The 144,179-nt window shown below is 40.6% G+C and overlaps 2 protein-coding genes and 1 long non-coding RNA gene across 10 annotated transcripts; 1 reads left to right on the plus strand and 2 right to left on the minus strand.

Moving 5' to 3' along the window:
• Positions 1 to 3,368: 3,368 nt before the first annotated feature.
• On the minus strand, positions 3,369 to 37,527 carry LOC110209395 (equilibrative nucleoside transporter 1-like). 7 transcript variants are annotated; one of them, XM_020987871.2, is made up of 14 exons: positions 37,398 to 37,523; positions 21,208 to 21,287; positions 19,463 to 19,544; positions 16,736 to 16,932; positions 15,447 to 15,586; positions 12,854 to 12,988; positions 12,610 to 12,707; positions 11,390 to 11,468; positions 9,593 to 9,769; positions 7,140 to 7,240; positions 6,721 to 6,829; positions 6,198 to 6,283; positions 5,298 to 5,500; positions 3,369 to 3,996 (listed from the first exon to the last, which is right to left on the minus strand). In XM_020987871.2, the coding sequence occupies exons 1-14, from the start codon at positions 37,470 to 37,472 to the stop codon at positions 3,885 to 3,887; spliced, it is 1,674 nt and encodes a 557-aa protein (XP_020843530.2). In that variant the 5' UTR covers positions 37,473 to 37,523; the 3' UTR covers positions 3,369 to 3,884. The 7 variants fall into 7 exon arrangements, with proteins under 7 accessions (XP_020843530.2, XP_078003507.1, XP_078003510.1 ...); XM_078147381.1 differs by lacking the exon at positions 3,369 to 3,996 and having other exon boundaries at positions 5,345 to 5,500; positions 6,198 to 6,829; positions 37,398 to 37,526; XM_078147384.1 differs by lacking the exons at positions 3,369 to 3,996; positions 37,398 to 37,523 and adding an exon at positions 27,405 to 27,466 and having other exon boundaries at positions 5,345 to 5,500; positions 6,198 to 6,829.
• LOC144454798 (uncharacterized) lies at positions 31,013 to 72,260 on the plus strand. The gene is made up of 3 exons (XR_013483342.1): positions 31,013 to 31,313; positions 70,575 to 70,698; positions 71,266 to 72,260. It is a non-coding gene; the product is annotated as an uncharacterized LOC144454798 (long non-coding RNA).
• Positions 53,836 to 101,343, minus strand: IL1R2 (interleukin 1 receptor type 2). 2 transcript variants are annotated; one of them, XM_020987870.2, is made up of 9 exons: positions 101,004 to 101,343; positions 78,437 to 78,561; positions 76,848 to 77,103; positions 72,258 to 72,438; positions 68,221 to 68,395; positions 64,571 to 64,633; positions 60,954 to 61,089; positions 57,834 to 57,976; positions 53,836 to 54,637 (listed from the first exon to the last, which is right to left on the minus strand). In XM_020987870.2, exons 1-9 carry the CDS (start codon positions 101,015 to 101,017, stop codon positions 54,456 to 54,458), a joined length of 1,275 nt encoding a protein of 424 aa, XP_020843529.1. In that variant the 5' UTR covers positions 101,018 to 101,343; the 3' UTR covers positions 53,836 to 54,455. The 2 variants fall into 2 exon arrangements, with proteins under 2 accessions (XP_020843529.1, XP_020843528.1); XM_020987869.2 differs by having other exon boundaries at positions 76,848 to 77,106.
• Positions 101,344 to 144,179: the final 42,836 nt, after the last annotated feature.

Genomic DNA, 144,179 nt, shown 5'->3' on the forward strand with positions numbered 1-144,179 from the left:
CACCCCTGCTCCAGCGTATTTGCATGGTGCTCACTAGTGTCTATAAGCCACAACTGCAGCTTGGTAGCCAAGAGATAACACCTAGGAGAATGGCTAGTATTTTAATTTTTATGAAACTAACCTTCCAGGGGCAGCTAGGTGGTGCAGTGGATAGAGCACCGGCCCTGGATTCAGGAGGACCTGAGTTCAAATTTGACCTCAGACACATAATACTTACCAGCTGTGTGACCCTGGGCAAGTCACTTAACCCCACTGCCTAACCAAAGGAAAAAACAAAAAAAAGAAACTAACCTTCTGATATGTTTTACGTGATTGCTCATGTATAACCTACAACCTAAGCAAATCTACATTTTGCTTGCTGTCTTGGGGAGAAGGGAGAAAAATTTGGAACTCAAAATCTTTCTAATAAATAAATAAATAAATAAATGGGGGACGGCTAGATAAGTAGAAGCAATACATAGTATGGTTTTACGAGAAAGAGAAAGGATGGTCTTACTATATATACGTATGAGTGTGTGTGTGTGTGTGTGTGTGTGTGTGTGTGTGTGTGTGTGTGTGTACACATATATGGTGCAGTAGAGAGCACTGGCTCTGGATTCAGGAAGACCTGAGTTCAAATCTGGCCTCAGGCACTCGGCACTTACTAGCTATGTGACTGGGCAAGTCATTTCACCCCACTGCCACGCCCAAAAAAATAAAATGTTGAACACTGTCTTCACATGTAGTTGGAAAAAATAAAATACTATTTAATTATTTCTAGAAAAAATGAAATGAAAAATGAAAAAAAAAACACTTTCCAGATGAGGAAACTGAGGCCCTGAGGCCTTTACTCAAGGACACACTGTGAATTAGTATTGCAGAAATTTGCAATTAGTCTAAAAGGTTAACTATGAACTATCCAGGCCCAGAGACCCCACTACTAGGCATATACCCCAAGGAAGTCAAAGGAAGAAAATTGCTACAGACACCAACATATTCATGGCAGCATGCTTTTGTAGTAACAAGAAGCTAGGAACAAAGTAGATGCTTCTCAACTGGAAGATGATTAGGCAAGGCATAGTACATGGATAGAATGGACTATTACATCTCCGGAAGATTAAAAATTCCAAGAAGTATTGACAGTCTTATGTCAACTGATATAGGATAAAGTCAACCAAACCAGGAAAACAATACATTAACAGTAACTACAATGTAAAGGAACAATAAAACACCCATCAAATGTAATTATAATGACCAAGTCTGGCCCCAGAGATAAGAAAGTGGAGATAAGGGGCTATGGATATGGAACATTGTATATACCATCAGACTGTTGACGTGCTGGGTTAGTTTTGCTGAATCACCTTTTATTCTTCCATTTCTTTTTAATTCTTCATTATAAGCAAGGATAGATAGTCCTCTGGAGAGAGGGTATGGATTCAGAAATAATGAATGATGTAAAAGCCAAAAATATTTAAAACTAAAGAACTGTCTATTAAGAACTCTGAGAAAGATAAGCAGACAACTGATGGAAGAGTGATGTAAGCAAAACCAGGAAAACAATATACATAATGACAAACAAAAACCTCACACAGAATTGTAATTATAACTAAGCTTGCCCACCAGAGAAAACTGGTGAATCTCCCTCCCCTCTCATTGTCAGGGCACGGCAAGCGAGCTCCCAAGATTGTCTGTTTAGGATGACTCCCCTGACACCCAAATCCTGGCCTGCCGTCTCTCATATTTTTGCCTTCTAGGCACAAGCCTGTTGGGGTATGGAGAAAGGGTCCAACACTGGGCCCTAGGGACCAAGCTGGCTAGCCCCCTCATTCTGGGGAGACATAGGCCCCCTTGTTCTCCAAAAAGCCCAGCAGGAGTGAGAGCTGAGGTGCCAGGGATGGATGCCAAACTTTGAGGCTTGAGCCCATCCTCCTTTAGTAAAGGCATCTTAGGCGTCCAGCCAGGAGGCTGGGGGTCTGGGATCCTGCCTTGATTTCACTTACTCCTGCAGCACTGGTGACAAATGGAAAAAAAGCGAAGCAGGTACATACATTTTGCAGGTAGACAGAAATATTTCAGATGACAATATTTCTGTCTGGGTTTTGTTTTGTTTTGCTAGGCAATGGGGTTAAGTGACTTGCCTAGGGTCACACAGCTAGTAAGTGTCATGTGTCTGAAGCCAGATTTGAACTCAGGTCCTTCCGAATCTAGGGCCAATGCTCTATCCACTGCGCCACCTAGCTGCCCCCAGATGACAATATTTCTGACAGAAAAATGTCAGAGCTAATCTGACAGGTAGAAGAAATATTCTGGATCTGAGGTTAAAGGGAGTAAGATATCACTGAAAAGGACAAAACTAGATTCTATGTACTTTTTTAAGAGGCAGAATGACTTGTAGGAGCAATAGGGCACTGGACCGAAAATACCTGGGGGGTTCAAATCTCACCTCAGAACCTTACTAGTTGTGGGATCCTGGGCAAATCACTTCCATTTCTACGCCCCTCAAGTTTCCTCATCTGTAAAAGGAGGGTCTTGGACTCAATGGTGTTTTAAGATTCCTTCTAGTGCTAGAGCTGTGAGGTTGTTCAGTCATGTCTGACTCTCCATGACCCTGTTTGGGGTTTTCTTAGCAAAGATACTGGAGCGGTTTATCATTTCCTTCTCCAGCTCACATTACAGATGAGGAAAGTGGGGCAAAGGTTAGGTGACTTGCCCCGGATAATACAGCTTACTAGTGTCAGAGGCCAGATTTGAACTCAGGAAGATGAGTCTTCCTGACTCTAGGCCCAACATTCTAGCCACTGCTCCACCTAGTTGACCTCAGAGCTGTGATACTATGATCTTGGTATCATTCTAAAAGCCTGGCAGTACCCAACACAGAGTAAACACTTAACAGATGCTTCGATGGACAGGAGGGCCTGGCACTCTAGGTCCATCCCTCCCCTTCTGCACCATCTGGGAGCACTTCAGTTACAATGCCAGGAGGGGAGACCAACTCATACACTGTTAGAGCTGGAAGGGTCATCTAGCCCAACCCTTTTGTTTAACAGAGGAGTAAACAGACTCATGGAGGGGGAATGGAGGGCCCCAATCATCTAAGCCTTACAGCTAATTCAGAGGCAGGGCTAGAACCCAGGTGCCCTAGCTCTAAGTCCAGAGCTAATCTTACACATTACTTTGGATCTCCATTTGGTGCCCCCCTATTGTCCCACCTCCCCACATACATATAAAGGCAAAAAATATGTTTTGTGTAGCTCAGCCCTGCCCCTACCATGATCATCTGGGAACGCCCTCTCTTCCTCAGGATACCCACCCCAAATAACCATAACAGGCTTATCCAGTCTGCTCCCCTTCCCCCCACTCCTTCCACAGAATGGAGTTGACAAGAAACATTAAGAAGGGAAAAATAAATCCCAAGTGATTTATTTGATGCCTCTAAGTGGCACCTGGTTTCTGTCTTGAGTATAAAAAAGGCAATAAATGGCACTGAACCTGAGACATTACATGGAAAGGCTGGGGATAGGGAAAGTGCTGGGGGCTAGATGGATGCAAAAATATGGCCAGAAAAAATATGACCCTAAAGCAATGCTTCATCTCATCCACCTGCCCCTAACACCGGTTACGGACATACAGAGGGATAGACATGGGGATGGACAGACACATACAGAGCTGTGTGGAGACAAACACTGTTTTAACCCATAGATGGGTTCCATTGGTCAATGAGTCAAATACCTCAGGAAGCTACTGTGCTGTCCTTTGGGAACCTTCCCCAGGATAAGAGTTCTAGCTCTTTGGTTCCCAGTGTCCAAAGAAGTTCTGCTCCTCCTTCTCCAGCACACATAGTGAAAAAATAGAGGTCAGAAGTGGACGAGGCAGGGCAAGGAGGGTGGCTGGAAGATTCTAAGTGGTCACACTATAACCCGGAGCAGTAAGGACGATAAGGAGCCTAGGGCCAGGCCCAGCGCGAGGAAGAAGACCATGACTGTACCTGCAGCCTCAGCCTCTGAAGGTTTCACTGTCCTGGGAGGAGATGGGACAAAAGGCAAGGTCATCCCAAGACTCTTGCACCTGGCAATCTCTTCTCCAGACCCAGGACCTCCTCCCCTTCCCTAGAAAAATCCAACACCCCCCTCCAGACTCCACAACACCCAGTTCTCAAACCCTAGGATACTTCTTTCCATCCACTCTACTCATTCTCTTTAGAAAATCAGAAGTTCATCAATTTAGAATTGAAAAGGACCTTCTAGTTTAATCTTCCTTTTTCAGAAGAGAGAACTGAGGCCCAGAGAAACAAAAAGCGATTTGCCCACTGGTAGTAAGTTATCACAGGTGAGATTTGGTCCTTGAACTCCAAATCCAGTGCTCTTTCGAAACAAAAATGTACATTCTATGTTCTCTTCCAGATTCAGGACAACTGTGTCCCTGGCCCCTTGGCTTGGCTTAGGGCACCTCTCCCACAAGATAACCCCTTTTCTTACTCCAGCACACACCTTCCCTGCTTGGTCCCCAGCCCAGAGCCCCTTGCTAGCTGTAACACTCACACAGGCCATTCAGCAAAGCGTTCCCACTAAGCTATCTCAACATCCTCTATGGCCTTTGCTGTGATATGCTCTACATTCTCCCCTCTCCCCCAGGAGGCTCCACCACCTTCAGCCTTCATTTTTCAGGCCCATGTCCTTCACAGGGCCTGTGACACCCCACTCACCTGAAACTGCACCCTGAACATTACCTACAGCAAACAAACTACACTTCCCAGAATCCCAAGCTGGAAGCTAGGTTGCTTCCTGCCTTTAGCAACCAGAGCTTCACAGGATCTAGAGAAATGCCTGCTGAGGATGTAGATCGGGTGCAGGATGTTGGGTGGGCAAGTCTTTAGGGAAGGGGGGCCAGAAGAGCTCTGTAAGAAGGGCAGGGCAGGACAGAGCTGGGCACCCCCCCGGCTGAGGCTCTAACTATTCGCATTTCCCAGGCTCAGACTTTGTGCATCCTTACCTCCCTGCACCCTCACCTTGGCTCTAGGCATACCTAATCCTACGGGGAGGAGACTGTCTTCCTCCAATGAGACTGAGGTTCTCAGGTATACAGAAAGGGTCTCTTCTAATCAGGCCAGCAGAATTAACTCCCCCTCTCCTCGCCTACATCATGACAAACTCAGAATTCTGAACACAGGGATGCCGAGGACAGCGACTTATGTCAGATTCACTGGTCAAAGGACATACTGAGTCCCTGAGCCATCCTCCCTGCTGGCTAAGGGCACTGCCCCAGAAGCCTTGTGCCCAGAACCTGCTCTCCCCCTCCCTCCCCATGCCCTGCCCACTCACTTGGGGGCAAAGCACATGCAGAGGCTGGCGAGGTAGCCATTGGAGAAGGCAAAGAACATCATGAAGATGATGAACCAGGCGTCATGGTGGAAGATCACAGGCAGGTTCTTCCTCGGATGTACGTTGCACAGCATCAGCAATGGCACAAACACAATCCTCGCCACCACCAGGGCAGGAAGTTGCCATCCACTGTCCTTTTTCGGCTGTGGAGAAAGGGCCCCCCAAAGGTCCTTCGTCTCACTGCCTGCCTCACAGCAAAGAGTCCTCTCCTAAGAGAGGGTCCCTACCACTCATTCATTCACCATTAACAATTAATCGGTGAGCATTTACTAAGCTCCTGGCCTGAAGGCACAAAGAAAACTACTCCTGCCTTTACTTTCTACTGAGGCAAAAACATGTACCCAGTGTAGACAAATATGGAATAACTAGGGGAGTGAGGCACTAGCAGCTGGCGGGGGGAGGTAGAATCGAGAAATCAAGACGGGCTTCCTGCAGGAGGTGACAACTGAGTTGAACCTTGAAGGAAGCTAGGGGTTCTAAACAGCAGAGATGAGGCAGGGGAGTATCCCAGATATGTGGTCCCTGGTCCACTAACCTGCCCCAGGCAAGGACAAACACACACACACACACACACACACACACACACACACACACCCCACACACATACAACCCATTCTATTCTGGGACACCTCTAAGAAGCTTCTAGTCCAGGAAGTAGGGCCAGAAACCCCAAACCCTAGGCCCACCCACCACCACACATTCCTGGATTGGCCAATTTCAAAGCAGGAGAGGGCAGCTTAGATCCCCTTCCCCTAAGCAGTTACATGCTTTATTTACTTTCATCCTCAAACAAAGTTCTGTGAGACTCACATCATCCCTACCCCTACAAGTCCTACTTACCCACATGTACAGAGTAGTAAAGCTCCGGCCAGCACAGTCAAAGACATTGAAAGTGAAGAAGCAAGAGACAGGAATGAAATAATTTTCTGGAAGTGAGGCAGTGAAAAAGTGTCAAAGTAGGGAAGGTACTGAGACCCAAAGTGGGGAGGGGGTGGGGTTAAGAGGCAGGACACAGGTTGTAGTCTCAACTCTGAGCTCTGCGTGACCTGGAACAAGTCACTGCCCTCTCCTGAGCTCATTGTTTCTCTGATTGTACAATATACCCCGCTTTTTACAAAAAGATGGCAACAGGGACACCCTCCTGACCCCCCACAAGTCACCAACCTGTACACAATCATCCCCCCACCAACCCAGTTCCCTGTTATCTCAAAAGGAAAAGAATCATAAACTCGGCACCCTAAAGACCTCCAAATCCTACTGAAAATCTCTTCTTTTCCCTCCCTAAGGGATTCTGCTCTCCAGTTCCTCTCCCTCCAGTTCCACACCCAATCCTTCGCTGCCCACTCTGCCCTCCAGCTCTTACTCCAGTCACTGGTGCCCGCAATGGTGGACTGGACCTCAGCAGTCACAGAAGGGAACACACAGATGGTGATGATGAAGATAAAGCAGACAGACAATGCCAGAACCCAAATCTGCAAATCAGAGGAAAAGGGAATGGTTTCCTCCAGAGTTCACTGGGGCACATGGGGGGATGGATGTGGGGGTGGCAGTTCAGTCTCTTATTTGGATGTGTATTGGGGGAGAGGGGGTGTCTGGAATGATGAGGACAGGGGAGGAGAAAGAGAAGAATAAAAAAATCTCTCTTTTCCTGGACCCACCCACCAATAAGGTCAAAAATGGGGAAAGTCATAGATTGATGATGAAAGTCATAGAAAGGGTCAAGGGCAAGGGGGGAATGGGGATGGGAGAGGACAGGATACCCAGGCTTTCTACCCCATCAACCTGTTTGAGAATAGCTATGATGGAAGGCCTCTCACAGGGGGAGTTCTTTGTGCTGGCCTTTGACATCCCTCCCTCTTCTCCACTCTTGGCAGAGTTCTCTCCTGAGGAGAAGACAAGGTAAATATACGAGAAAATCCTGAATTAGGGGAAAAATAAACTTGTCCTCTAACACTATAGTGTTATATGATCATAGATTTAGAGCTGGAAAGGAATTTTGAGGCCATCTAGTCCCACTCCCCCAAGCCCCCCGCCCCCCACCCCTCAGCCCTCACTCCTCATTTTATAAATGAAAAAAACTGAAGCCCAGAGACCTTCCCCAAGGTAACAGTGTCAGAGGTGGAATTTGAACCCAGACCATCTGACTCCAGGGCAAGTACTCTTTCCACTCTCTAGCATCACCTCCTCCTAAGTGGAACCTACCTCCCAAATCCTACCTCTCTCTACCCTTGCCATCAGCAAGGTCTCAGGTCACTGGGTAAAGAGGAGAGGACCTCCCCAACAGGGACCCACAAGACAATCACTTCACAGCCCCATTTGACACAACCTCTGCTATTCCCTTTCCATGAAGAACCCTAAACCCCAGCTACCATTCATCACTTGGGTCACTAAAATGGCCTCCTGCTTCCTCTAGGCTCCCTTCTCTAATCTATGTTTCACCTTGTCCCTACTAGAGGTATTTCCTTATGGAAATATGGGTCATATCTCAGAGAGGGAGCCCACTGTAGTGGAGACAACAGGCCTAGGTCAAGAAGTCTAGGATCAAATTCCTCCTACAACACACACTGGCTCTGAATATGGGTTAATCACTTACCCTCTAGGACAGTGCTCTAAGACTATACATTGCATTATAGCTACTGATCTAATTAAGATCAGTAATTTGGTGTGTGTATATATATATATATTATCATATATAGTAATAGAGGGAATTTCTTTAATAAGAATTTCCCTATTAAAATGACATGAAATCACAGGCCTAACCCCCACCCCAAACCCCCTCTATACACACATGTTCACCACAGCTTACTTCATCACAACCAAAATCATTTCCCAATCAACAGCCTCTATGATTCAATCCTGAGGTACCCTCTGCTGTAGTCAGAAGTCTCCTCAGTGGCCTAAAAACATACCATACTCCTATTCCTGTGTGGGAAAGCAGAAAGATAACAGGATTCAAAGACTCCATGAATCCATAGAATGCTGGACTTGGAATCACAAAGACCTAAATTCAAGACAACTAGGTAGCACAGTAGATAGAGAACTGGCTCTGGAGTCAGGAGGACCTGAGTTCAAATGTGATGTCAGACACTTAACCCCAACTGCCTCGCCAAAAACAAACAAAAAACACAAAAGCCTGAGTTCAAATCCCACTTCAGATATGTACTAGCTGTGTAACCCCAAGCAAGTTGTTTAACGTCTCTGGGATTCAGATTCCTCATCCGTAGAAAGGGGTTTCGACTTATCACCTCCTACATTCCTTCAAGCTCTAAGACCTCTGATCTTTAACTCAATATGATTTAACAGTGTGACATGACAACAAAAAGATAATAAAGTATAACTGTACTAATAAATGCTTATTGATTGATAATACAATCCTGGGAACTAAAAGGTGTATAATAACCAAATCAAATCCTCAACATTTATTAAGCATCTACTATGGCACTATACTAAGCACTGAAGATATAAAGACAAAAAAAATCCAATTCCTGACTTTAAGGAGCTCCCAATCTAATTGAGGAGTCACCATATAAGCAACTATGCAAAAATAAGGCTACAGACAGGACACATTAGAGATAATCACAGAGGAAAGGCACTAAGAGGTGCCTAAAGAGGCCTAGGAAAGGCTTGTTTGTAGAAGTGGGATTTTAGCTGAGACCTGAAATAGCCAGAAGGCCAAGATGAGAAAGGAGAACCACTCCAGCCAGAGGCAAAGCCAATGAAAAACATATGGAGCTGCGAGTGAGAGACAGGGACCGCTGCCATTACAGAGTTCACAGACTAATAATGCCCAGAACCAGGAGGTGACAGTTCCAATCTATTCTGTTCTGACTGGGCCATTATCATAGAGCTCAGCTCTGCGTACTCTATTTTAAGAAAGCAACAGACAAGCTGGAATGTATCCAGGAGAGGATGGGGGAGAGGAGAACATAGCTCATGAGGATCAGTCGATAGCCTGAAGAATGTAAGACTGAGAGGTGACAAGAGTATAGCTCTGCTTGAACTCAAAGGGCAGGAACTAGGAGGAATGGATGGGAGTCATTGGAAGTCAGTCTTGAATCTGACGTCAGGAAAAGCTTCCCGATATTCCAAGCTGTTTGAAAACGGAATGGGAAGCTCAGGATCATCCACTGTTTGAGGACTTCTGAGGTCCTCTAGCGCTCCCTTTTCAGGTGTGAGCACTAACTGGCTAACGCAGCGAGTGGGGTGGAGGGAATTCTAGGATGGGTTGGACTAACCGCCAACGGAGGTCCCTTCTAGCTCTTGGGTTCCTGGCTTTTGTGAACTTGAGGAAGTCCCTTCTCCTTTCTGGGCTTCTGTTTCCCCACAAAAATAAATCGAAGACAGTAACACTACCCAAGAGGAAGTATGGCATAGTGCGGAGGTGTCAAAACTGTAGGACTTCGGCAACATTCCTGAGTGAGCCAAAACCAGATGAAAATGTAATTGATAAATTTTAACACAATAAATTGAAAAATACAATGCAACACAGATAATGTTAATTTGCGGTTTTCTAAGTCAACCATCAGGTTTCTATTTGAGTTGGCTCCACTGGCTTAGTAGATAAAGAGCCAACCTTGAAATCAAGAAGACCTGGATTAAAGTCCTACTTGTACCTCACCCATAATGGCTGTGTGACCCTCAAGTTCTTTTAATCTCTTTGTGCCTCAGGTAAATCATTTCTAAGACAGTGATTTTCAAAGCAAGAATGGATCTGCTTTTGATAAAGGAAATTCCTCATCAAGAACACCGTTGCAATCATAGTCCAGTCAAAAAAAAAATGCTACCTACTTTTCATTGTAGTGGTGAGGAAATTACCCTTCTAACCTTTGAAATGCTATGTAAGACACATCGGGTATGCCGGGGCCCCTCCCCTAGCCCCATGACTCCAGTGGATGCTTCTTTGGCCCCGCTGGGCCACTGCACATCTCCAATTCCACCCTCACGGTTCTCATCAAAGGTAGCTTTGGCAAGGTGATGCTAACTGAGAAGACTCTGGGACTCTGATGAGCTGCTTGCCATTAAGATCCTAGAAGGATACGATGGTGCAGGCAGCAGACTAATAAAAAAGCCCATTCTGGACCTTGGGGAGTTGCAGGTGGGCGGCAGCTACATTCTTCCATTTTCTAGGTCCCTGATTCTACTTTGTGATAGAGTCCCTTTTTTTTTAAAGTCCCATCTTACAGAGAAAGCCCTGCTAAAGGAGTGCCAGGGGACACGCAAAGTTTAGACAATGCGAAATCCCTGTCCCCATGAAGGTTACACTCTAGCACAGGGAAGTGTCAAGTACACAAAGCACTATCCTACGCAATTTTACATGATGAGCCCATAATACAGAGGGCTCACAAAATAAAGCGCCGTGTGCGTTTGAGGGTGAGGGTGGTACTCTGGTCAAAGGAAGACTTTTGGAGGAGAAAGCATTTGAGTTGAAACTTACAAGCTTACGCGGGCCTCTACCTCTTCTGAAGACTTCTTGTATGGACACTGGAACCTTGCAATGAAATTAAATCTGTGTCCTCAGGTGGGATATAAGTCCCTCGAGGGCAGGTATCACGTTTTATATTTCTCCTCATACCACCTAGCCCAGAGACCACATCCAGGTTTTTTGTTCTTGTTCCTTTGTTTTGAAGACTGACTCTCCCTATCTTGCCCAGGCTGTAGGGACAGCAGCCACTCACAGGCCTGACCCAATATGCTCCTACTTGAGCAACCTGATGCAACTCCCCACCACCACACTCCATATACTCCCTAAGGGCCCACCACATGGTAGACACCAGACTGGCTTTTGCCCTACTGAAGCTCAGTACTGGAGCTCCACCAATCCACCAGCCTCAGTCTCCCCTGGAACAGAGAATATAGCCATGTGCTGCCATGCCCAGTCACATTTTGTATTTCTTCCGAATCAACTAGCCCAGAGGCCACATATTTTTCAGTATCCTTCATAGCACCCTAGCACATAAAAGACTTCTCTCTTCCTCTGTTGAGTATGTATTCCCTCAGAGCAGCCTCCCTCCCACTCCTCTGGGGCCCAGGACCTCTTCGAATCAAATCCATTTTGGCTTCCCACTCCCCAACAGGCTCCATCTTTGCTTGCTGGTAATACTGGTAGAATTTCTGGCAAGGAGAAAAAAGAGAAGGGGACACCTCAGACTGAGATTCTTCTCCCCAATTTCTAACTTTTCAATCATCTACTCTTAGGATCACAGATCTAGGACCCTGATCTAATTCAACCCCTTTATTTTACTTTATGTTTTTAGAGAGAGAAGGAAATAAGACTTTATTTACACGTTTATTTATTTCAAGAGCATTGAAAAATAAACAAACATGGCAACTGACCAGTATGCCTTCTCTGTCCCTCCCAAAGCCTGGAGGAGCTAGGGCATAGTAATACAAAGGGGAAGAAAGTATCACCATAAGTGCCCTTGAACCCCAGAGACAGGGACGAAAGGAGGACAAACATACTGTCTTTTTCCCCAGATCCCAAGGTAGGGAAAGGTCTTTGGGATCATTTGTCTACTGGCTGATTACTTTGATAGGGAGGACGTAGTACAGAGATGGCAAATTCATGGCCCAAACCAGAAGAAAATTAAATTGGAAAATGTTTAACAAAATAAATAAACAACAAGATAATTCTAATTTGTGCCTTCCAAGCCAATAATGAGCTGGCAGAAATCCTCTAATTCTATGTAAGTTTGACACCACTGGCTTAGAAGCCGAAGGGGGTTCCTGAACAACTAAAAAGGGAAGATTCTTTGGGGGAAGGGAAGTGCAATTCTTAGAAGAAAGACAGAGGAGCCTAGGCAGCTCTAACCCACATATTTTACAGGCAACATTGGATCTGAAGCCAAGAAAACCCGAGTTTAAACCTCAGATACTTATTGGCTATGTGACCCTGGGCAAGTCACTTAACCACTATTTGCCTCAGTTTCCTCATCTGTAAAATGGAGATAATAATAACACCTATCTTCCCAGGGTTTTTGTGAAGATATTTGTAAAGCCCTTTGCAAACCTTAAAACATTATATACAAGTTAGCTATTTATTTTTATTGTTATTACTTTTACCACCTAGAGATTTTTTACTACTAGAGATCAGGAAACTAATACCCAGAGACAGAAGTGACTTGTTAAAGTGGCAGAGCCAGTATTTCAAACCCAAGTGGCCAGATTCCAAACCCAGCTCCTTTTCTACTATATCACACTGTCTCTATTATTCAGGAGCCCCTCCCAGAGGACAGACTTCTTCCCTTCATCTTACCAGGTGAGGCAGGACCAAGTAGCATAAAATAGAAATGACAGTGACCCCACAGGCAATGATAAAGTAGCCAAAAGCACTTTGTTCCAGTTCTGAACCACCTAGGGAGGTAGAAGGAACAGAAATTACTCATAGAAGAGATGAGACAAGTGATCTTTGCAAGGTCTCCATCCCCAACCCACCTCCTAGGGCCACTTCCCCCTCCTCTTCACACCTAGGTAGTCATAAAGAAGTGGGAAGAACTCACTGGCAATGGTGAAGATCATGGCCACAGCAGCAAAAATTCCAGCCAGGCCCTGGCCACTCATGATGGGAACTGTGTAGCTGGCAGGCAGGAGGCCAGCCAGGCCAAACAGGCTGCCCTGGAGAATGGCTCCAGATGCTAAGGAGAACACAGGACATGGTATAAGGGAAGAGGATGGAAAGAAGTCAGCCTGATGAGATGAGAGGAAATAAGACCGTAAGCTCCTAGAAAGCAGGGACAGCCTTTCTTTTTCCAGCACTTCGCATAGTGGCTGGCACACTGCTTAATAAATATTTAATGAATTGAACTGAATAATAGAGAGGGGACTAGGAGAAAGCAAGTAAGTCCCAGAAGGGTGTTACAAGGGGTAATGAAGACTAGAGGACAAAGAGAAAGCCACTGGCCACTCCAGGAATATTCTCTCAAAGAGGGAGGCCAAGGAAAACATTTTTCATTTCCCACCAGCCCACTCCCTCCAGCCTTCTCCATCATGCCCTAGAACCAGGTGTCTTGGCCTTTCAACCTCCTTTTAAGTGTAACCTTCCCCTTTAGAAAGTAAACTCTCTGTTGTGAAATGATCCAACCATTTTGGAGAACAATTTGGAACTATGCCCAAAGGGCTATAAAAATGTGCATACCCTTTGACCCAGCAATAGTACTTCTAGGGCTATATCCCAAAGAGATCATACAAATGGGAAAAGGACCCACATGTACAAAAATATTTATAGCAGCTCTTTTTGTGGTGGCAAAGAATTGGAAATTGAGAGGATGCCCATCAATTGGGGAATGGCTGAGCAAGTTGTGGTATATGAATGTAATGGAATACTATTGTGCTATAAGAAATGATGAACAGGCAGATTTCAGAAAAACCTGGAAAGACTTGTAGGGTCTAATGCTGAGTGAAGTGAGCAGAACCAAGAGAATGTTGTACACAGTAACAGCCATATTATGTGATGACTAATATTGTAGACTTAACCCGTCTCAGCAATACAAGGATCTAAGACATTTCCAAAGGCCTCATGATGGAAAATGCTATCCACATCCAAAGAAAGAACTATCGAGTTTGAATGCAGATCGAAGCATACTATTTGCTATTTTTTTCTTCTGTTGTGTTTTGTTTCCTCTGATGGTTCCTTCTATTAGTTCTAATTCTTACTTACAATATCACTAATGTGAAAATATGTTTAATAGAAATGTATATGTGTAGCCTATATCAGATTGCGTGCCATCTTTGGGAGGGAGAGGGAGAAAAATTTGAAGCTCAGAAGGTTATGGAAGTGATTGTTGATAATTCAAAATTAATTTAAAAAGGGCAGCTAGGTGGCTTAGCGGATAAAGCTCTGACCCTGGAGTTAGGAGGACCTGAGTTGAAATCTGACCTCAGACACTTGACACTTACTAGCTGTGTGACCCTGGGCAAGTCACTTAACCCTGACTGCCTCACCAAAAAAAAAAAAAAAGGAAAATTAATTTTAAAAAAAGTAAAAAAAAAAAGAAAGAAAGAAAATAAGCTCCTTGAGGGCAGAGACTTTTTTTTTGCATGTATTTGCATTCCTAGCACTTAGCACAGAGGTCAACACACCGTAAGCACTTAATAAAATGCTTGACCGACTATCTAGGCTAGGAGGCTGAAGCCCCAATTCAAATAGTTGGGAAAATAAAGACATACTGTAGGGAGGGAGACTAGGTAGGGGCATGGATAGAGTGCCAGCCCTGGAGTCAGGAGGATGACCTCAGTACAAATCTGCCCTCAGACACTTACTAGCTATGTGACCCTAGGCACTTAAGTTACTTCATCCTGTTTGCCTCAGTTTCCTCATTTGTAAAATGAGCTGGAGAAGGAAATGACAAACCACTCCAGTATCGTTGCCAAGGCAATCCCAAGTGGGGTCACGGAGGGTCAGACAGGACTGGAAACGACTCAACAACAAACAGCAGGGGGTAAGCAAAGCTGGATGGTCGAGACACTCCTTTCCCCAGCATACACTCTGCAAAGAGAAATGGATGCTGTGGGATTCTGTCCTTGAGATTCCAGTGAGAGGGACAGCTAGGTGGCACAGTGGATAGAACACTGGACCTGAAGTCAGAAGGATCTGAGTTCAAATCTGGCCTCAGACCAAACACTTGACACTTACTAGCTGTGTGACCCCGGGCAAGTCACTTAACCCCAGCTACCTAAAAAAAGAAAAAAAAAGAAAAGAAAAAAGAAAAGATTCCAGTGAGCTTTTGCCTCATCTTGCCTGGAACCAAGTTTTCATACCACTTCTCACCCAACCCTACACAGCGTCCTCTTCCCCCAAACCTTTCCAGCTCTCCTTCTGTGTATCTTGTGAATGTATGCTCTTTGAGGGCAGGAACTGTTTTGCTTGATAGTATCTGTATTCCAAGGGTTTAGCACAACCTACATAGGCCCTTAATAAATAAATATTCTTCCTGTCTCTCCATTCACCCATCTATCTCTATAAGGAAGAGATGGAGAAGAGATATTAACCAGTGAGGGAGGGAGGAAAATCCAAGCTGAGAAAGTCCCCACCAGCTCTCCATCACATTCCCCCCAGTTAGCTCTTCTCCCCTAAAAACTCCCCAAAGAACTTACAGCTGATGATAACAATCTGGATCATGGTGAGCGTGAAGAAGGCGATGGGATCAAGGTCCACTTTCACCAGGACGGCTGTCAAGGCAAACATCAGCAAGATGGCTACCATACTGCCCAAGATCCTCAGGGCCTGAGGAATTCTGCAGAAAAAGAAGAGGAAGGAGGGTGGGTCAAAAATCCATATTCCCTCTCCCCAAAACTGAGACAGGGGAATCACAGATCCACAGGCTCACACAAGACAGGGAAGGGGCAGGACACGCAGCAAGGAGGAAGAGAATAAAAAGAATTCAGGACAAGCTAGGCAGGAAAGAAACAAGTCTGGTAGAGAGCAGGCAAGGACTGGAGGGACCCCTGTGGAGATCACTAAGCAGGTCAAAAATACTTATACTTAGATGCTCCCTCAGAAGCACACAGTGAGTCATGTAAAACTCTTTGATCCTCAGTTTCCTCCACACTGAAAATAGGGATAAAATAACTCCTACATCATAGGATTCTCATAAGGATGAAAATAAAATAATGTAGGTAAGGTATTTTGTAAACTTTAAACCATTATATAAATTGGAATGAATACTATTTATTCCAATCCCCTCATTTTACTTTAAAAAAATATCTTATTAATATGATTATCCCTTCCACAGAGGGGGTTAGGGGTACAGTCCCCATAAAATCTGGAAAATCTGCATAAAATTTTTGCCTTTCCCTTTGAACAGAGAAGAAGCCTGAATTATTATTATGTATTATATATGGTATTAAAAGATAAAGTATGTTGATATTATCCACCAATATACATATATTTTATGCACTTCTGAGTTTCTAAACTTCTGTGTCTTCTGCTGGCCTTTGCATGTCCCCCTGTGGCTTCTGCAAAACTACCAAAATATTCCCAATTAATTTCTTATGTCAACCCACAATATATCTAAACCACAATGGAGAGAGTCACGATGTGGAACGGATAACTGTAATTTGTCTTTATAACACAGTCATTTCTCAGGAAAAGAAAAACTCCCAAACCCCTTCTAAGACTGAACCCTCTCTTAACTACAAAATAAAACAATTGAGCAAAAACATCCAATATAGCAGCAGCAATATGGTAACAACATTCTGCCCTAAAAGCCTCCCACCTCTCTGCCATCCTGGAGGAGTGATGACGGATGTCAGAATACCTGGGCCAAAATCTCAGAGCTGCTACTCCACCTGTGTGAGCCTCGGCAGGTCATCCCCCTTCCTATCAGGGAAGCAAGGAGTTAGGGCACCAGGGAAAGGAGATGAGTCATGGAAGCGTTCATTACCTCTGATGCAGGAAAGAGTTGAGACAAGTGAAGACCAGGAGGGGAAGCATGGCACATATGGTCATGCCATTATTGAAAATGGAGTTTAGGAAATTGGGCTTCAGTGGGGGTGATGATGTGGTAGCAAAGAGGTCCCTGTTTTCCTCTGTCAAGGCACCCGAGTTATTCTGAGGTGGGCCCAGGCGACTTTTGAAGTACTGAGGAGAGAGGGTGACAGTGAGGAACACTCAACAGGTACTAAGGTACTCACGGGCATATGGACCCACTAGCATATTCACAACAGACTGAATTCAGAAGCAGATGAGAATCCAGCTGTCTTCTAGTATGGCAGATAATATTGAGATCTACAAAAATATGTTTTAAAAAATGACACTCTGTTCACTAATTTTTAAAAAGAGGAAGCCACGGAGCAGTGGATAGAGCACCAGCCCTGAAGTCAGGAGGACTTGAGTTCAAATCCGGCCTCAGACCAAACACTTGACACTTACTAGCTGTGTGACCCTGGGCAAGTCACTTAACCCCAATTGCCTAAAAAATAAATGAATGAATGAATGAATGAATGAATGAATGAATGAATGAATGAATGAATGAATAAAAAGAGGAAGCCACCTTGGTCCCAAGGCCATCTTGGAAACCAAGAAGTTATAAAGGAAGGAAGGAGGCTATATGCTGTAGTAGAAAGAGTAGTAGATTTATGGATGGATAGGCAGTACAATGGATAGAGCACCGGCCCCTGAGTCAGGAGGACCTGAGTTCAAATACCACCTCAGACATTTGACATTTCCTAGCTGTGAGACCCTGGGCAAGTCGCTTAACCCCGACTGCCTCACCTAAATAAATAAAAGAGTAGTAGATTTGGAATGAGAGGAAGACCTGCACACAAAGTCCTGGCTCTGCCACTTACTACCTGGGTGACCCTGAGAGCAAGTCACTTCCCTTTGGGTCTCAGTTTCCTCATGTCTAAAATGAGGAGGCTGCTTGAAATATATGATCCTATAGTATTCCTCAGATGGCTCTTCATTCACCAACATGGTTATTCCTTTCACTAGTAGAGATTATAATCCACCCATTCCTTCTTGGTTCTTGTCCCTACCTTCTCAGAAATCCTTCTTAGATTATCGACCCAACATACAGGGGAGGCCTTCCTCTTGGTTTACATGGAAGTGTGCGTCATTTCTTCTACTAGCGTATCCAGACTCACACTGGGCTTTGGGCAAGAATGCCACATATATAGAGTACGAACAGTTGACACCTGGGTTTTTTCTTTTTCTTTCCATGCAAAACATATTTCCATATTAGACATATTGCCAAAAAAAATAAAGAAATATAATCTAGCAAGTCTAGCAGTCTACACAGATGGTCAAGTATTGAGTTAGGAGCTGAATCAGGAAGGCTTGGGTTCCGGTCCCACAGTCTGACACATACAGGCTGTGTAATCCTGGGGGGCAAGTCACCTCACCTCAGACTAAGCAAGAAGCTCTATAAGACTTTGAGTTATAAATGAGTTACTGCATCTGCAAGGGTGGAGGAAGATTCCTATAACCAATAAATCACAGGTCCAGTTTAAAAAAAAAAAAAGACAGCACGGAAGTTATGAGCCTCTGAATACCATCTCCCTTCTTAATCTCTTCTCCCTAGGCCCAGACAAGGCCAAATACAGCCCTGCTGTGTTTTTATCTGCTGCAAAGGAAGAGAGAATTGAGGATAGTCACCCTCAGGGGAGATGACATGCCCCAGGTCATACACACAAATAAGTGTCAGAGGTGGGATTCAAACGCCCATCTCTCTGACTTCAAAATCAGGGCTCTTTCTACTGCAACACACAATGTCGTGTTTGGCTATAACTAATGGAGCCGGTAATAAGTCTCCTAGTAGGGAGCTAGGCTGGTCATTGGATAACAAACACAGTCTGTCACCTGGATTGAACTCAAATCAGCTTTTTCCAAGGCAGAACTGTAAAAACCCAGGGGTCACCACAATATCAGCACGAGATACACATTAACATACTTCCATATGCCAGAAATGAGACCCTTAGAAGGTACCTTAAAGAGACTGGGGCTCTTCAACTTTTGTGTATTAAGGACCCCTCTGGCAATCTGGTGAACCCTGGTCTATTTTCTCTGGAGAATGTTTTTAAAATGCATGAAACAAAATACATAGGATTACAAAGGAAAACATTATATTGAAACACAGCCATCAAAATATACATTTTAAAAAATGCACAGAATCCAGGTTAAGAATCTCTGATCTAAGGGGCAGCTAGGTGGCACAGTGGATAGAACACCGGCTGTAGTCAGGATGACCTCAGTTCAAACTGGCCACAGACACCTATTAACTGTACAAGCCTGAGCAAGTCACCTAACCCACACCCCAGCCCCCACCCCACCAAAAAAGAATCTCTGGATTTAGTCTAATCCACTAATTTTCAGAGGAAGGAACCAAGGCTCTGAGATGTAGTAACCTGACCAAGTTCCAATATCAGAGTCAAGATTAGAACTCAAGTTGCCACATTCGCACATCCAGGGCACTCTCCACCACACAACACCACTACCTCTCCCTCCTCACATCCCAGCGGACAGAAACACCCCCCTCCTCCCAGGATGGACATGTCATCTACCCACATCCTCAAATCATAGCCTCGGGCATCTCCTCTAGGGACCTTTCCCCTGTCCCACCCTCTGCCTCTTGCAGAGTGGTCCACCATCTTCCCCTTCTCCTAAGTCTCACCATAGTGGCAGTCATAAAGAAATTCCATGGCAGCAGGGTGCCCAGCCCCAGCATGAAGAAGATAAGCCATACTGCTTTGTACCTGGAGGAAGAGAGGAAAGGCACATGGGATGGATGAGTGGCATATCCTAGCTTTGGTCTCTAACTAAAAAGACAATCTCTCTGCAGCCTACCTCTCACTCATTTCACTCTCAGCCCCCTCCAATCTACTATGACCCTCAGCAAACTCTTCACCTGCTTTGACTCTATCGGACAGCCGTAGGCCCAGGAAAGACAATCTTCTTTCAAGATATGGACACAGGGCTGACGCTATATCTGTGCCTTGGTTCCCAGCCCCCATTTGCCCGTAGGGATCTTTCAGGCCGGGAACTCCAGTTCAATCCCACACAGTTCCACAGAGAAAGGGGGGAGAGGAAGAACAAGAAAACAAAATACACAGCAAATATACCTCCTTCCCCTTTCAGCTGGAAATGATTATGCTGCTGCCTGTTGGGGGAAGGAGGGAAAGGAATTTCTAAGGTTCCCTACAAAAGATGTGAAATCAGGGAAACCAAGTCCCTGGTGCTTCTACCTGGCCATTCCAGGAAAGGCTGGGTGGCAGAAATGAACTCGGGAGGCCAGGGTCTGTATGTATGTGTGTACATGTCTGCTTTCTACTCCAGACAGAACCAGCTCTGCTGTTCACACTGCCTAAGGTGGGACCATGGGTGTCAGGCAATAGGATATCACCCAGGTTAAATATAGTTAATAGGGTCTTCCTAGTTTGTGGGGGAAAGGAAGGAGCTATTCCTCAACTCACATTAGGGCTGTAATACTTCCTACCACCTACCCCTATATCAGCCACTGTTTGGGACATGCTGAACCACAGAGGTGGGGTTGGGATCATGGCTAGAACCCCAAAGGAAAAAAGTCTGAGCTGTTTCCTCAGCCAAGAGGCAAGGAGGCTGGGCTTGGAAGCCAAGAGGGCTGAGCAGGATGATGGGTGAGAGAGATCAAATGAAAGGTCCCTGATGGTATATGTGAGATGCAGGGATAGGATGGATGGCAGAGGAAATCTCCCAAAAGGTGAACAGGGAATGATCAGAGATGGACCATGGGGCACTGTGACAAGAATACTGGTGGCTGGGATGTAAAGAATGGGGTAGAAAATGAGATTAGGATAAGAAAGACACCCAAAAGGTATAGGAAAGCTAGAGATGAAGCAGGGGAGCACTGAGAGAGTGTGATAAGGGAAAGAGTGAGCAAGAATAAGATAAGGAAGGGAGACACGAATCCAGAGAGAGAAAAAAGTGAGGGCAAGACTCAGACTGCAATTATCCAAGGAAGAAATCCTAAAAAGAGAAGGGTGGTGGTGGCAGCACTGACAAAGTTTTCCAGATGTGCTGGCGAGGGAGAAACAGAAGTGGCCAAATATCCTTCCGCATGGGAAGAGGCTGGAAGCCAAGGCCAGCTAACTGAGAGGAGCCAGAAGCAGGGTAGAAACAGTGACAGAATGGGAAGAGGCCCAGGCCATCCTACATGCCTGTCTCCCACTGACCGAGCACCCAGCAAACAGCTCAGACATAGATTTCCTCCTCACTCGCTGGTCTGGGCCTGACTCACAGGTGTTCAGCAGGAAGGGCTGGTAGACAGAGGAGGCCCTGAGAGTTATGTCACCATCCCTTCCCCCAGCTCCATGGGCAGAGACTCTTCCTTGGGCCCTTTCTGTTTCCTCTCCCTGCCCCCACCCTCCATTCCTATCATACCTGTCCTGTGGCTTGTGACTGGGCATCATGGCAGTAATGCTCCTGGCTCCACGTGGCTTCCACCTGTCAGTCTGGGGGTCCTTGGAGGGGGAAGGGGCAGAACAGGTGTTTAATTCCCCCTCCCTTCCCACCCCAGATCCTTCTTTGTTCCATAGTGGCAAGGATTAGGTTAACTCCTAACTTCACTATTTTCATTGGAGTTATCCCTGTCTGCCCTTCTCCCCACCTCCCCAAGGGACCCTAGTATGCCCTACTCCCCTTCTAAAGAGACCCTGTCCCCAGAACAGCCAAGATAGCCACAGAGTAGTGGGAGCTTGCCCCCCACCCCCACTCCCCACCTCCTCCAAGCTCTGGCAATATCTGGTTCCCCCCACCGCCACCACTATTTTTATCCAGCTCTGGAGCAATCTGTACCCAGAAAGCAGGAAAGGAAGCAGAAGGGAAGGGGGGTAATTGAAAGGGAAAGAGAGAGAAGAGACAGATGAGAAAAGAAGAGACTAGAAGGTCAGGGAGAGATCGGGGAGATAGGAGACTGGAGGGAGGATACAGGGAGGGAAGCAAAATACAGAAGGAGGCATAGATAGATATGGGAAGAAAAAAGGGGCAGAGGGAATGTACAAAACAGACAGAGGAGGAGAAGCTAAAGGACAAAGAAGGGTGAGAAGACAACAGCTACACAATCCTCATCTCTAAAGATGCTTTCTCCTGGAGGTGAGGGTGAGGGGGTAAGAGGGCCTGGGCATCGGCTCCTAGGCCAAGGCTTTCATTACATTTCACGTAATTTGCTGCTCTATGAGGCTGATCAGGACTGGGTGGTTTCTCAATCAGGGGAGGAACATGGGTTTTCGGAGCATGTCTCAGAGGGCCAGTAAAATACAACCCTCCCACTGGGGTTGGGCCCTTGAATAACACAATAACATGCCCAACAGTCAGATAAACTGAGTTTCAGAAGTGTTGTACTGGGTTCCAGTGTGGGTAGTTCAGCAGAGGTGAGATGCTGAGTTCCATAAGTCTCACTCGGTCTGGGATTCACCCTCCGCTACCCGTACCTTTGCTGACGAATTGCCCCCACCCGTAGGACTGTTCTTATAGGGCTCCACACTATATCACAGTCTCCCTTCCTTCTGAGAAGGCCTCTGTGGTTTTGTCTACACTATACCAAATTTGTTCCTATTCCCAGTGAACCACTCTGCTCAAGTTCTTCTATGGGTAAAGCTGCCCCACGACCAGCAGCAAAGGTTTGCTTGCCTGCCCATTGTGGCCTTATGGGCATCTGCCAGATCCCTGACTGGTACTGCAGCCACCTTTGGCACGATGTATCCGTCTGCTGGGAACCTTCTGGCAGAACTAGCTATGGATCTGGAGCATAGAGGGAAGTCTGTCACCAGCCCCCAAAGGCAGGCTGATTCACTTGCCCTCATGGTATTGCAAAACCATAGGGTGCTGGACACCCTAACAGCTGGCGGAGAGGTGGGAAGAATGTTGTTTCTTTGCCAACCAATCCTCTCACATAGAGGAAGACCTTAGTGCTTTAAAGAAGCAAGCTGAAGATTTATGGGATAGATGTCAAAACATTCTAAAGCATGTTTCCCTCTCACCTTCCTTTGATCTACTCTCCTGGTTGCCTGAAAACCTCGGCAACATTCTCTGTTCTGCTCTCCTAGGTCTGACATTCCTTTTCTTTATTTGCCTTGCTGTCCATCTTGGCATTAGACTCGTCACTCATTTATTCTTACATAAAATTAAAATCACATTTCAAATGAATGTTCCTCATTGGCCTTCAAGGGTTGCTCTGACCTTTTTGACTGAAAGGAGGGGGTATGAGGGTAATTATGATTTTTATATTAATTGATATGATATGTGTAATGAATTTGCTAATAGATTAGATTTTTCAGAATTGCCACTCTTGTGAGTCAGATTTACAATACAGCTTAAAATGATCAATCAAACTTTGACAAGGCTCACAATCACTGGCATCCTTCTGCCTGTGTACCTGAAGTGAAGTGACTCAAAGACTATAGAACCTGTTCCCATCCCAGAATCCATGTGTGTCTGTCATGGGAAACCCCGCTCAAACATTCTTTGTAATTCACCTTCCCCTCTCCCTTCCCACTTGTGATTTACGCATATAATCTCAGTCTTCACTTCAGCAAGGTGGAATTCGGATCAAGAGAATTCTCAATTTGCAAATCTGTTCCTTATAATGAAACTAATTAATTAAAAAGGGACCTGATTAGTGGCACTTTATCTCTGGCCTTCGGTTTGTTCATTCTCAGGTTAGAGAATGGCTCAGTAAAAACTCTGTTAACACCTTCTCCAGCTCATTTTATAGATGAGGAACTGAGGCAAACAGGGTTAAGCAACTTGCCCAAGGTCACACAGCTAATTGTGCATCTGTGGCCAGACTGGAACTCAGGAAGATGAGTTCCAGATTCCAAGCCCAGTGCTCAATCCACAGGGTGCCCCCACAGCTACCATAAGGTACAAAGGAGGTGATTATTTGCATTAGTAGAAGGCCAGGAATACCAAGTCCTGGGGAAATCCCCATCACCTTATTCAATTCTCATGCAAATAATCATTCTGCCCACAATGACCAGATAACAGATATAAAGCATTTTGCAAAGGGTAAATCCCTACATAAATGTCAGCTATTATCATGAAAAAGGATAAGGCAACAAACACCCTCTTCACCTCATACCAGGTTTGTTGCAATAGCTTTCTAGCTAGTTTTCCTGCCTCTAGTCCCTTCCCAACCCATCCTCCAAGCAGCTGCCAAAGTCATCTTTCTTCATTGCACATATGAATGCATCACCTCCCTACTTAATAAACACCAGTAGCTCCCTATTACCTCCAGGATCAAATATAAAATGCTATGTTTGGCATTTAAAGCATTCCTAGGTTTCCAGTCTTTTCATTCTACTTTGCCCCTCTATTTATTCTATGACACAATGACGCTGGCTTCCTTAGTGTTCATCCACAAGCCATCATCTTCAGACTCCTTTTTGTTTGTTTGTTCTTTGTTTGTTTACTAACTGGCCCTCCGGAATAACTAGAATGCTCTCTCCCTCCTCATGTCTGCCTGCTAGGTAAGTGACAACTCACTGGCCTTTCCTGGTCCCCTTTAATGCTAATACTTTCTCTCTGAGATTATTTCCAGTGTAAACTGTACATATTTCATTTACACATAATTGTTTACATCTTCTCCCTTCCCCACCCCCAGATTGTGAACCACTCAAGGGGAGGGACTGGTTTTTGCCATTTTTTGTATCCTTAGTACTTAGCACAGTGCCTGGACATATAGTGAAGCACTTAATAAACGCTTTTGTCCAAGGTGTCAGATCCCTCCTACCTCAGATCTTGGAATGGGAATACCCACTCAAACCAAAGTTCCTGGTCCAGCATTGAGGTGAGGCACTGGGCCTGGAGTCAGGGATACCCAAGTTCCAATTTGGCCTTAGCTGTACGATCCTGGTCAAGTCACTTCTACTCTGCCTCACTTTCCTCATTTGTAAAATGGAAGAAATAATAATACCTCCTTCCTAGGGTTGTTGTGAGGATGAAATGGCATAATTGTGGTACTTCACCTAATACATAGTAAGCTCTATCGATGTTAGCTGTTAGAATTATTATTATTCCTGAATAGGTGGAAGAACCAAATCTGAGACACTCATGTACTTCTTACCAGACTACAGGGGCAGCTGATCTGAAGAGGCAGGTTTAGAAGTAATTTTCCCATCATTCCCATCAGTCCCACTTGAGGTAAGGTCCAGTCAAGAACACCACAAAGGCAAAAAGGATGGAGGGGAGGTTTAGGGGCAGGGCTGAATTGTCTTTGGGAAGGGTGAAGTATAGAAAGGAGCAGAAGACATTTTAGAATCCCCATCCCGCCCTCCTCTCCACATTACAAATAGCTAAAAAAAATTCATGTCCTGAAGCTAGCGGGACCCTCCTCAATCTGGTAGCCTGGTCCTGCCAGGCCCTTCACACTCTCCATTGGCTTCAATTGCCCCTACTTCTTCCTCCTTGCTTTTCTCTAAGCCCCAGGAGCTGTGTATATCTTTATCTGCCCTACCACCAACAGCCTGGCAGGCAGGAGTAGGATGTAGGAGTAGACAAGAGGATGCCAAGAACATGGCGGAGATAATGCCAGAAGCATCTGGCTCCCTCAGCCTGAAACTTGACAGAAGGGAGATGTCACCCATTGTCAGCCTCTGAACAGGACAAGCCAAGCCCTGGTGACACAGACCCCTACACCCAGAAACCCTCTTCTCCGGCATCCTGAGTACACTCCACTGTACCCAGAAAGATGCCCCCCCACCTTCACTGCTGCTAAATCCCAACATTTCCCTGTGACCCCTACAAGACATGGAGCACCATCTGCCCAATCCCACAGAGACCAAGACTGCCAAGGAAACCAGCTCTTTCACAAGACAAACTGAGGTACCTCCACATGTGTTGAGATGAATGGAAACACTGAAACAGTCCTGGAAGAGTCTCATATCCAGGATTTGGAACTTAACTGGGGTAGTGCTGGCTGTGTAGGAAATGCTGATAGAGGGATTAGCAGGAATGGGGACCAGAGGTGACAGTAGCTGGTGAGAGGGTGAAAACAAGGATTAGGGCTAGGGGAGAGGGAAAAATGGGCCAGCCTCTATACACCGTGATAAGGAAAGGGGAAGAGCTTTCCTTGGGAGAGATGGGGAAACCAAGGGGGTGGGCTGTAATCTGCCCTACTCCCTTATACCTCTAGTATTGTGCTCAGGTCTAGGTACTATAATTGAAGAAAGCGACTGATAAGCTAAAGTGTATAAAGGAGAAAACAATGATGATTTTGAAGGGCATCAAGGGTTGAAGTCACAAGACAATTAGATGAAGGCTCTAAGAGGGTCTAGCCTAGTTACACTTGAGGGACAAGATAGCTGGCTGGCTTCAAGTATTTGAAAGGCTGTCCCACACAATCTGCTCAACTCCAGGTTACATAACTAGCAATTGCGGGTGGGGGAGGGAGAGCCTAGTGCAGAAAACTGAGGCTTTCCTCAAATGTAAAAGTAACAATTACCAACAATAGGTTATCCATTAAATGGACCAGGTTGCCTCTAGAAGCAATGAGTTCGCTCTCACTGGAGGTCTTCATGCAAAAGCTGTCTGATTTTTGTGCAAGTCTGCCCCAGCTCTGAGGTTCAACCGTTCTGGGGAGCCCTACCCAAGAGCTGGGGAGGGGGGCAGGGTTTGGGGGCGAGTGGCAGACTCAGGAAACAGAAGCTTGAGGAACAGATGCACTTGTGCTTGAAACGAGAGGGGGGCAGCCTATAGATGGGTACAGGAAGATGCAAAGAAGGGATGGGTACACATGGAAGAGAGCACTAGACTTGGAATTAAGGGTTTAATTCCCAGATCCTGAACTTTATTAGCTAGGGGCTAACGGACAAGTCCTTTCCCCATCCTCATCGATAAATCTCTTGGCAAGGCAGTCTTAGCCCAAGTGGATCTGAAAAGGGAGGCTTGAATGTGTATAAACTGGCATAAGAACTATCACACAGTTTCAGACAGATGATACTTACTAGCTGTGTAACCCTGGGCAGGTCACTTAACCCCGATTACCTCACCAAAAAAAAAAAAAAAAAAAACCAAACAAACAAAAACTATAACAGACCGTCCTTAAATAGTAAGTTTTGGGCCCCTCTAAGACATTAACCAACCAGTCAACTGCCAGGTGTCTCCCCGGCCCCCACCCCCACCCCCAGCTCAGTCCGAAGACAAACTGTGCGGCAGACGCGAGACCCAGCCATAACTCCAGCCCCTCGCAGTGCACCACGAGGTCTCCTCTCCCGATCCCCGTCCCTTTCTCCGCCGGCCGACCACGTGGCGGCCGTTCTCCTCTATCCTCTCCCCTGCAGGGATCAGGAGCATGGCAAGGGAGCAATGGAGCGATTCGGGGACGAGGGAAACACCCAGGGGTGCTCCGCTCCGGGCCCCTAGAAATATCCGTGCTGCGCCCATCCCTAAATTCCCGGGGACGCCAGGGTGGCCACTGCTAGGGAACCGTACCTTGTCCCCTGCACACGCTAAGGCAGCGCAAAATAGGAATGGCCAGCAGCATATTGGGGTTCAGAGGCCACGGGCCATTAGGGGACTGGCGGAGCTCGAACCTCCCACCCTCCCCACATGTATATCGATATGCCTGTAAAGGACCTCACCTGCTCCAGCGCTCAGCTCCAGCTCGGCTGGATTCCCGCGTCTCCTTCCTACAGCCCCGGCCCACTTCAAAGCCGCCCTCCTCAAGTCCCGCCCACAACCCGAGAAACAACACCCCCCCCCGCCCACTAGCCCTCTCTCTATCCCAGCCTCCTCTTCTACCCCAAGCCCACCTCCTCCTCCTTCTCTTCAAATACCCCTTCCCTCATCCTAGGAAGCCATTAGGGTCCCCCTCCACCACCCCACCCCCCAGTCCGGGGCTAACAACACCCGATACCCCATCTCCAAAACCCTGGGATTGGCCTCCCACCACCTCTACTTAATTGTAGATTGTTCTTTCCACACCTCACGAAAATATCCTGTTTCTACACCACTCTAGGGCTCTCCCAAACCCATATTCCATGTAACCCCTTCAATTGATATACCCCCCATTGGTAGACCCTTATATTGTTATAAACCCACACCCCCAGGATCCTCATCCTGAGCCACAGACCTCCCAGCTACAGTTCCACTTCACCTCCCAAAATCTAAAACCCTAAATACTACCTCTAACAATGCCATTGCTTTCAGAAGGAAAAATCAGACAAGGATGTTTTCTCTCATACATACAGGCCTAGAATCCTGGATACAGAGACGACTTGTATGGATATACATTTACAAATACCCCAGATTCTCCATAATGTATTACCAAGGTCACCATGCCCTTGACTTCAAAGGTCAACTGCTCTAGCTTCAGCCTGGGTGGGAAGCTCCAGGGAAAGGAATAGTCTTATCTTCCTAGGAAACTCCTAGGCCAAGACACTCTCCTTAGACCTTTGAGCAAATGGGTGTGGCCAGTAATCACTGGCCCACCATGAGAAGGGAAGTAGAGGAAAGTGATCACTGTCTTGGTTCAGACTAGAGGAGATTTAGTCTTTTTTTAATTTTTTTTTTGAGACTTAGTCTTTTGTAAACCAATCCCCCTCCCCAACATTCCCCTGGGGCTGGGTGGTTGGCAACAGCCCAGATGCTATTTCTGGAGGGCCACCCATCACCCCACCCAGCCTGGGCCCTGAGCCTTGCTCAACTACCTAGCACTCAGTCAGTAATTCCTCCTACCTCCATTGCCTCCCCAGGAAAATGGTCTCCTGCAGGAGTGGTTTTTGGACACAGGTGCCCTCTGGTGAGCATCCCTGGGAGATTCCAGGCTGTACCAAGTGGAAACCATCTGTTCCTATGCTAGCCTGTGTCCACCATGCCTAAGAATCATATGTCCTTGGACCCCTCAGGACACTTCTAACCCAACCCTAACTGGACACCGCTCCTGGGTTCACTCTTAGGTGCCTAGCAGTGGGTTCTCTGGAGGTTAGAGGCAAGTAAAAACACTTACTAACCAGAGGGCTTTGGGCAAATTAGTTGGCCTGTCCTGAGGATAGGCTGGGGGTAAGCATTATAGATTATTTCCAAAGTCCCTTATCTAGCCCTAAAGCTTTTGATCCCCAACCCTGATAGGCCTCAGATTAACTCAAAATCCATCTTTGTCCTCCCCAGATTCCTCAGGCAGCCTTTCCAGAGGTTCCCAAACTTATTTGGCATATTGTCCTCTTTTCAAAAGGAAATTACTCAGCACCCCCCTGGAAATCTACTTTCTTTAACCCTTTAACGGTTTTTTGAAATCTGTGTTATTTCAAAAAACACATTTAAAAAAAAGATATATCTTAAATTTAACAAGTTATTGTGATTTTTTTCCTCCATTGAAATTTTGACGATGCAATATTGCATGTAATCATATAGTACTGTATTATAAACAAGTCATTACTGGCACATATTTCTGCTGATGCATGCTGGATTTCCTGACAATGAGAAAGGTGCTTGCCTGCCAACACTTGCTTGTTAAGACCTGTCAGCAAATGACCACTGATCAGTAATAACTTGAATTTCATGTGTTCATTTGGGAAAAAATGTAATGACTACAACTTTAACTCTGTTACACAACAGATGAAACATGTACAGTTTCTCAAAATTTTCTTCTCTTCTTTCCTTCCACTGATAGGGTTGGGATCTAGACCCCAAAAGGAAAAATCCTGGACTTTCCCACTTGGCCAAATCTCTGGCATTCGCCTTAGGCTATAATCCCATCAACTGGCCTTTCATTGTGGCTGTACCCAATCTCCCAATTCTGTTAATCTAACCTGGCCTTCCTTTGCCTTACCTCCCTATGTATGGCCTCTGGCCATTTCCCACCCTTCTAGGCTCCATTCTCTCTTGGCCAGGAGGTCCAGGTCCCAGGAGTTCTGTTCACTCCAGTTTACTGGCCACTCCCATCCAGATCTCCTTAGGCCCCTCCTCCCATCACCCCAAACTACTTGGCCACTCCTAGATCCCTCCCACAGGCTTTTTGTATATAAAGTCCATCTTATCTCCATTATAATGCTGGGATTCTCATAATCTAGCCAATAGCTCACTAATATTCAGACTCCTTAAGAGTCTGCCTAATATGGCAGATGTTCTTGTCTTTGGCTGAAAGAAGGCTTGGGTCAAATTCTTTCAGACAGGATCCACATGTTGTGATTTTGGAGTCCCAGGACCCCTGAACTCCTAAACAGCATCACCACCACCCTCTTATTTTTATTCAACGCTCCCCAATTACACCTGAGGCTACTACCACCACCACCCACATTGGGAACTTATCCCTAGATAATTAATATTATAAACCTCCTTTCTTTGTAGTTAACCGAGTCACCACAGTTTGAGAATGTATGGCTTAAGCGTCTCCGTTTCTGTAAGTCACAGGTTCTTTGTGTGTTTGTATATTTGCACCCCACAGGGGTTTTTTTTTTATGAAGAATGTGTTTGTTTTGTTTGTGTTAAGGGTGCTGAGCTTGTTGAAATATTGGAATATTGTTGAATATTCTCGAGTGTCCCATTGACATACAGGGTATGCATGTGCGTGCCTCCAGGGGGCCTGGAAAAGGTGATTCTTTTGCTCTTCTATTTCTCCATCTTACCTCCCTCCCCCTCCTCCACTCTTCCCTTTCCTAGGCTTGCCAACCCTACCCTACTCCATTTCTTAGACCTCTGATCACTCCACCCTCATGCTCAGGACCACTGAGGGGGGGAGCGGTGTTTACACTGATACAGGAGTTCCCTCTCTATCCCCTTGGCCTCCTCCCCCTGACTCCAATCCTGCATTACTAGAGGTCAGTACCCCTAAAAGTCCCAGGGCCCACCCCTCCTCTTCCTAAAGAGCAAGACTAGCCCCCTTGATTCCTTAGCCCCAGTTTCCCCAGGATCATCATTCCACTTGCCCATCTGCCCCCCTTCCAGAATGTCCTTTCTCATACATTCTTCTTATACATACATTCCTACATACATGCATCAGTCCAGATGCCCCTCGAATCCCGCCCCCCTCCCCCCTTCCCTGGGTTTGCATTCCCCAACACCCACTCCTTTTGCTCCCCCAGATCCTTGCAGACCATCTCCACCTCCTTTTCCGTCAATTGCGCTTCCTGGGCTCCAAGCTCCAAGCCTCAGCTGCGTGAGAACCGTGAGAACCGTGAGAACCACGGGAGCCTGGCCAGCCAGCACACACCTCTCGCGCCGCCTCCCAGCCAGCTATGGTCACAGCTGGGAGGGAACCGGAACCCGTCCTTTTCATCCCCTCTTCTCAGATTTCAGGCTGCCTCACCGCAGGGCCAGAGCAGCTGCCAGAACCGCACAGCTGGGTGAGGGGTGGGGGGGGATGAGGGGTGGTCATGAACCAGACGAGTCCGGACTGCCTGCCAGACCATGAATCAATCCCGAGGCAGGTGATTCTCCTTCGTACCCCCTACCCTCCCTGGCGTGTTGTGGAGTGTTGGAGTGAAGGAGGAAGCTGGAACGAAGATTGCAGCTCGCAGCATCCGGACTAAATTTGCGGGGCTAGGAAAGAGGTCAGTCTGCCAGTGGAAGCACTACTCTAAGTCAAACCCTGGCTCCCCGACCATCGGAGTGGGATTAGGGGATTAGGGGCCCAGGAGAAGGGATTCAAACTCAGGGGTTCTCTGAGGTTCTCAGGCTGTAGGGAGAATGGTTACCCTAGTAAGAAATGTGGGGAGGGTGTGGGGGGGGAAGGGATTCCAGGTACAGTCACAGAAGGTTGCTACTGCCCTCCAGTAAGGTTGGCAGTCTTCATCTATGGTGCTTGTCTTGGAGTGCCTGGTCTTGGATCTGGGAACACAGGTGAAGAGCCCCTTGAGGGGAAGTTAGGGAGATGCCTATCTCTGGTTAGGACCTCTCTCCAGCCCATAGAGTGGGCCTGAGTGGCAGAAGCTATTCCAGGAGAGGAGTGTGGCTAGGAAAGAAAGAGTAAGGAGCATCTGTCTCCTTTCCTTTGTATCTGCCACACCAAGTAGATTGGGACTCTGTACAGTGTTGACTACCTGGAGCAAATTGGGGGAAGGATTTTTGAGTTTTAGATTAAGCATATTATTGAAATTTATATGGAAGTCAATCTTGTTTTGACTTCTTGATGTTCCTTGCATGGGACAACCTCTCCAACCCCTACCCCCCAACCCTAGAGAGACCTACATCCTATATCAGTCTTATCTCAAGACTCCAAGGTCCCTATTCCTAGAAAAGTGAGTTTCTTCTTCCTCCCCCTCCTCTTAAGCCCATTGGTATTAGAGTGCTTCCTTCCAAAGTCCAAAGTCCTTGACTCAACCTAGTCTAGCTTCTCCACTTCTTTAAGGATCACACTTTGACTTTTCACTGGTTGTATCCCCTGCCTGGAATGTTTTTCCTCCTCACTTCTACTTCCTGGCTTCCTTTGATACTCTCAGCTTAAAGGCTTTTCCTGCTCCATTCCATGACACAAGCTCACACACACTTCCTCCCCCACCCCCTATTGCCTTCCCTCTAAGATTAAAACACACACACACACACACACACACACACACACATTAGTATATGTATATATTTTTGTATATACGAGCTAGTTTGCATATCATTCCCCTCCCTCCATTAGAATGTGAACTCCTTGAGGGCAGAGTCTGTGTTTTTGTCTTTCTTTGTATCCCCAGAGCTTATCACAGTATCTGGAATACTGTAAACCCTTAATTAGCATTTGTTGGCTAACTTTTTATTTTTTACTTCTCTTATTTTTAGGAAAGGCAATCCCTACCTCTCTTTCTCCTTGGGAAAATCCTCTTTGTCTTCCAAATCTTACTCCAAGTCTCTGGGCTGTCTTCTAATCTGACAAACCTCTGAGACCTTCCCAGTTGCTGATTTTGAGAGAGTCACTTGGACTATATCTCCTAATCCCTACCAACTCTTTGGAAAGACACACCCTCCCCCATTCTCACATGCTGCAGATTACTTTTGCTGTCTACTCAAAGGCTTCCACTAGTCCACTCTCCTCTGAGTGAACATTTGGGATGAAGGATTAAGGCATGGATCTCCCAGTCAGGCTAATCAACCCTCAATCAGAGGCAAAAAAATTCACAGAGAAACAGAAAGAATAAGGTTAGACACAATAAAGAGACTCCTGGCAAGGATGGCTGTGGATAAAAAGTGTGGAAGCACTCCCTTCCTTGCCATTTGTTGCACTGTTAAAAGATTGTTTTGCTTGGAGTTGGGGGCAAGGACAAAGCCAGGTGCCCTGAGTTCTAATGTCAGACTCCCCAGGCTATATTCTTTGTTTGTTTGTTTTTTTAATTTTTTTTAAAGGCAGTTGGAGTTAAGTGACTTGCCTAGGGTCACACAGCTAGTAAGTGTCAAGTGTTTGGTCTGAGACTGAATTTGAACTCAGATACTCCTGACTTCAGAGCCAGTGCTCTACCCACTGCACCACCTAGCTGCCCCCTGGCTATATTCTTTGAACCAGGGTGAGGGATTGAGAAACCAAAGGGTTTCTCCCTTCAGACAAAAGGGAGAATTCTTTCTTCCTTCAGCCCGTAGGTGGAAAAGTAGCATATTCAGGAAAAAAAAAAAGACAGATGTGAAAGAAGGCTTGAGAAGGAAGAGGCATGAAAGATTCAGGATTAATTAGCTTTTTTCATTTTTCACTAGACAAATAAGGCAGTACTCAGAGCCAGGCAGATGGCATTAGGACCAGGCTCTCACTCAGCCCACCATCAGGCCTGTGCCAGAGGGAGCTGGGGGAAGGGATTGTCTGGGTAAGGAAAACCCCCAGTTAGACACCTCTCTTGTCATGCTACTGTCTCCTCCTCATCAATCAATTGGGCAACATAAAGCAGAACAATCCTGTTTCTGGTGACATCCCTCTGGAGCAGAGTAAGGGTGGAGACTTGGGTTTAGTGTTTTCTGCCCCAGGAGAAGCTAGAGCCCAGAAAAATAACCAGTGGTGCTGGGAGCCTTCCTTTGCACCCTCTCCAACCCACCCTCACTCCCAAGACTCCAGGGTCCCATTCCTGCAAAGATTTCTTTCTCCTCCTCCTCCTCTTAAGCCCAGTGGTAGAACGGGACTTCCCTTGGGGCTTTGTAGTCTTCGCTACCCCCACCCCAAATCTAGCCTCCCTTACTCTCTACTCCATTTATCTGTGCATCAGGCTGGTGCCAGAGGCTGAGGGCATACAGAAGACAGCCCAAGAGACCTGGCAAGTCTCCTGAGAGCCCAGGCACTAAGTGCTTGCAATGGAGGTGGGCAGTGGGCAGCAGTGGGAGCAATGAAACAGGCATGGAAGCAGGCCCAGCTGGACACAGCACTGTGGAGTAGGAAAGGGTAAGACAGCCACTACGAAGGTATCTACAAAGACCACTCCTCCCAGGCTTTTCCTCCCATTATGGCTCAATCTCTAACACCTTCTCCATTTTACAGAAAGAGATCAGTTTGGGTTGGGGGGGCAAGGGGAGCAGAGAGAGCTTGTCATCTCACCCGTACCCCCTGCCCTTTCTGGTAATGTCCTGTTGGTTGCCAATTCTTACTTTTTACTTGTATTTTTTTAATACTTTCAAAACACAAAACAGTTTCCTTCTTCAGCTTTTCTTCTGAGAGAGAAAAGACAAGCAATTTTCTCTCCATTGTATAAAGGAGAAAACTTGAGACCCAAATATTTCTCAGATCACTACTTGCCTGGGATCAGGAAATATTTAAATAATGACAAAGCTCTAGGACTTTTCTGTCTTCTCAACCCAGGTTTCTTCTACTAAACCCTCCTTAATATCAACTAGCCCCATCTTTCTCTTCAAACACATTTTAGCTGCCTCCCTAGGTTCCTGTTCTCTTGTTGAACCACATTTTATGTGGGTTAGGTTGGTGTAGACAGAAGACCCTTCTGTGACTACCTCTCATTTTTGGTCCTTTCCTTCCCAATCTCCAGGCTTTGACCCTATCCTACCTTTTCAATCCCCAGCAAGTCAGGGTGGGCTCTCACCTGTCTAGTATTGTGCTGAGTATTCGATGTTCTGTGCACTACACCAAGTTGAGCTGTACTTCACAAAGTTCATGTGTTTCTGTGCCTGTCTTTCCTCTGAAAAATGATGAAGGGTTTTCTGTCTAGTATTTGTTGCGTTCAGATCTCTCCCTGACAGAAAATAATTTCTATTTAGGGGATTGAGGATGGATGCAAAATGATCACCAACCAGCCTTGCCCTACTCATATGGTCCATCACCTCTCCACTGAAAGGAAGGAGCTATGTTTTATTGTTAGTATTCTGAAATCAAGATTTCACTACCTTCATCTGACTTCATGTGTTTTATAGTGGTGTGGGGTATGTGTGTTTGTTTGTGTGTGTGTTTAAATTATTGTGGTCATGGTGTATTATGTTCTCATTGTTCTGCTTACTTTATTCTGCATCAGTTCAAATAAGACTTTCCAAGTTTCTCTGAATAGCTCATATTCATTATTTCTCATAGTACAATATTAGAGGTAATTTTTTTTTGCTTATTGATAGGGCTTTATTCAATTCCAAAATGTCATTATTATAACCACCAGCATAATAATCCATAAAACACTGAATAGAAGGAAATAATAGGAAGATAGTAACTTGTTCTGAATACTTCTGTCTGAACTTCATTTACAAAGATGAAAATGAGTTAACAATAAAAAAGATAATAGCACTCACACCATCTTTTGTTTCTATAGTACTTGATGAGATTTCTCATAGCAGTACTCCAAAGGAGCTGGCCCAGTATCATTAACAGATGAGGTGTGGTGGTAGGACATAATGGGCTGAAAATGCCTGTTATCATAGGACCTGGGTTGGAATTTCAGCTCTGGGAATTAATTTTTATGACTTTGGGTCACTTCCCTGGGCCTAGAGGTAATATTTTAAAAGTAAGTAACATCTGCCTTGTTTCTGTTTTAAGGAAATCTACTTGCATTTCATAAGTATTATTTTCCTTTCCTAACCCTTGTCTATCATGTCAATACTTGTGGGTTTCAAGACTCTAGGACTCTGGCTTCTAGTTTGGTGATTCAAGTTAAGTAAATTTTATCTGCCCTCTCCAAGATTATCAATGACTTATTTGCTAAATCCAAGGGCCTTTCTCAAAGGTCATCCTTCATTACATTTTTGTAGAACAGAACACATCTGACCACCACCTCCAGGATACTCTCTAGGATTTTCATGATATTGTCTTTGTTGTTCAGCCATTTTTGGTCATGTCCAACTCTCTGTGAGCCCATTTGGGGTTTTCTTGGCAAAGATACCAGAGTGGTTGGCCATTTCCTTCTCCAGCTCATTTTACAAATGAGGAAACTGAGGCAAACAGGGTTAAGTGACTTGCCCAGGCTCACACAGTGTCTAAAGCCAGACTTGAGCTCAGGAAGATGAGGCTTCCTGATTCCCCGCCCAGGGCTCTATCCACTGCACCATCTAGCTGCCACAAAACTAGTGTTGCTATCCTTAAGTAAGTCTGTGTTGTTGTTCAGTGGTTATCTGAATCTTTGTGACGCATTTGGGGTTTTCTTAGCAAAGATACTGGAGTGGTTTGCCATTTCCTTCTCCAGCTCATTTTACAGAGGAGGAAAACAGTTAAGGGTCACACAGCTAGTAAGTGTCTGAGGCCAGATTTGAACTCAGGAAGATGAGTCTTTCTGATTTCAGGCCTAGCACTCTATCAACTATGCCACCTATGCTACCTGCTTAACTGATCCTTCTCAGTATACTTAGCTAGATCCGTATAGGTACACAACTTCGTGTTGGTCTCTTTTCTCTGCTCTCACTACCCTCTCTCAGTGATCTTATCATCGCACAGGGGTTCACTTAGCATCTCTGTGCTCATGATACCCAAATCTACACATCCAGTCCTCATTTCTCTCCCGAGCTCCAGTCTCTCTACTAACTGCAACTGCTCTCTAGACATGTTCACCTGGATGTCCCATAGATATCTCAGAGGCAGTATGCTCCAAGCAGAACTCATTGTCATCTCTCCCTGGCCCCCACCCCCCCAAAAAATTGTTCTTCCAAAAAACTTTCCCTTCTTCCTAACCTCTCTTTCTGTTGAGGAAACCACCTTCTTTTCAGTCATTTAGGTTTTCAGCCTCAGTCATCCTTGACTCTTTCTCCATGACTTTCCATGTCCATTCAGGTGACAAGTCTTGGCAATCCTACTTGCACAATATCTCTTACATCCATCCTCTTCTCTCTACTTACATGACTATCACCCTCATCATCTCTCATGCAGAAAACTATGCTATATAATTGGTCTCTGGGTTTTAAGTTTCTCCATCTGCCACATAGCTACTGAAGTGATGTTCCTAAAGCATAATACTGATGACGATGACAACCACAACAAAGATGACTACTACTGCTACTACTACTACTATGACTACTGCTACTACTACTGCTCCTTCTATTGCTATTGCTACTACTACTGCTAATACTACTATGACTGCTTCTACCACAACTATGACTACTGCTGCTACTACTACTATAGGTTTGTACTACTACTAAGGTTTGTAAAGCACTTTATATATAGATACATATAAGATCATTTGATTAAAACAATCCTGTAAGTTAGATGTTATTATTATCCCCATTTTACTGAGACCGAGAGATGTCAAATGGCTTACCCTTAGGACCACAGAGTAAATTTCTGAGGCAAGGTTTTCCAGATTCCAGGTCCAAACCCCACCTGTTTGCTGCATAGCTGCCTTGAGAAGCTTCTGTGGCTCTCCATAGCCTCTAGGATAAAATATAAACAACTCTGGCATTTAAGTCTTTCACAGGATGACTCCACCCTGTGTTTCCAGACTGATTTCACAATATTCCTCTCATTTAATCCACATTGAATGAATGAACATTTCAGCCAAATTGAACTACTTAGGTTCTTCCTATTCATAATATTCTCCTTCCCACTTCTTTATCATTGTACAACCTGTCCCATATTCCTGGAATTCTCTTCCTTCACCTTCATCTCTTGGAATCCCTAGCTTCCTTTTTGGCTCAGTTTAAGGGACACCTTCTACATGAGGCCTTTCCTGATCCCTCCTTGCTGTTACATTTTTCCCCTGCCACCAAAATATTTTATGTTTACTTACCTCTCTATCTCTCTTTCTCTTTGTATACATAGTTTCTTGTTCACTCACCACCCACTAAAATGTAAACTGTTTTTTTTTTTGGTATGTAAGCTCTTTTTGAGCAGGAACTCTGTATCCCTGGAGCTTAGCATGGTACCTGGCACATAGAATCAGATTTTGGGGAATGAAAGGGACCCCAACATCTTCTAGTCCAAAAAGGAATACTGTTCATAACATTCCCAACAAGTGATGGATCCTCCAGCTTCCACCTGAAGACATCCAATGAGAAAGAACCCAATAGCCTCCTGAGGCAGCCTGATCCGTTTTGGGACAGCTAATCATTGGGAAGTTTTTTTTCCCCGACATGAATTCTAATTCAGGCTCTTTGTAGGTTCTTGGTTCTGCACTATAGTTGCCAAACATAACAAGTCTAATCCCTGTTCCACAAGATCCCCTTTCAAATACTTGAGAACAGTTATCCTGTTCACCCTGTCTTCTGTTCCCCAGGCCAAAACATGGTCAGGTGCTACATCCTCATGTGGCGTGTGTGTTTGCGTGTGTGTGTGTGTACACGATGTTAAGATACGCTTGTTGCACTGAATTGAAATTGAAAAATTAGGCACAGTCACCACAGATTGGTATTCTTCTAAAAAGGCAGTTCTAGAACTAAGTATTCCTCATCTCACAGTGACTTGTCTGCACCATTATAGGCAGTGGATAGAGCCCCGGGCCTGGAGACAGGAAGATAATGAATTTAAATCTGGCTAGGAGACCCTGCACGAGTCACTTAAACCGTATTTGCCTCAGTTCCTCATCTCTAAAATAGGGCCACACTAGAAATGGAATTGGCAGACCATTCTACTGTCTTTGCCAAGAAAACCCCACAGACAAGTCTATGAGGTCCTGAAGAGTCAGACACAACTAAATGACTGAACAACACTAACAAGGTAGCACAGTGGATAGAGTGCTGAGCCTAGGTGCAGGAAATTGTAAATTCAAATCCAGACTCAGATACTTACTAGCTGTGGGACCCTGGAAAAGTCACTTAACCACTGTTGGCCTCATTTTCTTCCACTGTAAAATGGGAATAATAATAGCACCTACTTCTCAGGGTTGTTATGAGAATCAAATGAGATAATATGTGTAAAGCTCTTTACACTGTGCCTTATACATAGTGGGTGTTTAAGAAATGCTTGTTCTTTTCTTCCTTGTGGGGATCCTCCTCCTTCTTGTTTCAAATCTTGGTTTTTCCACTCTAGAATTCCTAGTCATCCATTTAAACCAGCTGTTTCTGCTTTACTTAGCTTCCCACCTCATTCCACCTTGCACTTTGGTTTGCACTATAACCTTTTCCTCTGGATGGGCACTCCTGGCTCCCTCCCTGGATTCCTGTTTACTCTATATAAACTTACAACATAAATTAGTCTTCAACAGTAACTCCCTTCTGACCCTATCCATGGCCAGAACTACTGGCCATTAACTGCTCGTCTGCCGTGACTGACAGGACTTTGTCATTGTCCTAATATCTGTGATAAAAGCATGAGGAATTAAAACAGCTAACTTTGGTATTAGCTGAGGAAATAGAAGTGTATTTGTGATTTGGCAGCTAGCTGGTATAGTGGACTCAAGCACTTACTAGCTGTGAGATCCTGGGCAAGTCACTTAATCCTGTTTGCCTCAGTTTCCTCACCTGTAAAATGAGCTGGAGAAGGAAATGGCAAACCACTCCAGTATCTTTGCCAAGAAAACCCCAAAAGGAGTCACAAAGAGTTGGACACAACTCAGAGAACTGATCTACAACAGGTGAAGCAGTGGATAGAGCACTGAACCTCACATTAAGAAGATTTGAGTTCAGATCAAGCCTCAGACATTTACTAGCTGGGTGAACCTGGGTTAGTTTCTTAACTGCTGTCTGCCTCAGTTTCCTCATGCCTCCCAGGATTGTTGTGAGGATAAAATGAGATATTTATAATTGCTCTGCAACCCTTAAAGGCCAGCTATTTTTATTAGCTAACAAAACTTGTAGGAATAGCTAGATGACACTGGATGACAGAGTCAGATCCAAAAAGATCTCAGCAATTTAGAAGATCTGACTGAATCTAAATCTGAAATTCAATAGCAGCAGATGCAAAATCTTACATTGCCTCCCTGCTTCTCTATCCTTATTGAGTGCCTCTGATGGGCCACTGCATCTAGGGACCCTGCCTTGCTTTACTTTAACCTCCTACATCTTCCCAACAACCACCAAGCTCAAATCCTCTGTTGACCTTTCCCTACTTGCTACTTATGTAACCGTAATGAAATTAATACTAATGTCATTTTTGAAGGAGTATTTCACTTCCCTATAACTTTACTCACCATTCCTGTAGCTTTCTAAACCAAAATATCCCTTCCTGGCAAAAATGTGCTATTAAATGTTTAACAACTGGCTGGGGGAGGTGAGGGGAAGGGAAGGGCAGGAGGGGGAAAGGAATGTACTCCCAACACACTTTTAGGTTTAATACGCATTATTATTTTTCTCCACTACTTTCTTAAGTCTAGGTAATCAATAAAATAATAATTTAATCCCTAATTTGTAGCATTGTGTATTTCCAAGCTGTAAATGCTCATACTGAAATTTTAACAATCAGCCCTCAAGAGTCTTTTTGAGCTGGCTCCAGCACACCACTACCCCTGGCCATAACTCCCCAAATGTGTTGTCTTCCCCTAGAATATAAGCTCCTTAAGAGCAGGGACTGTTCATTTTTATATTTGTACTTTGTCATATTATGTTTCAATATATTTTGTATTTGTATATTATATGTACATATATAATACACATATATATGTGTGTGTATATCTGTGTATATATATCTGCCTAGGGCAGAGCACAATGTTTGACATACGGAAAGCACTTGATAAATGCTTTTTTTTTTTTCATTTTTTCATTGGCATCACCTTAGGGGATAGTGGATTCCCCCTCATTATTTTAGCAGAGGTTAAATGATCACTTGTTAGGAGTGTTATGGTATGGCTTCTTTTGAAGTCCCTTCCAACTCAAAATCTGTTACTCTGTGTGTCTGACCATCTGTGTCTTCATATTCTCACCCAAACCAAGGTCAATGAGAATAAAATCCCCAAGATAACAGAGATGGTTTAAAATGTCACAGAATCCTATTCTGCTGAAAAATATCTTCTAGATTTCCCAATGGGAATCTGTACATTGATGTTTGCAGGAAAGGGATGGAAATAAAATCTTTCTTACTGAAAAGAAAAAGGATTGATTTTTCTGAGTGTGTTAAGGAAAAGAGACATTTTTCACTGTAGGAGTCAGATGAATAAATGAGAATAGATGAGAAAGATATCAGTATGGCATCTCCTTATCTAGCCCTGGTGAGGAGATATGAATAAGTAAGTTTTCCACATATCTAAAAAATTTCCTCTTGGTGCACCAGAGGTTTGTTTTTTTGGTTTTTTCCAGTCATTTTGATAGAAATCTTCCTGATAGAAATCTTAAACTGGGAGGCCTGCATTCTAATTCTGCCCTGCCATTCATTTATTGTGTAACTTTGGAGAGGTCAAAACGAAACAGTTTTCTTATCTGTAAAATTAGAAGATGGGGTCAAATCACTGAAGTTTTTGATATTATCTATGAAGTCAGATAACCATGTTACTTAGATTTGTGTGTAAGAAAGTAAAAATTCTTACCCTCAAGAGATGACCTGAGGATCTCTTTTGTAAGGAAATTCCATGAGCTTTACTGCATGAATGTGAGACATCTCTTTTGGCCACTCAAACATCTATTGTGTTTCTTTCTGGATTCTCAGCTGTGTTCTAAACAATTAAGAGCAATGAATAAACACCTACTGTAGGAGATATTGCTATTTGGGCATTACAGAAAGTAGCATGGTATATAGAAGTGATTTTAGAGACAGAAGATTTGGACTGAACTTTCAATTCTTACCACCTGGGAACAAATCACTTAGAGTCTGAGTGGGGTGTTGCCTTATGACTGAGTCCAAGTTTTACAGAACAAATCCTTTTATTAAGGGGATTTGTTCTGTGAAATCTGAATTCAACCAAAGGCTGTACTCAAGAATGTAGAAGGCCATTTAGATAGACTATCTAAACTTGAGGTTCTTATCTGTAACATAATGAGTTAGATGAAATGATCTCTAAAGTCTCTTTCAGTTCTTATGATCTGATATATAAGCAAAGTTTAAAAAAAAGCAGAGCTTAGAATCAGGAGGCCATGGTTTCTTCTGAATCTGCTATAATTTTGTAACACTGCACGTTTGACTTTAATCTTCTCAGGATTCAGTTTCCTTATCTGTGAAGTGAGCATAACACTGTGATAAAGCCCCATTCCTAATTCATGGGGATGTTGTAAGGACTAAATGAGATTAATAAATGAGAAAATTTGAGAATAGAAGTGTTATCTATAGTAAGTACACTATAATCTTGCTCTGTCAGGGCTCACCCTACTACATTGCCCATTAGGGTTCTAAGTATCCTGAGGAATTTGTAGAAGAATCTTTTCTCTGTTATTGGCTCAAGCCTTATGTTCCCTCACCCCATTTGTAGGGCACCAATGACTAGCAATCCAGTTATTTAACCATGTAACACAAATTGGCTTTTATAAGAACAAATATGAAAAATAATTCTTCTGAACATCTCAGGGGTTCCCCCTATACTTAGCTCAGTCTATGCAGGAAGGGAGAGATTAGGCTCAAAACATAGGTCAGTCCCTACATAGCATTAATCCCCCCAAGTTCATGACCAAAGTTCACGGCCACAGCAATCAAATAAATCCTTCTGTTGGGCTGTGGTCTTAAAGGACACTCTCAAAGATGGCTTCTTGCCCCCTGGAGGCATCGATGTTGGGCTGGCTACAACACTCAAACTGGATTCCAACTCACAAATTCCTATAACACACTCCAAACCTATATCCAAGATTCCACTCTCTGTACCTAGAATGGAAAAGAACAAACTGGTCATGGAGATCCTGTTCCCAGGACCATATGACCTCAGAGGGGAAGAAGGCTCTGAGGCCTTTCTTATTACCTTAATTGTCTCACAGGATGTTTTCAGTGAATGAGGCATCTAGCTCCTCCTGATGCATACACAGAAATGAGAGGCAAAAAACAAGACACTGAATCTGAAAGGCCTTGTAAGCCTCTGAAGTGAATCAGAAAGTCTCCCTTTCATCATATGGTTAACTACCCAACCAGAACCAGTGTCAGAAGATCCGTGCAGTCCCATCTCTCCAAAGCACTTTGCTTATATATCATCACTATTCTTTTGAAGCATCTCCTGAATGTCCTCCACATGGAGAGGCACCATCTTGAATAGTCTGAGAATGTGCCAGGCGCTCATTACATATAAATATGCCATATCTTTTTATGCTTGCAATGCCTTCATGCCCAAATTTTGCTTGGTGAAATCCCATCCACCCTTCAAGACTTAGCACAAATTCCCTGCTCTCTCAAGTTGGGATGAATTTCTCCTTCCTTGAAACCCTTATAGCATATTTTCTCTGGATTTTGTAATAGGTTCAGAAAATAACTCAGTGTGTGTGTTGTGTGTTTGTGTGTGTGTTTCTTATACTTGTTTTGCATTATACTTATTTCTGTATATGTTTATCTCTCCCAGTAGATGACAAGTTTCATGAGGGTGTGGACCCTGTTTTATTTCTCTTTGCATCTCCTTCAACTCTTAGCACAGTGCTTTCTTCAGATTTCCTAACAAAAGTTTCATGCTCATTTCTATTATCTTCCAGTCATTTAACATAGAGGCATCTCCTGGTTCTTGGAGGCTGTGCCAAGAAAGCCCATTCTCTGGATAATAAGTATGTCACTGGAAGGCCAGCCTAGCTAAGGTCACTGAATGTTTTCATTAAAAGTCTGGCCACTAGATAATGAATCTTTTAGACCATAGCAATTCATAAAAACCACCTATTAAAGTGTTTAAGAGAATGTAATATGCATCAATAGAATCCAAACCCATCTCTATGAAATCATAAATTTTTGCCATGTATTTTTGCCCGTTAGACTATTACTAGTCTAAACCAGCAGGGGAATTAATCTGGTCTCATGTAGGTCTATGTCAAGGTAGTTAATCCAAGGAGGAGCAGGTAAAAGAACTGGGATCTGATATTGCCTAAAATAAAATTTAGGAATCATTCATCAATTAACAAAACCTATGCAGAATCCTCAGAAGAAGCTGGAAGGAGGAATAGTTTGTTCTATGCAGTGACCTAAAGGCCAATTCTTAAACATCTACTTTTTGGTACCTTTACTGTTTAGTACCTCTTAAAGTGCACTTCCCTCCTTTTTTTCTACCTAAACTTTTAGAGTTTTTCTCATTACTTAATAATCACAAAAATTAATTGATTGTAAGTTATTTCATCTTGATTACAATAAGAAAATATAGGTGGAAATTGTGAAGAACATCTCAAAAGACATCAAAGAAATGGGAAAATCACCCATATGTACAAAGAATATTCATTTTTTTCTGTAGTGACAAAGAACTAGAAACTAAGAGGGGTACCCATCAGGCAAGGAATAGCTGAACAAATTATATACGTATATATAAATGTATGAAATGCTATTGTGCTGCAAGAAATGATGAAGGGGAGGGGCAGCTAGGTGGCACAGTGAATAAAGCACCGGCCCTGGAGTCAAGAGGACCTGAGTTCCCATCTGGCCTCAAACACTTGACACAAGCTGTGTGACCATAGGCAAGTCACTTAACCCCAAAAGACTGAAAAAAAAGAAGGAAAGAAATGACGAAGGGGGCACTTTCAGAGGAACCTAAGAAGACTTCTATGAAATCACATAGAGTGGAATGAGCAAAACCAGGAGAATTGTAAACATTGTAAAGATCAAACAACTTTGAAAGATTTAAGAACTCCAATCAATTCAATGATCAATCATGATTCCAGAGCACTGTTAATGAAACATGCTACCTACCTCCCAGCAGAGAGGTGATGGGCTCAGCATGCAGAGTGGGAAATATACTTTCAGACACAGCCAATGTAAACGTTTGGTTTGCTTGATTTTCATGTTTGTTTATTCAGTGCAGATAAGAATGGGGGGGAGGGGGATAAAGATTTGGTATCCCCCAAGGAAGAGAAAGGAAAGAGTGTCATTGAAGCTTTAAAAGAATTCACATAAGATAAAAGTAAGCCAGAAAGAAGAACAAACAGGACAACTTTGAAAGTTATACTTGCATTTATTATATATTTAAAAAGAAAATCAAGCTGAGCATAACACCTCCACAGTTTAATTTTTTGCTGTATAAGACATTCTTCCATTCTTTTTCTGTTTTATTACATATTCTCTTTTCAGTTTGTATTTATTATGTTTAGAATTAATAATAAAAAAGAAATTATCAACAACAAAATTTAAATTAAAAGTTGTAGATTTATTCTCAGGTTTGGTAAGGTTATAACCATCATTAAATCCGGAAGTCTAAGTTTTCAATTATTCATTCCCAACCACCTTTCCTCTAAGCTCCTGCTCCCTATTTCCAAGTCTGCTGGATATCTACCCCTGGATATACAAGCAACAATTCAACTACAACATGGTCAGAATTCTCCCACAAAACCTGTCCTGTGATGCACCATCCTCCTAGTGCTAGACCTTCCATCTGACTTTTAGGTGAGGTCTCCTGTGTGTCACCTTCCCCATTAGACTGGGAGGTCCGGGAGGGGAAGCATTGTCTTGCACCTTTTGTTGTATCCTCATCACTTAGCACGTGCCTGACACATTGTTGTTTTTGTTATCTAGTCCTTTCAATTGTGTCTGACTTTTTTTGACCCCGTTTGGGAATTTTTGGCAAATATATTGGAGTAGTTTGCCATTGCCATTTCCACTGCCAAACAGACAGTGTGGGAAGAAATCCTTCAGCCCATGTGGGCCTTGCCATACCCGTCATGAAGTCAACTACCCAGGCCAGCTCTGAGGTGATACCATGGCTAGGCACCCTCACTGTAGGCAAAATCAGAAGCCCTGTATACCTAAAAAGGATTGAGACTCACATCAGACCCTCTGCAGACAATCTTCTTCTCTTCAGCAGTACCTTAAGCCAGGATCTTACTAGAGGTGAGTCATGTTACTGAATCATGTTGCAAAGATGAGAGCTATATGATCACTGTTTATCACTAAGCCAATGACTGTCAAAAGGATCCCAGTTCAAACCAGTTTGATATTCAGGATATTCAGGCAGGGTAAGATAGCTGTGAAGAGGACACAGAAGAGCCCAGCTCTCCCAAATGTACTCCAGCAAAGACCTAAAAAATAGCACCAGATCAAATAATGATCAAGAAATCCAAAGAGAAACTGTAGTAAGAGGCTTCATTCAGCCCAAGACTGCACAAAGACAGACAGAAGCCTATGACATCTCTCTACAAGGAGGTGAATAATATAGGTAAATAAGCCAGAATTCTATCAAATGTTGAAATCAGAGTCACTCCAAGGGTACTTGAAGTGCTAGGGAAGGGTATGAGGTGAAGAAAATTGGGAGTAAGTAGCTAGGTGGTATAGTAGATAGAGTGTCAGGCCTGGAGTCAGGAAGACTTATCTTCCTGAGTTCAAATCTGGCCTCAGATACTTACTAGCTGTGTGACTCTGGGCAAGTCACTTAACCCTATTTGCCTCAGTTTCCTCATCTGTAAAATGAGTTGGAGAAGGAAATGGCAGGATACTCCAATATCTTTGCCAAGAAAACCCCAAATGGGGTTGTGAAGCCTCAGACATGACTGAAACAACTGAATAACGAACAAGCCTCAGAAACCTCAGACACCTGCAGCTCTTTGACTACTTTGAGGGAGAAGTGGTAAGAAAAGAGTAATCAACACTTCTGAACACTATATCTGAGGAGGGAGCAGACATTTGCAGCACACTGAGCTGAGACTCCAGAGGACCCTGAAACCTACAGTGTTCTGTATCTTGGGGCAGAGGACTTGGAAAAGTCTTAGAAAATGACATGGGAAGCCCCAAGAGGGCTGGAAATCTGCAGCTCTCTAACCAGGCTCTGACTGGGCATGTTTGGGGATAAGATTCCACCACAATCTGACCTGAGGTGCTCCAGTGGGCCCTGAAGAGCACAATGACCTAAAACCAGATGCCCCAAAGGAGTTTTTGATCTACTTGCACCTTGAGCACAGACACAGCAGAGGAGATGAAAGTCTCTGGTAGGAACATTGTAGTCAGGATCAAAAGTGTCTGACCCTCCTAGCCAAAAGTGGGATAGATCCAGGCCCTGGCATAAAAAACCAAACTAAGGAGCTGAGGCTGGAGATTTAGATAAGTAGAAGACACCCAACACTGGGAGCAATATTATAGATCAAGAGATACCCAGGAGGCATACTCAGAAGAAAAGAGGAACTCTCTAACAACTACAAGCAGAATTGGAGGAATTTCTTTTAGTGAACTGGCCATAAGAGTTTTAATAAGATACGAAACAAAAGAGTTTTAAAAAATGAAATTATAAGTAAAATGAGAATTCTGAAGAAAAGAATTGGAGGGAGAATTAATTATTTAGAAGAGAAAGTGAAAAACCTTGCCAAAGTAATGAATTCTTCAATTTAAAATAAAACAAGCAAAACTGAATGACTCCAGGAGATAGTATAGAATACTAGAACAATCAGTCCTCAATCAAAAGATTGAATGAATGACGAAAATGTTAGGGATTTACTATCTGAAATAATCAGATTGATTCCATCTGTTTTAATTGATGCTATTTACAATTAATTTACTTTGTGCTGTAGCTGCCCAAGTCATGATTCTTTCTTTCTGAGCTTAATTCAGAAATTTAGCTAGCTTGCAATAAGTTTAGAAATCCAGGTCTCCTGTTAATTGCCATTCTATTTCTGCATCAAGGAAATGTTCTTAAAGGATACAGCTGGCTACAAGGAACTCTGGTCCAGTATCTTCACACCACCAAGCTATCCTTCAAGGATGTCTGATTTGTTATCTAACAAAGTCTGGCTTTCTATCTCTGTCATTGCAGAAACAACTTAACTCAAACAATGAACATTTCTTAGTCACAGGATGGAAGGAGGGGGTTGTGGCTACCCCTCATTCCCAATTTCTATCCAATTACATTTTCTTCCACCTGTGATGATAGCCTTCCTATTTTCTGTACTCTCCAAAACTATGAAAGAGAATTGTCCCACTCATTCAAGGTCCTGGTTTTGCTGGGGAAGCTGAGATCCTATATAGTGGTAAATCCATGCTTTACTAATAAATTCATTGTGCTCAGAACTTTGTACCTCAGGCTACCTTAATTTTAACTGTTACATATCAGAATAACTGTCCTGGAAAATAAGTCAAGGAGATACAATTTAAGAATCTTTAGATTCCCTAAACACTATGACTTTTGTCCCCTCCCCCCCAAAAAAAGAAAAAAAATCAACATCTGGAAATCTATTTTAAAGAAATAATAAATCTATTACAATCAGAAGACAAGTGAAATACTGGTTACCTCCTAGAATCCACAAAATAAAAAAACAATGTCATAACTAAAATTAAGAGCTTTATCTTTAATAGAATAGAGGTATTTTAGGTTTTCCTGATAAAAAGACCAGAAGCAGATTCTTTGGAATGTAACTACAAGAGTCAAGAGAAACAGAAATAAAGGTAAATGCATTTGAGCAATGGGAAGGGGTTAATGAAGTGCTTATATGCTAAGGAGGGCAAAAAGACTAGTGACCCCTCCCCCACCCCAAAGCCTTCAAAAGTCACAGAGGACCAAAAAAAAAAGGCAGAGGACCTTGGGGTGTTTTTCAATACTTCTGATGATTTTAAGAAAGGAAAGAAGTCATTTGGACTATTATAAATACCCAAATTAACTACAAAGACATATGAAGGAAGATGCTATCTGCCTCCAGAGAAAGAAATGATAAATAGAAGTATAGATAGATAAATAAAGATAGATGTATGTACGTATGTATATACATATACATATTTGTGTCTAATGGTAGCCATCTCTAGGGAGGGGGAGTGGGGACGGGGAAGAAAGAAAACAGGGAGGAAAAAGAAAGTTACATGAGAATTTTATCATATATTTAAAAGGAATAGCAAGCTGTACATAATAAATTTGCAGTTTCATATACGACAATCTTTTTCTACTCTACTGTATAACAAAATGCCTTATTTTATTCCTTAAGTTCACAATAAAGTAAATATTTTTAAAAAAGAAATAAAAGAAAAGGAAGATACTAGAGGAGAAGGGGGGGGACTTACTATTTCTATTAGTTGGAGTACACAAAAAGAATATACTACCCAGAGCCCATTGGTATGGAGCTCTCTCCTCACTGGTAGATGTCAATGCCCTGCACTTACATGAGATTAATTTTTTTTTTTTTGCGCTGGCTGAGTTTTTCAGAAAGAAAATAGTTTAGGCTGCCTATTGACAAGAGTGATCCCAGAAAACCAGAAGTTCTGTTGCTGTCTAATGGAACTGAAGATGCTGGGTGCCCATTAATGTTCACATCACTTGGCAGTCACCTCAAAGTTCCCTTTCTCCTCACCTAGCAGGATAAAAATGGGTCAATATAATCAGGTTGTATCCTTCCATCCCTAAACACTCAGAGCTCATTTCTTTTTCAAGAAGTCGTTTCTGGGAATTGTAAATCCTTCCCTCTTCCTCTTAAATAAGAAGTGGCAGGTAGGCAGGTTATTTGAGTCTGAAGGCCCACCCTTTCCAGACCTCCCTGCCTTTCTTTGCCCTGGCATCTCCTCACCTCTTCTTGGAACACCTACTTCCCTTCAAGGTTAAGTTTAGTACAACCTTCCCCTCCACTTGTTCAGTGCCCCTTCTGGTTATGATGTATTTATTAGTCATATCTTTTACATTTACTAATCTGAGTCCATGTTGTGTTTTTTCCCCAGTCCAACATTAGCTCTTTAAGGACAGGAATTGTTCTGTCTTCGTATTCCTGGGGCCTGCCATCTAGAAGACATTTTATTATTGAATTAAATGGGGATCGTATTAGTTTATATGTACGAGGGGAATGGAGATTTTAGAGAGAATGAAGGGCATATGTGCCAGAGAATGACCCACTTAAGCTGGAAGGGGCAGTAAAGATACAAGTTTGGGATTGGGTCTTTCCCCTTGCGTCATCTTTGGGGGTTGGGGAGCATGGGAAAATTCACCAGTGTCTGTCAGAGCTCCAAATTTGTCTTGCTTCAGAGGCCACATAGAGGATGTAATAAAACTAGCACAAAAAAACAATGATGGGAACTGTGGGCTGCTCAAGCAGAAGCTGCCCAAATGAATTAAACAAACTGAACTTATTAATAATGTGACACATGTCCCTTAGCAGCAGGTATAGGGCATCCTGAATGGACTTGCTCCGTGCCTGCATATCTGCCTTACAGAGGGCCAGAACTTCCAAGCCATTGGAACTTGGGCTGTGGCATGACTTAGAATGGGGAGAGGTGAAAGAGGAGGAAGGTATTTTAAAAGCTTTCCAGATAAAGCTCTCCAAGCCCCAAATTCAAGAAGCAAAGTTTAACAAAACTCCTATAGCTCATGCCAGTCAATAACAGCCAGTCGATAAAGATTTATTTAGTGTCTACAATATGTCAAGCACTGTGCTAAGTATGAGGAGCACATATGCAGGGAAAAAAAATGGTGGGGGGGGCTAGGAGGGATAGGGTGAGGTAAAGCACCCTATGTGGGAGCATGATAGAGTTTATTTCAAAGGAGTACAGCTGTGTAGGAAAGTGAAGAGATGGCTGCCCTGGAAACTCTCTTTAAATAGAGGTTTGGAGAATTCTTTATTTCTTTTTTTTTTTTTGGCTAGGCAGTGGGGTTAAGTGACTTGCCCAGGGTCACACAGCTAGTAAGTGTTATGTGTCTTAGGCCGTATTTGAACTCAGGCCCTCCTGAATCCAGGGCTGGTGCTCTGTTTACTGCACCACCTAGCTAACCCCTGGAGAATTTTTCATACCACCCTCCAGCCCTCCAATCAGAGGACACCAGAAGGCATTGAGGGTACTGATGAGGTATGAATAATCAGGCTGTTAAAATCTCGCTGGATGGTGAGCTTCCTGATGACAAGCTTCCTGTGGGCATGGTGGAGTCTAGTCCAAAAGAGTACCGTCGTCGAGTGGGAAATGATGAGACCACTGGCCTGGTAGTCCTCTTTAAATGGAGATTTGGAGAGTTCTTTGCTTTGCTCCCCAGCCCTCTAATCAGAGGGGCTACTTGTAGGTTATTGCTTTATTAATGCTTAAACCAGTGTGGCCTAACCCCAAAAAATTAGGAAAGAAAAAAATGAATAAAAGTAAAACAACAATAGCGATAAAATGATGCAACTTGTCTTTGGCCTTGCTCACAGGGAGCCAGTGAGCCTCGGGAGGTTTCGTTCTCTCGTCCTCTTGAAACAAAGCTGTCAAGAGTGATCCTGGAGCTTGTGAATTCAGTTTTAAACCCTTTTCTCCCTCTAGGCTCCCCCAGGCTCTTGTGCTACTGCCCCTATGGGCAGGGCAAGCAGTGTGCTGGAGCCAAGGAGAGCGGATTGTGCAACGTTCAACATCAGCATTTAGATCTTGGACATTGATAACAGCTATAAATCAGAGTTTGGTTCATTGTTGTGTTTATTGTCTAGACTTAAGAAGGTGATGGATATAATGTTAATGATGTAGACGAAGCTTAAAAGTGTGCTGAGAGGTTGGTTTTTTTTCCAGTGACTTAATTGTTAAGCATTTACAGCACACCCCTAGCAGACTCAAATATGGGGTGCATTCGTAACAGAAAAAAACACACAAGCTCCCCCCCTCAAAGGGCAAGTTTAGTTCCAGCTGGGATTTCATGGTGCATGGGGCTCTCCTAATAGGTACTTGAAATTTTGGATGAATCAGAAGTCAATCCCCTCAACCTCGGATGTGAGACCAAACCATGTTGAGTTGCAAAAAACTTTTGCCTGTCCCCTCAGCTGCTAATCTCCTTTCCAAGTGCTTCCCATCTGCTCTGTGTATATCTTGTATGCACCTAGTTGTTTGCACACTGACTCCCTATTAGAATGTAAGCTCTTTGAGGCCAGGAACGATTTTTGCCTTTCTTTGTATTCCTAGCGCTTTGCACAGTGCCTACAACAGAGTAGGAATTTCGTTAAATGCTTGTTGACTGACTGTCATTTCTCACATAGACTTCTAAAGCATATAGGGCAATCTAAATAGATTCCTGGGAGATGCTGGGGTTCTCTAAAGTAAACTAAGGGAAGGTGGGTGCTCTCACATCCAGGACACGTGCGTCAGAAAAGAAATTGAATGATCCTCAAAGGCCATTTAGAAGCTGGTGGCCCTAAGAAAGAGAAGGATTTTTTAGGAAAGGACTTTGGGGATTTACTTTTAGAGATTGTTTTGCAGTTCCCAGGCTTTTTATTTTGAGATCCATGAGTCACTAAGTCTTATCTTTCAGATGGCAAGAATAGCAAAAAACGGGTCTAAAAGGAGATAATTTCAGAGACACTTAAAGGAATGAAAACTATAAGAAAAATTTTATTAGAACTGTCACTATTGTACCTCATACTATTCAGCTAAAATGATGGTGCAGACTGTTAGAATGCCCTGACCTGATTATTGAAGGAGATTGGGTCAAAAGACTGGATAGCTTTATTATAATCAAAATGTCGATTCATGTCTAACAGTAGAATGAATTATTTACTAATAAGGACTTGCCTCCTCATCTAGACTTGTGTGATGACTTATAAGACAAATATGTTTTTCTATTAGTATCTACTCTGCTCTTTTTTAACCTTAAAAGCCAGTCTTTACTAGAATATGAAGAGGTGGACAAAAATTAGTTACTTCCTCCAATAATCGAGATCAGAGGGCCTATGTCAGTGTGCCAAGCACTGTGCTAAGTGCTAGGAATAAAAAGGAAAAAAAAAGACAGCCCTTGCCTTCAAAGGACTTACAATCAATCTAATGGAGGAAGACACCTCAGAAGGAAGCTAGACTGGGGAGGGCAAGGTACCTGATGTGGGGATATTTTTTAAAAGTCCAGGAGTGCAGCTGGGTGGGAAGTGAAGAGATAATTGGCCTGAGCAACCTCCTTAAATGGAAGTTTTAGCAAGAGCTCTTCACTTCACTCTCCAATCAGAGGGACCCACAGGGAAGAGGGCATTGATGAGGTGTGAGATCAGCTAGAGCTGATCTGATTTTGCAGGGGATTGATGGTATCCTTGCCATTGTGGTATCCTTGCACTGACCAAGGGCAAAGGTATCATTCCTTCTAGAGTGATGACAAACACCAAAATATCTTCCTACTTTGTGTCCCTTCCAGCTCCAATCCAGTCACCAAACGATATTCTTCACTACTCATTAATTCTAATACTTGGATATGTTTTTTTAAATGGAATGAGCTGCCCTGTGAGTTGGCCAACATCAGAATTATTTAAGCAGCAACTGCTTGGGGAAGAAGGTTAAATTATGTGACATTCAGTTGGGTCCCATTCAATTCAAGTATCTATAATTCTAAGAATCTCACTTCCCTGCCCAAGAATTTGAGGTAGTTCCCTATCATAGCAATTCCAGTCATGTAGGATCTAATCTCTTCTCTCTACTACAAAATTCTGGCCACCGGTTCAAATAAGTTTAATGTCTGTACCATTCCACTCAGCTAACCCCACTTTTTATTCCCATAGCTCTGCCTTTCACATTCTTTTCTTATCCTAAGAATCCCACTTCCCCCTCTATGATGTCCCAAGCCCATTACCTCCTTCAAAACCTTGTTTGTTTGTTTGTTTGTTTCCATCCATTAAGACCAGGATCATCATCATCATCATCAGACATCATCAAAGACATGTATGTGTGCCATGAAAAGAAGTTGGGCCAGTCATGCAGTGCAAGTGTAGGATAACAGATAGAAACTTAAGTGTTAAACCAATATCCACAAAATTGAAGATTTGGAGATGGGGTTCTTTTTAGTCTTTTTTATGCAATGTATGCTTTACTCAGAATAATATTTTTAAATGTATAAAATAAAATACATAGGATTACAAATGAAAAACATTATATTGAAATATAGTCATCAAAATATTTGAATACATATACATTCACAGACCCCAGATTAAGAATTCCTAACCTAGAAGATAGTCCTTAATGTAAATGAACAAGCATGTGCTAAGTGCCAGGGATATAAAGAAACACAAAACCAGTATTTGCCCTCTAGGACCTCACATTCTAATAGGGGAAACAATATGTAAATAAGCAGAAATATATAAGATAAATAGAGATAGATGAAAGATGGGGGGGGTTGCAGGATATGAACAAGAACAACTCAGAGGAAATAGTGAAGGGTCTAGTGATCTAAACAGATGGATAAGATCACAGATCCATTCAGGTACCAAAGTATTAAGGTCCATAAAGGCAAACCCTTCACTCCATTCATTTAAGCTGGGAGCAATAGAAGGAAAAGGTTTCTACACAGTGCCACATGCAGAAAGTCAACATATGTTCATTTTACTTTCTGAGTCAACACTTCACCATGAGTCCAGTGGTTTCGGGATGAATTCTTGGCGAGGGGTGTGGGGGCGGGGGTAGGAAGGAGGGACAGGGGGGGCCAGAAGAGAACAACTGTTTGTCATTAAAAAAAAAAAAGAATATGATTGTGGTTTTATATCATTTCTTTTCTGTAAGGAGTAGAGGATTGACAATCACGAGCGATAATCTTTGATTTTGTAGTAGTATATACTTTTCCAGGTTTCTGTTTCCACCTTATATGCATCCATATGCCAACAAAGACCAAGAAGATGAGTGAGAGAGGAGCCACAGCAATTCCCCAGGAAAACGTAGGTTCTGGAAGAAGCCATAGAACTCAATTACTGTGCATAGCATTCTCTAATTATCTATCATGAAGTTGTAATTGCAGTCTACCTATTACAGGTTAGCTGAGGCTCAGAGACATGAAGTGACTTACAAAGTTAATAAATGCTAGTTGTTTGGAAGGGATGAATCTTTGTATTGATAAAAAAAAATTGTGACATTGTACAGTTATGACTTCATACCTCTGGGCTTCAAGTCCCTCATCAGTGAAATGCATCTAATATTTCTCTCCTCTCCTTCGTAGGCATTTAGGGAACAGGGGTAGAATTGGATTCTTACCAATGGAAACTCCCTTTATCCATGCAAACTGATGATTTGTGTATAATTTACAATTCTTAGGCAGTTTCCCATCACACTAGGAGATTAATTGACTTGCTCATGACCACACAACAAATATGTTTCAAAGGTTGGACTTATACTCAGATCTCCCTGACTTCAAAGCTAGTCCTCTCTATCCATTACACCAAGGATTGTGAGAAAATTAACAGAGACCCAAAATATGAAAAAATCTAGGATTCAAGTTGTTGCAAATGTCAGACATTATGCAACATGCATGGAAAGTTCCTTATTTTTAAGTTCCATCCTTTAGTTTCCTCATACTAATCGAAATCATAACTAAGAAAAAAGTAAATGAATGAACATGCAAGTGAATCAGGAATGGTCACAGCTACCACTTCCATACCAAATTCCTAGTTTTCAATTCATTTTTTGATCACAACCTCTAACCATTCCAGAGTTAGCATTGTCAAAGTCTGTTTTCCCCACAAAGTTGCTAACACTTTTGGCATAAGGGTGATAAACTGTAGATTTCCTGACTAGAGTTCTGCTTTTAATATCTGATATCTGATGAACAATTTTTTTTTCTGCTTTTAATCTGATGAGATTAAAATCTGAGATCTGATGAACAATGGAGGGCTATTTCTAGAGTCCTGTCTCTGGAGATCAGTAATATGTAGAGTCCTGTCTCTAGAGATAAGTAATATGTACTTTAAAAGGGTTTCCAGGGACTACAGATCACTTTATGATGGATTTCATAACACTAGTGTATATGTGTGGAGCACTTTAGGGTTGCAAGGAAATTTACACACTAAGGTAGATAAATTGTAATTGCAATCTACCTATTACAGGTTAGCTGAGGCTCAGAGACATGAAGTGACTTCAAAGTTAATAAATGACAACAGCAGAACTTAGCCTAATTCATCTGATTGTTAGTTCTTTGCTCTTTTCTGGGGACAGTATCAAAGGAATTACCTTCCTCCCTTGAGTCTGAACGCACATTTTGGAGTTTGATGATTATTTTTTTTGGTATGTTCCATACCACTTAGAATAAAGTAGAGATCAGGTCAATGCCAGTAACCAAAGAGTAATGATACAGACTCTAGGCATGAGCTCTGGCTGTCCCCAGTGTCTAATCTGCATAATTGCCAGATTCCCTGTGTAATGTGTGAGCATTCAGGAAATAAAAAATTATTTCACTAACCTCATAAAGAATGACAAACATTACAGTTTGCTTTTCTGGTGTGCCCACTTCCTCCAACAACAACAATAACAAAATGTTTCCTTCTTTCAATGATCGCTCTGTGCTCTTATTTACATGCCCTTTCTAAACCAAAGCCTGGGTCACCAGGCTCATAAAACTCTGAGGACTAATGTCTTAGACTCTCATAAATAGGAAGGTGGAACAGCTCCAAGTGACTCTCCTCCTGAGCCTTGCTATTGACCAGGCAGGCTTGTCCTCTCAACTTAGAATCTTTCTAAAGAACTTCAGTACTTCTCAAAGTATATTAGACAATCATCTTAACCTTTTTCTAAAAATTTGCTTGCTGTCCTTTAAACTTTTCATCCTAACTCATCTCTCTCCCCATCCCCACCCTAACCCTCATTCAGATCCAACTCTCATATATATAAAATTGTTTAAAATGAGAAATATTCATCCTTCCAGAGTACAATCCCTTAGTACCATCCTTCAGTTAGACAAGTAAAGAACTGTTTAAATCAAAGGTTCTTTTTGTTTGTTTGTTTGTTTTGTTTTTAGACAATTGGGGTTAAGTGACTTGCCCAGGGTCACACAGCTAATAAGTGTCAAGTGTTTGGTCTGAGGCCAGTAAATCAAAGGTTCTTAACCAAACAGTCTGGGAATAAATTTCAAGGAACCCATGAACTTAGATGGGGGAAAATTTACATCTTTATTTTCACTGATTTTTGTTTTCCTCTGTAAACCTATGTATTTTATTTTATGCACTAAAGGCATTATTCTGATAAGGAATTCATAAGTTTGAGCAGACTACAAAGAGGTTTTGTGACACACACAAGAGTTAAGATCCTTAACTTCAATAATATCATGGAAGAATGCATTTGAGAGACTGTTATGGAGATGAGTAATGATTAGACCTCATCTGTATGTGCCATAGGGCACATCCAGAAACAAAGGACAGAATCAATCAACCAACAAGCATTTATTAAGCACGTCTTAGGTTCCAGGCACTGTATTAGATGCTGGAGATATTAGGACAAAAATGAGTCAGTCTCTGCCCTGAGGTAGCTAGGTGATATAGTGGATAGAAAGCTGAGCAGGCTGTTAGGAAGATCTGAGTCTAAATCCAGAATCAGACACTTACTACCTGTGTGATCTTGGGCAAGTCACTTAATCTCTGCCTCCCTTAGCTTTCTCACCTGTAAAATGGGGATCAAAAAGCACCTACCTCACAGGACTGTTGTGAGGATCAGTGCCAGATATGTGGTAGGTGCTTAATAAATACTTCTGCCTAAAGGAAGTCAACACCTACACATACAAGTATATGGGAATGCTATCCAAAATAGATACAAGGTAATGGGGAATGATGGTTGAGGTGGGAGGAGGAATCAAGAAAAGCCAAGCTGAAAAGGAGAACAGGGTTCCTGATATGTGCAAATGCAAATTTAGGTTTGATCCCAAAATGGAATGGGCTGAAAGTTGTGGGTGGGAGTGGGGGAAGTTTCCCCTCACTGCAGATGTTCAAACAGATGCTAGATTACTACTTTTCAATGATGTCAGAGTAGGGACTACTTTTGGGGTGTGTGCTGGGCTAGATGGCCACAGAGGTCCCTTCTAACTCCCCAATTCTGTGATTCTGTTAATTCATCAACAGAGAATTTGTACTGTTTGTCCTCTGTGGATGAGGATACTTACCTTCTTTAACTCTTACTTGCAAGGTCTGGTATCCCAATCTGTTTTGGGCAGTGCATATAAATTCAGTGTTCAAATCCTTCTTTTCCACTGAATTAAATATCAGAGACATTTCCATATAGATCCTATTGTTTTCTGAATATTCACTGGGTGAGAAAAGGGTTTGGGTAAAAATGTGAGTTTAAAAAACAAACAAATTAATCTTCATAACCATCATTCTAATTCTGGGAGAATTCATTAAGGCCTAGGATGTCAATGATGAGGTAGGCAATGGCAAGATATAGATGAAAGGAGAAATCACCCCCATCAAGGACTTTGTGATCCTTGTTCTCAGTCAGGTGCATTTGGAGCATTTAACCCTGTGAACAGCAGTTCATTTTGATAAGGTTAAGCTCTTGCTGAAGTTCATTCATACAGTGGGATCAAGGTGACTACAGTAGCCTTGCTTTAAGTAATGGAAAGTCAATTTAAAAATATTTGGCAAACCAAGTTAATGAGAGCAAGCAGCAGCTAATTTCAGGGAAAATCTAAGTGTGCCATTAATAAATCTTTTGCACATTGATGGACAGGACCTGGGACTCAGCCTGCAGCTGAGTAACTAGGACAGAGAGTGCCAACCAGGGAAGTGCCTACAACTCTTTCTCTCTGAACCTGCAGAGACTCAAGCTAGCTTGCACATCTAGGACCAAAAACTCTCTATGGGAGCTAGGGACAAGAAAACAACTTTGGGGTTAGAAGCCTGCAACACTCAAACAAAGAAGGCAGCGAGCAGACCATGCCCTAGAAGGGGCCACTTAGGACCTGCTGATAGTTTGCAGCTCCAGGGTCTGATGCCACCAGAGATCCAGGAATAACATAGCACTCAGCACTTGGAGAAAGCAGTGACAGACCCCAAATAATATAGATCAAGGCAACACAGGCCCCCAAGTTTCTCCCCAGAAATGTGTACATTCTTGGGCCTTATGTGAAGTCCTAGTTCAGGAAGAAAGGCCAGAAGAATGAGAAAACACAAAGGGGATATTTAATAAGGGTAATACAGAACTGTCTCCAAGTTCATGAGTGGTAATTGCTTACCAAATATTTCTTTTTAAAAAATATAGAACTGTGTTTTAATTTGCAGAGGAAACTCCCAGTGAGGAATCTCTCTCTAATGATGTCATACAGATCTGCAACCTGCAACCCTTTTGCAATTTATAGGCTAAGAAAATTGTCTGAGGCACTGATAAGTTATTCTTCGTTACTCTGAGTCTGACTTTCTCTTTTTAGTTACTCTGGACTGCTTCACTGTTGCTTGCCAATGTGAAAAATGATTTTATTAATCATTACCATAGAGATTCAGAGCTTTCCTCCAGTCCCCTTCTTTCAAAATCCTGACATTTCTGATAATGAGATTACATTGACTCTCCATATCCTGGTCAGACCCCAGCCCAAGCTCACATATAATTTAATCTAAGGTACTGAAGCCCCATTGTGTTCTGCTCCCATTTGGGTGGAGACAGATTGGCAGCGATCTGTCTAGATAGCCCAAAGCTGGGAGTGGTCTGGTATGGTTGGAGGAGGTCTGATAGAAGAGGTATTTCCTCTGACCAGGCATTTCCTCTGTCTGGAGATAAGATGATGGTGAAATGATATCAGCCTCAGTTGAAAGGGTACATAAATTGTGCACTCCAATCCTAAATTGAGCTCTGAGTTCCAAACTGTTATCTCCCACGCATGTATGTCACCAGCTTTGAGAGAAATAAAACGATGGATAAAACCTAATCATGTTGGTCTTTCTTAGACCAAACTCTGAGGTTGATGCCAGCAATGTGCAAATAACAAATTATATGGGGTTTTCAATCTATTAGAGCATGGATTATAGACCATTAGAGCTGGAAGGGACCTTAGGGCATCATATATTCCAGCTGTTTCCATTTACAAATGAAGAAAGTAGGGAGTGAAGATGACTTGCCTAAGACTGCCAACAAAGAGTAGAAAAGGGCAGCTAGGCGGCACAGTGGATAGAGCACCGGCCCTGGATTCAGGAGGACCTGAGTTCAAATCTGGCCTCAGACACATAACACTTACTAGCTGTGTCACTTAACTCCATTGCCTAGGCAAAAAAAAAAAAAAAAGAGAGAGAGAGTAGAAAAGCAGGGTATCCTAAGTCCTGGGACAGTGTCTGCCTCTCCCCCAAGCTGCCTTCTGCAGACCAAACAATACTAAAGATATTTGGCATTAGGCAATAAGGACATGTTAAGGAGGGTGTTTTGGATGACCAAAACTAAACTTATTTTCAATTATTTTATAATTTTTGACCTTTCAGCGGGCCTTCTCTCTAGTTCCACTTAAGTTTCATTCAATGCAAGGAACAAAGCTTTTTAGATAGGGGCTGCCAAGTGGTGCAGTGTACAGACACCAGCCCTGGAGTCAGGATGACCTGAGTTCAAATCCGGACTCAGACACTTACTTAGCTGTGTGACTCTGGGCAAGTCACTTGACCCCAATTGCCTTGCCAAAAAAAAAAGGAAACAATTAAGAAAGCTTTTTAGATTTCTTTGATTTTTAAAACTAGACTTTTTTCTTTAGTTAACTTCCCTATGTTCATAGGAACTGATACAAAGTAAAATAAGCAAGAATCAGAAACCCCCCCCCCACAATATATGCAATAACTATAATAATGTAAACAGAAATAAATCAACAATAGAACAATAAAAAACCCTAACTGAATATTGGGTGATTATAATGAACAAACTTGGCCTCAAAAGAGATATAAGAAAAATACCTATTTTTTCGACCCTCCTTTGAAAACATAGGGGACTATAGACATATAGTACTACATATAATGTTGGCCTTTTCCTATATGTTGGTTAGTTTCCCTGACTTTTCTTTTCTTTTCTTTTTTTAATTCTTTGTTGTAAGAAATTACTTTCTGGAAGAAGAAGGGGAGGAATCCAGTAAGAAAATGTAAGGGAGATAAAAACAAAAGATTTTTAAAAAATTATTCTAAAAATATTAACATCCCTTTACAACTGCTAAAAATTAAATTCCCTCTTTTGCTGCACACCAATTCTGAGAATGAGAAAGCCAGCCCAAAGAGCCAGTACAAGTGATAAGATTCTAAGTTTTATTAAGTAAACTTACTGGAGCTGTCCCTCTTTAACTCGTCCTTCTTTGTAGACATGATGCAGGAAAGTATTATTTGCTGTCCACCGCAAAAGTGCTGTAGGCCGTGAACCCAAGCCAAAAAATGCTTTGCAGGGAATTATCAGTTTTGAACCTAGATAAAGACAGATTAAACAAAGAGTCAGAGAGGGGCAATTTAAGAAAAGAAGAAAAAAAAACAAGAATAGATGAATGCTTCCTGTCATAGCTTCCAATAGGGGCCTCACTAGGCTTTCTCAAGTAGATTCACCACAACCAAGTATCTTGAGCAAAATGACCATTTTGGGGGGCCACTTACTTTCTAAAAACATCTTGGTCGTCCAAGTCTTCTTTTGCACAAAAGCTAGATTCCTCAAAATAGTTCCCTAGAACTTCCAGATTATCTATTGAGTTTCCCACCTCAACTTAGTTCCACTACTGGTCTACATCCCAATTTCTTGCATGGTCTCTCTATAATTATAACAATACATAGCATTTATATAGCACTTTAAGGTTTGCAAAGTGTTTTTACATGTATTACCTCATTTGATCCTCACAAAAACCATGGCAGGTAGGCTATTATTACCATCACTATTTTACAGTTGAGGAAATTGAAGCTAGAAGAGGTTAAGTGAATTACCCAGGGTCATACAGCTAGTAAGTGCCTGAGGCAGGATTTGAATTTTTATTCTTCCTGACTCCAAGTCCAGCCCTCTACCCACTGGGCCACCTAGCTGCCTATAATAGAAAGGAATAGGAAGCAGAGATGGCAGATGTGGAGGGTGCTGGATTAGAGAAAACAAAAAGATGGAATGAACTTTAGAGGCATTATTGTGTAGCAGATAGGACGTTGGACTTGGAGTCAGGAGGACCTGGATTCAAATCCTACCTCAGATTCTTACTAGCTCTGTGAGCCTGTGCAAATTATTTCACTTCCCTGACCTTTAATATTTCATTTGTAAAGCAAAGGGGTTTGGAATAGATAGTCTCTTCCAGTTTTAACTCTATGATCCTATTATCCCATGAAGTCCCCATTCCCATATCTCTCACAGGGGGAAAAAAATCTTTGAAAAAATGAACTTTTTCTTTTGTTCTTTCAATCAGATTTCTCCTCTGACCTCTCCTAATTGTCTCTCTTTCCATTTTGTAATCACTTCCCCATTCTGATGTCTTCCCTCTCTTTGAATTAAAAGAAGAAATGATTCCAGTATTGATAGCCCAGATTTCTCTGTCCACAAACCAAAAACCAAAGGCATCCCTTTTTTTTTGTTCTCACCCTTATGGGTTCCTACCCTCTAATATACATCTTAAAACACACACACACACACACACACACACACACACACACACTCACACACACATCCCCCTCTCTTCCCATGTCCTAGTTGGCCCAGATGAGAGATGAGAGCTGATGTGCACCTAGGGAAACATGGAATTTTGAACACTTGAATGCCAAACACTAGGTTTCCAGTTCCCAAAGTCTATTTAAAATAGGTTCTTTCCAATAGTAACCGCTTTAGGGCAGCCAAATAAAGAACATGTTAATCCTAAAACAGAAATGAAAAGTAGGTCCCTTGACAAGCATGAGTATCTACATGTTGACTCTTTGTGGTTGTTGTTTTTCAGTCATGTCCAAATCCTTATGACCCTTTTTGGGTTTTCTTCGTAAAGATCCTGGAGCAGTTTGCCATTTCCTTCTCCAGCTCATTTTACAGATGAGGGAACAGGGTTAAGTGACTTACCCAGGGTCACCCAGCTAGTTGTCTGAGGCTAGATTTGAACTCAGGAAGAGGAGACTTCCTTACTCCAGGCCCAGCTCTATTCACTGCACCACCCAGCTGCCCACATAAATACTATGGTAGCCTTAAATAGTCACTACTACATGTTTGGGTCACACTCAAATACTTCTATGTGTGTCCCATAAGTTATATGAGCATTGTACCACCTTCAGCTGGCTCTACACTCCAGTAGTTGAGAAATGAAAAATTCATTTAATTGGCATTTTCATGCCACTAGCCAAATAACCAATATGTTTTTTTCCTGTGTTGGCTGACTTTTTAAGTAACACATAGATGGAGCTTTAGAATAACTCTTGAGAAGACAGGGAACAGATTGTGTTTGTTGTATTTAGCCCTTAGAGCTCTAGGGGCCATGAATAAAAACTAAGGGCTTAACACAATATCTTTCCGGGCAAGAGTATAGAGGGAATATTTCTATAAAGAATATTTTACTTATTAACAGTCCTGGTTATTCCTTTTATAAAAGGAATACAGCTGGATCCCAATTAATGCAAATAATGAATCCTGTGATATAGTTTCATATATTCAAATTCATATTATCTGAAGTTATAGTCATGCAAAATATGGTCATTGGTTCCAGTCTAATGGAAGGAAATAATACATTACAAATTCAAATAATGTGAATTTCATATGATTCATTATTTGCACTAACTGGGACCTAGCTGTAATCACTCAGAAAGGTATACTTCTGTATCTTTGTATTTTGGACACCCTTAACCTTTATTAAAGGTCAACTCTGATATCTCACTGTGGTTTGGAGGTGTCTGGGTCCTCAAAGACCAGCAGAGTAGAAGCTCTGACTGGTGCAATCAAGTGTGGACCTAGTGATAGATTGTGTGGATGTGTATTGAGGATCAACCTAGCTAAGTTCGGGCTCTTCACCAAGTTGGGTTCAGGTTTCAGCCACAGCAACTTGTGAAGACCCTCTACTAAATCATAGTGGGGTTGCTACTTCCTTTGATGGATAAAATTATTGGTTGTTGAAACAATAACAATAACAACAACAACAACAATGATAATAGCTAGCATTTATTTAATACTTTAAAGTTTGCAAAGCACAGTGCAAATATTATTTCATTTGATTTTTACAACAATCCTGGAAGGTTGGTGCCATTATTATTATTATTATTCCCATTTTGCAGATGAGAAAACAGGTAGACAGAGATTAAGCAATTTGTCTATGATTACACAGCTAGTATTTGAGGCCACATTTGAGCTCAGGTCTTCCTAATTCCAGTTCCAGCACTTTATCTACTGCCCCAAGTAGCTGCCTCAGTCAATGCCTAATTAACTTAACCTTAATCTATAAAGGAGGGAGTTGGAATTAATCATTGACCCATCTAGTCTGGTTCAGGGGATTTAACTTTTTTGTGTGTCCTGGATGCCTCTAGAAGTATGTTAAAGCCTATGGACCTTCTTTGAATATTGTTTTTTTAAGGAATTGAAGGAAATGCTATATTTCAGTTAGAGGTGAGTGAAAAAAAAATTCGTTTTTTCCCTCATTCAAATTCTTTTGTGTGTGTGTGTGTGTGAGGCAACTAGGGTTAAATGACTTGCCCATGATCACACAGCTAGTAAGTGTCCTTGTCTCAGGCCAGATTTGAACTCAGATCCTTCTGACTCCAAGGCTGGAGCTCTATCCACTACACCACCTAGCTGCACTCCCCCCTATTCAAGTTCAAAGATGAAACCTGTCCATGGACCCTAGGTTAACTGGTCCCTTCCAGCAGCATCAAAATTTAACACTGTTCTTGTTACGTTATTGCAGTGAGTACATTTGAGCCCTTTGGGTTTGAAGAAGTCACTGACGGTCCTTACCAAGAGAAGTCAACACAGTCTTATTAGATCCAATAATCACTGGCATGGTCTCCTCCTTTTTTTCTGGGATGAAAAAGAGATTTCATTAGGAAAACAGTAGTTCCAGGAAAGCCAAAGTGTTAGAAGAGATAATAGCTGTCATCTCCATTTCAAGCCAGTGGCTAAGTCCTATTGTTTGCCTCAATTATGTCCTACTTTATTCCCTGTACATAACACCAGATTTATCCTTTATCTTGCAGAGGAAACAGTCTCCCCACCAGATTGGAGCAGCTTGGGTCACTGCCTTTCCCAGAACAGTAATTACCAGAAAAGGTCAAAGCTAAATACATGTGACCAACTCTCATTCTGGACACTGTGGCAGACAATTAACCATTTCCCATCTTAGTCTTTTTTAAAAATTTGCTACATTTCTATCATTATTATAACAATTATGATCATAAAATTTAGGTATAATTATTAAAGTAACTGGCACTGTTAACCCCACTTATAGATAAAATTACCAAAAAATCAAATTAAATTTAAAATGACCATTAGCATGATTCATCAAAATGAAGTAACAATTTTCTATAATAAAATAACAGCCAAATGTTGGGCAGCTGCCATTTGGCAATCTTGCCCAAGGATCAAGAGAGTTGCTCCCTCTAAGGCAGGGGCTCTCAGCCTTGTTTGTGTCATGGACCCCTTTGGCAGTCTGGTAAAGACAATGAATCCCTTCTCAGAATATTGTTTTTAAAAACATAAAATACATAGGGTTAGAAAGGAAAAATACATTAAAATATAGTTATCAAAAAATTTTTTTTTAAGTTCATGGACCTCAAGTTAAGAAACTCTGTCTAAGAGATATGATTTGAGAGGAGCCACAATGAAGTTCACCAGTCTGCAAAAACCTCAGCTGTCCCTTCACACTCTCCCATACCTAAAGTTCCCAACACTTGATTTTTGTCTGAAGGGCTGGGGTTCAATGAAACGCTCTGTCAGAATCCAAATTCTCCTGGAAGGTAATACATAAACCACAGTAACTGCCATTCATTAACATCCAGAATTGATTTACCAGAATTCTAATTTTAAGCAGCAGAAACAGATTCCCAGGGAAGTTTTGCTGAGGGAGAGTAGAAAGGAATGGGTACTGCCTGATGAGATGACCCTCACATGGACTGTCACAGGGAATCTTACTTCTTCTGGGGAGCCAGTGGGCAATGGAATACCTTGAGTAGCAGGGAGGAAGGGAGGGTCAAATAGGTTCCACTAGTGGGTGAGATGATGCCCACAGAGGACATCAGCCCATCTACTTTTCTCCACTTAACCTGTTACCTGTCACTGTTCAAACAGTGAAATGTGTAAATACTGGGTGCCATTTGATCAATAGATTTAGTTATCTAATACTACAGTAACGTAAAATCCTGGTTCTATCTAGTCAGGAGCTTTCCCTTCCCTTCCATTCCAATCCACTACCAAAGCATGCACATAAAAAATCAGCACTCAGTGTCTTCCTGGCTTAAAGCCTGCCTCTGGGAGGCAAGCAGGAGCACTCCTCTACTAAATCTCAGAAAGTCATCTTGGTGACATTATATTGGATAAAATGTAAGACTGCTGCCCCCATGTGTTCCTTGTCAATATTGCACTGACCGGATAATTTCAGAACCACTGTTTTTAGGCTGACTATAACCCTAGTGATGGCAACAAGACAGCATCTCTATGATGGATGCTTAAGAATGAGAGTTGCATTCTAAGAATATGGTGTAGATTCAACAGCTCCACAGAATACTTCCTGAGTGACCTTGGGGAAGTCACCCACACCCCTGCTCTGAGGTTCAGTTTGTCACTGAAAAAAATCACTGAGTAGATTGGAATAGATGATCTGTAAGACCTCTTTCGAGGTCTATGATTTTGAGTCACTATTTACACATGGGGTATGATTATTCAGAGACGGTGTGGCACCACAGATAGAAAGCTGGATCCTTACTACAAAGTGGCTCAGACAAGTCACTTAGCCTCTCAAGGTCCTAGGTAACTCTATGTAACTTTTAAGTTGCTCCTTTTCTGTTATGGCCAACTTTTCATGACCACATTTAGAGTTCTTTTGGCAAAGATACTGGAGTGGTTTTCCATTTCCTTCTCCAGCTCATGTTACTCGAGGGGATTTTACTCATTTATAGGAAACTGAGGCAAACAGGGCTAAGTGACTTGCCCAGGGCCACACAGCTATTAAGTGTCTGATTTGAACTCCAGAATGTGCCTTTCTGACTCCAAGCCTGGCACTCAAGCCACCATGCCACCTGCAGAGCAGGGTTAAAGAAGGGATATCCTCACTAGAGGTTTCATATGCCAATGAAATCATTGGTCTGCACTCCTTAAGAGTAGAGATGGTTTCATTCTTTTTATTTCTATCCCTAGTACCTAACACAGTGCCTGGCACATGGTAGCTTACTGATTGACAAGTAGTGACTGACATAAAAAATAAGTACAATAGTCAGTCTTTACTTTGCTACCATAAAGACCAAAAAAATCAGTCTCTTAGCAAATTGCCCTATTTTTAATATTAAACATTTTATTTCTCAAGCTTTCTGAAGTCCTTGTAAAAGGTACAATGTCAGTTTTTAAAGTAAAAACAGATATAGACATAGATATTCAACATTTGTTATGGCCCACAGAAACCACTCTCTTTTATAAAACTGTTACTCCCAGCACCAATTCACTGGGAATGAAAAGAGTTTTCTGGGCCACTCTCCAACAAGACTAATGAAGAATCCAAAGTCATGGTTGGTTAGTTATGGCCCAAAAAGGAGAAGCTACTACAAGACATATCAATAGATAATTGTTTGCTCAAAACAGAAGACCCCACCTTATTCTGGGTCTCTGTTTCCTCTCATCTGTAAAATGAGAGTTGGACTAGATGACCTAGTTTGAGGTTCCTTCCGATGTTAAGTCTATGATTGTATGGGCCAGGGACCAGACTTGTGATTTCATTGGTTCATAGAACTGCCAGAAGAGAGGACACCTCTTGTGCAATCTACAGTCTTAAAGAATGGTCTAGGGCACTGAGAGATTAAGTGACTTGCCCAGAGACTCACAAGCAGTGTGTGTCAGAGGTAGGACCTGATCCTGGATGTTCTGGGCTTCCAGGTCAGCCCTCTACTATGCTACCTCTTACAATCTTATAATTCCCCTCAAATGACTGTACTATCACATCTAGAAGTGGCCAAAGCTGTACTATAGTTCTTGATGTTGACTCATGCCTTATATGGAAAACTATTTCCATAACCTGTATTAACACTTTCCACTCAGTGAAGTCAGCATCAAGTCAGGCATATACTAGGCTCCTTCTATTCATGTCCTCACCTCTTTGCCTTAGTACAATGCGTTCTACTTTTCAAACATTTCTTTCAAGTGACACTGTAAGAAAAATCTCTCTCTCTGTCTCTGTCTCTTTCTGCCTTTCCCTCTCTCCATTTCTGCCTCTTTCTGTCTGTCTCTCTCTGTCTCTTTCATTTACTCATTTTGTTTTGCCCTACACACCCAAGGTAATGGCAGAACCTCAGTGCAACTCCACAAACTCATTAGTAAATAAGGCTGGAGTAAAAACAAATAAACCAAACCAAACCAAACCAAACCAAACAAAAAACTAAAGATTGTATACTGTCCATACTTACTGATGATGCGTGGATTAATGTGCCTGGTGATGTTATACTTCACACCTTCATAGACAAAAGGTAGTTCGCAGGTATAGTAACCAGAGCTGTCCAATGACACATTGTTTATATGGCAGTAAACGGATCCTTTCAAAATTGAAAACGTCTTGTTGCTTTGGTCCAAAAGAACTGCATCCTTTGAGAAATGTTTTTAAACATCACCCTATATACTTTGACATGTGTAAATAGAATCATCATTATCAACTCATTGCTTCTCTTCACCCTTATACCTTATAAGTATTTATCAAGCACCATGAATCAAGCACTAGGTACTTTGGAAGATAGCAAAATATCATGCTAAATGTACCTTCTGTTGTATAATCATGGAGTGATTTCAGCAGAGTGTAGACATTTTTAGAGATGTAAAACAAAACCCCACAGCTAAAATGAGATTATTGTCCTCTGAGATTATCGTCAGTCATCCTGACTTTTGTCTTGCCAGTGGACTTTAGTGACTTTGGATGGAGGAGCAAGGCTGATGACTGTGCAGCTCTGCCTCACTTTAATCCAATTCTTGGGCAAGTCAAGACATCACCCTGTGATATCATTAGTCCTCTTCAAAAATTGAAGAACAATAATCTTCCATTTATACTAAATGTATTTTGTGTATTGCTCCCCCCATTAAACTATAGTAGCACTTATATAGCAGCATTTTAAAGTTTGCAAAGCACTTTACATATTCTGTCTCAATTATTCTTTACAATAACTCTAGGATATAGGTTCAATTGTTATTCCCATTTGACGGATGGGGAAACTAAGGCTGAGACAGGTTAAATGACTTGCCCAGGGTCCCAGGGCTAGCAGGTTTCTGAGGCAGGATTAGAACTCAGGTCTTCCTGACTCCAAATCTAACACTTCAGGTACTGTACCACCTAGCTGTCAGTAGAATGTAAACTCCTTGAGGGCAGGGACCCTGCCAGCATTCAGTAGAGTACCTGGCATATAGTAAGCACTTAAAAAATGCTTGCTGACTGAAAGATAATAGTAATAGTCCCTTTAAGATATACCAATATTAAAAAAAATACAAATACAACTGAGGTAGGATTAGAATGCAGGTATTTCTGACTCCAAATCTAGTATTCTGTGTACTTGGAGTCCATAGAATGTAAACTCCTTAGTGGCACATACCCTGCTTTTCCTTTTCTTTGTATTCCCATAATTTAGTACATTTGTGGCTTTTATAATGGCATTTAAATTATTGCAATTATGTGATGGAATACTACTCTGCTGGAAGAAATGATGAGCTGGTTGAATTTAGAAAAACATGGGAAGACTTGGATGAAATAATGAAGAGTGAAATGAGCCGAACCAAGAGAGTGTTACATACAGTAACAGCAATGCTGTTCAAAGAATAACTGTGAACAACTCAGCTATTCTGAATATTATCAATAATCAAATCAACTACAAAAGATTTATGAGGAAAGATGCTATCCACCTCTAGAGAAAGAACTGATAAATAGAAGTAATGTACAGTATGGCTTTACAACAGAGAGAGAAAAAAAGAGAGACAGAGAGAATGGTTTTTACTATATATGTATATATGTGTGTATATGTACACATCTGTGTTTAACAATGGCTTTCTCTTGTGCAGGATGGCAAGGGAAGGAGGGAGACAGTTTGGAACTTAAAATGTAACAAAAATAAATGTAATTTAATTTAAAAAGAAATAAATTATTGCTATTATGGTTGCTGTTATTTCAAATGCTAAGATGGACCTTAGGGGAAGATCTTGTAAAGACTACTGCACTGTAGTTGTATAGAACCAGAGTAGTGAATGGAAAAAAAAAATCACAAATATAAAAATATTCCAGTCCAAGTAGAGCAAGAAAATGGTAGCTAGAAACAAAGTAGTTTTTTCCTATAAGTAAAAGAATTGCCCTAGTTCTCTGCATAACACATGGACCACGACAGAAAGTCCATAACCATCCTTCTTGTTCAAACTCAGTCAACAACTGAGAAGTCTATGTGATAATTATGGACATGTAGATATCATTATTTCACTTATCTTCATACCAGCCTTGTGAACTAAGTAGCGCAGCTACGAATCAAGATCACACAGCTAGTAAGTAGTACCACAAGCTGAGTGAGATTTGAACTTGACCTTCTAACTCCAAGGCCATTGTTATTTTCACACACTCAACAGCCCCAAATTTTGCCTGTGGTCAACCAGCTTAGCAATGATGATTAAGTAATTCTTCCTCAAACAGGAACTATTTTGAGGCTCCCTTTCCAATAAATATTTATTAACTGTTCTGGATATTGTTTGTGTTTTGTTTTGTTTTTAAATTGAGGCTGATAGAAATCTTGTTGTTCAGTTTTTTTCAGTTGTGTCCAAGTCTTCATGACCCGATTTGGATTTTTCTTGGCAAAGATACTGGAGTGGTTTGCCATTTCCTTCTCCAGCTCATTTTACAGATGAGGAAACTTTGGCAAACAGAGGTAAGTGACTTGCCCTACTTCACACATCTAATAAGTGTCTAAGGCCAGATTTGAACTCAGGAAGAGGAGTCTTCCTGACTCCAAGCCCTGCACACTATCCACTATGCCACTTAGCTGTCTAATAGAAATCTTACCATGGACAAATATGGTTTAGACAATTCACAGATCTTCCAATGAGGAATGCTAAAATGAGGATATATCACAGTCATATTACACAGGCATTTGACAAATATTTGCCAGTCAAAAGGCTCATGGAGATAGTGCTTGAAAATATGTTTTACAAATGTGTAAGTGGAAGGTCAAGATGGTAAAAGCAAAAAATCTTCCAGGACTTCAGGGATAGTTAATGGGACCCTAGATAGAAGAACTGAAATAAGTCTTATAGTTGTTTCATTCTGCTGGGCAATTAGAGCATCATCTCTTTCTTGATGCTGATCTAATCCAGCATATTCAGTTTGCATTATTTCTGGACTTGCATCATGTATCTCCTTTAGTAAACAAAAATTTCTTAAATTTTTTGGTTTTAAAGTGATTGCTTAAATATCATCCATTTTCATTCCTCTCTAGGCTGCACTCCTGACTCTCCAGACTTTCTCTAGAATGCCACAGAAACCTCTTTACCTGGAAGGTCCTATATCCCTAGACTTTCCACGTTGAAAACCTACCCCCATCCCAGACCATCGGGTCTTTCTTTCTGATTAACTGGTTCCTCCAGAACCTCCATTTTAAGGAGGATACCCAAGCTAATCATGTCTTCACTTCTCTCCAGACTTTCTCTACAATGGCCCTGCATTGGATACCTTCATTCCATTCCCACTTTTAAGCTTCATTTTACATGACCTCTTCTGCCATTAAAATGGAAGCTCCCTGAAGGCAAAGGCTGTCCCTTTCTCTGTTTGTGTCTGTATTGCCAGCACTTGGCATAGTTAAGTGACCAAGCATTTATTCATTTCTAAGGCTAATTGTTTGGTATTATATTTTTAAAACTTTTTTATTGTGAATTTAATAATCATCACAGAAATTTTGGTAACCAAAGAATAAAAAAACACCTTTCTCATGTTGTGGATGTATATGCTTTAAAAAAAATACCATGTAAATATTTTTCTTAATTTTTTTTTTAGGCATTCAGGGCTAAGTGACTTGCCCAGGATCACACAGCCTGTAAGTGTCAAGTATCTGAGGCCAGACTCAGGTCCTCCTGACTCCAAGCCCAGAGCTCTATCCACTGTGCCACCTAGCTGCCCCCATTTTTTCCTCATTTAACGGCAGGTTAAATTATACTCCAATCAATCACAGTGCTTTATTATGAAATACTGAACCTTTACTTCCATACCTTAACTCACTTTCCTCCTAGCTCTCACCCATCCTCCATAAATGAGGAAACTTACTTAGTATTTCTGGGCTGTTTAAATGTAATTTTTAAAAGGACTAGATATATAAAGGTTAATGCAAAAGGATAGGAAGCATTATCCTGTGGCTAGCAACCTAGTGGACTGCTATATTCCAACCTAACCATATTTCTAACTAATAGATGGAATATGAATTTTAAGGGTGTATACCTTATACCATTTGATTTCCATGTCATTCTTGTCTTGGATAAAATCATCGATGTCAGGGCACACTAGATATCCAGCACCTGAAGTGATTAGAACTTGTTGATAGGAAAGGGATTGCAAAGATGCTTCTGACTTCTTAAAGACCTTTAACTCAACAGACATTGTGGCACAATAGGATTCATTCCTGTAAAGAGATGACAGATAGCATTTTGTTATATCATACACATATAGAAAGAATGTCCAAGTAGAGTGAAACAAGCATTGGATCAGAAGACCTGAATTCAATTGCAGGTTCTACTATTTCCTAATTACGAGAAGCCTTCCTAATTACAGTGTTTCTCTCAGCCTCAGTTTCCTCATCCACAAAGAAGCAATAATAATTGGCCAATCTAATTCATAGGATTATCTAGCTGATCAAATTGAATAATGCATAGGGAGGTGCTTTCTAAATTATAAAAGCTTATAGGAACATAAGATTATATGCTAAACTATATATCATGATAACATTGAAGGAATATTATTATCGATACATTAAGTTTAATGTGGAATGCATTTGCATAGGCTTTATCATTTATAATTCGTTTTCATTTTAAAAATAATTATTATAATAGATAATTTAATGTCACAAGTAACCTTTTCACATGCCAAAGAAGATACCTTTGGAACATTCTGCTTTTCTTCTGACAAGAAGTCCATAGTATCATAAGACTTAGAACAAGAAGAAACCTCAAAAGTCATCTAGGCCAGATATTCCTTCTACAGCATTCTAAACAAGTAGCCTCTCAGCTTGTGTTCAGAGAGCTCTAGGAAGGGGAAAAGCCCTTACACTGCAATGCAACCCATTCAGTGTTCACACAGTCCTCACGGTTAGAAAGTTTTCCTTTATGTCAAATCAAAACTGACCTTCATACGCCTTTCATCCATTACTTCTAGTTCTGCCTCCAGAAGCCAAGTAGAAAAATCTAATCTTTCCCTACAATTATTTTGCATTTGCCATATGTGGATTTTGTATACATGTTGTTCACTCTCTGCCCAACTAGAATGTAAGCTCCTTGAAGTTGGGAACTAGTTCATATTGGTCTTTTTATCCTCAAAGTCTAGTTCAATGTCTGACCCGCAGTAAGGGTTTAATTGAATTTAAATGAATCAGATTGAATTGAAGACAGAAAATATATACGTGAAGATACAGACTGTTATTTATTGCCTTTGTGACTTTGGGCAAGGCACTGTGGTTCATATTCTCCTGTCAAAAAGAGGTAGTTGAACTAACCTACATGGTCCTGAATGTCTGCTCCACCTCTTGATCTATAAACATGTCATGTGTGTGTGCATACATATACATATATATGTATTATATATATAGACACATATATATACATATATACATATATATGTATATAGGTAGGTCTATTTAATATAGATGTGTGGATATGTCTATATTATAGACATATAGATATATATGTATACATGTATGTAATACATTCACATATATCTATATCATAGATATGTGTCTTTGTGTGTGTACATTTAGGTTATATAGATACATGTGTATATAGATATGTAGATCTATAGTATGGGATTTGTTATACAGATATATGTGCCTATGTGTGTATATATATCCATGTTATATAGATATATATGTATGTAAATATGTAGAGCTATATTATACAGATATAGGTGTATATATGCATATATCTGTTATGTAAATGTTTGCATATATGTATAACATAAATACATGTATATATATTCCTTTATATAATATATAAATGTATAGGTCTGTTTAATATAGATATATTATACGTATGTGTCTACATTATAGATATGTGTCTATATGTCTACACTGTATAGATATGTAGTATATATGTTGTCTATATGTGATATAGTCACATATATCTATGTTCTCTAGATGTATATATCTGTGTGAATATATTTGTTATATAGAAATGTGTATATAGCTATGTAGAGCTATATCATACTAATAGATGTGCATATATGCATATGTATGTAGATTATATAGATATGTAAATATGTATAATATAGATATATGCATGCATTTATCTATATAATGTAGATATATACATGCTAAGACAATTGTATCTCCCTTTCCCCCAGCTCCAAATTACCCAATCATCCTGGTTAGATTAGCGATGGTTTATCAGACAGCCAAATATCTAAATATTTGTCATGATGGGCCCAGGTTAAGCCAAAGGTCTTCTGTTCCCATAATCCTAGATCCTAGCCCAGCTTCCTGGAAACTTCCCCTATCCCAGCTCCCCACAATTGGCAGCCAGCCCAGCACTTCAGGTAAAGGACCTGGAAAAATCACAGCAAGAAAACTCATTTCTGTGAAACAAATGGCTTGGTGGATCACAGGCCCATTAAAAAAAAAAGTTGCCAATACCCTAAGTAGCAAGAGAGCAAGCCTCCTGTTGTATTGCTAGAAATACAACACATTCAATAAGAAACTTCTGTTTGAATTCCTATCTATTAAAAAAACTTATGAAGACCTAGCTTATTTCAAAACTTTTATTAAAAAAAAAAACTTTAAAAAGAAAAAATTATCACTTGGTATTGAGCATTCTCTATTTTTGCTAGGCCATGGGGTTAAGTGACTTGCCCAGGGTCACACAGCTAGTAAGTGTTATATGCCTGAAGCTGCATTTGAACTCAGGTCCTCCTGAGTCCAGGGCTGCTTCTCCATCCACTGCACCACCTAGCTGCCAGTTATAATTATTTTTGTTGTTCAGTTGTATCCAAATCTTCATGCCCCTTTGAGGTTTTCTTGGCACATACTGGAGTGGTTTGCCATTTCCTTCTCCAGCTTATTTAACAGATGAGGAAATTGAGGCAAACAGGGTTAAGTGACTTGCCTCACAGATATTCAGTGTCTTAGGCCACATTTGAACTCAGGTCTTCCTAACTCCTGATCCGGCACACCGTCCACTGTACCACCTAGCTACCCATTGTAATTATAACCTTCACCAAGAAGGCATGCCAAAAGAAAATAGTTGTCCTCTATTAAGATCCAAAAAGAGAATCAGACAGGTGTGGTTGTATTAAATTAATGTTGTATTATAAACTGAAATCTTCTCCTACACTTGTGACAATAGAGCACAAACTCTAAAAATTTCTATCCAGCTGAAGAAGCTATAGTATGGGCTTGGTGACATTGTATGGTCATCAGCTAAGGACTAGTATTCTTAAATTTAGAAAAACATCACCAGAGGGCTGGCCACTGAGTGATTTTTATTGGTCAGAGAAACTCATGAAGACTGTTAGTGAAAGTCCAGAGAGGAAAGGATCTATGAAAGAAATACAGTAAATATGTCACTGATCCTTGAAATATTGAAGGACAAGCTGAAATTGAATAGTGCTGGATCCCCTTCCCCCAACTGCTAGTGCCTTCCTTTCCAAACTATTTTTTTAATTAGCATTATTCTCTTAATGTTTATTCTATATGTAAGTTTTCATAAGTTAAAGTTAAATGAAGACCTTTGGGGGCACCATGATCTTCTCAGTTAGGAATGAACTCACTTATGCATTCATCCTGTTCTAATCTGTGTTTTATTTGTCACGCCATCCTAATCCTCCCAGTAGATTGCAAACTCTTTAAAGGCAGAGACTGTAGCTTATTTCGTCTTTGTAGACACACCACATATGTGGCCTAACATCTACCACATAATGACATTTAATAAATTGAAGTGAATTATGTTAAGCATTTCTTCATTGTCTTTTAAAATGCAGCTCTCAGGAGGGTTTCATAACACTTTTATCATATCAGGAAGGAAAACGAATTGGAGCTGGAAGAGATGTGGAGGAAGAAAGGTATCTAAATGTGAATGTGAGGGACTCATTTCATAATTCTTCCTAATCCATCAGTAAGCATTTATCAAATGTCTACTATGTGCTAGGGCAGTAGATAGAGCACCAGGCTTGGAGTCACGAAGACCTGAATTCAAATCCAGCCTCAGACACTAGCTGTGTGACCCTGGGCAAGTCACTTAACCCTGTTTGCCTCAGTTTCCTCATCTGTAAAATAAGCTGGAGAAGGAAATGGCAAACCACTCCAGTAACTTTGCCAAGAAAATCCTAAATGGGGTCACAAAGAGGTAGCCACTCCTGAAAACAACTGAACAACAACTGTGTGGTAGGCATTGTGGGTACAAAGACAAAAATAAAATAGTCGCTACTCTCAAGACCTGACATCCCACCTGAGGCAGGTCTTCTCTACAAGAAAGTTTTTCAGAAGAACTAGAAAGAAGAACAATGCCAGTCCTGTTGAAATAAGGGGAGTCATTTGTTAAAATAACAGAGCAGGAGGCAGAGTCAAGATGGTAGAGGGAGAAGAAGCAATTGATCATAGCCCACCCCTGTCTTTTTTCCTCAACAATCTTGAAAAATATCCCACTCCAAAATCTGATCAGGAAAGATAAGAAAAGTCACAGTGAGTTATTTTTCATTACATGGCAGCATAGAGAGAGAGAGACAGACAGAGAGGTCTGTAGCAACTGGGGAAAACATACAAACACACACACACCCCATCCATTTCCCCTTCCCAACTCCCACCACCATCTCTTCACAGAAAGCTCCTACCTAAAGGTGCAAATGTAAGTTCCCGAGTCCTCTGGTGTCGCTGGCAAAATCCAAAGGGCATTATCTTTTGTCCTTGTTCTGCCTGATCTGTGGGTTCCTAGAACAGTCTTCTCGGAATCATTTTTATGCCATGACAGGTTGTAGTGGAGACTGAAGAGGACCCTGTTGCCGAGCTTCGGGAAAGGGCTTTTCAGGACAACAGGTTCTGCTTCTACCCTGAATTTTTTAAAATACTTGCCGAGATACTGGCAGTTTTCTACTGTCAGAAAGAGTCAGAAAGGTCACAGTTAGCATGAATAAGCAGCAACTGGCAATGGAAAGAACTCTGGATTTGGAGTCAGGGCAAGTGGGTTTGAATTCTATCTCTGCCTCTACTTCTTTGTGAGACTTTAAGGAGGCCATTCCTTGGCTCCCGGCGTTCTCTCTGTCTGTTCCCCATGCCTGGAATGCTTTCCCTCCTCCATTCCAACTACTCACCTCCATGGCTTCCTTTAAGTGAAAACTAAAATCCCACCTTTTACAAGAAACCTTCCCCAACCCTCCTTAATTCCAGTGCCTTCCCTCTTAATTAGGTCCTATTTATCCTGAACATAGCTTGCTTTGTGTACATTTGTCTGTACATTGTCTCCGCCATCAGATTGTAAGCTCCTTAAGGACAGGGACTATCTTTTGACTCTTTTTGTATCGTTTTGCATTTAACGCTGGCTCTCAGTGACTGGCACCTGGTAGGTACTTAGATAAATGTTTATTGAATTGAACTGAACTGAATTTCACCCCTCTGTTGGTCAATTTCCTCTGGGTTCAATTCTCATCTCTTTGTTAACCATGTGACCTTGGCAAGTCACTTAACATCTTCTAGGAAAGAAGAAAAAGCTAAACAAATTCCTCATTTGTAAACGGAAAGGGTTGAGATCCATTCCAGTTAAAAATCTTTGACCACCGATTTTTAAAACACAATATATTGACTGTATCTAGACCATGTCAAAACCATGGGCCGCCAGCCAATCCAGTCTCAAAAAAAAATGCTGTCATTTCAAAGAAGAAAAAATGACAAAGCCAGTTTGACCTGATGGAACTGAAAATGATCAGCTGCTCTGACCACCTTGTCCATGTGGCCTCCCCTGATTTCCCTCAATCAGAAGGGATTCTTCCCTCAATGAACTCTCTGATACTTGATTTGTACCCCTCCTATGCTTCCACACTCTACTGCATCCAAGCTCCTTGAAATATGCTTTTGTCTTTGTAACCCTAATACCTAGCAGGGTACCTGGCATATAGAAGGAACTTGATAAATGTTTGCTGATTGATTCAGTGATTGAGTACGTATCTTTCCCCATCTGCTAGACAAGTGAAGGCAGGGGATATAATGTGACTTATTCATCATTGGATCCTCATTAGGACCTAGCATGTTGCCTTGAATTTTGCTACTGAATTGAATTGACCATATTTTACTTTTTTCAGTTAGTGTCACACACACACACGCAGCCGTTGAGGTGTCATGTTCAGACAAAATAATCCCTTCCACACAGGAAATTAAAAAAAAAACTGCAGGCAAATTTGTTTCCACTCATCAGATCTGGTTTTTTTACCTGTGTTTTTCTTGGGTTGAATGCTAGAAGCAGAAACACTCACTGCCAATGCATAGAAAAAGAAGAAAAATCCAAATAATTTCTGGAGGCGGGAAACTGAAAGCTGAGGTCCAGTATCTAGAAATCTAGAAAAAGTGAGAAAGGTCACACAGGAAACCACAAGCCAACTAAAGAGTTGCACGTATCCCCTGAGGGAATATTACAAACAGGTCCAGGAACACTGTAAAATTGGTTATTAACAAAGAGGCTAGAGCAAAGGATCTCTTGGGTCCTATATAGCCCCAAATCATAACATTATAATCCCAGGATGGTCGATTTAGAACTGAAAGGTAGACCAATCTCCTCATTTTACAGATGAGATTCAGAGAGGAAGTGAGGTGTCTATGAGCAGACAGATCACAAATGCCCCTGGCTTTGAATCTCTCATTCTTACTATTGCATACGCAATGAAGAGCTAGCTAGTGTGCCTCTGCCTGAAATTGCCCATGGGGGAAGGAAGGCTTAGGTCACTGAGATGAGAGCACTTGGGAACAGCAAGGCTCCTTTTGCTGATCTGCTCCCTCCCCTGCCTCCCCTCAAGGGTTGAAACTCCCATTACTTAAGCATTATGTGGACAGGATTTGAGAAAAAAATGAAAATTATTAGCATGTTTCAGAAACTCCCATTACTTAAACATTATGTGGACAGGATTTGAGCAAAAAATGAAAATTATTAGCATGTTTCAGTTCTGGGTACCATATTTTTAGTTGTTTCAGTTGCGTCCAACTCTTTGTGACCCCTTTTTGGGGGGTTTTTGTCAGAGATACTAGAGTGGTTTTCCATTTCCTTCCAGTTCATTTTACAGATGAAGAAACTGAGGCACAGAGTTAAGCAACTTGCCCAGGTGACGCAGCTAGTAAGTATCTGAGAATGGATTTGAACTCAGGTTTTCCTGATGCCAGGCCCAGAGCTATATCCACTGCACCACCTAGATGCCCCATATAGCTGCTGTTTTTTTGGGAAGGGCATTGGTAAGCTAATGGATGAGGAAGGGCATCAAGGTCATGCTATTCTGTTTTGCAAGGATCTTCAGTGGTTCTTTATTGCCTATAGGATAAAATACAAATGTCTCAGATTGTCATTTAAGTACCTCCAAACTAGAGCCAGCCTTCACTTCCCACTAGTGCTCCTTTACATTCTCTCCATTCCAGCTGAACTGGCCTATGGGCTGCTCCCCTGAATTCAACACCGTTGTATAAGCTGTTATCCATGCTCAGCATGCCCTCTCTCTTCAATTCCATCCTTTAAGATCCTTCACTTTCTTCAAGGCTCAGCTCTATTGCTATTTTCTTATCTAGCTTCAATTTTTTGAAATTTTCACTTGTGTGAAATATTCCATTCTACAACAATACTGAATAAATGGAGAATCACTATACTATACATAACTTTATACTTATAGATTAGGTTTAGTTGTTTGTTTTTTCTTTTTGGTGAGGCAATGGAGTTAATTGACTTGCCCAGGGTCACACAGCTTGTAAGTGTTAAGTGTCTGAGGTCACATTTGAACTCAGGTCCTTCTGACTCCAAGGCCAGAGCTCTATCCACTGTACCACCTAGCTACCTCTAGAATAGATTCTTTAGACTTCTCCTTGCGTCATTCCAGACTAGTTATTTCCTCAAATCAGATGGTAAATTCCTCAAAGATAAGAATAGTATCTTCTGTTTATTTGGTTATCTCCCAACCTATATTATCCACACAAAGAGATACTTAGTATTTATTTAAGTAGTTCAAAAGGTCCAAATTTCCTCAGTGTTAAGTACTACCTTCATCAACACATATGGCGCAGTAGAGTGCTGGGCCTGGAGTCAGGAAGGCCTGCATTCAAATCCAGCCTCAGACACTGGGAAGTCACTTAACCTTTGTTTGCGTCAGTTTCCAATAGAGACAATAATGGCACCTACCACATAGAGTTGAGATTTTGTGCAGATCAAATGAGATAAAAATTGTGAAGTGCCTGGAGCATGGTAAGTGCTATATAAATGTTAGCTATTGTTATTCCATGTCTTAGGAGATGATACTCCATGAAAGGTCATGGCCAAATGAAATGTTGGCCTTGTGGCCAAACTTCTGGCAATGAGCCTTGCTGAATTTAGTTAGCCTAGTCCTCAGATGACAGCCGTGTGGTCTACCGATGGTCAGGACCATCCTTGAAGTCATTCTGTCTTTGTAGTTCCTGCCTTTGAGCTGCCAGAGCCTCCAATGTAACTCGCCATCACTTCCATACCACAGTGAAGTATCAGAGGAGGACATAAGTCAAGGGTGCTCAACACATATGATTAAAATATGGCTTCATTTTCTGCCAGAAGGAACTCAAATTTGGACTGAGGACAAAAGTTAATCACTGTCCACCGGATTGGGTTTACAGCAATGTACAACTTTGGAAAGAATAGTTAGTGTTTCCACAATTGGACATTTGTTGTGGTTCTACTTTGGCCTGGGAGATTTCAGGCCCATTTATCTTTGCTTTTTATGGAATGTGGCCCACCATGAGGCAGCCCAGAGGTGGGGGACCTACAGCCTCAAGGCCCTATGTGATTCAAGCTTACACATTAGAATGTAAGCTTCTTGAGGGCAGGAAATATTTCTTTTCTTTTTATTTTCTCTTTATATTCCAATAGGTATTTTATAAATGAAATTAAATTTCCTCAATCTCTTCAATCTCCTCAGATCACAGTCAATGACATTGCTGACTCTGCAGAAGAGTCCTAGAAGTTGTCCTAGGAAACAAGGAAAGTAGGGAGGTTCAAGAAATATAGGGACTTACGAAATAAGGTCTTACAGAGTCAGTGGTGGTCCTATGAGCAAGGCCCAAAGCATCTGCCACTCTGATAAGTCATAGTGAGTAGAAGGGAAGTGTGCTGAAATGAATCTTTGGGATGATTAATTTCCGATTACAAAACCAGAACCTCTGAAGGAAGAAATCTATGGTTGACAAAAGTCAAGAATTCGATTCAATTTGATAAATATTTATGAAGTGGTATAGTGAAAAAGCCGATAATGCTAGGAGAAGACGTGGGTTCAAATTCTGTCTCTGATATTTAATGCTAGGAAAAGACGTGGGTTCAAATTCTGTCTCTGATATTTACTACCTGAATGACTTTAGGCAAGTCATTTAAACTCCCTGGGCCTCAGTTTCCACATCCGTAAAATGGAAAGGTAGACTAGAAGGTCTTAGAGATCCTTTCTTTTTCTAAGTCTATGATCCTAGGATTCAAAGTGCTTACTATGTATAAGACATTATTCTAGGATTTAGGGGTACAATAATAAAATGAAGTGTAGATCTGCCATCAAAGGAAAGCTAGGTGGTGCCATGGATAGAGTACCGGGCCTGGATTCAGAAAGACTCATTTTCCTGAATTCAGATCCATAGGTTTCAGACACGGCACTTAACCCTGTTTGCCCCAGTTTCCCTATCTGTAAAATGAGCTGGAGAAGGAAGTGGAAAACCACTCCAGTATCTCTGCCAAGAACACCCCAAATGAGGTCATGAAGAGACAGGCATGACTGAAAACAACTATCATCAAAGAAATTACAGTCTGGTGGGGGGAGATAGAATATAATATGTGTACACATGATGCCAGGATGCCAGGAGAAATCCAAACAAAAGAGCAGTCAAAATTTAGCACTCTCTCCTGTAGTCTTAATAGCTATAGCTATAATAGCTAAATAACTATAGCTATACTACAGCTCAGATAGCAGTTCCTAGCTGCAAATATGAATCCATAGTACTTAAAAAGCTTCAGTAGGGGCAGCTAGGTGGTGCAGTGGATAATGTACCAGCCCTGGATTCAGAAAGACCTGACTTCAAATCTGGCCTCAGACATATAACACTTACTAGCTGTGTGACCCTGGGCAAGTCACTTAATCCCATTGCCTAGCCAAAAAAAAAAGCCTCAGTGAACTCATCTAATGATATGACTTACAGGTGAGGTTGGTAGAAAGCGCTTTGGGAGACTTGCATTCTAGTCCCTGGTCTCATACTAACTAATGTCTGTCTGGGAGATCAATTAACCAATCAACTAGCTTTTATTACATGCCTTCTAAGTGATAGGCACTGTACTGAGCTCTGGGAATATAAAACCAAAAATGAACATGTCCCTGCCCTCAAGGAGCTTACATTCTGTCAATAAGACACAAATTCTCTGGATTTGTTTCTTCAAAAGATGAATATTCTTGGATTCTCTTACAATCTTCCCATCCTATGATTCTCTTTCTTTGGAATGTAACAAACAATAAGCATTCAAAACTGGGCTTGCCTTTTACATAAAATACTTCCATACTTCTCTAGTTATGTGATTAGTTCATTTTTTGTTTTATTTTTTAAGTCATGAATCACAAACATCTGGCCAGGCCTTAGGATGTTGGGTAATTGGGGGGCACAGGTCAATGCAAACTAATAAAAATCTACATTTTGTAAATTTTTAAAAGAAACATAGTTTTCTTTCAAGGACTTTCAGTAACAAGCTAGGACTGACAAAGCCCCTATAAGCTATTTGGTGATGAAGAAACCTTGAGACCTTCTTTGGTAAGTAGAGAACATATTTATTATATTAGTGGATTAAGTATTTAAAGAACAATTGTTTTTAAATTTATGCATATCCTCTGTGATTTTACAAATTGTTCATTTGCTTAACAAAGTCCCTTTTTTCAGTTGACATAGAGATAAATCCGGGCTGAAATGGTCACACATACTTAAATAGAAGAGTTTGAATTAAAGAGATTGTGGTGAGTGGATAGAATGCTAGCCCTGGAGTCAGGAAGACTTGAGTTCAAATTAAACCTGAACACTTAGTTGTGCGACCCTGAGGGATTTGCTTAATCCTCTTTGCCTCAGTCTTCTCATCTGCAAAATGAGCTGGAGAAGAAAGTGGCAAACCATTCCAGTCTCTTTGCCAAGAAAACCCCAAAGTCAGGAGAGTCAGGACTAAAATGACTCACAAAAATAAATAAACACGTTTCCAAATCATTGGAAAAAAATACATTCTTTTGGGTCACTTAGACAGTTTCCCAATAGGCTCCCAAGAATTTCCCAAAAGACAGCAAAGTTTAGAGAACAGAATGTAGGGACATCTGTCAGCTGTGTGACCGGGGCACAGAGCTTCACCTGCCTCATCAGTGAAGGGAAAATGATAATTCTATTACCCTCTTCACAGTCTGTTGTGAAGAAATCATTCTGTATAAATCAAATAACTACACAAATGTGAACTATGTTTATTATTGCTAGTGTGGCTGGAGTATGTCACTAATGATTCCCTAATACTCTGAGCCAGGGCAGCCAGGCAGTACAGTAGATAGAGTATTGAGCTTAAAGTCAGGAAGCCTCATGTTCCTGAATTCAGATGTGACACTGAGTAGCTATGTGACCCCAGGCAAGTCACTTTTCCCTCTTTGCCTCAGTTTTCCCCTGTAAAATGAGTTGGAGAAGGAAATGGCAAACCACCCTAGTATCTTTGCCAAGAACACCCTAAAAGGGGTCATGAATAGTTGGACACAATCGAAACAACTAAACAGCTACAATACCCTGAGAGTCTTAAGCACTTGTGGGTAGGCCCTGGGACAAAGGAACTGTAGAATCAGTGAATGTTAGAAATGGAAGGTACCTACAAGTTTATCTAGTCATTATGGTGTGTGAAGAGTGCTAGGTTTTGTATCTGAAAACCTGGGTCTGAATCCAAACACTCATATTTACTACCTATGTAGCCAAAGGTAATCATAGCTCATAAAAATAACATTTCTAGAATCATTTGAGATTTACCATAACTCTGTGAGATGAGTAATGTAAGTATTATTGTCCCCATTGTACAGATAGGAAACTGAGGGTTAGAAAGGAAAAATAGCCAGGACCTGAACCCAGGTTACTGATTCTGGGTCCAGCACACTTTCTAGTTTGATAATTCATTGCCACTCTATGTAAATTAGCCTCACTGGACCTTAGTTCCCCCATTTGTTAAATAAAAGAATCTTATTTCTTTGAGCTTCTCCATTTTTTTCAGGTTCCCTTTTTTAATGAGTAATCCTTTGGCAGGGAGAAGAAGGAGGAGGAGGAGGAGAAGAAAGGAAAGGAGAGGGGAGAGGAAGGGGTGGGGGGGTAGTACTGGACCTAGGTTCAAGTCATGTTGTTGTGGTTTGATGGTGCTGGGACCCCAGAAATGCAAGGGTACAGGACAGGCTTCCAAAAAATTCACCACTCAAGCCTTCCAGTTCAAGGGGTGAGTTGATTTGTGATGCTAATAGAAGAGAGCGAGAGTCTAAGAATCTGTACAATTTAATGGGGGTAAGATTGGTACTTTTATAAAAGTACTGGAAAAAAAGACTGGAAGATCTGGGTGGGATTAATGAGTGTCAGGTAGCCTGCGTGTGGGCCAGGTGCAGAAAATGAAAAGAGTTAAGTGGTAGGGCCATAATGAAAAGACAGTTAAAAGGATTATTGAGTATCTGGGTAGACTGGGATGGGCCAGATGCCTCAGTCTGAGGCCAGGGACTGGGTTCAGGGGCTGGGTTGTGTGGTAAAGTTTCAGGGTCCAGGTTCTATCGCCCCATCAATGCCTCTGACACACTGTGTGACCCTGAGCAAGTCACTTAACTTCTCAACAACTTCAGCTCTAGCTAACTCTCCAGGGCTTGTAAATTGAAACCAAAGTGCCAATCTGTGTAAATAGACAGACAGATAGAAACTAAGAGATCAAGACAAAAAGAGACATAAACAGAAACTCCATTTCTTTAGATAAAAAAATTCAAACTTACAAAGGTGAACATAAATTATTTTTAGTTCTTTTTGCTTGTTAATGAAAATTCATCACTCTCATTGCTGTCTCCAGCAGATATTTTTCCCTAAAAGTATGCTTTTAGAGGGCAGAGACTATTTTTCATGCTCTTTGTATCCCCAGCACCAGGTTCAGTGTTTTGCCCACAGCAGGTACTTAATATTTGTTTTTGCTACATTGAATCTAGTTGAATTGGTGTCCTTCCCAACCAATACTAATTTCAAGTGAATGTACACTTTCGGAAATGCAATCTGCTTTTATGAAGCAAAAATGCTTTTACTGAAGATTAACCACAGCATAAAAGAGAGAAGCAGTCACTGGGATTTACTGCACATCTCACATGTAAGCAAATTGGTTTTGGTTTTTCCCCCTTTCATGTATGTGTCACAGTGGCAATAAATTCATTCTGTTGTGGTACAGGATGTGCTGCAAGACTTGAATTCTGAGAACTAAACTTCACTGTAGTCACCTCAGGCTGGCAACACAAATATGGTTATCTGTTTTGGAGAAGCAACCTAATCTAGTTTGTTAAGATGCTGGCTGCCCTGAAATCACTGGACAACTCCCACCATCTTCTTCCACTTCTATTCAGTCCACCTTCCTTCAAAGTTAGAGTAGGACTTAGTAATCTCTTATTTTTTTCAGTTGTTTTCCAATCACGTCTGACTCTTTGTGACCCCATTTTTCTTGGCGAAGATACTAGAGTGGTTTGTCATTTCCTTCTACAGCTCATTTTACAGATGAGGAAACTGAGGCAAATAAGAGTTAAGTGACTTACTCAGGGTCACACAGCTAGTGACTGTCTTCACTGGATTTGAACTCATGGGAAAGCTAAAGTGATCAGCTACCTACAATCAATTGAAATACCACAGTTCTCAGCAAATTCTTAAGCCAGTCACTTAAGACTTAATTTTCCTCATCTATCAAATGAAGAAGTTGGATTTCTAGTCCTCAAAGCTTGAAACCTCCATGTTATCTTTGACTCTTCTCTCTTCCTTATCTTCATCTAACCAGTTACTAAATTGTGTGAATTCTGTCTCTAAATATCTCCATTCATTCTTACTTTTTTTTATCCATTCTTTTCTAAAAAACCGCCATCACCCTAGCACAGGCCTCATCATTTACCTGGACTACTATATTTCACCATATAATTATTGTGATTTTATGTCAGTTTTGCCCCCAAAAAAACCTGGGGTGCAACCATTATGTGAAGCTTCAAAAAATTGTGTCTTTCAGTTTCTGCCAGTCTGGAACCAACTTTTTACTCACTGAAAAACCGTCTTTCCACAGCTGTTTCCATGCTGTTCAATGAACACAATCACTTTCAGCTTTCAGCCTGCAGAATAGTTTTTATATTTACCCATAATCAGGAAGAAACGCTTCGCACATTAATGAATCTCTGGCAGAGAACCATACAGGTTAGCTAGGGCAGGAAGATGCAAGTCTTACCATATCACATGACTTATTCACTGGCCCCCCTCTGCACCCCCACACCTATGGCTCTTCATTGGGTTGAGTGGTAATACCATTAGTGCTGCAGCACTCTAAACAAACCATGAAAGTTGGCTTTCAGAAATATACCGACAATGCACAAGAATTCTAAGCTCCTGGTTTGCAATGTGCAAGAGATAAATTCATGTCCACTGGTGAATATATTGCTGCTCTGTTTATCTTTTAAGTGGCACGATGAACAGAATTATACCATGGGACGATTGTAATGAAATGTTATAAACCAGTTTTTGGACTGAAAAAACTGGGTGCAATTATTATGCAGTGAAATATGGTATCACAACTGCTTCCTAATCTCTCTCCCTCCAGCCTCTCTTTTTTCCATTCCGTCCTTCATACATATCATGTTTATCTTCCATGTGCATCAAGGAGACACTATGTTCTTGAAAGTTCAGCCAGTAAGCATGCAATCTCTGGCCAGTTCTACCAAAAGCTCACAGGGCTTGTTATTCAAAGGAATCCACAAACATTTATTATTATATAACTAGGGATGTGCTGAAGCCAGATCCTACTAACTCTGAAGGGCACATTGTTAAATTTTCAGTGTGAGAATTTACAACTGGTAGGCATATGCCACAAATCAGAGCTTGATTTGTTGTTTCCTTGATTGTCTAGACCGGAGGTGTCAAATACTACCAGACTGAACCAGATTAAAATGTAATTGGGAATTAATTAACAAAATAAATAAAATTGAATAGATCATAGATAATGTTAATATGTGGTTTTCTAAGTCAATATGCTGCCCGCATGTACAAGTCTGTATGGTTTAGTGACCTCACTTCTATTTAACACCACTAGTCTAAATTTCAGAAAGTATTATTATTATAATATAAACTTAAATACTTCTTTCCCCCAGAAAGTTGGTTGTTAAACATTTACTAGCACACCCCTGACCTCTGTACTTCCAGCTTAAAAGAAACAAACAAAAAAAAACAACCCAAAAACCATTGCTGAGAGGTGTCTAGTATGTAGAAAAAATATACATGAGAAGATTTATGAGAAGAGAGAACCACACAGCATAAGATAGCATTAATGAGTTGTTATTTGCATCACTGAAAGCCTAGAATTTGAGCTAAGGGACTCTGACTGTGGAGGAAATTGCAATAGGTTCTCAGCTGCTTTTATTATGAGTGCCTCAGCTATTGCCTTAATCTCATCATAAGAGAGGTATGGTATATTCATGCAAAAGTAGCCAGCCCTTGGGTGACTGGAGTTAGAGAACCAACTGGAGCATTAAAAGCTGGCTTTTGAGTCATGGAGTAGGTGTAGCAAGCTTGTCGCCTGGGTGATTGAGGCCGAGTGGTTAGCTGCTGAGTAAACAGATGAGGGATTCTTCATTTTTTTTTATATGGACCCCTTTGTCAGCCAAATGAAATCTGTAGACCATTTCTTAGGATAATGTTTTTAAAAGTGTAAAATAGCATATCACTATACTATACTAAGAAAACCAACTATATTGAAACAGTTGTGTATACACACACACATATGTATACACACACACACACACACTTATATATATATATTTTAAGTTTACACACCCCAGATTAAGAACTCCTGGGATAGAATGAGTATATTGATAGATAGTGGTATTGTAAGTTATATAGTCTTTGAATCCTGTGATTCCATCAAAACATCCAAACAATAATCATAGCAGTCATAATCACAAAAATCATTCATATATCATTTGTGTTCTGATTTTATAGATAAGGAGACTGAAACTCAAAGAAATTAAAATATTTGCCCAAGGTCACACAACTAGTGAATGTATGAAGCTGGATTCAAACTTAGATCTTCTTGACTGTAAATTTGCAGTCTATCCACTACACCAAATCCATGGAAATATTTAGATACAAGAATGCTCAGATTGGATTATGTCCCCTTTTTACTCAAAACCTTTTAGTGGGATTCTTAAGTGCACACTTAGCCTGGCATTTCGTTTAATACCCTCTCTAACCTGGTACCTTCTTGCCTTCCCAGTCGTATCTCATCCTGACTGCTTTCCTCCTTTGTGGATTAAGCTCCAACAGAATTGGGCTACTTTCCGTGTGTATCCAGTGCTTTCATATCACTGAACTTCCTTGGTCAACTTCATTTTCCTCATCTGCAAAAAGAGGAGGTTGGATCAGGCAGCCTCTGAGAATTCTTCCAGCTCAAAATCCAAGATGTTATTATGATTCTGTGCCTCCATTTCTCCGCCCACACAATTACCTGTCCCTAAAATACCACCAGGGCACTTAGGTGGCTCCATCATGCATAGAAGTGCCAGGACTGGAAGTCAGAAAGACTCAACTTCCTGAGTTCAAATCTGGCCTCAGAGACTTACTAGCCATGTGACCCTGAACAAGTCACTTAACCCTGTTTGCTTCAGTTTCTTTGTCTATAAAATGAGCTGGAGAAGGAAATAGCAAACTACTCCAATATCTTTGTCAAGAAAGCCCCAAATGAGGTTATGAGGAGTCAGACGCGACTGGAAAAAAAAAATGACTAGCACAGTGATTTGCACAAGGCAGTACAATATTTGCCTTTTGAGTGAATAATGACTCTATACTTTTGAAAGGGACTCACTCAAGGGATGCATACACCCAGGTTAGTCAGAAACCTTGCCACACTTTCTTTTAGGAGCTGTCTTGGAATCCAAGAACAGAGGCTTGACTTCCAGATTTCTGCTCAGGGAGTCATGCTGCATGGCAGCAGAAGTGTGGTACAACAGAAGGAGTACTGGATTTGGAGACAAGGAAACGTGAGTCCAGGTCCCAGCTTTGCCTCTTGCTACTTAGGCGACCTTGCATCACCTCTCTCTGGGCTTCAGTTTTCTCATCTGAAAAAGTTGAAGTAGAGACCCCCTAAAAGTCCCTTTTCTCTCTAAAATCCATGATGCTTTGAGAATTTCCTGCCCCTTCCGTGGGCATCTGAGCCCAGGGTCAATTTCCTTAATCCATTTTTGTGTGATCATCACTTTGTCCTCCAACTCATCCTCCACTTTTAAATCCATAGGAATAGGGACTAAATCTGTGATTTCACTGATATAGGGAACTCTCAGATAAAGAAACTCCCTCTCCAAATTCAAGGTTGTACTTACTCATCTTAGAATATTGCTTAGGGCACAGACTTTAGCTGACTTGGCCAAGATTATACAGTTGGTTTATAACAGAGGTGACACTTGAACTCAGATCCTCCTGTCTCCCAGACCAGCTCTCTATCCACTATAAAACACTGCCTCTTTCGGAGCCTGCGTATTCTCTAAAAGTCATCCCATTTCTCACTGCTTTAACTCCTGGCATTACCAAACTCTTGTCAAGTAAGAAGAAGCTCATTTCCACATATCCCAGGTCTCATTGTCTTTTCCTGGCAACCAGTATATTGTTGAAATAATTATCCTTCAATTCCCTGGCCTTAGTGCCTATGATAGTGATCTGTGCATAGCAGGTACTTAATACATCAGTGAACGAGGCTTTGGTTCAGAAACTTCTTACACAAAAGACACAGTACCAGCAGGAACTGTTGTTGCTACGTACTCTCTGGAAACTTAGTTTCTCAGTCACTGAATATATTTTGGAAATTGGAGTGAGAGAATGGCGGGGAGTGGGGGGAATGGAGTCTAAAATGTATTGCCGGCATAAAAAAAAAACCTTACACTAGGGTAAAGACATAGAAAAGGTTACTGTCAGTGAAAAGGAAGTGTTGAGCAAAGTCCTGCTTCTATTTGGGCAGCAAGAGCCCTGGTTAAGGCCTCAGGAAAGGGTTAGTCTACTCCCTATTCCGTCATGGACTCCCCTCAATCCTTTCACCTCTCCCCAGCCTCAGTTTCCAATCTGGGAAACAAGGAGGTTAAATCAAATGATTGCTCAGGTCCCTGTCCTCTCTAACAATATAACTAAAGTCATGTTGTTGTTCAGTCATATCCAATTCTTCGTGACCCCGTTAAAGGTTTTCTTGTCAAAGATACTGCAGTAGTTTGTCATTTTCTTCTCCAGCTCATTTTACAGATGAGGAAACTGAAACAAACTGGGTTGAGTGACTTGTCCAGGGTCATACAACTAGTAAGTGTCTAAGACCAGATATAAACTCAGAGAGATGCATCTTCCTGACTCCAGGCCTGGCGCTCTATCCATTGTGCCATCTAATTACTCCACTAAAGCCAAAGATTCATAAATTTAAGGTTAGAAGGAACCTCAGAAACCCTCTAATGGCACCCTCTCATTTAACAGATGAGGGGAAGTGATTTGTCCAATATCACCTTAGGAGTAAATGGCAGACCTGGATTTGAACCCAAATCCTGACTGCAAAATCAGCATTCTTTCACTTGACTTTGGGTTGGGTTTGGGGGGGTTTTCCTAGTATTCATCATGAATATTCACTATTGAATATCAGTGCTACTCAAATACAGTTTCTTTTGCAAAGGAATTCATACTCATTTCAACCAGGAGGAAGCATAAATCCTGGCTTTAATAACCAGCCCTAGTGAATAATGTTGATTAAAGCCATTTATTCTGCCTTATTCTCTATATTGGGGAAAATATATTCCACTGGGGGCATCTAGGTGGCACAGTGAATGGAACATAGGGCCTGGAATCAGGAAGACCTGAGTTCAAATCCAGCCTCAGCCCTGTTTGCCTCAGTTCCTCATCTCTAAAATGAGCCGGAGAAGAAAATGGCAAACCACTGTAATATCTTTGCCAAGAAAACCCCAAATGGGGTCACGAAAAGTCAGACATGACTGAAATGATTGAATAACAACAGAAATAGTCAACTGATAATAACTATGAAGAATCTGAAGGGATCATTCATGCCACAGTGTGGAAAGTGCTGGAGTGGGAGATGAGAGACCCTGGTTCTAGTCCTAACTCTAATAACAATAATATTAATTCTATAACAACAACAATAGCAGCAGTAATGACAACAACACTATTCCATTAATAAATAAATAATTGATTAATAACTGATAATAATAATGTTGGTGACAATAACATTCATATGGTATTCTAAAGTTTGAAAAAATACTTCACATATGTTATTTCATTTACTCCTCAACAATTCTGTGAGGTAGGTGCTATTGTTATCCCCATTTTGTAGATAAGGAAACTGAAGCTGAGAGAGGTTTGGAGACTTAACCCAAAATCTCACAGCTAAGGGAGTGTTTAAGGCAACATTTGAACTCAAGTCTTCCTAACTCCAAATCCAGCACTCTATTCATTGTACTATATGGGTGCTTCCACTCATTTATAGCCTTGAGCAAATCACTTAACCTTTCTCTAGGCCTCAGTTTCAACACTGTCCCCACCCACAACTTTAGAGAATGCAAATCAAATTGCATGTCTATGGATATAGTTTCAAGTCCAGAAGTGGAAAATTGTCTGGAGAAATGAAGTCAATGTCTAGGAAGCAGGACTTTGTTCTAACGGGAGAAAAGGAAAAACCTAAAACTTGGGAAAGGATGATTTTTTTAAAAAATTTTTTTATTCTTTAATTGACCCTCGGGGAAGAATGGTGTTGGTTTGGTACCATCAGCTCTAGAGAAATATTTGCTGTATTGTGAATTTTCCAGGAAGTGGCTTCAGATGAATGAAACACAAGAGCATGATAGTAATGATTTCATTACTCAAAACCTCAGAATAGGGCTGCAACTAAGGTCTCTGGGAAATGGTGAGTCCTCTGCTAAGCATAGAGGAAAAAGGAATTAGGATTGTGCAAATTCATTCTAAAAAAAATGCTATTTCCCTACCATAATTTCTTAAAGGGCATTTATTCAGCACAAATTTAGAAACTGAATTGACTTTTGAAAGAGAGTGAGAGAGGGGAGATTCATTTCATTGAAGTTCCCTGACTTTGAATTTAGAGGAGAGAAGGAAGGAAAAGGAAAGAAATAGAAGGAAAAGAAGGAATAAAAAAAGGAAGAAGCAGAAAAATAGGAGGAGAAAGAGGAGAAGAAGATAAAGCTGAAGGAGGAGAGAATGAATGAATAATTGAAAAAAGTATTGATTAAGCACTTTGCTATGTGTCAAGCACTATGTTAAGCATTGCTGGTACAAATAAAAAAAATTATATAGTTCCTCCTCTCAATATTAATAGAGAAAGAAAGAACATGTAGGGGTGTGGGGCCAAGGATAAATGTTTTGGATAGGGAAGTCAGAGAGAATGGTGATTAAACTTAGAGAGCAGTTGATTTACATGTCTCCACCAGGAATGGTAGTGATAATATACTTGTTCTCAGAAATGGAATCTAAAAGGGAAGGGAAGCATGGTAAAACTAGGGACATTCAGCAGCCTGTGTTGTAGAAATGACTGAGAAGTAGCAGGGTAAAGGGATGAGATGGGTGAAGTGAAGGATCACCATCAGATCCCTGGGCCACAGCTGTAAATGGAGGTGAAGAAAGCTCCAGTGTAGGACGAATGACATGGAGGCATTCCATTTACTGGGAAGTGAGATTTCCCATCTTACACCAGGACTGAGACCTGAGCAAAGAGAATTTTTACAAGTTACTGGCTGCTCTTCTTTCTAATTCTCACACTTTTGTCCTTCCACTTTCCCTTGGCTTCTGCCTATGCTTACTGCTGATAGAAATATAATGTTATTTGAAAAAGATTTTCAAATGATGAAATAAATCATGGTGCCAAAGTAACCCATGAGAATCATAATAAACTTGGATTCTTTAAAAAAAGCACTCACTCATTCACCAACATATGAGTGTTTAAAGTACAATTAGACATAATTAAAGGAGACAAATCAATTACTCTTAAGCAATTCGATTTTCAAAAAAAAATAAGTAAATTGATAACATTGAGATAATTTTTAGGGACTAGCACCTTCTCATAATAATAGCTTACATTTATACAGTACTCTGCATAACCTTATCTCATTTGATGTTCATAACAACCTCTTGAAGTAGGTGCTATTATCATCCCCATTTTCTAGGTGAAGAAATTGAGGGTCAGAGAGGCTAAGTGATTTGCTCAGCGTCACACAGCTAGTGTCTGAGGAGTATTTGAACCTAGGTCATCCTGGCTCCAAGTCTATCAACTATTCTCTGCTATCTCAATATAGGACTGACTATAGGCATCACCTATAGGTTCTAAAATAAGTTGTTCAAAGTCCAAACATAATTTTATTAGTACAAAGTAAACCCTTCATGATTCTGTTTTTAAAATATCTCAGACATGAACTCTGAAGATTTCTGAAAAGAAAAGGGAATGCTGAAATAATGTAAAACGTATTTTGGACTAATATGCAGAATAAGAAATGCAATTTTGGACGTGACCAACGTAGAAATATATTATACATGACTATGTTTATGTGGAACAAGGGTCCCTTTTTATTTTTATTTTCCTCTTTCTTTTCAGTGCATGTAGGGAGACAGAAAAGAGGGAAAATGAATGCCTGATAATTGGGGCAATTTTTTTTAATTTTTAAGAATTTCTTTTTCCAAGATATTTTGAAATAAATTTCCAGAAAATTTAGCAGAATTTGACAGTACTATGAGAAGAGAGAAGGGAATAAGCATTTATTAAGTATTTGCTATGTGCCAAGCACTATACTAAGTGTTTTAGAAATGTTATCCCATCTGATCCTCACAACTCTGGGAGGTGGGTGCTATTATTATCCCCATTTCACAGCTGAGGGAACTGAGGCAGACAAAAGTTAAGCAACTTTTCCAGGGTCACACAGCTAGTTAGCTGGTCAGGTTTGAACGCAAGTCTTCCTAACTTCCCTCTCAGCACTCTATCCACTGCTGTTTTGCCTCTTTTTTGTATCTCTGGTGGTTTAGCACAGTGCCCAGCACGTACTAGACCCTTCATACAGTTAGTTATCCCTTCCACATGTAACTTTCTCCATTGAGGTTTCAATATATCATGGGTTGGCACAAGAAATTAAATGAGAATTTTGGGGGAGTTTTGTAGAAGCCTCAGATAACACACAAAGGCCAGTAAATGATAGGGAAGAAATTTAGAAACTCAGAAATGCATAAAATATATGTATAGTATTATATGATATCACCATATTTTACTTTTTAAAACCATAAATATACCCAAATTTTACAATAAGGTACTGTAAACACCCCATAAAAGAAAAAGAAAAAATTCAGACTTCTCTGGTACAAGAGGAGAGCCAAAAAATTTTACATGGATTTTCCAGATCAAGGGGGTGATGCACCCTAACCCTCGTGGAAGGGATAACTGTAGATGTTTAGCGACTGAATGACTGATTATACCACCTAGCTGCCTTAGGGGAACACCTACGGTTTACTCCATGGAAGTACAGGTTAGGATTGGAAGTAGTTTGACTGAGTTTAATTCGATCTTCAGAGGGACTTTTGAAAATTATTTTTATTTCTTCAGAAAAAAATCAATTCTGTCCAGACACTTAGCTAGTCCAGTCCTAGAAAAGTGCATAAAAACATGAAGCTCTACCAGCACACAGTTGTCATCACAAACAATTCCACATTACAATGTCATAAATGTTCTTTTTACAGTATAGTCCATTGCCTGTTGGTAACAAAAAAGCAAAAAAAGCCTGGATTGTTACTATGGACAGACATGTATCCAAACCTTCTTTAGATTAAATACCTGTGGAAAGTGAGTCAGGACCCATGGGATGTAAGGGCAGGACCCAAGGGATGTAATGTTCAGAGCAAGAGGCTGCATCAGAGACAGGGTGTGTCTAGGCTAGAAAGGCAGCAAATCGCAGAATGTTTAAGCTTAGAAATCACCTGATCCAACCCCTCATGTTACTGATGAGGAAATGGAAAGGAAAAGTGATTTATTTCAGGATACACAGCTAATGTTATAAATTGTTCTTGTTTCCTTCATTCTGTGTCAGTTCATATGTTCCTCCATGTCTCTTTATTTCCTCTTTTCTTACAGCATAATAGTGGTCCATCACACGCATGTGCCACAATTTATTCAGCTGTTCCTCAATTGATGGGCATCCCCTTAGTTTCCATTTTCTCATACCCACAAAAAGTTGTTATAAATATCTTTGCATCTAAAGGATATTTTCCTCTTTTCTTTTTTCCTCTTTCTTACTATAACATCAATATTATAAAAATGAATAATTTTGAGGGCTTTTATAAAATGAAGAGCAATAAAATGGAAAGAACCAGGAAAGTAATCTAGACACTAACAAGGTAAAAAGCAAACAACTTTGAAAGCCATAAGAACTGTGATTGATAGAATGACCATTCATAATTCCATAATTCTTTTTTATGTTGGACCTAAGTTGGCTTCCTTGTATTTTCTACACAGCGTTCAATTATTTTTTTTCTGTGTGTAGGTGGTAGGTGTAGGCATCAGAACTAATTGGGGCTGAGGAACACAGGACAAGCCTGTTTGGGTGAACTCCCAGCTAAGATTCCAATGGTTTCCTAGGAATGCAGTTAGAGTTCTGTAAGCTGGTGACTCTGATCTTTGTTTTATCTTGTAGAAGAGTACAAGGTAGGCCCATTTAAATATATGATATCCCTTGAATTGTTAAATGCCTGTTTTATAATTTCTAATCCCTTTGCCCCAGTGCCATACACATATAGAGAGGCCCTAAGAGAGACCAGGGCTGATGACTCTCCACATTCAGGATATTAACCTGTGAGATGGGATGACACAAGGATCCAGGGACCCTGTCACTAAGCTGTAGAGTCAGAAAGACCTGGGTTCCAAACCTCCACCAATGTGTTGGTGGGCACCGCAATCCAGTGGGGAAGAGAGAAGCTTTCTTAGGCCTAGATATAGCCAGAATGCTGCTTCCTATAATACGTGTGACTAGTGGAGGAATTTAGAAATATTTATGCTACAAAGCATAACCTCATTCCTGTTAAATCACCAGCATCTTGACCGGGAATCATTCAGACTGTCTTCCCTGCTTCTACTTTGCATTGAGGTCTACTTCCTGCCTACAAGAAATCTCACTTCTTAAAATATCAGCTCTTATGTCAAGCCTTTTTGCTACCTCTTTTTGAGTACCAGAACCAATGACTAAAAGATTAACCAGTAAATCAGAGGGCACAGCCTCTCCTCCCACTTTCATGCTCTCTTCCTTCTCCTCCTCGGTATTTCAAATCATCATTTATCTTTCACAGCAACGCAAGCTGTGGCCAGGCTGCCTGGGTCATCAGCACGGAAACAGGTTCATAAATTGAAAGCTGGGGGGCCTTAGAGGCAAGCCGGGGCCAGGGAAGTGGAGAAATCAAATCTCCATTCCACTTCTCTTTTCTGGTCAATCCCTGCATGCTTTACACCGACTTGTCCCAGTTTAGTTGTCTACAGGAATAATATAAAACAAGCCTACTTGGTTTTCTCTATCCCAGCCTTCCAAATAGTTCCATATATTTATTATATCTCTTGTTCGCTCATTCTCTTTGCCTTGGAACGTACAATCAAACCAACTCTATCAACTCCTTTGTTGTGAGTTGTCCTTCATTCTTGAAGAGGTCCACGACATCAGGAAGGAGAAGTCATGACTTGCAAGTGAATTGGATTTAAGGGAGAGAGGGTTGAGCAGAGTCACCAGCCTCACTCCCTCCTCCAGAGCCATCTGGGTCCAGCGGCAAGATGTAGATCAACTCCTTCAGGTACTTTTCCGAGGAGTACCTATGAGCCATTCTTCCATGCTGCAGTTTTTTCCTTCTTTCTTCCTTAGATCTTTAGCTGCAACTTCCTTCTTTCTTCTCATTTTGTTGTTGTTAATATTGAGAATATCAAAATTAATTCAAATCCTCCATGGGCAGCTGGGTGGCACCATTGAAAGAGCCATACTGGAGTCAGAAAGACCTGAGTTCCAGTCCATCCTCAGACACTTACTAGCTGTGTGACCCTGGGCAAGTTAATTAATCAAGAACCATTTTTTAAGTGGCTACTATGTGACAAGCATTATCACTTAACCAGTCCACTTCAGTTTTCTCAACTGTTAAATTGAGGTCATAATAGCACCTACCTCCAAAGGTTGTTATGAAGATCAAACAAGATAATATTTGTTAAGAATTTAGCACGGAGCCTACATGGTGGCCATTTAATAAATGCTTATTTACTTCCTTCCTTCCTTCTGCAGGTCTCTTTTCTGCTACTCTGAGTAAGTAGAAGGAGGGGACCCACATAGGACTGAGGGCCATTCTGTATTTTTCTTTGTTTCCCATGTTGTGATGGCCAAAAAATTTACCAAGTAGCCAGAATATCGGTAATGAACTTCTCTGTATTTAGCAGATCTGGGTTTTGGGGTTTTTTTGAGACTGGATCTCCCAATATCACCCAAAATAATAAGCAACCACTCATATGCCTGATTCCACTGCTAACTGGCATGCTTAGTTTCCAACCTGGCCCACTTTGCTTGTCTAAACAGCCTGTTCAACCTCCTTTACCATATCTCCCTTCTGGTCCCAGGGGCTCACTATATTGGTATTAAACTAAGTGTGGATGTCTAATCAGCTTTTGTTCTCCTACATCTCGGAATTCCTTAGCTCAAAATCTACCAGCCTCTGCCTCCCCAGGAGCATGTGGCCACCGTGCCTGGCCTAGATCTAACTTCCAGAAAACATGATCTTTTGTTGGGATCGCATTCAAAGTCTTTCCTGCATGATAGATCCTGCCAGATCTTGTGCCTTCAAGAACTAAGTAGCCTTTGTGCCATTGTGAGGCATCCAATTAAGATCTGTGTGATTAATCTCTCTGTCCTTAGCTAGAATAATCCTCAGAAAGTAGGCTGGTTCTAGTGTGGCTAGTAAGTTTCTTTTCTACAGACTAAATATCACCATTTCCCCAAGAATCACAGCATGTTAGCCTTGGAAAGGAACTTAGACATCATTTTAAACAATTACCCCATTTCAAAGATGAGAAAACTGAAGCTTAGTAAGACCAGGTGAGAGGCTCATAAGATCAAAGATTCAGACCTGGAAGAGCAATCAATACAGCTAACAGTAGTTACACCTTGATCCACAAAAGTAGTTATACATGATGCTGCAAATACGTGCACAAATAGTCACACTCAAGAAGCATGATATACGTATATATATCATGGCTGTGCTTTCCACCAGGGCCAAACTGACTTTCCCAACAGTTGTTTTCCTGCAGGGCTATTTACTTGTCCTTCTAAATCCCCGCTGCTTTCATTCAGACTAATGTGTCAGTAATAAAGGATGGTATTTAACCAGAAGGAGGTCCTGGACCTTGAACATCTGTGTTAAGGATTGGCTCTTTCATTAGCAGGCTATGCAACTTGAATAAGCCTCTTAATTCCTCCGGCCTCAGTTACCTCATCTGTAATTAAAAATTTTTTTAAATAAAAAAATAAGAGGGTGAAGGAATTGGAAGGTCTCTCTGCCAGCTTTAATAGTCTATGATGCTTTGTATTTTTTTAATCTTTCCAAGTTCTAAAATTCAGTGTGTGGTGCAGTGGAGTATTGGAATTGGAGCCAGAGGCTGTCAGTTCCAACCAATGTTCTTAGACTTGTTACATTGTGTGACCTTGTGAAAAGCACACAGACTCTTTGGGCCTCAGTTTCCTCATTTGTAAAATGAGAAGGCCCTCCTAGATGGCTACTGAAGTCCCTTCCAGCCCTGAATCTTATCATCCTATGATCTAATTCCACGATCTGGAAGAACTCCTCTTTGATAACTTCATTCTTTCAAGATGTCATCAGCCATTTACACCTGGGTGTGCAGGATGTGCTTGAGGATAGGTTTTGAGAACCAGAAAGGAGGAAAGAGCCTGGGGGGTGGGGAAAGAGCTAAGGGGAGAAGAGGAGGCTGGTGGAGAAGTCTATATAAGCAAAAGATAAATAGTCTACTTACAATTTCCTAAATTCAGTGCTGACCTGAGAACATTATTTCATTATGTTCCCTAACTTCCTTGAAGATAAATAAATGGAACAAAGAGAGCTATTCACAATGCACCATGGGTAGCATGCTTGTTATTGTTGAGTCATTTCCAACTGTTTATGATCCCATTTGGGGTTTTCTTAGCAAAAATACTGGCCTGGTTTGGCATTTCCTTCTCCAGCTCATTTTACAGATGAGGAAACTGAGGCAAACAGGGTTAAGTGACTTGCCCAGAATCACACAGCTAATAAGTCCAGATTTCAAATCAGGTATTCCTGACTCCAGACCTAGCACTCTATTCACTGTATCATCTAGGTGCCCTATGGTTACCATGCTTAGAAGTTACGTAAACTAGACACAGGCCTTATCTCCCTAAATATATATGGTCACTACTATGTTCTCCTCTAGTTAACTGTTCCTCCATAGGTTTATGTCTTACTAAATAGCAAAGAAGGAAGCAGAATGATTTAAGAGAGAACTAGACAGAGAGTTAAAACATTGATTTCCAGTTTCATGTTTGTTAGGCTGGTGGATTGTTCCAGTTACAAAGAAGGAAAAGTAAATAGCCCTGCAGGAAAACAACTGATGGGAATGTCAGTTTGGCCCCGATAGAAAGCAAAGTACAGGGTCATCAGCACAGCCAGGGCAGGGGTGGGAGTGTCTGAGAGCATTTAAAAAATATTACAGTATAATATTTATTGAAAAATATTTTATTGTATTTATTATAACAGTATATTTTATCATATTTATTATAACATAGTATTTTATTCTATTTCTTATATTAGCTTGTTAAATTTATCATAATATAATATTTATTATCTTATATAGTATGTTATATTTATTATACTATCATATTGTGTTTCATTTTATTTGTTATAATATCTATGAAGCTTTACAGTTAACAAAGTTATTTGATATGTATCATCTCATTTGACCTTCACAACAAGCCTGTGGGTTAGTAAAGCGTATGCTAGTATTTCCATTTTACAGATGAGGAAAGTAGATCTTAAGAAAGTTAAGCGGTTTCCTCAAGGTCATGTTGTTAGTGACCGAGGGAAGATTTGAACCCAGCTCATTTGAATCCTACTCCAGCATATTTTGTCTACTATGCCACCCATATCACTAGGTGCTAGAAAGGACACCTCCTAGAAAAAGCGGACAAAACACATAAAACAGGTAAAAAGATGAAAGGGTCACCAAGGGTGGAGATGGAAAGCCCCTAAGCAAATCTCAATGTTGCTGAAGGAAGATAATTGTAAAAAGTAGATAGAATCACCTACATTTAGATAATTCCTTGAGCTCTTTAAAGGTGACTACTCTAAGAAAAGATGAGAGAAGTAATGATTCTAATATGCGTAGCCATTCACCTCTTCTTGCCATGCCCCATGAGAGATTATTGTCCCCTTGATGGGGAAACAGCATCTATATCTCCACCTTCTCCTCCAAAGCTCCTTACCTGTGGTTCTGCATTCTTTTACTTTGTCCCTGCTTGTGAACAGGAGGCTGCAGGCAAGGATTTTCCCTTCAGCTCAAGGCCTCAGCTCTTGTGGCAGTAGATTTATAGGCTCTCACCCCTCCCCATACACACACAGGCACACACAGGCACACACGCACATTCCCCCATTTCTCAATCAGGTTTGTGTCAGCTCCACAAGTGACTGTGCTGACACACCTTTTTTTCCTCCTCCCCAAAGGAGCACCTCTCCAGGGCACCAGCCCTATTGGATGTCTGTGCTCTCTGCCTTCCCAGATAGGGAAGTGACCAGCAACTTCTGCTTCAGTTTCCCCTATTTGTGTGTGTGTGTGTGTGTGTATGTGTGTGTGTGTGTGTGTGTGTGATGAACTAAACATTGTGTACTTCCAGCTGATAGAGGTAGTATTTCAGTAAAGCCTGAACTATTGCCACGGATGGGCTGCTTAGTCACCAAAGCATTAGCTCTCCAAGGGGATGGACCATTTCATCAGAAGGTTATAATGGGTTTGTTTTGCTTAGACTTCTAATAACGGCTGTTTACTGTTTTCTGGAATGTGGAGAGTTTTATTAGTATTTTTTAAATTGAGTTTTCTGGAGCAAGCCCCAAAACTGAGTTTTAGAACAGAGGCCCCAGGTCATGTCGATCTGAACAAGGCAATTAACTTCAGAATCTGTGCCTTGTCCCCCGGTCCTCAGTGAGGTTCTTCCCCCCAGATCCCTTCGTTCCTTATTTTCTCTAGGGAACTAGAAACAGTGTCTAAGACAAGGAAAGGCATTATGCTGAGATAATGCATGGGGAGAGTTGGTGGTCCACACTGACCTATAGTAATAATGTTAGCTCACTTTTACATCATGCCTTTCTTCACAATGACCCTATGAGTTAAGTAGAGCATTTTCTACTTTACAGAATAGGAAACTGAGGCTCTGAGAGAGTAAAGTGACTTACCTGAGTCATAAAGCTAGGAAGGGTCTGAGCTGGGATTAAAACACAGATCTTCTTAATCTTTCCTATTCTCATTTTGCCCCTAATAGCTAATATTTCTAAAGCCCTTGAATGTTTGCACAACCCTTAATATATATTACGCTATTTAAGCCTCACAAAAAGCATTGGTTAATTCCGATCTAGCATAGAAATAAACAGAGCAGTCATATAAATGGAAACAACAAAGCAATGAAAGCTGAATGCTGCTTAGTTATAAAGACTACCCTTGGTCTTAGCACAGCAATATGAGAAGCACACTCACTTTGAGTCGGAGGCCCAAAGTTCAAATCTCACTTTTTTACTCATTTACTGTAAGTGTGACTTTGGACCAAACACTTAAGGTTCTTTAGTTTTCCTCTCTGTAAAATGGGAAGAGGAGGAGAGTTGGACTAGATAGAGTAGGCAGCTGAGTGACACAGTCAGTAGAGGGCTAGGACTGGAATCAGGAAGACTTGAGCTCAAATACAGCCTCAGACACTTACTAGCTTTGTAACAAATGGCAGGATGTATTTATTGAGCATATGTTATTTGCTAAAGGGGAGAGGGAAGGAGCTTAATGGACTGTTAGCTAATTCTTGCAAATTTAATGAAACCAAACAGGTCTCCTTGAATAAAACTTCCCTTCCCTGTGCCTCAGTTTCCTCATCTGTAAAATGAAAGGGTTAGACCAGGCCTGCCCAACTTGGCAGTAGGTAGAGGCCAAAATTAAAATAGGCTAATCTTCAGGCTGCAGATATGTTAGACTAGAGACAGACTGACAATGGTTGGTTGTCGAAGGTCATGTGACAAACAGGAGAGAGTGCACAGTGGCAACCCTACATTTTTCAAGGGCCTCCTGAAATCCTTTGGCAAGCTGCAAGTGGCCCATGGGTCTGGGTTATGCTCAAATGAGTTCTGTTCCAGCTCCAAATCTATGATGCTAGAGCCCTGTGAATTCCACATCCCAAAGAAAATAGAGAATTCAACCATGCCTCATTCCTTTTCTGACTAGAGAAGACAGTAATTTCTAGGATTGGGTTCCAATAAAAAAAGACATCATGCAATGAGAAAAGTCATAAAACTACAGGATGTTAAAGCAGGAAAGCACCTTAGATGTCAGTTAGAACAACCTCTTCATTCAACAGAGGAGGAAATAGAAGCACAGTTATTTTATCGGTCAACAAGTATTTGTTAAGTAAGGTCTATGGGCCATGTGCTGTGCTAAGTGCTAGGGATTTAAAGAAAGCAGAAACAGTCCCAGTCTTCTGGGAATATTCACATTCTAAGGAGGAAGATAACATTCAAACAACTATTCACAATACAAAATATATATATACATGATAAATTGGAGATAAAGGTAGGCATTTAAGATTAAGGAAAGGCTTTGGGCAGAAGGTGGGCTTTTAGCTGAGATTAGAAGGAAGCCAGGGAAACCAGAGGTGAGGAGGGGTGATATTCCAAGCATAGGGTCGGTCAGTGAGAATGCAGAGTCAGGAGATGTCAGAGGAGTAGAGTGTTAGAAGTCTGGAAATGTAAGAAGGGACTGGGTTATGAAGAGCTTTAAAAGGATTTTATATTTGATTCTGGAGGTAACAGGGAGTCAGTGGAATTTCTTGAATGGAGGAATGAGGTTGGGAATGGTATGATAAAACTTGTGCCTTAGGAAATTCAGTTTGACACCTTAGTGAAGAATGGTATGAAGTTGGAAGAAACTTGAGGAAAGGAGACCAATGAGCAGGCTATTGAAATAATGGGATGTAAAAGAGTCAACCTAATAGTTCATTTAATTGGCTTAATAATTAATAATTCTGCCAAGATCCATTAATGCATCAAATAGTATTTGTAGAACCACACAAAATGATTATATTTGTCTTAACATTTTTGTTTCCAGGGCTAATTGCTGAATATAGTAAATCTCTCTCTCTCTCTCTCTCTCTCTCTCTCTCTCTCTCTCTCTCTCTCTCTCTCTTTATCTCCCCTCCAACCCCCCCAAATACCCATTTTATTTATGTGTATATATTTATATGTCCTATTGAGATTGAAAGTTCTAATAGCAGAGAGCATGTTCTCTATATGTAAGCACTTAATAGGCTTGTATTTAAGGAATGAAGGAAGAAAGGAAAGTTCAGGTGAGGAATAAAGGACAGAGTCTTTGGATCCAGCCAGGTATGTTATGTCAGTGTGAATTCATTCCAGCCAGAAAATCTCACTTAGAGCCATTAACCCATCCTAGGAGAGAGAGAACTCTTGAAAAGCAACTGTGCTGTCTATAGTCAATATAAACACATCTGTCTTAGTCCATTATGTTCCGCTGTATTTGTAGATCACTCCATCAAGTACTTAAGCCATGTTTTGGTCAACAAGGAATGTCCCCTTGCAGAGGCACAGCTGTAAATCTTGTAATCTCTAAAAAGAAGTCTGTATAACTCTTTCTATGGATAAAGTACAAGGGAATAGCTTAATTGGTCTTTTAAGGAAATAGTTTCAGAATCAAGTCACCCAAAAGTCGGTCTCTCAAACTTTGCTCTTGGCATAAAATATAAGAAGAAAAGTAAGCTTTTTTTTTTGCCCTTCAAATAGTTGCTCTGCTTCTTCTGATTCCAGGTTCTGAGTCATGTGGGTCCTTACATCCTTAGGGTCTCTTCACCGTCATCCACTGCAGCTTGGTGGGATTTCCCTTCCCTTCACCCCCATGGATGTGATGGGAAAGGGATGACTTACAAAGCATTGTTGAAATTTCCCTTATGTTCCAGGAGAAAACTGTTTAAGATGCCTACTGTAAGGATTGGAAAGATGACACCTCATAGGGGGACTCTAACAGGTTCAAGGATCAGCAACCAATGAAAAGAAGTAAGCAAAAGTTCCTGCCCCTTTTCCTTTTATTGTATAACAAAAGGTTGAAGGAAGGTGAGCCTCACTGACTTTATGCCCATGTTTGAGATAGAAGAAGTGGGGAAGGACAGATGAAATCATTAGTGACTTAAAATATGGTACAGTCATAACTACGAAGGATGGCACTACAGAGGCCAGTCTAACTCTGTGTGCAGCTAAAATAGGATGGGGCAATCAATCCCCAAGAGAATCTGACCCATGGAGAAAGGTGTCATGGTAAAAGCCCCTAGGACTGAGAGTGTAAGGCTGAGCAATGAGGTCCCTCTTTGTGGCATAGTCTAGCAAAGACCACAAGCAATAAAGACTTGGTCTTCATACTGTCTTGGAGAGGAAATATTCTCCTCACAAGCACCCTCTCCTTCACTCTACTTTAGTTCTGGCTCTGAAATATGGTCCTATCACTATACATATGAGACCACAGAAGAGAGGAACTGCTTAGCACAAAAAGAAAAAAAAAGGAGGCAGCATAATATGATGGAAAGAACAATGAAATTAAAATAAAAGAAAGATGTGAATTCTGGTTTTGCTTCTGACACTTTCTAACTGTGTCACTATGGAAAAGTCCCCATGCTTCTCTGAGGAGAAAATAGTCTGAATTTGGGGAAAATACCTCTCAAGAAAAAGGTTGAAGAAATAGAGGGGATTTGTGTAAATAGAGACCTTTACACTGGCAAAGACATCAGGATAAGCCTTACTGGATTTCTATCTTGAAGGAGGTCTCCACTATCATATGTTTGAAAAAAGGCAGGGGGAGGTTAATAATAACAGCTTCCTCACAGGATGGTGGTGATGATTAAAAGAAGCAAAGTTTGTTTGCAAACTTTGCAAACATTAAAGTTCTAGGTAAATGTCGGCTGTCATTATTCCCAGACACAGAGTCTTGATTTTCAAAGATATATTATGTCACTAGAGCTCCTTTAAAAAGCTTTATCAAAATTAAAATGTGCATATTCATTCATACCAAGATACTTAGATTTGTACTTAATTTATAAAGTTTCCAGATTCATTTGGGTAACAGAGGAAGGAAGAAGAGTAGGTCCAAAATAAGAGAACACAGGATTTAGAGCTGAGATATGCCTTGATCATCATCTAATCCAATCCTTTCATTTTTCAGATAAGGAAACTGAGGTCAAGAGAAGGTAAATGACTTGCCCAAAGTCATAGAGATTGTGATTCAAACCCAGATTCTCTGACTCCAAATTCAATGTTCTTTCTACTGCAGTAGGAATGCCAACCTACTGCAGTATGTGCAAAGGAATTTTGCTTAAGGCAACTTTGGGTCAGATTTCATGCCAATATCCAAATAGGGAGAGTTTGAGAGTGAGTAATGTGGTATAGTGGATAAAGAGCTACTCATAAAACTAGGAAGATCTTGGTTCAAGTCCTCTTTCACATACTAGTTGTGTGACCCTAGGCTAGTCATTTAACCTCAATATTCTAAGACTGTAAGTTGCCCAGAAGGTGCTGGCTGATATCCATAATGGGAGTTTTCTCAGCTGGGGATTTAGAAATCACAGCCCCAGGCCCTATTTTACCTTATCTGTACTATCTATTTTATCTTTATAAATATTTTGCTCCAAAGGAAATATTTAATCATGTAGCATCAGTGAAACGTGCCAGTCATTCAAACAACTTATAGCAACAAATGTCCCTAGTACTTTGAAAGTGTTCTTCAAACAAACCTGTGAGGTAGATAATAGACATGTTTTTATCCTTGTTTAAGAGATGAGGAAATTGGCACTCAAGGAGGTTAAATGATGTGTCCCATGTCATAAATGTCAGAACCAGGATTTGAACTCAGGCCTTCAGACTCTAAATCTAATACTCAGTGTTAATATTTCAGTTCTTCCCGAATGAAGCTGAAAGATGTTCGCTAGGCAACTTCTATTTTTGCCAATAATACTATATATCAAAGTGAATCTCTTTTATGAAACTAAAGAAGCTATAGAAATGATAAAAATGGTAGAAAAGACAAATATCAGAAAATAATACATTTACATTTTAGAGAAAGCAGTTAGTATTGTGGAGGAAGTATACTGAATTTGGGGGAAACAACTCTCAAGAAAAAGCAACTTTAGAGGTTAAAGAAACAATAAATAGGTGTAAACAGAGATGTTTTGACTGGCAAAGACAGGATGAGCCTTACTGGATTTCTATCTTGAAGGAGGCCTCCACTGTCCTAGATATCTGCCCCACCAGGATATTCTGATAAGATAAACTACTGAGAAAACATCCCCACTGGAAGAATATTATGAGACTTCAAGGGTAACAAACACCCAGCTTAATATATTCTCCCCCAAATCATCTGACAGTCTGCCCCTAATATTCAATCTCCCAATTAGAGAAAGCAAATTATGGACTCCTTTTGATTAAGAAATGTCATCAAATTGTGTGTAAAACCCTATATATGTGTATAACTATGGGACATTTTTTCTTAGCCCTTACCCATCAATTGATACTAATTAAACTTTTTTATCTTCTAGCCTTGATGCCTGATTTATTGACCTTCAGTCATTGGACCAAGATGGGTCCAAACTGGTCTCCAAGAGGGTCTTGGGACCTCTGAGTTGGGGAGTTCCCCAATTAGTACCACAGATTTGGTAGTGATAAAAGTAAGTCTAGTCAATCAACCAGTAGCTTTGTCCATAAGATATTTAGTGGCATATTTACTATTACTACCACTACTATTAATACCAGTACCACAACCACCACAATCACAACCACCACCACCACCACCACCACCACCACCACCACCACCTTCTTGTGTAAGACTAATAGTAATACAATTTTTGGAAGCTAAGTAGCACAATGGATAGTATGTGGGGCTTGGAGTTCGGAAGAGCTGAGTTCAAATCCAACCTCAGACACTAACTAGCTGTGTGATCTTGGGCAAGTCACTTAACAGCTGTTTGCATCAGTTTCCCCAACTACAAAATGGGGATAGTAATAACACCTACTTCCCCTTTGTTTTTTCCTGAGGCTTTCAGACTCTAAATCTAACACTCAGTGCTTATGTTTCAGTTCTTCATGAATGAGGCTGAAAGACGCAGCTACCATTTTGTCAGGGCTGCTATATATTGATATGATTCTCTTTTATGAAACTAAAGTAGCTGGAGCTGTGAGAAAAAAATGGGATATTATTTGAAAAGAGCTTAGCACATTTCTTGGCACATAACAAGCACTATATAAATGCTATTATCATTATTAATTACCAAGGCTAGTTAGTTCTCAGGGCAATTGTAAAATAGGTCAAGTTTGTTTTTAGTTCTCTCACTTCCTGGAAACTCCTATTTCCTGCTATATTTAAGTTGTCCACACTCCAAAATTATTCCTCCTTGTTGTTATTCAGTTATGTCTGACTCCTCATGACCCCATTTGGGGTTTTCTTGGCAAAAATACTGGAGTGGTTTGCCATTTCTTTCTCCAGCTCATTTTACAGATGAGGAAACTGAGGCAAACAGGGTTATATGACGTGCCGAGGGAATGATCTTTGATAACTCATGAGACTCCAAAGTTAACACATTCCAACACCCACATTAACATATTCTCCCCCAAAGCACTTGACACACTGTCCCTAATATTCAATTTCCCAATTAGGGAAAGAAGATGATAAAAAGTATCTGAGGCCAGATTTGAACTCAGATTTCCCTTATTTCATGTCCAGTTCTTTGTTCACTGCACCACTTAGCTGCCCCTTTATTCCTCCTAGAATCTCCATTAATTAATACCTCATTTCCTTAAAACAACTGATCTCAGATATTGTTAGGAGGAGCACAGGCTGAGTAACCTAATTTATATTAACTTAAAAATGACAAATGACTAATAGTGAAGGCTGCATGACTAGTGCATAAAAGCTTGACTTTGGGTCAGAAAGACCTGGCAAGCCCTGCTTGACACATATTTGCTGTGTGACCATGAGGAAAGTCACTTAACCTCTTGGTGCACTCAGACAACTCTTCAAGACTGTAAATTATAGCTGAGTAGACCATCTACCTAAGTAGAATTTCCTTAATGGAAATTCCCCCATAATTTGTTTTCTTCATATTAAATTACATCTCACCTACTATAGCAAACTGTCAAGAAAAGGTAGAGAGTCATAAATACCTTTAAAATTGGAAGAGATCTCTGTGGTGATCTAGTCCAGAGTATAATTAGAAAATAATATCCTTTACAACGTAACCCACAAATAGTCACATCATTTTTGCTTGAAAACCATGAATGAAAGGGAAACTCCTTCTTCCTGAAGCTATTCACTTCTGAATAGCAACCACTGCTAGAATTTTCTTCCTTATATTGTAGCTTAAATTTGTCTCTTTGCACTTTCTACCTCTTGTTCCTAATTCTTCCTTCTTGGGCCAAATGGAACAAGTCTAATCCATATTCCATGAGAAAGCCCTTCAAATACTTAAAAGGTAATTATCATGCTCCTACCTAAGTGTGGCCTTCACTAGATTAAACATTCCCAGTCCATGGGATCATAGGAGCATAAATTTAGAAGATATCCAGTCTGACCCATTCATGTAACATAACATGGCCTAAGGCAAGCCCTATGCCCCTGTCAAGGACTCTGGGCTTATGGAGCAGGTCCAGTCCTGGAGACCTGATCCTAACAGAATTGTTTTCTCTGTGTGGCCCTTTGTTGCCACCTCAGAATTGTTCCAGCAGTATCTTTTAATATAACTAGTGTAGAACTTGTGTTTAGGTCTCTCCAAATATGAAATCCATAGATCCCCTACAAGCATCCAAGATGTCAAATGCACATTAGGAACAGTACAGTCATTACTTCGTTCTTAAGAAATGCAAGAGTAAAAGGAGCAAACCCCATCCCCTTAAAACACACAAATATAAATACAGAAAATACATAAAGCACTCAGCCTATCAGCTCCCCTGGGAAGGGAAATAAACCTGATCAATAGCAACTCTACAATAATCTAGTGAATTAATCCTTTTCCAAAAGTGTGGTAGTACATGTTTAATAACCAGCTCTCTGGAGGAAGACTGTATGCTAGACACACCTAGAAGTTTAATTTGTATTACTAACATTTTCCCATCACTTTCTTATAGCTAAACAATCAAAACAGCAACAAACCCAGGCCTGCTTTGTGGAATTTGCCAATTTCTGAAGTGTAAATGCCCACATTGAAAATATAGTAATTGGCTTTTAAGCCTCTTTTCTACAATGTAGTACAGTACCTTCCCCCACCCTTCAAAACTCATAGTACCACCTTGTGGTTTAGACTCCTCCACAAAGGAATAATTCGAGGGGCTCTTTAACAAGCAATCTCCTCATTGGACCTGCATTTACTGAATAAATAATGGACTTAGCTCTCCAAGCCGGATCCTGTAAAGGAAATATGTAAGCTGCTGGCTTCTTTCTCAAAAGAATATACATCAGGGGGCAGCTAGGTGGTGCAGTGGATAGAGCACAGGCCCTGAAATCAGGAGGATCTGAGTTCAAATCCAGCCTCAGACACATGATACTTACTAGCACTGTCACTCTGGGCAGGTCGCTTAACCCCAATGCCTAGCCAAAAAAAAGATACACACACACACACACACACACACACACACACACACACACACGCATCAGGAAATCTCCTTTGTTCTCCAGGAGGTCCAATCCCTAAACTTTCCAATTTAGGAACTCTTAATTGGGGAATTACCCCTGAGGCAGCTTTGAAAGCTGATACTACCCAGTAAATTTCCCTTCTCTGAGTAGAAAGCTAGGTTCTGGGATTATTTTACCTATGGAATTTTAAACTCCTCATGTCCTCCACACAACAGTTTGAGGCTCACTGCCATTGTCCATGAACTACCTACAGGGTTGTATGCAAACATTTGTCTGCTTTTGTCATGCTGCATGCACATTGATATCAACGGTCTATGTAGAAGACTATGCATGCATTCAGGTTCCTCCACCATCCCCTTCTAACTGGCCACTCCACCTCAAAACTCGGCCCAGTCCAGTCCATCATTATCATCCTAAATAGCACCAACCATGTCCCCCCCAGCCCTTCCACCTCACTATTAAACTCTAATGGCTTCCTATTATATCAAGTATCAGATATACAATCTTCTGTTTGGTTTCTAAAGTTCTTCATAACTTGGCCATTTCCTACATTTCTAGTCTTTCTACATTTTACTCCCCTCCTTATACCTTAAAACCCAGTGAGTCTAGACTCCTTGCTGTTCCTTGAACAAGACACTTCATCTCCTAACTGGGTGCATTTTCACCCATTGTCCGTATTTAAATGCCTTCCCTTCTCACCTCTGCCCGCTGGCTTCCTTCAAATCTTAGCTAAAATTCCACCTTCTCCAAGAAGCTTTTCCCAGTCCTCCTTAATCTTGGTGTCTTCCCTCTAAATTATCTGGATTATCTCGAGTTTATTGGATATATATTATGTCTGTGAATAATTGTTTGAATGCTGTCTCCCCCATTAGATTGTGAGTTCCATGAGGACAAGGACTATTTTTGCCCTTTTTTGTATCCCTAATGCTTAGCATAGTTCACGGAATATAGTAGGCATTTGATAAATATTCATTGATTTGACTTCCTTTCTGCCTTATCAAGGAAGAAGCCAGGTGGTGCAGTGGATAGAGTGCCAGACTTGGAGTAAGGAAGACTCTTCTTCAGTCCAAATCTGGCCTTAGACACTTACCAGTTGTGTTACCCTGGGCAAGTCACTTTATCCTGTTTGCCTGTTTGAGCTGGAGAAGGAAATAGCAAACCACTCCAGCATCTTTGCCAAGAAAACCCCAAGTGGGATCGTGAAGAATTGGACATGCCTGAACAGCAACTGTCTTGTCAAAACCAAAATAGAGTGATAGCTGGTCTATAAACATGCTTTTATACATTATAGAAACCATTCACATGACTTCTTAGTCAACTTATTATCTGGAGTTCTCCATGCCAATCACTAGTAGATGCTAGTAGACATGCCTGCACTCCATGAGGATGTGCTCCCTCAAATACCTCCAAACAAAAGCTTGTGCCTCTATAAGAAAATGTGGGTGGGGGGCAGGGGAAGAAATGAGCAATTAGATAGTGCCTCTTATGTGCCAAGTAATTTTATAAATATTATTTATTTGATCCTCACAATAACTCTTCAAGGTAGGTAGTATTACTATCCCCATACTCAGTCATTTTTCAGTCATGTACAACTTTATGACCCTATTTAAGGGTTTTTTTAGGCAAAGATGCTGGAGTGGTTTGCCATTTCCCTCTCCAACTCGTTTTACAGGGGAGGAAACTGAGGCAAACAAGATTAAGTGATTTGTCCAGGGTCACACAGCTAGTAAATGTCTGAGACTGGATTTGAACTCAGCTCTTCCTCACTTCAGACCCAGTGCTCTATTCACTTCCCCACTAACTGACTCTATCCTCACATTAAACCATTAGAAAAATTCATCCATCCATCCCCTTCACCCCTGCCCCTTTACATTTAGATGAGGAAACACAGACCATAGGGCAGCTAGATGGCACAGTGGATCGAGTTCCGGCCTTGGTGTCAGGAGACTCTGAGTTCAAATCCGGCCTCAGACACATGACACTTACTAGCTGTGTGACCCTGGGCAAGTCACTTAACCCCATTGCCTAACCAAAAAAGAACCTCAGAAGCCATCTAGTCCAAACCCCTTATTTTACAGATAAAGAAACTTGGGCCTGATGAGTGACTTACCTATCATTACGCAGGTAGCAGGTGGGTGAATCAAAATTTGAACTCAGGTCCTCTGACTCGAGGCAACTAGGCAGCTCAATGGATAGAGTGATGGGCCTGGAGTCAGGAAGACTCATCTTCCTATTGTCCTCAGACACTTATTGACTGTGTGACCCTGGGCAAGTTACTTCACCCTGTTTGCTTCAGTTTCCTCACCTGTAAAATGAGCTGGAGAAGGAAATGACAAACTACTCCAGTGTCTTTGCCAAGAAAACCCCAAATGGGGTCACGGAGTGTTGGACATGACTGAACAGTAACCTCTGGATTGAAATTTTTTAATAATTGTAAAATTGAGTTTCAAACCCAGATGTAAGACTTTACCTTCAGGCCCTTTTGATTTTGTCTTATTACATTCAGCCCCAAAGTCTATCCTGCCAAGATCTTTTTGAATTCTGAATCCTTCATCCAGAGTTATTTCTTCCTCTAAGCTTTGTGTCCTGTAATTGTGGTATGCATGCAATCTGAGCCTTTATTCGAGTTACTAATGAAGATTACAAGCCTCTGCAACCTTTACAGGTTGATCTCAAACCTTTAATGCTTATTATGATAGAACTTCCACATACTTCCAACATAGAATAGGCCCAGGATCCTTCTCCTCCAGCCTGAATTTGCTTTCCCTAAAACGAAACAAAGCTGTCCTTCAGACCTTATTGGTCCTGGCATCCCCATGCAACTGTCCTGATCACCTAAGGGAATAAGATGTTCCAGTCACCTGGCCTGTAGGCCTTATGGACTTGGTGGACTACACTATGTCCTTCACCACATCCTGCACTGATAGAAGTTATTTCCGTATGGACATGATGAGGGATGGGGAGGGGTACATACTGCATGCAAAAAAAGCTAAGTTTCACTGTAGTATCATTGCATATTTGCTGTTAGGGCAAAGTAAACCTCTTTTTTGTTCACTTTTCATTGACTTGTGAGTGCCTCATTTCAGCCCAACATCAAACCTGAACTAAGAAAGTGCTAGTATTAGGCTGCCTTCAATACCTGTCTTTGGGTCTAGCAATTCAACAATTCTACCTGGTTAATTGTGATATTATATGTGTAGCCCACATCTCTCCATCTTATCTAAATCTTTGTTAAATCTATCTTTGTTAAAGCTATGGTTAAAATCTAAGAAAACTAATAATAGCAGCTGGTATTTATATTGTGTCTATTATGTGCCAGTCTTTGTGCTAAGAGCTTTTTACAAATATTGTATCATTTGATCCTTATGATGACCCTGGGAGGTAGGGACTACTATTATTCCCATTTTACAGTTGAAGAAACTAAGGCAAACAAAGGTTAATTGACTTGTCCAGGGTCACACAGCTAGCTAGTATCGGAGGCCAAATTTGAACTCAGGTTTTCTTGATTCCAGGCCCAGCACTCTATCCACTGGAGCACCTAGCTGCCTCAAACTATGTCTTTAGCAATTTCCTAACCTTCTAGACTAGTAGCTCTGTCAAAAAGGGAAATGCTCTTTGCCTGTGTCTCTACCGCATCATTTTAAGTGCTTATACCATGTTTGGGGCTGCTTCCTCACCATAGCTTTGCATTGGAATATGTAGGTCAAATTCTTACCTGCTTAACCAGTCTAGGCCTTTAAAGCTCCTGGAAAGTGTTTTTTGGGAAAATAATAGTAACATTAGAGTGCTCACTAGAGAAGCACAGAGACACCTGCTATGGGAGAGCCACTCCAAGGAGATGTTAGTGTTACGGTTTAATTTGCTACACTCAGGCCACGAAGCCCAGAGTTCTGTTCCCTGGTCTGCCACTGAAAAGCTAGCTGTTTGGCCTTGTGTCAGTCTCCTAACTTCTCTTGGCTTCAGTTTCTGAATCTGTAAAGTAACAATGTCCTCTACAAAATGAGAGAGTTGGGCAAAATGATTTCTACAGTCCCTTCCTGTCCTAAAATTGCACGACTACAATTTTTTGTGGACCCCTGGCTCCCCAGTAGAAACCAGTGAGTCACCTTACCTGACATTTGTTGAACTCTTAGTCATCTTTAATGACACCTGAAAGTACAATTAAAAGGAAATAGCATTTTGATCATTCTTAGTCAACAGCTTTCAAGACTCTAGCTGGGTTATCTCCTACAAACAGTATTCAAAGCACTCATTTGCCCCTAGGAAAAAACTAGTCATAGAGAGGATTAGAAAATCACCAGTCAGGATATGTTTGTTCAGGCCAAATTTTTTTGACAGATTATTCACCAAAGCTAACTAGTTATCTTTTCCCTCCCAGTTTCTAGTTAATAGGTGTATTCTTTCGCAGGATGTGACTTTGGACGTGGTCACCATCTGATTGTACTTTCCCCAATACTTTCACTCCTATTTTATTGATTCACCAAGGTATTCAAGGGACTACCTCTCTCTTTCCCAAGCTTTAACAAATGACCATAAGGTGTCTTCTTCTATTCTATTATTAACTCCTTGAGGTCATGGTCTGTGTGGTTTTTTGCCTTTATATCCCTAGCACCTAGCACAGAGTTAAGCTCACAGGACGTGTCTAATGTCATTTGAACTGGATTAGATTCAAGACCTCCATGAGAGTATGTGAACATAGGAAAACACTTTTCTTTGTCTACAGCTATGGAGAGCTGAAGGAAAGGACAGGCAGAGTTAGGAGGGAAAGAGCTTTAATACTAAAGAGGCAATTCTATACATATATTATTATGATATACATAGTATAGATATGCACATATATATATTGTTAAGTCCTTAATGACCACAACATAATAAAAATTATAAGTGATAAAGTACATTTAAAGGAAGGATTCAAACTTTTAAGTGGAGACTAAATAAGATAATCCTAAAGAATACATGGATCAAAAAAAATCATAGAAATAATATTTTATTTTACCAAAGAAAATGACAACTGTGTGATGCCATAACAACATAGCAATAAATTAGGCATGCACTTAAAAAAAACTAGAAAAGCAGTCAACAAAATGGATTTGGTGAAATAAGAGGAGAGAAATAAAATTGAAAACAAAAACCTAGTTAGTTTATAAATAAAACCAGAATCTGCTTTTAAAAAACTAATCTGATAGATTTTAAAAAGATAGAAAACAAATTAGGAATATCAAAGCATAAAAAGGAGAAGTCACAAGAGATGAAGCCGTCATAAAGGAAATTATTTTAAAGGAACAAAGGAATTATAAAGGAAATTAAAGGAAAAATATTTTGTCCAATTATAGATCAATGAATATTATAACAAATTAAATGGATATTTACGAAAATGTAAAATAACCTTATCAAAAGAATAAGAGGTAGGTAATTTAAGTAAACCAATTTTAGAGGAAAAAATTGAATATAACACGTTTATATCCAAAGATTCAGAAAAGGCTTTTGACAAAAGAGAACACTGACTTGTGTTTTATAAAAAAAAAAAACAACTTACGAAACATAGGAATACATATCCTTTTCCTAAATATGAAAAATGATATCTGATGAGGATGGGATCTAGACCCCAAAAGGAAAAACCCTGGACTTTCCCTCATGGCCAGATCTCTGGCATTATATAGCCTGAGGCTATAATCCCATCAACTCTTACCCTGAACCTAGCCTGGCCCTCCATTGTCTTACCTCCCTATGTACCCCCAACCCCACTTCCTACCCTTAATCCTAGCTACGTTCAGTTCTCCCTTGGTCCAGGTCCCTGGCATTCTATTACCTCACAGTTCCTACCCCCCACCTAAGACTACTTGGCCACTCCTAGATTTCTCCCAGTCTTTCCATGTGTAAGGTCCATCTTGTCTCCATTAAGGGGCTCAGATTCTTACAATCTAATCTAGCCAATAGCTTACTAAGGTTCAGACTCCTTAAAAGTCTGTCCAATATGACCCAATGTTCTAATAAACCTTGTCTTTGGTTGAAAGAAGGCTTGGGTCGAATTCTTTCAGGCAGGACCCATGTGTTGTGATTTTGGGGTTCTAGCACCCCTAAACTTCAACAGTATCTATCTAAAACCAAGAGCTAGCATTATCTATAATGGAGAATTATTAGGGGTTTTTACAGTAAGATCTAGGGAAAAACAAGGATCTCCATTATTGCCACTATTATTTAATATAGTTCTAGAAATAAGAAAAGAGAAAAAATTTTAGGGTATGCATATAGGCAAAGAAGAAATGAAGTTATTGCCTTTTGCAGATGATATCATTTATGTAGAGAAACCTGAAGATTTAACTAAATTAACTGAAATAATTAATCATTTCAATAAAGAAATGGCATATATAAATCCATAAAAATCATCAGATTTTCTGCATATTACCAGTAAAACTCGATAGGAAGAGAGAGAAAAAAGAACTTCAATCAAAATAACTACAGAATGTACAAAATATCTAGGAATCTCTTTACTAAGATAAACACAGGAATTGTATGAACATTATTGCAAAACACCATTTAGAGAAACAAAGGAAAACAAGAAAGACAAATAATTAGGGAGAAATCAATTACTCATGGTTGGACCAGACTATTGGATATAATTACTATCTAAATTAATTTGCATAATTAGTGCTATGCTAATCAAACTACCAATGGACTATCTTATATAATTAATCAAAGCACAACAAAATCCATGCAGAGGAGCAAAAGGTGGAGAATCTCATGCGAAATAATGAAAAACAGTAAAAAAATAAAATAAAGGGGGGGAGGGGAAACCTAGCAATACAAGATACTGAACTATACTACAATGTAATGATTATTAAAAATTATTTGGTACTAGTTACAAAATAGAAAAATTGAACAATGGAAGAAATTAATAAATATTCCAGAAATAATTAAACATGGTACCATACTGTTTGATAAACCTAAGGATAACTACTAGTAGTGGGAGAAAACTGCTAGGGTCTTCCCTTTTTATTTATATATAAATTTTTATTTATATATTTATATATAAGTGACTGAGTGAAGCTAGTAGCCATTTGACCAATGGCATGGAGTAGAGAGTGGTGGCCTTGGGGTCAGGAAGAACTGGTTTCAAGTCCTACTTCTTTTTTTAAAAAATTAATTTATTTTGATTTATCAACAATCACTTCCATAAGCTTTTGAGTTTAAAATTTTTCTCCCCCTCCCTTCCCACCTCCCTCCTCAAGACAGCTTGCAATCTGATATAGGCTATACATATATATTCCTATTAAACATATTTTCACATTAGTGATGTTGTAAGTAAGAATCAGAACCAATAGGAAGAACCACTAGAAAGAGGAAACAAAACACAAAGAAGAAAAAAAATAGCAAATAGTATGCTTCAATCTGCATTCAAACTCCATAGTTCTTTCTTTGGATGTGGATAGCATTTTCCATCATGAGGCCTTTGGAGATGTCTTAGATCTTTGCATTGCTGAGAAGGGCTAAGTCTATCAACTGTTAGTATGTAGTTTCCTTCCTTATCTCTTTTGATAAGATCTATTTTTGCTTTTGCTTTGTCTGAGATTAGGATTGCTACCCCTGCTTTTTTTTTTACCTCAGCTGAAGCATAATATATTCTGCTCCAGCCTTTTACCTTTGCCCTCTGTGTGTCCTTCTGTTTCAAATGTGTTTCCTGTAAACAGCATATTGTAGGATTATGGCTTTTAATCCATTCTGCTATCCCCTTCTGTTTTACGGGAGAGTTCATCCCATTCACATTCACAGTTATGATTACTGTGTCTTTCTCTCCATCCTTTCACCCCCACCCCACCCCTGTTTATGCTTTTCTTTTTCCTTTCTTTTTCCCTCCTCACTAGTGTTTTGCTTCTGACCAATGCCTCTCTCAGTCCCACCTCCCTTCTATTAGCCCCCCTCCCTTATCTTCCCCTTTACCCTTACTACTTCTTCTCTCCCTTCTGTCCCCCCTCCCTTTTCTTTCCCCTTTTCCCACCTACTGCCTAGAGGGTGAGTTAGATTTCTATACCTAACTGATTGTTATTCCTTTCTTGAGCCAAATCTGTTGAGAGTAAGGTTCAAACAATGTTCATCTCCCTACCTTTTTTCCCTCTGCTGTAATAGGTTTTTGTGCCTATTTTATTATTACATCAAAGTCAACTTATACCCACCCCCTTTATGTATACCCCTTTAACATGGTGTAATGACAATATAGTTCTCAAGGGTTACAAGTGTCATCTTCCCTTGTAGGGATGTAAACAGCTTGCCCTTATTAATAACATGTTGTTTCTTTCTGTCCCGTGTAGCTTTTTGTGCCTCTCTTGAGTCTTGTATTTGAGGATCAAATTTTCTGTTGAGCTCGGTCTTTTTATCTGGAAGGTTTGGAAGTCCTCTATTTCTTTGAATATCCATCTCCTCCCCTGAAAGATCATGCTCATTTTCTCTGGGTTGATCGCTAGGTTTAGTTGATCCTTAGTTGTAATCCAAGCTCCCTTGCCTTATGGAATATCATATTCCACTTCCTACAGTCTTTTAATGTAGAAGCTGCAAGGTCCTCTGTAATCCTGACTGTGGCTCCATGATATTTGAGTTGTTTCTTTCTGGCTGCTTGCAGTATTTTCTCTTTAACCTGGTAATTTTGGAATTGGGCTATGATATACCTTGACATTTTCAATTTTGGATCTCTTTCAGGAGGTGATGGGTGGATTCTTTCTATGGCTATTTTATCCTCTGGTTCTATAACCTCAGGGCAGTTTTCCTTTATGATTTCCTGAAAGATACTGTCCAGGCTCTTTTTTTTCATTGTGATTTTCAGGTAGACCAATAATTTTTTTTTTTTGCTTTTTGATGAGGCAATCAGGGTTAAGTGACTTGCCCAGGGTCACACAACTAGTAAGGGTCATGTGTCTGAGACTGGATTTGAACTCATGTCCTCCTGACTTCAAGGCCAGAGCTCTATCCACTGTGCTACCTAGCTGCCCGTAGACCAATAATTTTTAAATTGTCTCTCCTGGGTAGATTTTCCAGGTCAGTTGTTTTACCAATGAAGTATTTTACATTTTCATCTATTTTTTCATTCTTTCATTTCTATTTGATTCTTGCTCTCTCATAGAGTCATTAGCTTCCATTTGCCCAATTCTAAATTTTAACAAAATGTTTTCTTCTATTAGATTTTGTACCTCCTTCCCCATTTGGCCAATTGCATTTTTTTTTTTGACTTAGCCAATATTTTTATTGAAGAGAATGAGCTGTCTTGTCAGCTAGGGAACAGAGAGTGCTTAGTTACAAGCTATTGAAAACAAATCCTTAAGTGCTTAGGGCTGCATCCTGCTTTTCTTTTTTTTTTTTTCCATTTCATATCACTTGATATTTTTTCTTTTTTTCTAATATAAATTTGTTTATTTTTAGTTTTCAACATTCACTTCCACAAGTTTTTGAGTTCCAAATTTTCACCCCATACCCCCCTCCTCCCACCCCAAGATGTCATGCATTCTGAATATCCCTTCCCCTACTCTGTCCTCTCTTCTATCTCTCTCCCCTCCTCTTATCCCCTTCCCCTTCTATTTTCCTGTAGGGCCAGACAGACTTCTGTACCCCATTTTCTATATTTCTTATTTCCCAGTAGCATGTGAAAACATACATTTTAATTTTTTAATTTTTTAAAAATTTTTAAAAATTTTTATTTTTAAATTTTTTTTTCCATATGCTTTTGAGTTGAAAATTTTTCTCCCTTTTCCTCCCCCCCACCCTCCGCAAAACGGCGCACAGTCTGACATAGGCTTTACGTTTACATACCCATTAAACATATTTTCACATTAGTGAAGTTGTAAGTAAAAAATAAAACCAATAGGAGGAACCATCAGAAAGATGAAACAAAACTCAACAGAAGGTAAAATTAAGTGATAGCAATTGGACTTCCATAGTTCTTTCTTTGGATGTGGACAGCATTTTCCATCCCAAGGCCTCTGGAGATGTCTTATATCCTCATAATGCTGAGAAGGGTTCAGTTTAACATTCTTAGTCATTGCATAACATGGCTGTTATTGTGTACAAAGTCCTCTTGGTTCTGCTCACTTCACTTGGTATCAGGCCATATAAGTCTTTCCAGGTTTTTCTGAAGTCAGCCTGTTCATCATTTCTTATAGCACAATAGTATTCCATTTCATTCATATACCACAACTTGCTCAGCCATTCCCCAATTGATGGGCACCCTCTCAATTTCCAATTCTTTGCCACCACAAAAAGAGCTGCTATGAATATTTTTGTACATTTTCCCATTTGTTTGATCTCTTTGGGATATAGCCCTAGAAGTGCTATTGCTGGATCAAAGGGTATGCACATTTTTGTAGCCCTTTGGGCATAGGAAAACATACGTTTTTAAAACTTTAGGTTTCAAATTTTCTGTCTTCCTCCCTCCCCACCCACCCTCATTGAAAAGGCAAGCAACTCAATATGGGTTGTACATGTGCAGTTATGCAAAACATGTCCATAGTAGACATGTTGTGAAAAACTAACTCTATTTCCCTTAATCCTATCCTGCCCTCCCATTTATTCTATTCTTTCTTTTGACCCTGTCCCTCCTCAGAAGTATTTACTTCTGATTACCCCTTTCCCAATCTGCCCTCTCTATCATCCCCCTGTTCTCTTGTCCCCTTCTCCCCCTATCTTCCTGTAGGGTAAGACAGATTTCCATACCTAATTGAATGTGTATGTTATTCCCTCCTTAAGCCAAATCCTATGAGAATAAGATTCACTCATTCCCTCTCACCTTCCCCTGTTTCCCCTCCACTGTAAGAGACTTTTCTTTTCTGTTTTTTTTTGTGAGATAATTTACCCCATTCTACCTCTCCCTTTCTTCTTCTCTGAGTATATCCTCTCTCATCCCTTAATTTTATTCTCCAGATATGACCCCTTAATCTTCAACTCACCCTGTGCCTCTATCTATCTATCTACATATACATACATATAATTTTTTTCCTCCAACTACCCTAATACTGACAAAGGTCTCATGAGTTATAAATATCATCTTTCCATGCAGGAATGTAAACAGTTCAATCTTAATAAGTCTCTTATGATTTCTCTTTCCTGTTTACCTCTTCATGTTCCACTTGAGTCCTGTATTTGAAAGTCAAATTTTCTATTCAGCTCTGGTCTTTTCATCAAGAATGCTTGAAAGTCCTCTATTTCACTGAATGACCATTTTTTCCCCTGAAGGATTATACTCAGTTTTGCTGGGTAGGTGATTCTTGGTTGTAATCCTATCTCCTTTGCCCTCCGAATATTATATTCCATGCCCTGCGGTCCTTTAATGTAGAAGCTGCTAAATCTTGTGTTATCCTGATTGTGTTTCCACAGTACTTGAATGTTTCCTTCTGGCAGCTTGTAATATTTTCTCCTTGACCTGGGAACTCTGGAATTTGGCTATAATATTCCTAGGAGTTTTCCTTTGGGGATCTCTTTCAGGAGGAGATCTGTGGATTCTTTCAATTTCTATTTTGCCCTCTGGTTCTACTATATCAGGGCAGTTTTCCTTGATAATTTCTTGAAAGATGATGTCTAGGCTCTTTTTTTGATCATGGCTTTCAGATAGTCCAATAATTTTTAAATTCTCTCTCCTGGATCTATTTTCCAGGTCAGTTGTTTTTCCAATGAGATATTTCACATTGTTTTCTAATTTTTCATTCTTTTGGATTTGTTTTACAGTGTCTTGATTTCTCATAAAGTCACTAGCTTCCAATTGCTCTATTCTAATTTTTAAGGAAGTATTTTCTTCAGTAATCTTTTGGACTTCCTTTTCCATTTGGCCAATTTTTCTTTTTAGGGCATTCTTCTCCTCATTGGCTTTTTGGACCTCTTTTGCCATTTGGGTTAGGCTATTTTTTAAGGTGTTATTTTCTTCAGTATTTTTTTGGGTCTCCTTTAGCAAGCTGTTGACTTGTTTTTCATGATTTTCTTGCATCACTCTCATTTCTCTTCCCAGTTTTTCCTCTACTTCCCTTACTTGCTTCTCAAAATCCCTTTTGAGCTCTTCCAAGGCCTGGGACTGATTCATATTTTTCTTGGAGGCTTTGGATGTAGGAGCTTTGACTTTGTTGTCTTCTTCTGGTTGTATATTTTGATCTTCTTTGTCACCAAAGTAAGATAATATAGTCTGACTCTTTTTGGCTGCTTGCTCATGATCCTGGCCAATTACTTGAGTTTTAAACTCTTTGTTAAGGTATGAATCTGCTTCCAATGTGGAGAATGTACTGTCCCAAGCTTCAGGGGGTTTGTACAGCTGTTTTCAGAGATACTTGTAGGGCCTGTAAATTTTCAGTTCTTCCAAGGTGGTATGATAAGGGGCGAGGTGTTTACTCCTTTCCTGGCCTGCAAGTACAAGTACTCCTTTCTGTCCTGTAACTGTGAGGAGGGGCTCCTCTCCACAGCCACTACAAGCTCCACCAAGCCAGCGCTCCTCCTCACCCCAGCACCACCGCCCAGAACTGTGACCCAGATCCAAACACGGGCAAAGCAAGAGATTCCTGTCTCAGCACTGGCAAAGAGATCCCTGCCTGGCAAAGTCCCTCCCTCTCTGATCAGCCACTGGATTTCCCCTCAGTCTGTGGGCGGAAGCTCGGAAACAGCTGCCCTCCCAGTGCCACGCTCTTGGGGAATGGAGCTGAAACCCCGCCTTCCTTTTTCAGCACCGACAGAAACAGACTTTTCCCACTGACCTTCTAAGTTATCTTTGGCATTGGTGGATTGAGGAGTCTGGAAACCTCCACAGCTGCCCGCAATTCAGTCCTCTGAGGCCTGCTCCAGGCTGGCCAGGGCCTTCGCGCCCACGCAGTGCTGCGCTCCCAGCCTGGCGTGATACACCTTTCTGATCAATCATCCAGGTTGTCTTGGGCTGGAAATTTGTTTCACTCTGTCTTTTTGTGGGTTCTGCTGCTTCAGAATTTGTGTAGAGCCATTTTTTATGAGTATTTGCAGGGGTTTGGAGGAGAGCTCAAGCAAGTAACTGCTTTCACTCTATCTTGGCTCCGCCTTCCAATTGCATTTTTTAAGGACTTGTTTTCTTCAGTGTATTTTTTTCCCAATTGGCCAATTGTATTTTTTAAAATTCTATTAATTTGTTTTGATTTATCAACAATCATTTCCATATGCTTTTGAGTTGAAAATTTTTCTCCCTTTTCCTCCCCCCCACCCTCCCCAAGATAGCGCACAATCTGATATAGGCTTTACATTTACATTCCTATTAAACATATTTTCACAATAGTGAAGTTATAAGTAAAAATTAAAACCAATAGGAGGAACCACCAGAAAGATGAAACAAAACTCAACAGAAGGTAAAATTAAGTGATTGGACTTCCATAGTTCTTTCTTTGGATGTGGACAGCATTTTCCATCCTGAGGCCTCTGGAGATGTCTTAGATCTTTGTAATGCTGAGAAGGGTTCAGTTTAACAATACTAGTCTTCATATAACGTGGCTGTTATTGTGTACAAAGTCCTCTTGGTTCTGCTCACTTCACTCAGCATCAGACCATATAAGTCTTTCCAGGTTTTTCTGAAGTCAGCCTGTTCATCATTTCTTATAGCACAATAGTATTCCATTACATTCATATGCCACAACTTGCTCAGCCATTCCCCAATTGATGGGCACCCTCTCAATTTCCAATTCTTTGCCACCACAAAAAGAGCTGCTATGAATATTTTTGTACATTTTCCCATTTGTTTGATCTCTTTGGGATATAGCCCTAGAAGTGCTATTGCTGGATCAAAGGGCATGCACGTTTTTGTAGCCCTTTGGGCATAGTTCCAAATTGTTCTCCAAAATGGTTGGGTCATTTCACAACTCCACCAACAATGTATTAGTGTTCCAATTTTCCCACATCTTCTCCAACATTTACCATTTTCCTGTTTTGTCATGTTGGTCAATCTGATGTGGCACCTCAGAGTTGTTTTGATTTGCATTTCTCTAATCAATAACGATTTAGAGCATTTTTTCACATGACTATAGATGGCTTTAATTTCTTCATCTGAGAACTGTCTGTTCATATCCTTTGACCATTTATCAGTTGGGGAATGGCTTGTGTTCTTATAAATTTGTCTTAATTCTCTATATATTTTAGAAATGAGGCCTTTATCAGAGAGACTGGTTGTAAAAATTCTTTCCTAATTTTCTACCTTCCTTCTAATCTTAGTTGCATGGCCAATTGTATTTTTTAAGGACTTGTTTTCTACAGTTAATTTTTGTCCTTCCTTTTCCAAGCTATTGACTCTCTTGCATACCTCTCATTTCTTTTGCCATTTTTTCTTCTACCTCTCTCATTTGATTTTTAAAATCCTTTTTGAGCTCTTCTAAAAAGGCTTTTAGGGCTTCAGATCAGTTCATATTCCCTTTTGAGGTTCCGGATTTGGGTTTGTTGACAATGTTGTCCTCTTCAGACTTTCTGCCTTGATCTTCACTGTTCCCATAGTAAGAATCTATCATATGTTTATTTTTGCTCATGGTGTTTGCTTATTTCCTGGCTTTTAAAGAGATTGAGCTCTCCTTCTGGGGAGAGGAGGGCACTGATCCAAGCTTCTTGTGTTGGGATCCTAGGGTCTGGTCACTGGCTTTGTGAGCTGGGGCCTCTGATGTTGGCAGTTGCAGGCTGTAGGATTCTGGCAGCTTACCTGGTGTAGGCTGGAATCAGCAACACTGGAACTCTAGGGGTAGAATTGGGTAGTGTGGCTCCTTGAGATTTCCTGCTCACTTGGGCCTTTCTCTTCTTTTTACTTTCTTCAGCTCCTTTCAGATGGATATTGCAGGATGTTTATCTGCCTGGAGCCCCTTAGCACTGTTTCCCTTAGTTTTGCTGAGGCACTGGGAGGGCCAATTGCTATAGAATGCTGAAGTTTTCCAACTGGTTTCCACTGGTTCCCCTCACCCTCACTGAGACACTCATGGGTCCTGGTGTTGGTGTTTGCCTACTCCATCACCTGGGTTTCAGAATCTCCTGCTGGTATGCTGAGGCAGGGGCTTTCCTCGTTCTGTACTGCTCCCCTTCCCCTAGGGCAAGAGGGGCCTTTCCCATTAATCCCTCAAGCTACCTGGGCTACTGAACTGCTGCACCCCATCTTTCTTCTGGTTCAGCTGTTCCAGGGTTTTTCCTGGGGTGATATTTTTCTGGGCTTTCAGAGGTTAATAAGGGAGGGTAAGAGCAACTTACTTCTTACTCTGCCATCTTGGCTGCCAGAAGTGGAAGTCTCCCTCAAGTCATACTTCTGACAAACCCATACTACAGTTATTCCCTTCCACATTACAGGGATTAGGGGCTTGCCCCCTGGCACTCCCCCCCCACCATGATCTGGAAAATCCACATAAAATTTTTTGGTCCTCCATTCATACCAGAGAAGAAATATGAATTATCACGGTATTAAAAGATAAAATGTTGATATCATATAATACTATACATGTATTTTATGCATTTCTGAGTTTCTAGACTTTTTCTGTGTCATCTGATGGCCTTCACATGTTGTCTGCAGCTTCTACAAAACTCCCCAAGAATTCCCATTTAATTTCTGACCCAGGATATATGAAAACTGTAATGGGGAAAGTTGTGATGTGGAAGAGAAAACTGTAGTTCTATGACTCAGGCAACTGTCTAAGGCACTAAATTACAATCAGGTGCTGATTTGCTTCAGTGAAAAGGGTTTGTATGTGGGGAATTTCCTCCATTGATGAAATTATAGGTCTAAACCAAAAATAAAAACTAAGCTGCTTATGTGAAAGTTCTCGTTTTTCCTGTCTAGTTGTTCCCATTTATCTCTACTATAAGTTCAAATCACACACACCCATATCCTCCAACACCCACAGCTCCTAAGAATAGCCCACACATGAAACTATCATTGTTAGTTTGGGATCCAGGTGTTCATTTCACATTCCTGGTACCAAGGTTAAAAGGGGCTTCAAATCTATTTTTTCAGTGTCAGTTTCTGCATTTAACTAGGGGCTCTTTGCGTAAACTTCTTCCTTTTTGATACTGGCACCCTTTAGGAAAAAGTTAATGTCAACTCTTTCTACTTAATCATACATCTTCTGCCATAAAGAAAATGAGTGAGACTATTACAACAAAGCCTTTATCTCAGTTAATTAAAATTTCACATCAAAGGACACTACAGGGTATACGTGAAATAGCAAAAAGTAGCTGAACAGGCTAATACAACTTCGTACTATAGTAAAGGTGAGGTGTCTAGGATTAGGGAGGATATAGAATGCTGGAGTGGTTTGCCATTTTCTTCTCCAGTGGATTAAGGCAAACAGAGGTTAAGTGACTTGCCCAGGATCACACAGCTGTTAAGTGTACCAGGCTGAATTTGAACCCAGGTCTTCCTGACTGCACTCTATTCACTGAGCCACCTAGCTGCCTCCTCAACAACTTCCAGTATTTGAAGAGCTATTATTTAGAAGAAAGACTCTGCATGTTCTATTTGGTCCCAGAAAACAGAACTAGGAATAACGAACAAAAGCTGCATAACACCATCTTTAATACCCTTTCCCAGAGAGATAATGAGTAATGTTATTGTATTTTTTAAAAGAGAAAAGAGTAGAATTTGGAGGAGAGACTTACCTGTCATCAAGGAGTTATCTATCATTGTTGAGAGAGACTGAGAAGCATAGAAAGAAAGGCCTATGAGGATTTCTTTCCTGAGGAGACTGTCATCTTATGAGAGGCTTATTTTAACTCATATGCTAAGGAAAAGTCATACCAGGAAGAATTCCTGAAAGCACTTTAAGTGCCATTCTGAGAGAACTGAGTTGTTGCTATTACTGCTGTTATTGTTCATCCTTTGATTTTTTTAAAAATTGATTTAGTATTTTATTTTTCCCCAGTTACAAGTATAAACAATTTTTAACATTTGTTTTTAAAACTTTGAGTTTCAAATTTTCTCCCTTCCCCCCTCCCTACCACCCCCATTGAGAAGGCAAGCAATTCAATATAGGTTATACATGTATAGTCATGCAAAACATATCCATAATAGTCATGTTGTGAAAGAAAACATAGGCAAAAAAAAAAAACCTCAAGAAAAATAAAGTAAAAAAAATATGCTTCAATCTGTATTCAGACAACACAAGTTCTTTCTCTGGGGATGGACAGCATTTTTCATCATAAGTCCTTCAGAGTTGTCTTGCATCGTTGGTATTTCTGAGATTAGTGAAGTCATTCACAGCTGATCATCTTACAATTCTGCTGTTGCTTTGTACACAGTACATTTCACTTTGCATCAGCCCATGCAAATATTTCCAGGTTTTTCTGAAAGCATCCTGCTCATCATTTCTTATGGTACAATAATATTCCATCATAATCGTATACCACAACTTGTTCAGCCATTCCTCAGTTGATGGACATCCCCTTGATTTCTAACTCTTTACCCCCAGAAAAAAAAAGCTACTATAAATATTTTTTGTACATATAGGTCCTTTTCCTTTTTGTTTTTTTATGTCTTTTGGGATACTGACCTAGAAGTGGTATTACTAGGTCAAAGGGTATGCCTGGTTTTGTAGCCCTTTGGGCACAGTTCCAAATTTCTCTACAGAATGATTGAATCAGTTCATAACTCCCCCAAAAATGTGTTAATGTCTCATTTTTCCTACATCCTCTCCAACATTTGTCATTTACTTTCTCAGTCCTATTAGACAATCTAATAGGTATAAGATAGTACCTCAGAATTGCTTTAATTTGCATTTCTCCAATCAATTATCCTTTTTTCTTGAAGAGCACCAATGACATCATGAGGGTGATGTCTTGACTTGCAAGTAAATTGGATTTAAGTGAGGCAGAGCTGTGCAAAGTCATCAGCCTCACCCTCTCCTATGGAGTCATCAGAGTCCAGTGGCAAGACATAAGTCGAGACAACAAGGCCCAGGATACAGTGGGAGACCTTGGCCTTTTTTGAGTTCTTGGATTATGGTCTGCGGAGGCTGTTGTAGCCTGTGATAAGAAGTGATGCTAACTTTGACTTTTCTCACCACTGATCCATTGTTGAAATAGTTAAAAATGTCTTTGTTTTGCTTATTACATTGTTAATAAAATATATGAGTAGTAACATTGATATAATTTGAATATATGACCAGAGGGTTTGATACTTAAAGAGAAACAAGTTTAAGGGGAAAGAGGTTTCTCTGGTTTGTTTATAAACTGGACTGAGGTCTCAAAATCATCAATATTAAGAAATATCAGAAGATACACCCTTGATTTTCTTAGAACCTTCCTAGACTTTCTTAGCTAAAGAAGATCAGAACCAGTAACAGTAAGAGAAGGTTGAGGAGTGGCATCTAGAGCATGAATGCATGAACTCAGTAAACACACACAGGTAATATATGGAATTTTGTCCATAAAGCCTGTTACATTTGCAAGAGGCAGATTTAGGTCTCTTGCAGACGAAAAGGTCCAAACAGCACTGTCCAGATGTGAAATAGGTAGCCTTAGGAGATAGTAGGTTCCTCTCTCCAGAGATTTTCAAACAAAATCCACATTAGAATTTATCAGATGTGTTGTTGCTGCTTGTCGACCTAACAAGTACCTACAGAGACCGTGCGCAGGGGAATCTAAACCACTTAGCTCCAGACTCCTGCCTTGTCTGGTCATCTTCAACGCTGCCAACATAGTCCCTCTGTCCCCAGCCTTCACTTTCTTCCTCTTTCTCTGGGAACTTTAATCAACTCCACATTGATTGCTTCTGAAAAGGGCATAACAAGTGACTCTTTTCTTGTCCTACCAGCTATCCCTGTGACTTCCCAACAAAAGCCTGGCCATCATTCTCCTAAAGATCTTGTCACTCCCCCTCCCCCATTAAAATATGAGCTCGGTGAGGGCAGAAACTGTATTTGTATTTATATCTCCAGCATTTGGTACAGAACCTGCAACATAGGAAGTGATTGATTTTTTTTTAATTCATTCATGCTGTAGAGATGATTACCCTGCTCAGGTATTGATTAGAGCTAATGGTCTATGAAGTGTCTCTTAATCATGCAGTCTGCAGGTCTGTAATATAGATAAGACATCAGAGCTCACAAAGGGGTAATGAAGTCAGGATCCCAGCATCAAGTTTCAGTCAAGCCTCGTTCTCATTTGCTCCGTCATTTTCTCTGAATTTACTAGAAAGCAAGTGTGTCACCATAGCCCCAAGCTTGGATTTCCGTGGAAGATTTCTGACTTCAGTTAATTTCCCCAGTCAGGCACCACTTAATCATCAGTTCACAGTCTTGGAGGAGAGGGTAGAAATTTGCCTGCAGGGCACTCTGTGGTTTATGTGGCTGGTAAACAAATATAACATAAAAACATTGTGGTGGCTTAAAAAACTAGCTTTCCAAGCTGCTGAAGAAAAGGGAGTGTCTAAAAATGAGGGAACTTGGAGGGAAGTGGCCAAAAACGTTATTTAGACAAATAATGGAAGTGAACAATGCCGATTCTAAGGAAAACTGCTGGGTCAGGATCTTGCTTTTACTTGCCTCTTAGTAGAAATTATTTGTCATCACTGTACCCTGGTGTATTTTTCCATCGTGAAATCTATAGTGAAAAGATTCTGGAGAAGTCCCAGCCTTTTAGAAAGAAGTTCAACATAGTACATGAGCAGCAAAGCAGTACCATTGTGTCAGCAAGGATTAATTAAGCCTTACTATGGACCCTATGCTAGATATAGAGAATGCAAAGATAACCCAAGACCCAGTCCTCTCTCAAGAAGCTTATGAAAGAGTTAGAGAAAAGGAACAAGGACACAAATAATTGCATAATACAAGTTAGAATATGATTAAGTTCACTGAAAAGGACAGAGAGGCCTCAGAGATTTTAGGAATACAGAGAAAGTTACCCTGAAAGAATGGGCGAGTGGGAATTAGGAAACTAGTGTAGTTCAATAGAGAGAGCACTGACTATGGAAAATCTGAAGCTAACCTCAAGTCCTTACTTCCTGTATGACTTTGGGCAGAACATTTAAACTCCCTATATATCAGTTTCCTCATTTGTAAAATAAGGGGATTGGGCTAGATGGCCTTCGGTCTCTTCCAGCTCTAGATTTATGTTCCTGATAACCTACATTTATATAATATTTAAATTTATACAGTTTTCCATTTTATATAGTATGTCATATAGGAAAGGGGTCTTTCTTCATTCTTCCAGTGTGTCCACTCTCCCTCAAATCCCCATGTATTTCTTTTTTATATTACCTTATATGTACTTATTGGTGAATATGTGATATTCACTTAGTGGAACATAAGCTCCTTAGGGGGACAAACTGCCTCATTTTTTAATCTTCGGCACCTAGTGTGGTGCCTGGCACATCCTAGGCACTTAAGAAATGCTTAATGATTGATTATTTTAATTTTTTGAAGCACTTCCTTCATAATAACACTATGAGATGGCTAGCGCAAATGTTATTGTCTCCTCTGGAAAGGTGAGGAAACTGAGCTTCAGAGAATGTAAGTGCCCCTCAGCAATTATCCTTGCTGATCCCCCAAATCTTCTGATTTTCTTAGATGTTACAGAGTTTCAAGGTTATGGCTTATGGTAATTCTCAGTGATCTATCTGACTCTCTAAGGTGGTCAGACTCAAACCAGAATGTCCTCAGGGAGAAGCTCTCCTCAACTGTTCTCACAGCTACTGTGATGACCAAGAAAACAATCATAGGAGTGCCAAAGGGAAGATGGAATCACCAGCCATAGCAATAGCCAAAAGAGGCAAAATCTATCAGAAAGCCTTTCCTCAAGTAAGATGGAGCAAGTGATCAACAATATAACTTAGAATACATCCTCTCCACACATTTTTGATAGGCTCTGTTCCTGACATGCAAGGTGATATTGGAGTTGAGAAGTAGTACAATATTAATGTTTCACGTTAAGGGTTTAAGAACTGATTTACATTCTGAGAGCTGTAAGTTCAGAGAGACAGGCATTCCCTCAAAGCCCTGAGACCTAGTTGAACTATCATGATATTTGAGTCAGAAGGTGCTTTCTCTGAAAGAAAAGAGAAACAGCATCCCTCGTCCTGTCTGAGATTTAATGAGCCAAAATGGATAGTCAGGTGGCTCAGGAGTAACAACAACTAAAAGAAGAAAGGAGTAAAAGAAAGAAAGGCAGAGTTACAGTAGGAAAACAAAAGACCATAATGAATCATTGAGATTTTAATGGACTTTCAGAACAGAGGAGTTGGGATGTGTCTACCAGTTGTATTCACCTCTCCAAAAACTGAGTTGTTACCGAAAAAAAAAAAGACCTACTCTCTCCCCAACTTTACCTCTTCACACCTGTCCACTAATAGACACAATAATTTACTTTGCTTGTTTCTTTTACCTAAATGTTTCCTGATATTGCCTCCAATATAGAGAGGCTAGGGATTATTTTCATCGGGGCAGAGAGCTAAATTTCTGTTTGAATGTTAGGAATTTTCCTAAGTGGGGACTCTGAGCTATTGTAATTGTGCTACTCATTTGAGTCTGGGTCAGCTACGTGGTATAGTTCATCAAGCACTCAACTCGGACTCAGGATATACCTGAATTCAAATCACTTGCTAGCTATGTGACCCTAGGCAAAGTCTTCATCAAAGCCCTATGAGATAGGTACTATTGTAATACCCATTTTACAAGTGAGAAAACTGAGGTTGAGAAAGGTTAAGTGAGGTCACATAGCTAGTAAGTATTTGAGGCAGGATTTGAACTCAGATTTTCCTGACTTCAAGCCCAGCACTCTGTAGAGTGTGATTTAGATGCCTACGTGGTAGTTCAAACCAAACCTCCCTGCCCATAAAGAAACCCCTCCTAGAACATATACAATAAATGGTCATCCAGCCTCTACTTGAAGACCTCCAAAGAGGGGGAAACAGAACTCATAAGGACCAGTTGTTGAATTTTCAATGTAAGCATTTACACCATGGAAATCTAAAAACATTACAAATCAGTATTAGATATCTTTGTTGATTGTTTACACTTAAGAATGTGAAGAAGAAAATGTTAATGATGCATATTAAACATAAAAATGTGTCGTGCAAACATTCCCACTGCTCTACCTCCAGAGGCCTGGAGTTCCTTAGAGACATATTTACAAACACAATACTGGAAGGGAAGCCATTACTTCCCAAAGCAGTCCATTTACTTTTGGACAACTCCTATTGCTAGATTTTCCTGACATCAGGACTATATTTGTCTTCTGTTTCCCCTATGAAACCATGTAAAAACAAGCCAAGTTCCTCTTCCATATGACAATTTTTCAAATACTTGCAGAAAGCTATCATTTCCCCCATCCTAGGTCTTCTCTTCTCCAAACTGAATATCTCCAGTTCTGTAAATCAATTTTCATATGACTTGTTCTCAAAACCTTACACCATTCAGTTTACCCATATTAAGACATGCTTGAGCTTTTACTAATGACCTTCCAAAACTGAATGACCAGAAATTAACACCATACTCCAGATCCAACTCGATCAAGTGTAGAGGGCCAGCTTTGGGGAGTTGGAGGGCTTAGGCCAGCCCGGGTCTTACCTGTAGATTGTACTAAGCCTGACAGCTGTGAAACTCAGGATGTCGGCTCACCACCCCCCTGTTCCTTCTCTTGAGAACAGGATGCAGGAAGGGAGGAAACGGATGGGGTACAGGACAGGACGCAGGAAAGAATGTAACAGACAAGGTACAAGGAAGTAAGGAAATCACTTAATTAGATTTGTACTTTTCATGAATAATAATGTTACTATTGCTTGATTCAGTACTATATAAGCCTGAGCCCTCAGATCAATAAACAGAGTTTGTTCTTCACTGCTTGCACCTGGCCTGTGATTCTTTCTCTCTTCACACTCTGCCGGCATCAGACCACAGCCGGGGACGCAGGCACTCCCGGCAGTCAAGAATCATCTTTGATTTCCATTGTCCGTTAGTCCATCATCTCATTAGTATTTTTGGCTGCTATGTCACATTATTGACTTATATTGATATCACTACACAGTGGATGAAACCCCAGATCTTCTTCAGATAAACTGGTGTCTAATTGTTGTAGATACTGAATGTTTGTTTTCATGGCTCTGCTTATTTCCTTCTGCATTGGTCCAGATAAGTCTTTCCACACTTTTCTGAATTTATCATGTTATCAGTTTCCTTTAGTACAGTAGCATTCCAGGACCTTTGTGTACCCCAATATGTTTAGCCATTCTCCAATCAAATCGCATCTACTTTATTTCCTATTCTTTGCTACCACAAAAAAAAAAAGTGCCGCTTCCACACCTTGTACTTGTGAGGCTGATTTTTTCAGCCCAAGTGTAAGACTTTACAATTATCTTGATTGAATTTTAACTCATTAGATTCATACCAATGCTCTAGCATATCAAGATTTCTTAGAACCTAGATGTTAGCTAACCTTTTGTGCCTTCTACAAATATTGATGTGAGGGCCATTTCTTTAGCTAAATATTGATTTTTAAAAAGTTTTTTTAGCCAGCACTGGGCCAAGGAGAGATCTCAAGTATTTTACATAACACCCAAACTAGACAATTCTCTCTCTATTGTTCTTGTCTTGCTCTCTCATGCTTCTGTTTCCTCTCCCAAGCTGCACCCCACCTTCTTGTATATGGAATGGACTTTCTACCTCCTCTACCCTCATCACTACCTCTTGAAGTCCTTCTCTTTCTTCAAGGCCAAATTTCTATACCATCTCTTCCATGAATAAATGAATGACTGGGAGAGCATTTAAGTGTTTATACAGGCAGAGCACTGTCATAAGTGATGGAGATACAGATACAAGAGTGAAATGATCCCTACTCTCAAGGAGCTTATACTTTAACAGGGGTAGACAATATGCACAGAAGATAAAATGGCAAGGCACTTCAAAAAATTTTTCAAATGTATTTTTTTGAATAATGCATCTTCTTGAGAGTCATTACTTTTTTAAAAAAAATAAATTTGTATTGATATCTTTTGCTTTGTCTTCAGAATGCCTCCCAGTAACCTTCCATCTATCCGAAACCCAGAGAGACAAACCATATAATAAATATTTTTGAAGGAAAAAAAAATTAAAAGGAGATAAACAACACAACTCACTATTTCTCAAAAAAGTCTGCAGTTTATTAGGCCACACCTTATGAATTTCCCACCTTAGGGAAGGAATGGGGTGGGAGCATTTTCTCATTTTTTCCTTCGGCACCATGCTTGTTCTCTGTAGTTTTACAACATTCCCATTAGATTGTGGTTATTGTTCTTTCCTTCTACATTGTTGTAGATATCGAACATTTGTTTTCATGGCTCTGCTTATTTCCTTCTGCATTGGTCCAGATAAGTCTTTCCACACTTTTCTGAATTTATCATGTTATCGGTTTCCTTTAGTACAGTAGCATTCCAGTACCTTTGTGTACCCCAATATGTTTAGCCATTCTCCAATCAAATCGCATCTACTTTATTTCCTATTCTTTGCTACCACAAAAAAAAAAGTGCTGCTGTAAATATTTTATGTGTGGAGACTTTCTTCTTGCCAATCCTCCTTGGAGTATATGACTACTACGGGAATTTCTGGGTTAAAGGCTATAGAATTTTTGGTCAGTTTATTTGCATAATTGCAAATAGCTTTCCAAAAAAGAATTGAACTGATTTACAGCTCCATTCAACAACGCACTAGTGTGCCAACACTGACCAGTCACACCATTTGTCATCTTTACCAATTTGTTAGTTGTGAAGTGAAATCTTAGGGTTGTTTTGATTTGCATTTCTCTTATTATTAGAAATTTGGAGTATTCTTTCATATAGTTCTTAACAGTTTGCAATTCTTCTTATTCATACACTTTGATCACATATCTATTAAGGAATTGCTTGTGTGTGTGCATGGACACATATATGCTTGAGTATATGCATGCACACATACTTGCATACACCACCCATATGTGTTAATTATCTAAATATCTTGGACAACAAATCCTTATCAGAGAAAATTGATACAAGGGTTTTTTTCTCCATTTGACTCCTTCCCTTGCTACCCTTAATATATTAATTTTGTCTGCAATGAAAGCTTTTTTTTTAAGTTTTCACATTTATTTTAAACGTAAGTACAAAATAAGAAAAGAGAAAAAAACATTGCCATGTACACAGCAGAACACAAGAGAGGATTCAATATAAAGCAATAAATTTCCATTTCAAGAAAATGTATGTAATAAATACTACACATTTTTTTAAAGCTGTCCAGCTTCTTTGCTTCCTTGTAGGTTTTCTTTTATTCTTTGCTGTGTACTTTTAACTTTATTTCCCCCTTCCTTCCCCCACCAAAGAAGCTACAATCAAGTGCAGATATATAAATATATATGTGTGTTTATGTATATATGCATAGATATATATGCACATGTATTATATATATATATATATATCCATAGATATCTGTAAACATACACATATACCCTCATACACATATATGTAAGACTGTACTATGCTTATTTCTATTTGTCATCTGTTTCTCTGAAGGTGGATAGCATCTTCTTTCATATACCCGTCTTTCCATGCTTTTCTGAATCAACCACCTCATCATTTCCTACACCACAGCAATATTCCAACCCAATCCCATTCTATTTGAGAGACTGTCTATGAAAGTTTTCCCTCAATTTTCTGCATTCCTTCTATTCTTGGCTACATGGGTTTTATTTATACAAGAAAATTTTAATTAAAAGTAATCATTTTATCTTAATGGATATAAAATATCTATTTTATACTTCAACAATGCTCTCACCTTATAATATAGTTTAAGGTCTGATACTACCAGATCTGCTTCCTTTACATCTTTTTCCCTCTGGTTTCTTTGAAGTTCCTGACCTTTTGTTCTTCTAAATGAACTTTGTTATTATTTTTTCTAACTCAATAAGATAATTTTTTTAGTAATTTAATTGGGATGGCATTACATAAATAGATTAGTTAGGTAAAATTGTTTTTTATTATTATTATTTTGGCTTTACCTACCCATGAACAATAAAAATTAATATAATTATTTAGATCTAACTTTATTTTTATGAAGTGTTTTATGTTAATATTCATATAGTTCCAGTGTCTATTTGGCAGGTATACTCTCAGGTATTTTATACTGTCTAATTATTTTAAATGGTCTAAAGCAATATTGAATAATATGACTGACAGTGTAGTTTTCCTATTTTTCTCTTTTTATTAAATCTATTTTAGCTTTAACTTTGTCTGAAATTATGATTACTACCCCTGCTTTTTTATATAATAAATTCTTCTCCTGACCTTTATTTTATGTTTGTGTATCTCTCATTTTTTATAGCATTTCCTGAAAGCAATATATTGTCTAGCTATGTGACCCTGGGCAAGTCACTTAACCCCAATTGCCAAAAAAAAAAAAAAGAAAGAAAGCAATATGTTGTTGAATTCAATTTTTTAATCTGCTATCAGTTTGTATTTTATGGGTAAATTCATCCTATTCACATTCTAAGCTATAATTATCCTTCCTATTTTTCCTTACTATCTTTCTCACCCTATTCCTATCCCTCCTCACTCCTTTGCTTTACTTCTACCCCTTACCTTGCCCTCTTATTCCTTAACCTACCTACCCCTCCAAGAATTCCTCCCTTATCTTCTCCCCCTACCCTGCCCCCTTGCCCTCTTATTACTTTCTGAATTTAGAATACTTTTATACCCTTCAAAATATATATTTTATTCCCTCTTTAGACCATTCTCGATAAAAGTAAGGTTTCATCACTACCCACCCTACCCTGACTAGGTTTTTTTGTATCAATTTTTCCTTTTGTGCCTCATTTGTAAGAGATAATTACTCCTTTTTAATCACTCCCTACAGTTTTACTTTTTTTTTTTTAGAATCACCCCATTGTACTCCTTCAGACCAACCCTTTCTTTCAAACTACCCGAATAAAAATGACAGTCATACTAGGACTGAGAATATTTTCATATATAAGAAGTATTTGACCTTATTGAGTCCCTTATAACTGGTCCTTAATGTTTACTTTATATTTCTCCCAGATGTCATATGTCAAATTTTCCCTTAAGTTTTGTTGTTTTTGTCACAAATACCTGAAAGTCTTTGAATTCATTAAATATCATTTTTTATACTTATATTTTATATATACTTATATTTCATACTTAACTTTGCTGGGTGAGTTACCCTTGGTTGTAAGTAGCCTAGCTCTTTTGCTACAAAATATAGTATTCCAAGACATACAGTCCTTCAACATAGTAGCTACTAGGTCTTATGTAATCAGTATTGTAGCTCCACACTATTTAATTTAATTTAATTTAAATTGTTTTTTTCTTGTTGCTTCCAATATTATCTGCTTAACCTGGGAGTTTTGAAACTTGGCTATAATATTCCTGTAAGTTTTCCTCCTTGGATCTCTTTCAGGTGGTGATTGGTGGATTTTTTTTTTATTTCTGCTTTGCCTTGTTCTAGAACTTCAGCACAATTTTCCTTGATAATTTCTTGTAATATTGTACCAAGATTCTTTTTTCTAATTATAATTTTCAGGCAGTCCAACTATTCCCTTGATCTGTTCTCCAAATCAGTTTTTTTTGTTGAAATTTTTCATATTCTCTATCTTTTCATTCTTTTGATTTTGTTTTATTATTTCTTTGTGTCTTAGAATGTGATTAGCTTCCCTTTGCCCAATTCTAGATTTCAAGGAATCATTTTCTTCCTTAAGTTTTTTGTTCTCTATTTCAAGTTGTTGACTTTCTTTTCATAATTTTCTTGATTTTCTTGGATTGCTCATTTTTTTCTTAATTTTTCCTCAATCTCTCTTATTTGATTTTTAAAGTCCTTTTTAAGGTCTTCTGAGCAATCTTTTTGTGCTTGGGACCATTTGACATTTCTCATTGAAAAAGAAGTGGCTTTTTTTAGCTCCTTTATCTTCCTCTGAATATGAACCCAGATCTTCTCTAGCCCCATAGTAGCTATCTATGGTTGGGTTCGTTCTCCTTTGTTTACTCATTTTCATTTTCATTTTTTGTTTTATTTTTTTGCAGCTATTAGTATGATCAAGTTCTAGTCCTAAGTTATGCCCCAAGCTTCAGGTCCTTTTTACTGTTAGTGCTTGAGGTCTGTCCCAGGGCGCAACCTTGGGCTCTTTTCTGCACTCCTAAGCCACTGCCTGGTCATGGTGTCTTGTAAATGATCTTACTCTCTACCGTCCATCCAGTGCCTGCAAACTACAGCTGTCCTCTCTTTCCTGGAGCTGAAAACAGGAACTCTGTTGTCCTGCAAGTTCCCACAGTGATCAGGGTCCCAGCCCCTCTGCTACTGCACTCAACAGGTGTGTGCTAGCTCTTTCTCCTCACAGCCATAGTCCAGGAGGAGTCTGATCAGCACAGATGTGCTTGGCATCCCTCTGTAGTAGAAGGTCCTTCAATATTCTCCTCAGCTCTCAGACCCCCACACTGTCCATGAGATAAAAGTTTCTAAGGCTGAGGCTACCTTCCAACCCCCAGGACTTGTTGTCTGTTGATTCCACAGAGTTGCCCTGGAGGTCTTTGCACTTCACTCAGGCTGAATCTCTGTCCGTGGAGGTCAGGTCTTTCCTGGGATCTTCTTAGGTTGTCTTAAGAGAACAACTTTTGGTCTCTAGTGGCTGCTGCTCCTTTTCTATTCATGGAGGTTGCTATTTGTCCTTCCTTCTGGAAGAGGAACACGAAATCAAGGAGGTGATGCTATGACATGCAAATGAATTGGATTTAAGTGAGGAAGGGCTGTGCAAAATGACCAGCCTCACTTTCTCCTCCAAAGCCTGGGTCCAGTGGCCAGATAGAGATCTGGATAACTGGAAATGGCCTAGGAGGCAGAAGGGGACTGCAAAAGTAGCCTTTTCAAGCTAATCACTGAATGGGTGTTGCTTCAGTAGAACTGAGACTGGTTAAAGATTTTAGCTTGAAAACTGCAACTATTAGTAGTCATAGCTACTAAATTCCCAAAACACAAAGTTCTTGCCACAAAAGTCCTTGGTACTATCAGAAACTAATATGGTTTTATCAGTGGAAATGACAGTAAAGAAGAGGCATTACCATTCATTTTGCTGCTGCACCTTGAGGACCATAGGACATGTCCATATAACTTTCAACTAAAACTTTCCATATAGAATGCAAGCTCCTTGAAAGCAGGGTCTGTCCTTTTTTGTTTGTATCCCCAACACTTATGATAGTGACTTGCACATGGTAAGTGGTTGATATAAGGAGCAGCAGCCAGGCTCAGAGTCAGGAAGACTCATCTTCCTGCGTTCAAATATGGCCTCAGATACTTACTAGCTGTGTGATTCTGGGCAAGTCACTTAACACTGTTTGCCTCAGTTTCCTTATCTAAAATCAGCTGGAGAAGGAAATGGCAAACCACTCTGGTATCTTTGCCAAGAAAACCCCAAATGGGGTCATGAAGAGTTGGACATGACCAAAAAAGAAGTAAACAACAAACAAAAGTGGTTGATAAGTGCTTCATCCATTCATTCGCTCAAGAAAAAGTCTTGCAAGTCACTGTAAGAAAAAAGTCTTGCAAATGAACAAGAAAAGAAGCCCTGTGTCTTGAGAAACATGGGTCATAGGTGCTGGTTTTCATTCTCACCAGAAAACTGACTTAGCTGTGGGTTTGGCAGCAGGGAGAAACAACCACTGAAGTCAGCATATCTCCCTCAGAGTAATACAAGGCCTATTAATAGAAAACAATTGGGAATTGTGCCAGAAGTCACTCAACTATTCTTATTCTTAGACCTCATAATCTCATCATTGGGCACATTCCCCCAAGCATGTAAAAGACACAAAGAAAGGCTGCATATATGCCAAAATGTACACAGTTGTGGTAGAAGAAAAACTAGAGCCAAAGTGAGTACTTTACAGAATGGCTGAACAAACGGTGATATATGAATATAGTGTCATATTGTTGCACAATATACAATATGATATCAGTAGTGTAAAGGAAACTGACCTTTGAGTAACTATAATGATGAATCTTGTTTCCAGAGAGCAAGTATCAAAAAATCATTTCTTTCTTTTTCAGTTAAGTGGTGGGAAACAATGGGTGTGGAGTATTGCTTACACTGGTATCAGTCATAATCACTTTGCTGGGTTTTCTTTCTTGGTTATAGTGAAGAAGTGAGGAGTGAATGGGGGAAGGGGTGAAATATCTAGAAGTAACAATAACATTAAAAAAAGAAATTTTCAAAAAAATTTAAAAATGAGGATTGATGAGAATTAAACAGTTGAAGGAGGAGGAGAGAATGTTCTAAGATATAAGATATCAACAGCTAGTAGGAATTTCTCATTAATCTCATAAAATCCCACGGGTTCAATTATTTCCTAACTCTATGAAGATGATTCTCAAATCTATAATATTCAGCCTTTATCTCTCTCCTGAACTCCAGCCCCACGTTGTCAATTGCCTAGTAACATTTCTACATGTTTGTCCCCTAGGCATCTAGATGGGCAGCTAGGAGGCACAGAGGATAGATAGAGCGCTGGGCCTGGAGTCAGCAAGACTCATCTTCCTGAGTTCAAATATGGCCTCAGACAATTACTAGTTGTGTGACCCTAGGCAAGTCACTTAACCCTGTTTGTTTTAGTTTCCTGTAAAATGAGCTGGAGAAGGAAATGGCAAACCAAAACAGTGTGTTTGCTCAAAAAACAAAACAAAACAAAAAATAAAACCTAAATGGGGTCACAAAGAGTTAAACACAACTGAAACAACTCAACAAAAGGCCTTTAAAACTAACCATAAATAGGCCTTTATATTTCTCACTAATCTTGTTCCATGTCCAAATTTTCTGTGTTTATCAAAGGCACAACCCAGGCATCCATATTCACGATTTTGAAATCATTCTCAACTTTCTTAAGGAAACTACCCTCCCTTCCTTCCCTGCCATATCCAATTAGCTGTCAAGAAAAGTCAAGGTCACCCACTGCATCCTGGGCCATTGCCAGTCATCTTAACCTTTGTCTTGCCACTGGACTCATGCCTTTGGAGAACAGAACTAGGCTGATGATTTTATACAACTCTGCCTCACTCAAATCCAACTCACGGGCAAGTCAAGACATCACGTTCATGATTGTCATTGGTTCTCTTCTATAATGAAGGAGGAACAGTATCTTCACAAGCTCTTTTGCATTCATCCATACCTCTCAAGTTCCCTGATCATCTCCCGGTTCAGACTGTCATCGTATACTAACTACACTATTGGAATAGCCTCCTAATTGGCCTCCTTTTCTCTAGTCTCTCCCTTCCTTAAACCGTCTTTCAAAAAGTTGCCAAATTGATATTATTAAAGCACAAATCTGAGCCTACCACTCCCCAGCTCAAAAAGTTTCTATGGCTCTCCATTCCCTCCAAGTTAAAATGCAAATTCCTCTGGCATTTAAAACTCTTCAATGACTAGCTGTAATCAGATTGATTTCACATTATTCCCTCTCACACACTTAACATTCCAGCCAAATTGCCCTATTGCTGATCCTCACAGGCAACATTCCTTCTCCCACCTCTGCACATTTTCATCTGTCATCTCTCATGCTTAACATGCTCTGCATCCTTCCCTCAACCTCTTGGAAAATCTAGCTCCCTTCAGGGCTCATCTCTCACATGAGGCCTTTTTTGATTTCCCAGTTGACACAGTTCTCCCTACCCCTACCAAAACTACTTTATATAGCATTTACTTTGTATATATTTTGTATTTACTTATCCACATATATTTTGTTTCCTATTTCCCACCTTCCTTCACTCCACCTCTTCCCCCAGAATATAAGTTCCTTGAACACAACTGGTTCTGTTTCAATTTCTGTCTTTGTAATCCCAGAACCTAGTGTATGGTACATCCTGGATATTTAATACATTTTAATTGCAATTAAAAAGACCTTACCTTACTTTATCTAGTTCTAAGAGTAAGATTTCATTATAACAAGTTCCAATGAACTGACAAATTATTTGCTTTTGATAGTATTTTGTTGTATCCTGGAGTTGGAATTGAGGAATGAGTTGCAGTGTTTGGTAAATCTGAGAATACGTTACTTGGGGAAGAATTTTCTATTTAACGAGAACTACTGGGGAAAATGGAAGGCAATTTGGCCGCAATTACTTTTAGATCAGCATCTCATACCATATATTATAATAACTTCAAAATGGGTACATGACCTGAATATCATGAAAAGATCATGCCATTTAAAAAAAATACAATAGTATTAGTTGCCTTTCATGGCTTTGGTTAGGGGACAATTCTTAACCAAACAAAGGATAGAAGTGATCACATGCAAAAGAATTAAGCTAATTTTGAGTAAATGAAATTGAAAAGTTTTTGTACATATGAAATAATTATAGCTAGGAAATCAAGAGAAATATAGAATGGAAAACAAATCTTTGCATCAAATATGTCTAAGGGACTGATATCAAGATATAAACGAGATTAAAAACAACTATTTTAAACAAATTAATGTTGTTGTTCAATTTTTTTTTCAGTCATGTCTTACTCTCCATGACCCCATTTGGGTTTTGTTGGCAAAGATACTGGTGGTTTGGCATTTCCTTCTCCAGCTCATTTTATGGATGAGGAAACTGAGCAAATAGGGTTAAGTGACTTGTCTAAGGTCACACAGCTAGTAAGTGTCTGAGGCCAGATTTGAACTCAGGAAGATGCATCTTGCTGACTTCAGGCCCTGCACCCTATTCACTGTGCCACCTACCTTCCCTAAACCATAATGATTCTTAAATCACTGGTCAAAGGGTATGAATAAATAGCTCTCAAAAGAGGAAAACTATTTTTGAATAATATTTTATTTTTTCCAATTAGATGTAAAAGCACCTTTTAACATTCCTTTTTTTTTTCTTTTTTGCTTTTAGGCAATTGGGGTCAAGTGACTTGCCCAGGGTCACACAGCTGGTAAGTGTCAAGTGTTTGGTCTGAGGCCGGATTTGAACTGAGGTCCTCCTGACTTCAGGGCCGGTGCTCTCTCCACTGCACCACCTAGCTGCCCCTTTTTAACATTCTTTTTTAAAAAATTTGAATTCCAAATCCACTCCCTTCTTCCTACTGCTTCTGCCTCCCTGAGATGGTAAGCCTTTTGATATAAGTTAAACATAAGCAACCAAGCAAAACAATTCTATATTAGTCATGTTGTGAAAGAAAACACAGAGAAAAAAAATCATGAAAAAAGTGAAAAATAGTATGCTTTGATCTGCATTCAGACTCCATCAGCTCTTTCTTTGGAGGTAGATAGCATTTTTCATCATGAGTCTTTTAGAATTGTATTGAATCATTGTATTGCTGAGAATAGCTAAGTTATTCATGATTGAGCATCATACTGTATTGTTATTGTGCACAATGTTCTCCTTATTCTGTGCATTTCACTTTACATCAGCTCATGTAAGTTTTTCCCTGTTTTTCTGAAATCATCCTGCATTTTTTAATAGCACAATAGTATTACATTACAATCATAAACCATAACTTTTTCAGCTATTCTCCAATTGATGGACATCCCCAAAAGAGGAAAACTATTAACAACCATAGGAAAGATGATTCTAAATCACTAATAATGGGATTACAAAAAAACAACAACAACCACAACCACAACTCAGAGGGGTCAAAGATGGTAAAAGATAGAAATTTTCATTATTGGAAAAGTTTCAGGAAGACAGGCACATTAATATACTGTTGGTGTAGCTATCAATGAGTTCAAACATTCTGTAAAGCTATTTGGAATTATGTGAAGAAAGTGACTAAAATGTCTGCACCCTTTGACCCAAAGATGCCATTGGTAAAAGTAAATCCCAAA

The sequence above is a fragment of the Phascolarctos cinereus genome, unplaced genomic scaffold (assembly GCF_003287225.1).
Source record: "Phascolarctos cinereus isolate Bilbo 61053 unplaced genomic scaffold, phaCin_HiC Scaffold_7;HRSCAF=346, whole genome shotgun sequence".
NCBI classification, from domain to species: Eukaryota; Metazoa; Chordata; class Mammalia; order Diprotodontia; family Phascolarctidae; genus Phascolarctos; species Phascolarctos cinereus.

Excerpts from the sequence above, each read along its gene's own strand:
- IL1R2 (XM_020987869.2), bottom strand. Across the intron at positions 77,107-78,436 it reads TCAACCCAAGAAAAACACAG|TAGAAAACTGCCAGTATCTC; the intron begins GTAAAAAAACCA and ends TCTTTCTGACAG. Across the intron at positions 61,090-64,570 it reads GACTGTGTTGACTTCTCTTG|GTTCAAAACTGATAATTCCC; the intron begins GTAAGGACCGTC and ends GTCTTTATCTAG.
- LOC110209395 (XM_078147381.1), bottom strand. The coding sequence starts at position 37,472 with ATGCAGCAAACAGGTGGGGTTTGGACCTGGAATCTGGAAAACCTTGCC. Across the intron at positions 15,587-16,735 it reads AACTCTTTCCTGCATCAGAG|AATTCCTCAGGCCCTGAGGA; the intron begins GTAATGAACGCT and ends CTTTTTCTGCAG. Across the intron at positions 6,830-7,139 it reads TCATAGCTATTCTCAAACAG|ATTTGGGTTCTGGCATTGTC; the intron begins GTTGATGGGGTA and ends TCTGATTTGCAG.